Raw genomic sequence first — 144179 nt, forward strand, 5'->3', positions numbered from 1 at the left:
CTTGAGACAAAGGACCCACTCCCAGATCCAAAGAGCTATCTCTTATAAGAAAGAATAAAAAAGAAAAACTACAGTCCAGCAAAACTAACCAACATATCAAAAGTCTGACACTATGTGCACTGTTTCACATTCACAATCTTCTACCTCTTCAAAGAAGGTTGGAAGGTATCTTCTTATATTTCTTCTTTAAGCGCCAAGCTGGATCATTGTCATTTTGAAAGGTTTTGCAATTTGGTTTCAAAAAAGCATATGAGTTTTAATAAAAATCACAAGTGGATCATAGGTTGCCTATTAAATATATTTAGTGATCTATGCCTGAAATAGGTCCTACTATCTATCAGTTGAGTCTATGTTATGTTAAACGAGTACCACCTGGTGTAGCTAGAGTGCCTAGGGAGAGTCAATTCACCTCCACAGAGCTAGCCTTGCATGCCCTCATCCTAATTCACTAATGGAGATGTCATACATAGTTATGCATTTTTTTCCTGAGGAGTAATATATGAAATACACCTGAGACTTCACTACTTAATTGTACTTGACATTTCTGGGTCACTGGTGGGTGGTGGCAAGTATCTTATTGGAAAGTCCCATCACTTGTGACGGTGGCCAAGGAAAAAGCCCAGAATCAGACTGTGAACCAGCTTCTACCCTGTTGTCTTGCCATCCAACAAAGTACTGTCATGCTTAATAAGTACACATGCATATATAAAGTTGTTAACCCCAGAATTAAAATGGTATCAGAATGATAGAAATAGCTATGGAAAGGTCAGTTGTTGAGATTATCTGGTCATTATGATCTTCCTCAAGGGTCCAGCTATATCTAGGATCATAAAAATGTAGAATATAGAATTTATTTAAACCAGAATTCTTAAATCATGGTCAATATAACACTGGTAGTCCACAAGTCTCTTCCAGGTAGCCTTAGGTTTGGTCTTTCAAAATATTAATGTTTTCAATATGATGAAATCTATGGTTTTATTCCTGTCAGAGTCTAATCATTTATTTAAGATGCTGGAAAAATAGATATTATTTCATTAATGTCTCATCAAAAGAAACATCATTGCTTTCATTCTGGTAAAATACTTTCGCTGTGGAAAAGAATCAGGTCAAAGCCATAATTATCCTTGGTGTTTTGCTAATGGGCAACAACATAGAAGATGTGTTTGTTGCCTACTAGCCCATACTACCTGGTGCTTTTAGTTTTGTTTTTAGGAATCAATGTGCCTGTTTATTTGAAAAGAATTGAGAAAAAAAATTGGCCACGACTCTCTCCACTCCTCTCTAACCACAAAACGGAGTCCTCAAATTTTATACTTTTTCCATTCTGGCTAATTCTTTATTTCATCATCAGATCCTACTTCTGCAAAAACAGTTTTAGTCTGAGCCTTGGAAAATGCTGGGGCAACCCAATATGGGTTATCCTTGGCTTCCTTCACATGCCATAAAATGGTTTCCTAGGAGTTATCATCATCAGCCTTATCCAGAGAAATGCTTTTCACTATGTACAAAATTCCTCCATGGGTTCCAACTCAACCACCATGACCTGGGCCTGCCCTTAAGGATTCAGGTTTGTGAGACTTCAGAAGATCTTATCCATCCTTTTCCAACTGTTTCCTTGGACTTTGTTGGTATGGCTCATGAGCTAAAGTCTCAGCTTGTCTATCTCCCATTTGTTTTTAACTACACATAATTTTGCTCCCCTCTGACTCTTGTTGGGATCATAATACACTTTAACCAATTCATTTCCAGTTCCAACCATGATCTGGTTTAATTTGGGATGTCACAGGCAGCATACTACACTCATGTTGGTGACATTAATTTCATATACTTTATGGAAGTTCTGGAGCTCAAAGAAAACAAGATTGCCAATGCCCCACCTCCCTTAACAAATGTTTCAATGATCAAAAGCTTAATATCTTGACTGAAGCAGCACTCATGAAGAAAGTAGGAAGATCTGAAGCTGAAAAAAGTAGTTTCTTAAACTGTCAGATTCCCACAGTTTTAAAATATCATCCCCTTCCCAAAGGCAAGGACAGTGCCCTCTCAGGAAAATGCCACACAGGAGTATCTGTGCCAGGATCACGGGCCTGTCTGCAGTGGAATTTGGTATGAACACTCATTATTTCTGTCCCAGATCTGGATGCTTCCATCCTGGCAGTCAGCTGCAATGAGCTTGCCATCTCTATGGTATATGAAAGTGGTTAAAATTATTTTTTTCTGTTGAACTGTTCTTAGTTTAAATACACTTTTGTACTCCACTTCCCAGGTTCACACAGTCCCATCATCCAAACAACTCAAAATGTTTCCTTTATTTTGGGATGCAAGCAGTGACCTTGGTGTTGGCCATGTCCACAATATACTGGTCTCCTTTAACACATTCTATTACTCAGAAGCCATTTCTGTCAAGCATTTTGGCCTGAGAGTTTCTGGACATTACAAGAATAACGTCTCCTGTGCTGCTGTACTGTAGTGACTTAATTTGGTGACAATCACGGAGTTGAAGAAATCAGAAAGCTTGATGGTAAACATCCATCTCTGTAAAAATCTCAAAATTTAACATCATAATCAAATCCTCCTGTTACCAAATGGGTACCTGAAGGGTCTAGAAGACCCAAGGCAGAACTTACTGCCATGCTGCAGAGTAATCTCCTGGGCATCAGGAATTTTTTGACAGCGTTCATTTCATCATATTTCTTCATCATCACCATCATCATCATCATTAAGGCATTCAGGTAGGAGTAGGGGACCTATGAGTTCTTCTGTATTTGCAGATTGCCTTTAGGTGGTTGAGGTGACAGAGGAAGCCCAACTAATTCTTCACAAGAACTATCTTGACTTCCACTGCTCTCTGTGTCATGGAAAGCTGATGTAGAAGGATGTTTCATCCAGTTTGCGCCTAAAAGTATTGATTCATTATCTTCATGTGGCCTTCTTTATTCTCTCTCCTTCTACAGGTCTTCCTCTTTCTCTCTAGCTTCCAAAAGTTTTCCACTTCTTTCCACAGCTCTTGTTCAGGTTTGCTCAAACATGGTTTCCAAGTCAAATGCCCTGGCTTTCTTTCCAAAGCCAATGAAGCCCACAATGGCGGCCAGCTCCAGAGAGGCCACAGAGCATTGGCACCATCACCTCCTTCCAGGCCAGCTCCCACCACAGGAATATACTCAGATCCCAACACACCAGCCTAGCCGGGCAAGTGGAATCATCCTCGAAGCCGGGCGGAAGGATCCTAGCAAGCCCAATGGAAGTGCCTCGGGTGTCTTCACAGCCAGGTGGAAGTGTCACTATGGACCAGGAAATAGTACCTCTGACAACAAAGTGTGCCTGGCTAGACATGGAGACCCGTGGCTCAGGCCACCCTGTCCATTTTCAGGGGTACTCGCTGTGCCTACCATGGTGACCACGGATGAGCCTGAGAAAGGGCTACTACATCCAAGGAAGGCACCAGGCAAAGCATATTACCTATTCCAGACCCAGGGAGGTAGTGACAAAAAATAGCAATAACCCTAAAACTGGCACAAGTTTGTTTTAAATCCCTTAATGAGGATCCATTGGAGGACAAGTCTGGTGCTAGCAGCCATGGTCCTTCCAACTCCAATGTTGTTGTTCAGTCATGTCCAACTCTTCATGACCCCATTTGGGGTTCTCTTGTCAAAGATACTGGAGTGGTTTGCCATTTCCTTCTCTAAATAATTTTACAGAGGGAGAAAGTGAGGCAAAGTCACAGAGCTAGTTAAGTGTCCGAGGCTGAATTTGAACTCAGGAAGATGACTCTAGGCCCATTCTCTATCCACTGGGCCACCTAAGGCCAACAGCATATACTAAAGTTGCTGCAGTTAAAAAGCTCATAGTTGGATTTTAGGATTGAGCTGGAGGTCCCAGGTGAGCTTCCACCCTGTCCCAGCCCCTGCCTTTCTGTATCCCCTTGATGCTCCTAGCTGAGTGTACCAGGGCACTGAAAAATTTTTGAAAAAATCAGAGACATGCCTCACAGAGGATCCACCCCTTTCCTGAGATCTACCTTTCCATACTACACACCCCACTTGCCACCTCTGCAGTACCTTGTCATTTGGGGTTAGACTCTTGGGAAGGCAGGCCAACCCTTCTCCCAACATGACTTTACACCACTAGAGGAGAATTTCTTCTGCCATCTTCCTGTCCTTACTCAACTGAATTTGCACCAAGGCAATAGAATAACTGGTCAAGACTAGATTCTCACATTAGTTGGTCTACAGGTCTATGGTCCCACTAGAGAAAAGCACTGGCAATAACTGCATAGCAAAGTCCCTGAAAAAAAGAGGGAAAAAAGGCAGGACTGACTGATCCATAAAAGAGCTCATACTCGTAAGAGCAGTTGAAACCATCTATCTCAGTTGTAACCTGGAATTCTGTTCTGATCTGGGTCACAAAACCCAAACTTCTATGGTACCTACAATGTGCCAGGTACTTTACAAAGATTTTCTCATTTGATCCTCACAAAAAAAACCCTTTTAGGCAGGTGATATTATCCTCATTTTACAGTTTAGTAAACTGAGCCAGAGGGGAAGTGACTTGCCCAGGGTCACACAGGTAGTATCTGAGGTCAAATTTGAACTCAGGTCTTCCTGTCTCTAGACCCAGCTCTCTTATCTACTGTGCCACTGAGCTGCCTCTAAGCCACCTGATGGTATTTCACAGGGGAGCTACACAGCATATTGGTTCATCTAGCAACCCAAAAGACATATGGTGATAGAGAAAATTATTTTAGTGACCACTAGATACGTATTGTCTGTTTTACTGCCTGACGTAGTCAAATTTTATTTGCTGTAAGTTAATCTCCTGACTAGAAAAGGAAGAAAGACTTAAGGAATATTAGTAAACATGGAAGAAATGCTCTGGCAAGGAAGTCAGAATGATTTTTTAAAAATTCTAGAGGATGAAAGGGAAACAAGGTGGTGAGAAGAAAACAGTGGCACCGTGGAAAAAGATAAGAAAGCCTGTAACACTGGAACTACATCACAGATGGAAGCAACAGTGCCTAGCACAGTGCCTAGAACAAAGAAGGTGCTTAATAAATGTTGATTGACTGATGGAAATGGGAAATAAGCATTTAGCTATAGATGGTAACAAAAAGAATTTGGTTTTCCACAACACAAGATATGAAAACAGAAGTTTCCTGGCAAAGGTTGTGTGAACATGACATGTTAAAATACCATTAAAATAGACAAATGGTTTTTTTAAAAAACTTTTCTCCCTATCCTTAATGACTCAAGGTTATCTAGTCAGTCTCAAACCCAAAATAGGACTCTCTAGGCCTCTTGGTTTGTTAGAACAAGCCCAGGTCCTCTGGAGCTGATGGGTCTTCTTGCATCTACAGATGGAGTCATCAGCAACTAGAGGAATTGCATGACATTCTTTGGCAAGGGAAAAATCTATGTCTAATCAGGAGGAGAGAATGTTTGGAAAAGTATATGTCTATATATGTGTATGTATATATCTATAGCTATAGAGAAACATATCTAAACTTTATTGCAGCTTTCTGGGGTGGGGGGAAGGACAAAGTATTTCTAATCTGTATTTGTGTTCTGGCCCTTGAGTCTAAAATAAAATTTAAAAAAGAAGAAAAATCTGTGTCCCCCACGAACTTAGCTGGATAAGACCAAAGGGCTGGTAGTCAAGGAGAAAACTTAGACTCTTCTCAGTGTTAGAGACAATCTCTTTTGGTGTCACCTTCGAAGGCTAGAATCAAAGAGCTAGAATTATGACATCTTCCTGGTTATGAAATGCCCAAAGTGAAACAACAATAGAGAAAAGTTTAAATTCCAGATCTTTATAGAGAAAACCTTTCCATTTGTCTGTTTTTCAAATGCTTTTTCTATGTATGCTATATTTAAAAAGAAAGTTGTTTGGAAAAGTTCTTTCCAGCAGAAGTCAGTTTGTCTGACAAGTACCTAGCTGCTGATAGGGTCAAGGTAACGGTATCCCACTATGTGTTTTTGTAGGTATATAATGCCAATGCAGCTCCAAGAACTGCAGAAGGGACAGAGAACAGACAGGAGAAAAAACATAAGAAGGGCACCAATGAGCCATCCCCATATTTCTATCATATGTCCCCTTCTCCCTGATGGGGAATTAATACAAGTTATAGGACAAAGGGGATAGACACTTGTCATATTCTTCCCTTTCAAGCACACACCGAGAGTGAAGAACAAAAAGAAGCTTTCATTCTCCAGTGATGTATACTCAATACTGTACACATTAGCCCAATATGCTTAGCCTTAATGGTATAAACTACCATGAATTAGAGAAATAATGGATAAGTACCAGCAAAAAAGACATTCATTCCTGAAACACCTAAGACTCCAAGCTCAGAGACTCAAGAAAGTTAACAACCTTAAGTTTTAGTGCTGGTGATTGGGTAAGAGAAAATGGAACTGTTCACTTGGACACTAGGGCCAGCTCAAATGAGAAATGTAGTGTAACCTAGGGCTACATGGCAGAGATAGACCTAGTACTGAGTCATGCGCCAAACAATGTGTCTACCTGAGTGTCTTAGGTCAGATGTAGTTAGCTGCATAAACAGGCACCTTGGTGAGAACTTTGCCAACAGCTTTGATTCTCACATTGGACAAATTATTTAAATTCCATTTAATAAGATTTAGCTAATCACCTAGTGTGTGCATGACACCCTCACCCAACTACTGATTGATGATATTGATGATGATGATGATGGTGGTGATGGTGATGATGGTGATCATAATAAAAATAACTAGCATGTATAGTGCCTACTATGTGCCAGGCACCATGCTAAGTGCTTTTTACAAATACTGTCTCATTTGATGTTCACAAGAAATCTGGAAAGTAGGTAGTATTATTATTATTCCCATTTAAAAGTTGAGAAAAATGAAGCAAACAGAAGTTAAATGATTTGCCCAAGATCACATAGAAAGTAAGGGTCCAAGGGCAAATCTAAACTCAAGCGGTCCTAACTCCAGGCCCAATACTCTCCACTGCACCACCTAACTGCCTCCAGTTGATAGTGGTCCTCCTATTGAAGGAACCAGAGGTAGTTAGCTCGAAAAACAGAAGTCTTGAGGTGGAGGAGAATAAAATAAGCTTTAATAAGTCTTATTAAGTCTTTGAGATAAGCTGTCCCAAAACTCTTGGTGCAGTTTTAAATTATTAAAACCTTACTAGCTTAACTATTAGATGATATTTAATAGCTTGGAACTACACTAAGACTTTGGGGATAGCCTGTATTTGAAGGCTTTTCATGTGGAAGAGGGACTGTACTTGTCCTCTTTGGTCTAAGAGGGCAGAACTCAGATACAGGTAGAAGTCAGAATGAAGTAGATTTTGGTTTAACATAAGGAAAATCTTCCTCACAGCAAAAGTAACCAGAATGGGCTTTGTTGTTGAGACATTTCAGTCATGTCCAACTCTTTATGACCCCGGTTTGGGATTTTCTTGGCAAAACTATTTGAAGAGTTTGCCATTGCTTTCTCCAGCTCATTTCACAGATGAGAAACTGAGGCAAACAGGATTAAGTGACTTGTTCTGGGTCACACAGCTATTAAGTGTCTGAGGATGGATTTGAATTCAGGAAGATGAGTCTTCCTGATTCCAAGCCCAGAGACTGATCCTCTCAGCGTACCACCTAGCTGCCCCAGAATGAGCTACCTCAGGGAATAAACAATTTTCTATCACTAGAGGTTTTTTAAGTGGAAACTAGATGACCACCTTTTGAGGACACGATGGGTGAAATTCGTGTTTTGGATCAAATTTGGACACGAAGACATCTGAGGTCCCTTTTAACTCTGAGACTTTATGTAATTTATGTTTTCTAGTTTATTGAACACTAGGTTATTAAGTTCCACTATCTCTGATTCCTCCTAGTCTGTTCTATTGATCTGCATTTCTATTTTTTAATCAGTACCAGGTGTTTTTGATGCCTGGTTTTGATTGATTTCAAATAGACCTCAATAGACAATAAATTGAGGTCTAGAAATTACATTCCCCCTTCATCTCTACCTCTTCTTATCATTTCTCTTGCTATTCTAGATCTTTCTAGAACTTTTCAAGCAAATTGTTATGATTTTATCAAGCTCTATAAAGTATCCCTTTGATAATTTTATGGCACTAAAAATTCAAAGACGAAAACTAAAAAATCTTGCCCTCAAGGACCTTACATTCTACTATGATCCTATAATCATTCTCTCTTCCTATGGCACATGTTGTCAATAATATTCATTTAAAATTTAGCATATACCACTTTGTATTTTTTAATTTTTTCTTTCCAATTAACAAGCATTTATTTTCTCTCCCTCCCAACTCCCACAGTCCCCACCGGGGAGAAAAAGCCCTCTTAACAAATGTGTATAGTCAAGTAATTCTCACATAGGCTATATTCAAGAATGTATGTCTCATTTTACACTGAAATCATGTTTGGCCATTGCAGTGATCAGAATTCTTAAGTCGTTCAAAGTCTTTATAATGTCTTTGTTATTGTGTAGTTTGCCTCCTCCTGCTCACTTCCCACTCTATACCAGTTCATACAAATCTTCCTAAATTTCCCTGAAACTGTCCTTTTTATAATTTCTTACAGCACAATAGTATTCTATTACATCCAAACAGCATAATTTGTTCAGTCATCCTCAACTGACCTGTACCCTGCCTTATGTTGTTATCTTTTTACATAGATGTGTCTTATTCCCCCAGTTAGACTGTGTGGTCCTGTAGTCAGGGACCCTACAGCAGTTTTGCAGTAGTGGCTACTGAAACCCTCCAGGAAACTATGAGAAATTTCATAGTCAGCTCTTAGCCAAGACTTATAATGCTGTTTTCTAGCCATTTCTATTAAATTCCTGAGCTGCCAGTGTTAAAACATCATTCCAGCAAGCTGACCTCTCACACCAGGAGGTTGTCAAAAGCCATCTGTAATTAGAGCAGCAATTTTGTTTTTGGAGATCTTTCATACCTTCTGTGACACAGAACCACCTCATTCCTTCCCAGGGCTTAGGGAGCAGCAATTCCCAACCTTGTGTGAGTTGTGAGGAGCAGTCTAGTTCTTCATATTTGTCTTCATACAGCCTACCTTTCTATCTCTTTAAAATGCTGGGCGGTATATTTCTTTTCAACTAAATTGAACTAAAATTAATTTTGTTTTGAAAAAAAACAGTCGAGTTTTTTTAAGTCTAGACACCTCCTAAGATAATTGGAGATACCTGGGAGTGTCAAGTCTCAAAAACAAAATTTGAACAAAGCATCAATGCTGTCTTCTAAATCAAACTCAGAGTTCCTTTCAGGAGTTTTTTTGTAGAATTCTTTTGACAAGAAGCAAATCATTAGCATCCAGATAGGGGGCTTCTGAAATTTCTTTTCTCATGGTCACCCTACATCAAAACAAAGGAACATAAGAGGAGATTAAAATACAGGGTAGCTCAGACTAGTTCAAGGAGTTTTCTTCTCACATTCCCTCTTTCTGCATGCCATTGACAAGACAGCAGTTTTTGAAGCTTTGTGGGTTGGCATGAGGGGGAAGAGTTTCTTTACAGGCTTTCAACAAGATGCTCACTACTTGGTAGTCTTTCCCCAATAACGGAAGATTGAGCCCAAACATGAAAGGCAATGTGGTACAATGGAAAGAATTCTAGGTTTGGAGTCAGAGAACCTGGGTTCAAATCCTGCCTTTCCTATTTATTACCTGTGCCTCCTTAAAGTAATTTCCCTCTGGACTTCAGTTTTCTCATCTACAAAATGAGGGGATTGAACTAAATGGTCTCTAAAAGTCTTTTCCAATTCTAGTCCATGATCTAGGACATATCTTCACCACTCAGGTCTCCTGTCAGATGGACTCTGTGTCCTGGCTTCCAAGTGATACTAGGCCAAACTTTTGACCATGCACAAATGCAGGGAAAGACATATCTAGCATATGAGCTCCTGCCCAGAGGTACAACAGTCAAGGCTACACAAGGGAACACAGGAATCCATAGAGAGTAGTTGTGTCTACCACACAACTACTACAACCTTCTCAGAATACTATTTGCTGTCTGCCTCCTCATGTACCACATCAAAATTCACATAAGTATTTGGGTTGGCCTTACTGGATGGTCCCAGCACTGAAAACAGTACAAAACTGACTTAAATCCCTACTTCTGCTTTACTAGATTTGGTTAGAACCTCTAATGTTCATTTCCAAGTCACAACCCCATCTGAACTCCTCCACTTCCATGCTCGTGACTAACAATGAAAGATGGGACAACATAAGCAAACATTATTCATGTTCTTTCTTCTTAGAGAGAATTTCACTATTTCTTGTACATAAAACCTGCTCCAGAGGACTCTTTACTTTCTACCCCCGCTCCCCGCCCCCACCCCCCACCCCATTCAAGTAAGGGAAAGAGAGACATCCAAGGAATGTGTGTGCGATTCTGTTCCTTTTGAGTGCCACTCCAGGCCCTAAAACACAAGTCACCATAGATGAATTTCTCACTTGGACCTTCATAAAAAGAGGCAGTAGCATAACTCCCTCAGTGTTAGTCATGAGCAGGAGACAGCCTTGGAAACTTCCAAGTTACTCCGAAAATTCACCCCTAATCCTTTCTTTGCATACCTTCCTCTATCTTAAAGGTTTCTGCATGCCCCTCTTCCTCTAACAAACAAATGTAGTTGAGATACTATTTAAGACCCTCAACCAATTATAATTTAAGCTTAAACCCCAAATTAAGATTTTTTTTCTTTTCTGTATCCTGGATGTAGTGATAAAGGACAAAAAAAATATATGATGGACCATATGGGAGCATGATTTAATAATTTATGATTTGGGGCAGGGAGGGAATGTCTTTTGTAATAATACTACTATGTGAAAGATACTATTTTGGAAAGGAAGCAGAGTGAAGAAATAAGGATGAAAAAGAAAGCAGGGAGAAAGGAGAGAGGAAGGAAAGAGAAGGAAAAGAAGCAGCTACAACAGATTGGAGTAGCAAGGGCAGCTCATCACTGCCACTCCTCTCCCCAGGAGCTTACTATCTAGTATAATCAATGGGACAATAAAATAATCCAAAGAAAAGAGCCTAAAGCAGTGTTGAAATTTCGAAGTTAGATTGTGTAACTTGATGGCAATTTGAATAGAAGACTATCAGCTAATCTAAATATAAGAATATAGGATTTTAGAGCTGGAAGGGATCATAGCATCATAAGCTGAAAGGGATTGCAGAGACCATCTGGTACAAAGCCCTCATTTTACAAATCAGGAAATCTGTTCAGGGAGGAGGGGGGATTCAGTGACTTGCCCAAGGTCACATAGGTAGTAAATAAATATTCGAGTTGGGATTTGAATACAGGACCTATGGCCCCAGAGCTCTTTCTATTGTTCCATGATTTTCAAGCCCAACTGCTTAATTTTGAAGATAAAGACACTAAGATTCAGTTCAAGGTCACACAGTTAGTTTGGGGCAGAACAAGGACCAAAATCCAATTCTACTTACTCCTAATTCCATGCTACCTCTTAATCTGACATGCCTAAACCCAGAATTTTCATTTTCTTGATACCCTATCGCTCATTTATACGTAGGCAGACCAGTTTGCATTTGACCAAAAATTCATCACTAAGCCATAATACATAGGTCTGCATCTGTCTTCTACTCCGAGCTATTTAATTCTTAAGGGAAAAAAATGGTGATAAGGAGGAGAAGACAAATAAGGGGTAAAATGAAAGAGAAAAGGGCTATATCCATAATTCCTTGTCTCCTGCTATGATAAATGCTACATTTACATTCATGGAATCATTTTTAAACTTGAGTCTATGGAATCCATATAGCATTTCCTTGCATCACTGGACATCAGCATTTCATCTTAGACTCTGGTGGTGTTTCTGTGATAGAGATAAGGCACTTTTCCAATGACAGAAGGCAATTTATTTTGCATAATCAATGTTGTTTGTAACCCAACCTTGTGTTCCCAAGGCCCTCTGGGGCTGACAAGCATAAAATACATATGTCTAAAAGCATGTGAAAAAGATGGTGCTCTAATGGTGCATTGATAATGCCATTTTATCCATTTTCACCCATCTCTAACCAAAGGTGGTCAAGCAGCCTGCATTAGGAAGGACAAGCCTCAAGTTTAACTTTGTGTCCCTCCTGAAATGATCCACAAACATTTCCCATGGACACATTTTGTTCTCTCTCCTTCCTTTCTCTGCTTAGGAAGAATCCTATTCATTAAAGCACAAGCCTTGAATTTCTTATTCTACTTTCCAGACAATTTTGCAGCTGGTTTCACCATCTTTCAAGACATTCCCTTTTCTCTCTGTTCACAGCAATTTCTCCTACTCCAGCCACCTTTCCTAAGATTGAATTATTAATCCCTAGAGACACTGTCCTCTCCCAGTCCCTTCTCCAGGTACAAGAATTGTCAAGTTCTCCCCTGTATTTTGTATGTAAGAATCTGAAATCTGGTCATTTCATCCTAGCAATATAGAAAGTTATTTGCACAATAGAGGATGAATTAGCCTTTTAAAATTGATGATGATGGTGGTAATGATGTCATATACTATATCAGGAGGAAATGCACCAGATGGGACTAACTCTTCTTCTGAACACTTTGGTTCCTCCTTCCCTGTGCCTACATTCTTCCCAAATTTCAAGTTCTCCTCGAGAGCAAAGAAAAAAGACCACAATGCTTCTCCGAGTCCATGCATACCCTCTACATCTTACCATTCGCTTGATCCTGGTTGAATTTCTAGGGGCAACTAGTTGGTGCAGTGGATAAGAACGCTGAGCTTAGAATCAGGAAGACTGCTCTTCCTGAGTTCAAATCCCACCTCAGACACTTACTAGTTCTGTGACCCTGGGCAAGTCACTAACCCTGTTTGCCTCAGTTTCCTCATCTGTAAAATGAGCTGGAAATGGTAAACTACTCCAGTATCTCTGCCAAGAAAACCCCTCAAAAATGGAGTCATGAAGTGGAGTCATGAAGAGTCAGACACAGCTGAAAAATGACTGAACAACAAGTTGAGTTCCAAGGCATCATCCGTATTTCTTATACTCTCACACTCCTCTCTCAACTGCTGGGAAGTTATAAGAGCCCCTTGGGCATATTTAGCAAATGCTTTAAAAAAAAAGGTCATCAAAACAAGTGACTAAAAGTATTTGCTGAATATCCACATAGGCACAGAGACCATTACAGAGAACCAAATAGGGAAAGGGCTTTAAGTTGTACGTATGTGTGTCTCCCCCATCCCCCTAATAAACTGGAAGTTGTAAGAGGACATGGATCATGTGTTATTCAAAGTTTGCCTCTACCCCAAGCATGTAATAGAGTGAGAACCTGATCAACATTGAAGTTGAAAGTTAAGTTTGCTATGCCCAAAGGGCTAAGAAAATGTTCATACCCTTTGACCCAGCAATACCACTTCTAGGGTTGTATCCAAAAGAGATCACACAAGTAGGAAAAGGACCCATATGTACAAAAATATTTATAGAGGCTCTTTTTGTAGTAGCAAAGAATTGGAAATCAAGGGGACGCCCATCAATTGGTGAATGGCTGAACAAATTGTGGTATATGAAGGTAATGGAATACTATTGTGCTATAAGAAATGGGGAAGATACGGACTTCATAATAACCTGGAAAAACCTACACGATATAATGCTGAGTGAGCGGAGCAGAACCAGGAGAACATTATGCACAACCACAGATATATGGATTCTGTGATGACTAACCCTGATAGACTTTGCTCTTCTCAGCAATACAAGGTGCAAGGACAACTCCAAAGGACTCACGATGGAGAATGCTATCTACATCCAGAGAAAGAACTATGGAGTCTGAATGCAGATTGAGACACACTTTATGTTCGCCTTTTTTTCCCCTTTTTTTTCTCTTTTGTTTTTGTTTTTGTTTTGGGATTTTTTTTGGTTCTGTTTCCTCTTTCTCATGATTCATTCCATTGGTCATAATTCTTCACAACTTGGCTAGTGTGTTATATGTAGAAGATATATCGGATTCCATGCCATCCTGGGGTTGGGGGGAAGAAAACCTGGAACTCAAAATTATGTAGAACCAAGCGTTGTAAACTAAAAATAAAAAATCTCAAAAAAAGAAAGTTAAGTTTGCAATTTCAACTAGATAAAAGGAACATGAGTGCAATAAAAATCATAATAATTTGAAGGATAGAACACAAGCTTTAAAGCTAGATCTTGAAACAATATAGCGCAAGAAGAAAGCAGCTGTCTGTGAGGACCACTTTTTAACATCCAACCCCCCCATCTACTAGCAATTGTATCATTGGCATCCATTGGTTTAAAAAATATGTGTCTGCACGTGAACCCACTATTAATAATCCTGTGGTCCCACTGGTTGGGAAGCATTGATGTAATTCAACTTCTCCAATTTATTGATGAGAAAACGGAGGCTCAAAAAATTCAGGTGATTTGCTTGAGATAAGTAGTAGAAGAAGATTTGAACTGGTTCCTCTGAGTCCAAATCCAGTGTTTCTTCCATTACATACCATTGTAGTTGAGGAAAGATGCATCAGAATTAGCAAAAAAAATCTAAATGACAGAAGAGGAGTCCAGGTTTACTACTTTCAAGCATATACAGTACGGCAAACTTCTACATCTCATAATACCTTGTATGTCTCTGACATACTTATGTGTATTTTATACTGTAGTTATTTGTGTATATGTCTCCCATCTCCTTTTACTCCTAGAAGGTGATAATAATAGCTAAGATTTATAATGATTTAAAGTTTACAAAGGGATTTGTATATGTTATCTCATTTGATCTTCAAAACAACTCTGGGAAGTTGGTGCTTTTATTATGCCAGTTTTACAGATGAAGAAACTTGAGGCTGAAAGAGGTTAAACATCTCATCCTGGGTCACACAGAGAGTAAGTGTCTGAGGCAGGACCAGAATTCCAAGTACAACGCTCTATCTACTATGCCACATAACTGCCTTATAAGTATAATATGTGCCTTACTCAATGTCACATCCCAGTACCCATATCAGGGTGCCCTTGTAGAAAGGAAAAGTGATCACAGCCAGCAGATTTAAGTGTATAGTTCTTAGGCTGACTCTGAGAGACAAGTCTCCCAATTAGCATGACCTGTTGTTGTGCATGGAGCAGCATAATCATATAGACCTCTGGGGGAAGTATGCACAGCCCACATGTGCTTCCAATGTCCTTTTCCAGGGCATCAGTGACTCCTTCCCACAGAGACAAAGGACAAATACCAGGAGTCCCAAACTACTGCAACAGGACATTCAGCCACTCTAATGGGCTTTACCTGGTTTCTGCTCCTAAATGACATTCTCTTTTCTGCTCTCCCCACCTTCCCCCAATTCTGTTCCCTTCCTTTAAATTCCTTGGCTCTGAACAGGCCCAGAAGTGCCAATGCAGTCACTTGGCTCTCTCATCCTCATGGTCAGCTGCTTGCTATAACCCAGGGATGGGCAGAAGCATCCAGGGCCCTCTCCTCCTGGCCCCTGACCTTGCTGTACATCTTTCTCCCACTGTGCGTAGCATTTACTTTGTTCCTCCCTTTGTACATTTGACAGGAGCTTTTTATATGTAGGTACTTAATAAATGTTTGTCAAATTTGTTATGGCATTGAGAATAAAATGCTGCCAAGTAGGGGTCCTTGGAGCCCTACTCAAATGAGCAAATAAGAATAGTTTGTAATTAGCACATTCATGGTTCTATTCATATAGCTGCTATTAGAAAATCTTATTTTTTAAGAACTTTAACTATCCTATACTTTTTACCATACTCGCTATACTGTGTTGTATCCCCTCCTCTGCCCCACCCCTACTAGAAAGGGACTGAATATTTTGGACATTTTCCCCTAGAGCCGAGCATAGTGACTAGTACATAGTAGGGCCTTAATAAGTAGGTCCTTAATAAATGCTTGTTGATTAATACAGCTGGCCTGATGACCTTGCATAGTTGGCTCTGATTCTGAGTCAATTAGAACAAATTTGCCAAACGGGGCACAGTTCTCATTTGTACAGGTAAAGTTCCAAAATCTAAGCCCACAAAGTGAAAAATTGAAAACTCCCTTTAGAAATGAGGGTCTCAGAGGACTATAATCCTTGTAGCCTAGAAATGATTTGAGATAAAGGCAACTCAGATGGAAAAGAATTGGCCATGGAAAGCAATTTACTGGTACCAACAGACTTCTCTTGGATGAAGTTTGTAACGAGGCTCCCTTTAGTGAATCTTGTAATGGGGTATTTCCAAAACACTTTATACATAATAGATACTCTGGCACTGTGGTGAATTTGTGATTTCTTTAGGGTGCATATTCTCTCTCCATTGATGCAGATGGTAATCCCTGATGGTTTTTCCATTCTGTATGATTTTTGTCCATGTTTTCCTGTAGGCCCATAATAGAAAATGTATTCAATATGCTAGAAGTATTTCTTAGGTTCCTTTAGCACCTCAAAGCTTCCTGTACAATTCTGGCTTCCTATCAGTTATCTACATGAATGGTTCACTTCATTGTCCACTCATATATGTCCTAGATAAATGACCTCTAAAATCATATTTCATCAGAAGCAAACAATAGACCCAACTCCCATGATCAAATATCAATTTGACCCCTTTACAACAGTAAAATCAATATATCAATACCCATCTCAAATCATTAGTTTTCCAACAGGGTTCAAACTCATGTTTTACAGATAAAGAAGTTGAGTCACATGGAGAAATACTCAGTAACTCAGAGAACTACTATAAGATTCAGATCTCCTATGTCCCAACTTTGCCTTTGGTCTGCTACAATACCATTCACCACTTTTAAAAGTTAATTTGGGCATAAGATCAGCAAAATGTATAATACTGACTATAAATCAGACTGTCCTTTTTCTGTGTGTCGGTTTAGATTTAATTTCAGGAATTACTCAAACTAGCTTACTATATGTTAATGTTGTGACACTATGAAATGAGTAGTGACTAAGATTTGCTGAGCCTTTCACAAGAAGACAAGACCCTAACAGTTCTAGATATTGGACTCCTCCTGCTTGACGGGAAAGGATCCTGGGTTTCCTTCCAAAAGTATGTTATTTCATTAGGTTTGTGGAGAGAGATCATGAACTTGACTGTAAAGGATCAGATATTTGTCTTTGAGACTCGTAGGTCCAGGTCATCATCATTACTCAGATAGACTCCCCTCTTGGATGGATTCTGTCTTTGTCTGGGCTTCCAAATAGCATAGGACCCAATCATGGGCCATTCATAATTCCGAGGGATTATACCACCCAGGAGTACAGCAGCCAGAGTTACACATCTTACCAAGAAAAACAGGAGATCAAAACCCTAGTCCACTATGACAGATTTACTGTAAGCTTTGGGAAGCCCTACTTGCCATTCTGCCCTCCATATGCCATTCCTTGCCATGACACTACAAGATTTCTTAACCTGAGTTCCATGAACTTGATTATTAAATATATAATATGTATAATAACTATTTAAACAGTTTCCTCTATAATCTTGTCTATTTTATTTTACGCATTTAAAAATGTTATTCTAAAAAGTCTATAAGTTTTGCCAGCCTGCCAAAGGGACCAATGAGACAAAAAAATGTTTAAAATACTTTTGTGTGTTGAATAAGGAGAGATTAGACTTTGCTGGGCCTTTCCAATCAAAGTGAATCATTGGCAATGAATAAAGACATTTAACTAGCTTATTCAGCAGTTAATCACACACTGCTTTATGCTATCATTTATATCAGTATCCCTTATCTTTAAAAAAATCATCTTTGCTATTTAATTTTTAACTTTTATGTTTCACCTGGATTATGAGTCCAATTTTAAAGGTACTTAAGGAACTGTTGTTTTTGCCCACTAACTGAGAAGTTTAATTTCTGGTTATTTATCACAAGGGCCCTAGGCCAATGTGGGCTGAGAAACTCCAATTTCAAGAATCATGCATTGTGTGACTGTGGGCATGGAAAATACAAATATGGTTATGGGGAGAATTCTTAACAGAAGATAAAAAATAAAATGGACAGTTCTTAGATTACATTAATTTGCACATGCAACAGCAATAATATTATAATTAGAAGATAAATAGTTAACTGGGGAAAAATTTTTTTGCAAATCTCTCTGATTAAAGATACGATATCTAAGATATATAAGGATTCAATACAAATATCTAAGAATAAAAGCCATTCTCCAATATATAAACAAAGGATATGAATGAGCTGTTTTCAACTGAAGAAATGCAAGCTATTAATAATTATATGAAAAAATGTTCCAAATCAATAATAACAAAAATATAAGTGAAAGAACCCCGAGGTTCTGTCTCATAGCCATCAGACTAGAAAAGAAGTCGAGATGAAAATGGCAATTGTTGGAGAGACTGTGGAAGGAGAAGCACACTAATGAACACTGGAGCTATGAATTGATCCAACCATTCTGGAAAGCAATTTGGAACTATACTCTAAAAGTCACTAAACTGTAAATATCCCTTGACCCAATAATACCACTACAAGACACGTACTCCAAAGAGGCCAAAGACAGAAAGGAAAGAACTGAAATGTACAAAACTATTTATAGCAGCACTTTTGGGATAACAAAGAATTTGAAACAAAGCGGGTGTTCATCAATCTGAGAGTGGCTAAACAAATTTTGATCTATGAATGTAATGAGATATTGCTGCATTGTATGAAATAACAAATATGATAAATTCAGAGAAACCTGAGAAGACTTGTATGATGTCACAGAGAGTGAAATGAGCATACCAACAGGTCAATTTTGTTACTAACATGTCAATTTCTGTACACATTTTAAAACATATATGAGAGAAGTTGGTTTCATATTCAATCTATTTTTTTGCTTTTTGTATACTGAAATTTTCATGTTGGTTGATGATTAAGTTTAACATTAAAAAGGAATTTTTTTTCAAAAAACAAAGCAAACAGGTCAATAGTCTTGAACTTCTAAAGGTGCTTCTAAAGCACCTTTTTGTACTTAACTTTCTGTATTATTTAAAGTCCTCTTAACCAGGTCAGAAGTTACATAGATGAGTCAATTGTCCTGAAAACCTGATCAGCCAATGAGAGTTGTTTCTGAGGGTTCCATATAAATTCTCAAAGTTTCATTGGCCAACTTTCCATTGTACCATTAGGGGAGGCGAGGGTTAAATACTAAGGAATATCATTATGCACTGTTGGTCATGCTGTAAGATGAATTTCTTATCCATATCACTAGGATGCCTTGCTCTGCAAAAGAGATGTGTTCCTAAAAAGTTTTCTATAAAATTGGTTCTTTAAAAAAGAAAAAAAGAATTCTATTTGAAATGTATTAAGTTTGCTCACTATTTCAAAGAACTTTAATATGAATCCTTTTGTAAACCCAAGAATTCTCTCAACATATAAATAACAAACCCTATGTCACTGGAAATCTCCAAGCAGACATTGAAGAACCACTCAACAGAGTTGCTGTAAATGGGATCCCATGCATTAGGCAATTCAACTTGGAGATCCCTAGCATTATCTGGTTCATAATACAATGTTACCAACCATGATTATGGAGGACCAATCACAAAGTATGCTAATCATTTCCTGACAGAGAGATAATGGGCTCAAGGAATAGAATGAGACATGGGAGGCTTTTTTTGGACATGGCCAATGTGGGAAAAACAAATTTTTTACTTGATTATGTATATTTGTTACAAAGATTTTATTTTCTTCTTTTTTCCCAGCAGGAGGGGAGTAGTGAGTTCAAGAGAAAGAAAACAGATTTTTGTTCACTGAAAAAATGAAATTTTAAAAATTTTAATGGACTAATGAATTGTTTTAGAGCTCTTCACTAAAACAGGCAAGATATAGCTTCATAGAGCTTTTTTGTTTTCTGCCAAATTTTTCTTCAGCAGCTTTAACTTAGAGGAAGCCATTATAAATGAGGAAGAAAATTAACCAGATGCCTATTTTTAGAGCAAATTATATTACTGTGGTTTTCTATTTGTGAATCAAACAAGTAAAAGAAATTAGAAGTTCAATTTCTTAAATCCTAAAGAATTCACATTAAAATAGCTAAAGCTTAGACAGATGGAACCTACATCTGGAGGCAATGTGGTGTACGTTGTAAAAGGAATAAGGTTGATTTTGTTCCCAGGAGGGCCTAGGTTCAAATCCTAGGACTATTATGTGAGTGACTTTTGGCAATCTACTTGACCTTGTTGGAAATGAGGATGTTGTACTCAATGGATTCTGAAGTCCTTCCTAATTCTGGAACTATGATACTATGACCTTTCTTAGCCTTATTTTTCTACATTTGTAAAATGAGGTCAGACTAAATGACCTCTAAGGTCTCTTCCAGTTCTAAATTTATGCTCCATCCTCCCTATCACTCCTCTTCCCTCTTTTCTTCCCCACTAGCTGCTGACCTCAAGCATAGGATAAGAAGTCATGGCATGGTTGAGAGAAGGAAGTTCTGTAACAGTTGTTTCTCTTGCCTGAGAATGTCTTTGCTCTGGCAGGATTAAGACAGGCTCCTGACACTCTTTTCATGGGATTTTTCTTGAGACACACAAGTCCAAGGACCAACAAACAATTCTGAATTACCAGTCTATAAATACAACAGCCATTCAATAAGTACATAGGCTCAGGAGTAGAAGGATCAAGGTGTAGAAGTAACCGATTACAGTGGAAGAAGATGTGAAAGGGGTGGTGAGGTGAGGAAGGAGGAAGTGAGGGAAGCAGAAATACAGTTCAGAAAATCTGATTGCTTTTTGAGGCTTAGAAGAGGCTGGATAGGGGCAGCTAGGTGCCTCAGTGAGTAGAGCACAGGCCCTGCAGTCAGGAGGACCGGAGTTCAAATCTGGCCTCAGGCACTTGACACACTTACTAGCTGTGTGACCTCAGGCAAGTCACTTAACCCCAATTGCCCTGCCTTCCCCCCTGCAAAAAAAAAAAAAAACAGAAAAGGCTGGAAATTTTTTGTGCAATAGCTAGGATATTACTGTCTCCTTCCCCCCACCTCTAATTCCAATATCAGGAAGGAAAGTTGGCATCATTAATTTAGCAAAATAAAAGCCTTCCCTGGCAACAGCCATTCCCAATAGTGTGCATTAACTTTCCATAGATCAGGAGTGTCCAAGTTTTTCCCAATAGTGGACCACATGGTCAGAAATCCATATGTATGTGGATGGCATTAATTTCTAATGTAGCATTTCTATGAAATAAAATATATTTTCACAAAAATAAATAGAAGTATTTTCCAGAGTGACATGCAGTTCGCCAAACTAAACATTAGAACTGCAACCATTTTAAAGATAGAAGGGGGAGGGTGGAGTCAAGATGACAGATTAGAGGCAGCAACTAAGCAAAACTTTCCCAACATTCCCTTCCATACGACTTTAAAATAATGCCTCAAATCAAATTTTAGAGTGGCAGAGCCAACAAAAGGTCAGGGTGATATATTTTTCCAGCCTAAAACAACTTAGGAGATTGGCAGGAGAGATCTATGGCAATGTGGTGGGAGCCAGCCCAGAGGCACATGTGGTGGTGGCACCGCCAGCTGTTGTCCCTGGAAGCAGCCATGACAGCTGCAACAAGAGCTTTGGGAGTTCTCAACCCAAAGACAGTGGGGGGTTGGGGGGACTCAGACAACTGGTCAGAAAGAGATTATAGGGGACTCTTTAAAGCCCTTGGTGCAGCTGATGCTGATCAGCAACTCTCTTGTATGTAGGCGGCTTGGAGTTGTAGTTTCAGGGTAGACAGGAGTGCTTGCTGTCAATTACAAGTCAGTCACTGAACAGGGCTGGGTCAGTTTCAAGATAGAGAGGAGCACTAGCACTTATGGCTGCAGGAGAACAGGGGACCTGGTCACAGTTCCAGAGCCAGAAGTGCTAGCACTTGTGGCTGCAGCAGAGCAAGGACCCTTCTCTTTGGATCATTCCACCCTGGAAGCACTGAGAACTTGCAGACCTCCTGGAGCTAGTTGAAAACAACAGCACAAAAAGGCCTGAAACTTAGGACAGTGCCTCCCCTGCCCCAAGGAAGCAGAGCCCAACTTCAACATAAAGTTAAAAGTCAAGAAATAGGCTAGAAAAATGAGCAAACAATAGCAACAACAACAAAAAGAACTTAACCATAAAAAGCTACTATGGGGCAGGGAAAACTGAGACATAAACTCAGAAGACAACAATGTTTAAAAATAGCTACAACCAAAGACTCGAAGAAAAATGCTAATTTGAATCATGCCCAACAAGAATGCCTGGAAGACATAAGAGTGGTAGAGGGAAAAGTGGGAAAAGAAATGAGTGATGTGATAAAATTATGAAAAGAGAATTAACAACTTGGTAAAAGAGGCACAAAAAATACTCAAGAAAATAACACCTTAAAAAACAGAATTGGCCTAATTGGAAAAGAAAGTACAAATAATTATTGAAGAAAGAGAACTTCTTAAAAAGCAGAATTGGCCAAATGGGAAGAGTTACAAAATTTCACTGAAGAAAATAATTCCTTAAAAATTAGAATTGGGCAAGTAGAAATCAATGACTTCACAAGACATCAAGAAACAATAAAACAAAGTCGAACGCATGAAAAAATAGAGGAAAGTGTGAACTATCTCACCAAAAAAACACCTGACCTGGAAAATATTTCAAAATTAGCTAATTTAAGGATTATTAGATTACCTGAAAGCCATATGAATAGGCAGTTTTCAGAATACATCAAAGCTCTCTCTTGGTGGAGTTGTGAACTGGTTCAACCATTCAAATATCCCTAAAGGGCTATAAAATTGTGCATACCCTTTGATCCAGCAATAGCACTAAGTCTACATCCCAAAGAAATGAAAGAAAAAAGGAAAGATATTATATATACAAAAATCTTTATAGTAACTCTTTTTGTGGTGGCAAAGGTTTAGAAATTGAGAAGATATCCATCGGTTGTGGAATGGCTAAATAAGTTGCAGCATGTGATTGTGATTGAGTACTATTGTGCTATAAGAAATGACAATGGGGATGGTTTCAGAAAAAACATGGGAAGTCCCATATAAACTGGTGAAAAGTGAAGTGAGCAGGTGATCATTGTACACAGTGACAGTGGTTTTATAACAATGACCAACTATGAAAAACTTGCTACTCTGACCAATGCAGAGATCCAAGAAAATTCCAAAGGACTCATGATAAAAATCCTATCCACCTCCAAAGAAAGGATTGATGAAGTCTAAGTACAAATTAAACTATAATTTTCTCACCTTTATTTTTCTTGCTTTTTTGGTGCAATATGGCTTTGCATGATTTCACATGTATAACTGATGTATTGTTTGCTTTCTCAGTGGATGGGGGGATGGGCAAGAGGGAAGGAAAGAAATCAGAACTCAAAACCTTCTTTTAAATTTTAAAAATAAATAAATAATAAATATTTTAAAAGATATACAATAAATAAAAATGGAAGAGAATTTAGAGTCCAAGAATATTTACCCCTCCCCATTTTGCAGATACATAACCCTCTGAGACACAAAGCCGGCTCCTCCTAACTCTAAGTCCAAGATCCTCTCCACAATGCCATCTTGTCTTAAAAGTTATCTTATTTGTTAAATGACAAGGTTGGATGATATAATACGACACAACAGAAAAAGACACTAGATTCAGTGTTAGGAAACATGGGTTGGAGTGGAGCTGAAATTTCCTAACTATATGATGGCGGGGAAGTCCCTCAATACCTCCAAGCCTTCTCTCCTTCTCTGTTTGTTTTGTTTAAATGAAAAAACAAAAAGGAAATAATGATTCTACTACCTACCACAGAGGGTTTGTTCTAAGGAAAGCATCTTGAAAATATGTAAATGCTAAATAAATATTTTATATATATATATGTATGTACATACATATATATATATAATATATATATATTCTTATCCCCTTTTGATATATGCAATTTTAGCTAGTTAAGTAAAAATGTTTTGCTGCAAAAAAATTCTCAAGCAGGCCGCATCTTGGAGTGAGAAGGGTTGACTGTTGGTCACCCAGGCCACAGATTACTGTAAAGTAAAGGACCGAAATGTGCCTACCTTTGTCGGACTATGAAATCAGGACTAGCCTGTGATCTCTTTCAAGGTCTCCCAAGGGCAAAGATATGGGTTCCTACTGCCCAAGCAGCTATCACACATTGCAGGGGTGCCACAGAATAAAATAGTTCCTCTCCCCCTGTTTGTTCCACAGTAAACAATTTCTCTACCTTTATCACTGCCCCACCTTTTAGCTTCCTTTTTTGTGTTGTCTTCCCTGTTTTCTAACTCTCCTTGAAGACTCTAACACTCCTTGAGGACAAGGACTTATCTTTGTTTCCACATATATTTGTATTCTCAGCACTTGGCATAGTGCCTGGCACATAGTAGTGATTAATAAATGCTCGATGACTGACTAATAGAGGGTAAAGGAATTCTTTCTGGCATTACCTTGAGAAGAGGGAGAAAATTTCAAACTGACAACCTTGATAGGAAGATCTCTAAGGATATTTTTAGTTCTGTCTTATAGAACAAATACATTGAAATAGATTGTGTTCCACGGAGTGATTCCTGCCTCCACAAATACTGGTTTGACATTCTCTGCAGTGATTATGCAGGGGGAAGGTACATTGATCCCAGAAAACATCATGAACCAGATCATTGCTATTTTTTCTTGCCATGATAAGGTCTTGCTGAGAGAGTGACTATAACTCCAGTACTAACACAATTTTATGGAACTCTACCAGCAAATCTTCAAAGAGGAACTGTTCTTAATACTTTTATTAGACTAATGAAATGAAAACGCTCCATACAGTGGAATTTCATGCATCAAGATGAATCATACATAATCCAGAGCACTGGACTAGGAATCAGGATTCCTGGGTGCCAGTTTTGCAGCTCTGCCACTAACTAGTTAGGCAATCCTTGTCAATTCAATTCATTTCAATTTAACAAATATTTCTTAGGTCCGTATTGTGTGCCAAGCACTAGGTGAGGCACCCAGAGAGCTATAAAGTATGGATAATGTGAGATTTCCTGTCCTCATGAAAATGTCTCTAGGAAGGGAATATGACACAACATTGTAATACAGAACAATATATAATGGCTGCGATAAATTAGCGCAAACAAAGTGCTCTGCGAAGTTCAAAGGAAGGAAGATTATTAATGACTAAGGGAATCAGGAAATGCTTTATGGAAGAAGTGGCTTTTGAGCTGAGTCTTGAAGGTTAAGGAGGACTTCAAGAGACTGAGACTGGAGGAAGATTCCACAAATAGAGAAGACATGCATGAAAGCACAGAACACGTGCGCAGGTTGGTAAATAGTCCAGTCTGGCTGGAGCGTAGAGAATATTGAGGAGAATAGCATGAGATGTGACAATAATAACAATAATAGTAGTAATATTACCTATATAGCACGTTAAGGTTTACAAAACACTTGACATGTGGGATCTCATTTGGTCCTCACTTCAATCCTATGAGGTAGGCCCTATTACTATTCCCATTTTGCAAATGAGGAAATTGAGGGTCATGGTGGGTAAGTGACTTGCCCAAGGTCATAAAGCTAGTAAGTGTTTGAGGCAGGATTTGAACCCATGTCTTCCTGCCCCAACATTCGCCCTCTATCCACCATCTAGCTGCATTGTAAAGATTGTGGTTAAATTGTGGAGGGCCTTGAATGACAAGCTGAACTGTATTCAGCAGACCACAGAGAGCCGCTGCCAGGTATTGAGCACAAAAGTTACATAACCAGATCTGTTCATAAGGAAGTTTGATTGATTGAAGGGTAAAGGGAGTGGAGGCAAGAGGACTGGTCAGTATACTATTTTTTAAAAGCAAGCATAAAATAATAAAGGTCTATGCTAGCATACTGGTAGTAAGAGTAGAGAGCAAGGGCTAGATGAGAGAGATATTGTGTAGATAGAATCAATGTGCTTCGCAATTGATTATATCTGAGAGACAACAGAAAGGGAAGAATCAAGTCACCACCTCTTTGGGTCTCAGCTTCCTCATCTGTAAAGTAAGAGGGTTTAACTAGAATGCTGATTAGTCACTTCCAGTTCTAAAGTTCCATGAACATTTGATTCTTATTTATTATGCAACTTCATTTATACTATAAGTCAAATTACATACCCTAAAACTTACGAGAATAAAAAGGATTTTTTATCTTATGTTGGCATCAATGACCATCAGCGCTCAGGGTTGCTAGGATGATTCAAATTTACCAGAATAAGAGCCATCTCCCAAATGATAAATGGACTAAAGATATGAACTGGAAGTTTCCAAGAGAAAAAATCCAAGTTCTTCATAGTCATACGAAAAAATGTTCCGAATCACTAATAAATAGTGAAATACAAATTAAAGGAACTCTGATATTCCACCTCATAGTCATCATATTGGCAGAACTGATCAAAAAAAGAAAATGACAAACACTGAAGAAGATGTGGGAAAACAGGCATATTCGTGCATTGTTGATAGAGCTGAGAATTGGTCCAAGCATTCTGCAAAGCAATTTGGAATTATGCCCCAAAAGTTATTAAACACTGTATGTCCTTTGACCAATTGATATCACTCTTAGGACAATACCCCAAAGGAGATTTTTTTGAGTGGAGGAGGGAAGTCCTAAAGGTACAAAAAAACTTTTATAACAATTCTATTTGTGATGGCTAAGAACTAGAAACTAAGGGGTAGTCCATCAGTTGGGGATTAACAAATTGTGGCATATAAGCATGATGGAATACTATCATGTTATAAGGAGCAGTTAGGCAGAACAATGGATAGAGTACTGGGCTTGGAGTCAGGGAGACGTGGGTTCAAATGTCGCCTCAGACACTTACTAGCTGTGTAACCCTGGGTAAGTAAGTTAGCCCTGTTTGCCTCAGTTTCCTCATCTGTAAAATGAGGATAATAACATCCCAGGGTTGTTGTGAGGGTCAAATGAGCTAATAATTATAAAGCACTTGACACAGTCCCTGGCACATAGTAAGGGCTATATAAGTATTAGCTATTGGTGTTGTTGTTATCATTCCTATCATCATCATCATCATCATTATTATTATTCAGGGTTTTTTAGAGGATCAAGGAGGTATAGGGGGGAAATAAATGCTTGATAATTGAAAAAATTTAAGAAAAAAATGGTTTGTGAGCATATAGATAAAAACAGTGATCGACTGACTTCATTAAGGATGGGTCATGCCACCTTATCCTCATTTCTTTTCTTGACAGGCTAGTGACTTGGGAAAATACTATTAATATAATCCTTAAATTTCAGCCAAACATTTAACAAAGTCCCTCATATTATATTTGTGATTAAAATGGGGAGATTAAATAAAGATAAAAATATTAGATCTAGATAAGATAAAATACAGGCAAGATAAGATAAAAATGTATTTCTCATTTTGCATCTTAATTCACCGTCTTTCTGTTATAAGATTGGCAGCAATCTTCTCCAACAATCCTCTGGAATTATGGTTGAGTGTTTTATCGATCAGAGTTCGTCAGTCTTTTGGAATTATTAGATGGACTTAGAATCAGTTGAATGACCAGACCTAAGGAAAAATCATTAATAAATTGATATCATCTTGGAGGCAAGTCTCTATCTGAACAGTGTAGGAATCTACCCCTGGCCCTATACTGCTCAACACATTTCATCAATGACTTGGATGGAAATACGGAGGGCAGGCTTGTCAGATTTGCAGATAATGTGAAGTTTGAAGAGAAAGCCAACAATAGATAACAGAGTCTGTTTTCAAAAAGATCTTGACAGACTAGGATGATGTATTACATAAAACTGGAGGATCTTTAATAGGTTTAAATGTAAAGTTTTGCACTTGAGTTCTAACAATCAATTTCAGAAATACAGAATTAGGAATATGAGGCTAGACAAAAACTCCTGCTATTTCCCTGGCTGGAATGTTCTCCTTTGATGTTCAAACTGTCCTTGAAGAATGAGTTTCAAATTCTCTTTTCTCCAGTAAACATACTTCTCACCTTACTCCTCACTTAATTCTGTCCTCCACATTTTGGTATTTGTGTGTATTGTCTCGGTTTCCTCATATGTAAGATGAGAGGGTTAAAATTCCACTTTTACATTGTGAACCTGGATGTTGGTTAAAGGAAACAACAGACTAGATAATAAAAAGATTGTATTATTTATATATGTTAATTCCCATAAGCATAGCCAACAGACATACATGTATGAGATTGAGCCAGAGAATGCCTGACTGACTTGTACAGAAACATGAACAGGTTTTATATTCTTTAGAACAATCACAATTCAGCATGTTACTTAAATTTATGATTCTCAGGTGTGTTTGACCATAAAGACAAGGATTTCCCTTAATTGAATGGAGTTGTAAATGATGTTGACAAAAGTCAGTTAAAACTACAACCTGTGTCTCTGTGTCTCATTACATTCCATAACATAGTATATACCTGTAGAATATTAAGCAAGGTGATCTCTCTTGGGATTAGGGTCTCATCCTTAATGACTAACAAGGGTCAGCCTAGTCTGGCTTTGTTGACAGAGGTAAGGGTATTCCCTGAGCAAACTTTTAGAGAGAACAAAGAAGCCCAGGTCCTGGATCTTCATCCAGTTACTCATTAACTCAGGCTCTGGGTCTACTTGAAATTAAAAATGATATAAAATAGTATAATATTTTCCACAACATTAATCGAACAAAACCTGAGATGTGCCCAGAATTTCACCAGGTATCATGGGGAACACAAAAACACTAGAAGACACTTCTTGTCCCCAGGGAACCACAGTTAGTTGTAACAGTCTGATCATTTGGGAAATAAGATGGCCATGTAAGAGTAAAGATCTTCCATTCCAGTTATTTTCATGTAGACATAAAAGCTAGTTTTCTATAGGACAAAGATCTGAGTTCAAATTCCAGCTCTGCTGATTAGTTGCTGTGTAATCTTGGGCAAGTCTGTTTACCTCACTGGCCCACAGTTGCTTCAGCTATAAAATGTTTTCTAAGGTCCCTTCCAGCTTTAAGACCTGTGATCCTATGAACAGATAATTTGTAAGGTGGTATCCAACCCCAGCAGTCTAAAGCTAGAGGAACAAAGAACAAAGTTACTTCTTTTTTTAACAATCTTCTTAATTTTATTCCCTCCTTGGATATTCTACAATCTTCTTTTATTATTAAATTTTACTTTTAATTATGGAATAAAACAAGCATTTCCATAACATAGCACAATAAAAAAGATGATTGCATATGAAAATGCAAATCTGCCATGCACAACTTTTCCTTTCAATATACAACAAAATTATCATATAAATTTTTTTCCTTCTTTCCCCCTCCCCATCTCCTAGATATGGCTACCATTAGATACAATTAGGTGTGTGCATGCGTGTGTGTGTGTGTGTGTGTGTATACATATACATATGTATACATATATACACATATGTATAAAATTATTCTATACATCTATTTATCAGTTCTTTCTCTGAATGCAGATAGCATCTTTCTTCGTATGTCCTTTATAGTTAATTTGGGCATTAATAATAGTCAAAATAACCTATTCATTCAAAGTCCTTCTTAAAACAATATTGCTGTCATTATATATAATGTTCTCTTTTTTCTTCCTTACCCTCCAAAGTGCTTGATGCAATAGGCACTTAGTGCTAGATCTAGATGGATAAATGAACAAATACATAATATCTCTTCTCAAGGCTAAGCCTCATCTTTGTAACATTAGATATTTGGGGTCTAATCAGAGACAGCTTTGAACTTTGTGGGGCTCAAGGTAAGGGCAGGTCAGAAGCATCTAGACCCAGGGGAGAGGTGTTGATGGTAGGAGAATAGCATGCTATTAGCGTTTGAGGGATAAGGAAAGATCAGATCACAAAGGTCAATTAGCAGCTGTCCTTTTTGTCTGAGCCATAAGGCCTGCATTGGTTTCTGTCTGCATGACTCCTCTGAAGGCAAAGTTGGCTCAAGGATCTCCCTGGATTTAAATCAGCATAAGAAAAATCTTACCCCTCCTCCATTGAAAAACTTCTCTCAGGGGGGTTCACCTTCCCAAGTCTAAATGCAAACCTTTAGGGTCTCTCATGAGACCCTTAAGGGTACCATCTAAGAGGGTACAAACCAGGCTCCCTCAAAAATTCATTCATAATTTAATAAACTCTGCTTTAAATTCACTGTCCATACACAAGGGGACGCCCCACAAATCTGGCAACTAGGTAGAGGCACATGGGAGAAGGGGCAGGGATGACTACCCCGGCCAGGGCCCCAGGAGGACCTGGGGCACAGGAAGAAGATAACAAAATGGGCAGATGGCTTCATCTCTCTGGGTATCATCTTTCTCCACTATAAAATGAGGAAGTTGAATTCGATCTCAAAGGTTCTGTGATCACATTTGTGCTTCTTGGAAGAAAGCTCCAGGGGTGGCAGACATTCTTGAAGCATTTAGTGGTGGGCAGAGGGGCAGGCATCACCTTAGTAGTAACTGATTCTTCCTCCACTTTGGAAAGTCAGACAAGAGAATTGGAAATATAAAAAGCCTTGTGTGACTCGAACTTGCTTCTGCTTCTGAATCCCACCACTAATTGGCATATCATCCCGGGGTGAAGGCAGGGGTACACTGTGGCCCAATAAACCTTTTTGTTGCCTGACCTGCAGCTTGAACCTATCCACAAAGCCATTTTCTTAGGCCCATGGAAATACACTGTGCCACTCTAGATCAACAAAGTGTGACATGTGTTTGAAAAATAGGGACAGCCACTCCTAAACAGAGACAGTTGGCGTGTGGGCAAATCCCCTATAAGCATTTTCCATGCCAGGAAACCTGCATATGCTGGGAAGCTGACACGTTGGTGCTGGCCTTATAGCAGTATTGTAGGAAAGCAGCTCAGCTAAATCTGTCCTGAGCTTCCCTCCCCACTGCCGAATGGGACTTGTCCGGACACTCAAGAGACTTGTTGAAGCCACTCTGGACAAAGGAACGAGGCGTGCGCTGTACGCTTCTGGCAAATCAGAAAAATAAAATGAGTACCTTTTCCCCATGTCTTTATTGGAATGATGAATTCACTTCAAGTCATACAATGAGAACAGGGGAAGTCTGAAATCTGACCTACATTAAAAACAATGAGGCATTAAAACCCCTTTGTAAAGGAAGAGTTTTCTATAGTGAAGCTATTTCTGTGTTCTGCCAGATGGTCCACAAAAATGGCTCTTTGCTGATCTGATTACAGCAAATTTTCCCATACAACAAATGCTTTCTCAGCTCCTTCTCCACTGCCGCTCTCTGTATTAAAGTTCCTGCTTATGTGCCGTTTGCTCGTTTGGCACAGAGGAGAGGTGATTTTTTTTCCTTTCTTAGTTCTTCAGCTCTATCGACAAAGTACAATTTCCCTTTAACTCTTTGCACCTTTTCTGGCCTTCAATACCCCAACTAAGCCTGCTAGGAAAATCCCCACCACACATGCAAAAAGACTCAAGAAGATTCAAGGCTTCATGTACAATGCTCTTTTTTGTATTCTGCTGTGGATAACAGCGATAACAATACCAATAATAGCTAGTTAATAATAGTTAAGACTTGTAAAATACTTTATAAAAATCATTTCATCCTCGAAACAACCCTGGGAAGAAAGTGCTATTATTATCCCCATTTACAGATAAGGAAACTGAGGCAGACAGAGGTAAAAGGGCTTGCCCAGGATCACACAGCTAATATGTGTCTGAAGCTGGATTTTAACTCAGGTTTTCCTAATTCCAGTGCTCTACCCACTGTGCCAACTAGATGCCTCTGTATATGGAAATGCTCTTTGTGTATATACACACACAAATATGCATGTAAGTTCAAAACTTTAATTGTCTTTAAAAGACCCAAGGGTTTGAAGGAAGAATATAATAAGCTCCTTGACGACAGGGACAGTTTCGATTTTTGTCTCTGTACATCCCTTACCATGCCTTATATGTGGTATATAACTGACAAATATCTCTTGATTTGAATTATTCGATAAAAATGAAAGAAGAAATCTGTCTTTGTGGTAGGAGGAGGAGGTCTGTGGAGTTTTCCCATAGATCATAAAATATTAGAGCTAGAAGAGACTAGATACACTCTAATCCTAGGGTTCTTAAGCTCTTTTCTGTTGGACCCCTCTAGCAGTCTGGTAAAGCCGCTGGACAGCCTTCTCAGAATGTTTTTTAACAACTGAAAAAAATGCTAAATTTCAGCTGGAGTTTAGAGAAGTTAGAGACTAATTTTTTCCCCCATTTAAAGCCCATCTTTTTTCCTGCTAAGAGAAACAGAACTGGAAAATAATTATTTTAGCACTGTACTTACTTGACAAGCCAATGTGGATGGTAGATATAGAGACTCAATGGCAAGCAGACCCATGTCCTAGTCTCACTTCTCACATATATTGGCTATGTGACCCTGGAAAGGAACTTAACCTCTTAGTGCCCCAGACAAGTCTTCAAGGCTTTTAAGTTGTCAGGAAGATGAGGATCTACATTGATAGAGGAAATTTCTGATTAAGAGCTCCCTATTCTTAGGAAATCACAGGTCCAGTGCAAAAAAAAAAAAGGAAATTCATATACCTTATAGCACTACGTTCTCTTACCTAATTCTATTTTTATAGCTGTTTGTGTGCTTGTTTTCTTCCTCCTACACTGGAAATTCCTTGAGGGCAAAGACTATTTCTTCTCTTTCACCTAATATGTAGTAGGTATTCAATAAATGTTTTCTGGATGAAGGAATAAATGTTTACATCCCTAGATAAGTCAATAAGCATTTCTTGAACTTCAGATATTTGCCAGACACTATGCTAATGAAAGGTAAAAATAGACCTTAGGGGTCTAATGGTAGAGACAAAATGCAAACAACTATGCATAACAGTATAACTATGTATAACAAGATAACTTGGGGGGGATCTTAGAGGGAAGTCACGAGTATGAAAGGGTGCCTGGGAAAGGCTTCTTGTGGAAAGTAGGATTTTACCTGAAACTTGAATGAATCCAGGGAGGCCAAGAGGCAGAGACAAGGAGGGAAAGTATTCTGGGCATGGTAGTAAGCAAGGAAAAGGGCTGAAGTCAGATGGAGTCTCTCATGTAAAAACAGCAGGAGGCCAGCAATGTTGAATTGTAGAGTACACAGAGGTGATAACTACTTCTTCTATCCATCTACTACACAATCACTAGCTAAAATGCCAAGAACCACTAAAGCATCACCTTGAAATATTTATTTCATTATTTCATTTATTGCAAAACAGGCAGATTCTTGGCTATCAGACCATCTCAAATTAACTAGGAAATTGTATTCCCCAAATGGCAAAGGCATCATCACCTATGCTTAGGAAAAGAGGAAATAACCACTTCAATGCCATGTTGATGTAAAACCTCAAAGCCCCAAAGGGGAGGATGAGGAGGGAGAAATAGACAGGTGAGAAGGATGAGAAATCAGTGTTTCCCAAATGAGCATGAACAGAAAGAGAGAAGTCAACATGGTAACTTTCCATCTTTTCAAGGGCTTAAGAGAGCTACAAGAAAGATGAATAAATAATTTTATCTCATTAATTAATTGCAGAGACAAACATACATGCATACTACTCTGGAGAACTCTTCGAAAGTCTTTAATTATCTGGATTATCATGTTTTCATAGAATCTTAGCACTGGAAGGGACCTCAGAAGCCACCCCACACCCAAAAGGAATCCCCAGTATAAAAATAAGCTCTCAGACTGGGACCTTCTAGTACAACTCCTTCATTTCACAGATAAGGAAACTGAGGATCATGGAGGTTGAATAAACAAGTAGTAAAGGTCAGGAAGGATATTTAAGCCCAGGCCACCTGACTCTGGAGCCAGTTGGTTTTTCCCCCACTATGTAATACCATCTCTCTATTCATCAAGTGGTCATCAAGTCCCTGCCTGAAGACCTTCTTTGACAGGGAAACTGATCACCTCCTAAGGCAGGTGGTTCCACTTCTGGTCAATTCTAATTGTTAAGAATTTTTCTCTAACATTAAAACTAAATTTTGTTTCTTTGTAGCCTCCATCTGTTGTTCCTTGTCTTACCCTCAAATAAAGCATCTCAACCCTCTTCCATGTGCCAGTCCTTCATATGCTTAAAGACAAAAATGGTCTCCCCTCTTGAGTCTTCTCTATGCCAGAAATTCCCATTTCCTTCCACCTACCTTTATATGATATGGACTTAAGGCCCTTCGCCTTGCTAGTCACCTTCCTCTGAATGCTCTCCACCTCATTGATTTCCTTCATGAACTGAACTGAGCATAATGTTATAGATCTCCTCTAACCAAAGCAGAATGCAGGCACTATCACTTCCTTATTCCCAGAAGCTATACCTCCCTTGATGCAAAAGCCCAAAATCTCATTAGTTCTTTTAGCTTCTATATCACTCTGCTAAGTCATATCGACCTTTCGACCCACTGAGACTTCCATATTTTTGTCAGACAAATAACTGCCCAAGCATGCCTCCCCCATCCTGTACCTGTGACGGTGTACCTGTTCCTACATGGCTTATCTTATTCCTGTTTTGTTATCTCAGGCAAGTAAAAAAAGTACATGATTTAGATTCAGAAAACCATATTAATAAATATAGAGAATTTACACATCAAAGGCGTGCTGTAGCACCCTAAAAGGCTCCATGGGAGCCTACATCCTTATTCCAACAACAATGCCAGTGCCCAAAACATTTCAGAGTCAGCCTATGAACCAAACAGCAAAGTCTCTCTCATCACTTTTTAGCCATGGCTCATACATAGATACGTGAATACATACATACATATATTTAGTCAGGTACATATTTATACTTACTATATAACAAGCACCATGCTAAGCACTGGGAACACAGAGAGAGCTATAAGACAGTCCCTACCCTTAAGGAGCCTACAATTTAATGGGGGAAGACAACACACAAAAACAAGCTGAAAAGTGGGAGCTGTTACTGAGGGGAAGGAAGGTATGCTGCTAGAGTGGGAAATTATATCTGAGGAGCTATGAATTCCAGAGTTAATTTTGTCCTGCAGGATGTTCTGGATTTAATAAAGTCCAGGAGGGCAGTCAGATGAGAAATGATAAGATGTATGTATGCCCTGGGTGCTCTCCTTAAATGGTGGATGATCTGGGAGGAGCTCTCCAATGACCAACCTCTACCCTCTCCAATCAGAGGGAGGGAGGAGTTCCAGGGGTAGTGAGTATTAATGGAGTATAATTTCAGAATTGATATCATCTTGCAGTATGATGAGTTTCGGAAATCATGAAGTCCAGGAGAGCAGCCAGGTGGAAAATGATGGGAGTGTCTAGACATACACAAACACCTACTTAATTTCAGTCTCAGATAATTCATTCTCAATTATGGGCAAGTTAGGTATTACAATAATTAGCACTGGACTTGATATTAAAAAGACTTGAGTTTGAATCATGCCTCAACCACTTATTAACCATGTGACCCTGGGCAAGTCACTTAACTGCTTTCAGCCTCAGTTTCCTCATCTGTAAAACTGGGATAATAATGCACCTACCTCACAAGGTTCTAGTAAGAATCAAATGAGATAAAATATGTAAAATGCCTCACAAACCTTAAAGTACTATATAAGTAGTAGTAGTAGTAGTAGTAGTAGTAGTAGTAGTAGTAGTAGTAATTATCTAGATTTATGAAGGAAACATTCCACTAAAGCTCTCCTCTGATATCTCATTGTGACAAGCAACTGTCCCCAAGTTTCTTGAAAGCTGTAGCAGGAAAGCAGGAGCTCTGGCAGGTTCTAGTAAGCTGGATAGACTTCAAGGATGAACCCAGAAACAGACTTTATGTCAGTTGTCCAAGGACCATCCCAGTTCGGGGGGGAGGGGGGTTATCAGCAGAAGGCTGGCCATCTGGTGACAAAGCTTTCCAGGTTAAAACAATTCATGAAACAGTCAAGTAAGGTATTGAAGGGAGAGGCTTTGCATAGGTGGAAGGAGCAGATACATAAATGAGATCATGGATTCCATTCAACAAGCATTTATTACGCCGCTACTTTTCGTGAGACACTGTGGTGGGGAGGGGTACAAAAACAAGAACGAAACAATCCATGACCTCAAAGAGCTTATGTTCTACTTGTAATTCAACATACTTCTACTGAAGTAAAATATAATCTGGGAAGTTAAAAAGGTCAAAACGACAATTACAGAGCACTTTAAGGTTTGCATGCTTTATTTTATCTTCACAATGACCCTGGGAGTTGGATGCTATTATTATCCCCATTTTACAGATAAGGAAACTGAGGAAGCAAAGACTAAATGACTTGCCCAGGGTCACACAGGTAGTGTCTGAAGTCAGATGTGAACTCTAGTTTTCCTGACTCCTAGTCCTACACACTATTTACTGTGCCACCTAGCTGCACCTAAAAAGAAAAGGCAATTAAAGTATAATGGTAATATTTGAGGAGGGAGGGGGAAAGATGTGGGGAGAGAAAGAGGGAGAGAAAAAGAGGGAGGGAGAGAGGGAAAGAAAAAGAGAGAGAGAAGGAAAGAGGGAGAGGGGGAAGGGGAAAGAAGAGAAAATGAATACATATTAATAGCTGGGATGATCAGGGGAATGATCAGGACAACTGAAGAAAGATAAAGAATTCATCAGGGAGTGGTAAGGAAGAAGCGAATTCTAGGCATAGGAAATGGATTGCGTGCATTCATGTAGGTGGAAAACACCATGTCAAATTCAGGGAACAACTAGTCATCCAGTTTGGCTGAAATAACAATAATTCACATCTATGTGAATTTCAATGTTTGCAAAGTAGTTTTCTCACAACAAACCTATGAGGAATATAGTACATGGATTATTAGCCCCATCACACAGATGAAAAAACTGACTTTCTGAGAGCAACTTTCCTATGATGACACAGACATTAAGTGTCTGAGATGAGAGTCAAATCCAGGTTTCCTTATTTTAAATCCAGCACTTCATCCATTCACCATGATCACCCCACCTAGAGTACGTGAAGAGGAATCATGTGAAAGAAGTCTAGAAAAGCAGGTTGGGGGCAGATTGTAGAGAGCCTTAAATGCCAGGCTGTGAAGTTTTAATTTTTAGAAGAAATGGGGAGCCACTTAAGATTTTTGAGCAGAGGAGAGATACACCATCATAACTGAAGCATTGGATAAGTTTAAGTACAGGGAGATTGCAGGAACACGTAATCAAAAAATCATTTTGATTTGGCTTTGGGATATGTTGTTACATTTACATTAAAATATGGCTGTTTGGGATGTTTGGGGAATTCACTTCATATAAAATGATGAAATTACATTGTAAAGACTCATCCTGGAGAAACTGGAAAGCTGTTCACAATTGCCCCATCTTTCCCTTGCTGCTTAGCTCTTCCTCCCTGCTATTCTTTTCATGCTGAGAACAGATCGAGCTTCCTTCTCTCAAACCTTGGAACAAGGAAGGTGGCTAAGTGTCTCTCAAAGAGCCTTCTTGCTCATCTACAGCTGCGTGCGCTGCCTATGAAACACGAAATTAAGCAGAATGCTCTAAGAGTTGTCAGTCAACTCGAAAATAAGATGTGCCACAGATAATACACCCAGTCATCATTGAGAGTTGAGGGCATCACTTAATATGTGGGCTGTTTTTTTCAAATGCATTGTTTTTGCCAGCTGCCCACAAACTAAATTTCTTTACAGGTTATTTGCAATGTTCTTTGCATTTAATCTAGTAGTTTGTATTCTAACAGACAAGTAAGTCCTACATAATGGAGATTTATTATTTCAGGCCCAATTCTCTTTTTCTATTCTACAATGTTTATAATACAGACCAAATCTAGTCAACTTACCAGGATGATATCTTGTCCAATTAGCTTGTAGCGAATGCATACATACATATGTGTGTATGTACTAGACCAAATCTAGTCAGATTTTCTCAGCAGCAAAGCATACATATAGCAACTAAACCTCATACATATATACAACTAAATCTGATACATATATGCAACTAAATCTCAACAAAGCATACATACATATGCAACTAAATCGCAGCATCGCCAAAGTATACAGATTTAAGTTTTATATGTACATACATGTATATGTATAAACATACATATAGATACACACATAAACATACACATATGTGCATATTGTATGTCTTTGTCTATAAATGAGCATATATATGTATATATGTGTTTGCTCCAAGCTGACTGGACAAAACAACATCCCAGCAAATTGAAAATCAGCATCAACAAAAAAGCAAAATCTTTCCCCATTCTGCTTTTCCATCTCAAACCAGAGGCAGGGGGAAGAAAAAAAGAAACATTAATTTCTAAGATGCTTCAGGTTTCTCTTAAACTTGAGGGGGTACTGAAGGCCGATTGATATGAAATTGACACGTTCCTCAGATGATATTGAGCCTCTCGCCAACCAATCAGGAATCACATACCTGAAATGACTGCTTCTGCTTCTGGTTTCTTCAAAAAGCTTTCACAGAGCTGCTTTTGACTCCGCCCAATTTTTCCCCCAATTTTTCCCCCAATCTTCATGACTCAGGCTTTTAAACTTCAGCCTCCTATCCTTTATACTTTTCAATGGCCTAAAACATAATGTGATGGCATTCAGTGACTCACCATTCACTTAAAAGGGAGACTCAAACCATTTCTAATCATCCCTCAGTCCTTAAATAGTTATATGATTTCTTTTTGTTTATTTGTTTTACCTTTTTAAGTCTTAAAATAGCTTTGTGCAAATGTCCCTTAAGGAACCATAATGCCCTGCTGCTCTAAGTTCTCAATATGATCTACCATTTCATATTTCGTCCTTGAAACTGAGTTTCTTTGTATCCATATTTTCCCAAGTTTTATATAATTGTTTTGTGCCCTTTAAATCATCAACCTATTTATATACAAATAAAGTATCATCTTATATCTTTTGCAAGGTGATACATGTCTTTATATTTGTGTCACAGTTCATTTTCTCCAAAACTACTCAAATCTCATCTGAAAACTATTTATATAATACATATATCTCAACAGTTTTTATTAAACCAAAGTTATTTTCCTACTCCTTTCAGGCAGCAAAACATTTATCTATGACAGAGGTGATATAATTCCTTTCCTTTACCCACTCTGCCCCTTTTACTATTAAACTTCTCCTTATGAAAAGGGCAGTATCCTAAAGAGATAGTACCTTATAAACATACATTATCTTTTCACAACATTCTTGGAAAGTCAGTGTTACAGATAATATCTCTATTTTAAGCTGAAGCTTAGAAAACTTAAGCAATTTGCCCATGACCACATAGCTTGTACCAGAGGCACAATTCAAATTCAGGGGTCCCCACCTCCAAACCAGTGCTCTCTCCACTATACCAGACTGTTTCTTATGGCTCTGGTCTCCACTAGATTGTACTCAGAGCCTCTTTAGCATTTAGCTTTTGTATCCATAACCACAGCATCTGGCACAGGGCTTTTTTCATTCATTCTCTAGCAAACCTTCCTTTAATAGGTCCTTCCTCTCTGTCAATACAAACTCCCTTCAGCTAGTACTCCATATTGTATAGTCCTTTTTAACTGATCTGCCTCTAGTCAACCAATGTTCTTTTAATCTGCCCACCTGGATCAAATGATCATTCTCTCAACTCAACATCTCTCAATAGCTTCCTTTTCACTACTTATTCTTGCCCCACTCATGTCCATCCACATCTGATCAACTACCCATAAATCATGACCTTTTCGTTTCCAAAAGCCATTCATCTCTTGTCTACAAGAGGAAAATAGTAGTTAGAATCCGATATGTCAAGGACTTGTGATCAATTTCATGTAGGAACTTCCTCTTACTAGTGCTTACTTAGTTTTTTTTAAAAGCTTTTACTTTTTCTTAGTTTTAAAAAGTTGTCTGAGGCTCAGAGAGGTTAAGCAAATTGCTCATAGTCATATAGTTAGTAAATATCAGAGTAGAAATTTGAACTGAGATTTTTCTGACTCCAAGTTGAGTACTTTATCCAATGTGCCAGGTTGCCATTCTATAATAGAATAAACAACATACATTGGAAAATGGGATATTTCTACTCACAAAGATAAATGTAACCTCCCTGGACCTATTTCCTCATCAGTAAAATAAGGATACTATACTAGATGTCTTCTGAGCTCCCTTCCTCATCAAGATCTGTGATCCTATGATCCCAGGAGCTCAAAGGGTACATAATTTAGTGGATGGGAAAGAGAACAGTTGAGGAAATAAATTGTTTTTTTTAATGAAGACTAAGTAAGTAGAGTGACTGGAGATGTGGGGTTGCCAGAAGAGCCATAAGGAGAGAAAAACAAACTGGAAACATTTCAGGAGTTTGAAAATATGATATGGTTCTAGCCTATCATCAATGAGATTCTGGGATAGTTTGGATGCCACTAGCTTACAGATTCTGGCACCCTTAGCCAGAATTTAGAATAATGCTACCCTCAAAAGAGGTTGGGGCAACTCTAGTTGCTGTTGAAAGGCATTCCTTATATAATCTCAGAATAATAGACATCACACAAGACTAGCTCCCAGGACCCAAATGGACTAATCTTCTCCCCACAGAGTTTGCTCTGGGCAGGGATACCAGGCCTCTATATCCCCCAAAGGGAGAAGGGTAAGAATATTCAGCCTTGGAGATCTGTGCAACAGTGAAAAGAAGACAGACCAATGAGTGTAGAGAGAGGTAACCTTTGAATTTCTATAAAGGAAGTCTAAGGTCAAATTACCAACATCTGCTCCATTAACTTGCACCTGTTGCTTGTTACTTGTCCAAAAAAAAATAAAGAACGTATAATTTCCCCTAGGAATCTGACAATCCTTACTATCCTCCAGTAGAATTGTAGCTATCATAGGACAAATGGAGCTTTAGCTGAAGGTATCAACATCCAAAGACACGTGCTTCCTACCCAAGAAGATGTACTTCCTCCCCATAGCATACATTATCATACCTCACCTTGTGGTCTTCAGTCAGTTCTTTTGCTACCCACTCCCCACCAGACTGCCATACATGCTACAACAACCTAATTTTTTGCCCCAAATGAAAGAATTCCTAATTGGGGTTCTTCTCCCCAAGAGGCAGTGACAGAGACAAGTCTTATCCACACCTATTCAAGTAGGGCTGGCCACGTATTCGGATTCAAAAAGAACTGACAAATTCAGCACAAGAGCTAGATTCTTTCTTTGTGTTTCCAAGAGAAGGAATTTAATTCTTAAGTCAACGGAGGCAAATATCCATTGCTAATGGGTTAATGGAAATTCTTAAGTTTGAGATTTTCAATGGACAATGGCAGGAGCTATGTGATAACTAGGAAAGGCATTGATTCGGGAGCATCTTTGTATTTTGGTCACTTTACTAAGGACCTTGAAATGCAAGCATAATGCAGAACTGCTGGGATGACAAGGCAAGAATGTAACTGTTCATCCTTGTTGGGAGGACAGGGGAAAAGAGGGGAAGGGAAACAAATTTGTCTCCAAAAATGACCTAAATGCCAACAGAGCCAAAATATCCTCCAATCCCAATTAAGGGATGCTTTTAAATGCAAAAAATCTTGGTAAGAGGATCACTTACGTGAGACAGAAGTAATTAAGAGAGGCTTGGGAGAGGATCGTCTTTTCTTAAAAATTAGACCTTTCAAGTTTTCCAGCCTTAACATTTCAAGACATAGCACATCATATACCACCCAAGAATAAAGTTTCTAATCTAGTCCCAGACACCTAGTCCTTAAAATCTAGACTCCTGGCATGCTAAAACTGGTGGGGGGCAGTGCTTAGAAATCATCCAATGCCTTCCAAATAGAGATGAGAGAACTGAGGTCCAGATAAGTAACGTAATTTTGGCCACAAAGTCAGGAATGGAGCCCAGCTCATCTGACTCCAGACCCAGTGGTCTTGCCATTAGACTCCATGTCTATATTATTTTGACATTTTATTATCATTGTATGTATCTAAAGGGCAGTTTTCTATCAGAGGAATTATGAGTTGACTTGAAGAGTGAGCCTGGCTGTTTTCTTAGCACACACATGAAAATATGCTTTCCCTTTCTTAAAAAGGCTCACAAATGAGCCATGGCATTATTGAACGAGCACTAGACATGAAGTCAAGACACCCTGCGCATAGTAACCTTGATCTCTAAGGTCCCTTTCCACGCTACAGCTGTTTTGCAAGAAGCATATGTCTTTATACATAAATTTTGCCATATCTGTTCTCATCCAAAATGGACTCAGATGGGAACATTAGGGAAAACAATCTGAATTGTTACTTTCTATCACCTCTTACTCGGGGCAATTAGGTGGTGCAGTAGACAGAGTATTAGGCTTGGAATCGGTAAGATTCATCTTCCCGAGTTCAAATCCAGTCTCAGACACTTAGCTGTGTGACCTTGGGCAAGTCACTTAACCCTGTTTGCCTCAGTTTTTTTCATCTGTAAAATAAGCTAGAGAAGGAAATGGCAAACCACTCCAGTATCTTTGCCAAGAAAACCCCAAAAGATGTCAGGAGGAGTTGGACAGGACTGAAATAACTGAACAATAACAGTCACTCCTTACACTATATTCTCCCCAAGTGTTCCACAATGATATATGGTGTTTCTCACTTGTACCATGCTCCCATCCCTCTTCAAGGCCACATATAGTGGGAAAAGCACCATATGTAATGTCAGAAGAACTATCTTTGTGTCCTGGTTCTGTCACTTACTGCTAGTTGTATAGCTTTGGGTAAATCACTTATATATAATTTATATATTTTTTATATTTATAAATCATGTATACATCAACCTCTGTACATCAGTTTCTTCACCTGTACAAGGCGAATAATAACCCTTGTACCACCTCCTTTCAGTGTTGCAGGAAATATCGAAAGAGATAATCTATAAAGTGTTTTGTAAACTATGTTAGCTATAATCATTATTCTTAGAAAGATCAAATACTAAGATGCAAAGGCACCTTGCAACAGTAATGCAAACAATAACATATTTACATAGCACTTTAAGGCTTACAGAGCACTTTTCTCACAAGAACTCAATGAGACAGCCATAAAACCTTATGTCACTGTTAGCTTATTACTCTCTCCTTACTCCTCTCTCTCTATGCCTCCTTTCCCCTTTTCTTTGCTCAGCAAAAACAATATTTACTTGGTAAATTATCGCCCTTATATTTCTGCTTTCTAGGGAAATTTTGTGGCCGGTCCAACTTGTCTTTCTTGATTGGTTTTCTCTGTTATGGCCACAGCAACCTCTTCTCTGACTCTCCCAACCTTCCTTCCAGCTCTCTTCCCTTCCTCACAACCCAAGTAGTTCTTCTGACCCCTTTATTCCTCACCAGGTTCACTCCCTTGTGCCCTACAAAGACAAGACTGGAACCCAGATGCTTTACTCACACACTATTTTTGTGAAAAGAAGCAAAGGGTAAAAATTGTTGGACATCTTGCCAAAGGCCATACAGCTCATCTCTCGACAAGCTGGAAATGTAATATATGTCCCCAGACTTCTAGTGCAGTGTTTAACACTGACTGGACTCCATGATGGAAAAGCATTCCTTCCTTATTTCTACCTCTTAGGTTCTCTGATTCCCTTCAAGCTCAGCTCAAACACCATGAAGCTTTTTCTGAGCCCCTTGTGCCAGGCCTGAGTGCCTGACTCTTCTATTTTATATATACCTATATGTCAGAAGTTATTAACCTGGGGTCCAGGGACTCCCAAAAGGTCTGTGGATAGATTTCAGGGAGTCTGTCAACTTGTAAGGGGGAAAAAATTACATCTATTTTTAATTAACCTCTAACTAAAATTTAGTATTTCCTTCAACTGTGAATTTTTTAGAAAAAACATTCTGAGAAATGGTGAGTAGATTTCACTAGACTGCCAAAAGTGTCCATGACACATGTAAAATGGTTAACAACTCCCATTGTATATGGGCATATTGTCTCCCTCAGGTAGATAGTAAGCTTCCTGATGGCGGTAACTGTTTTGCTTTTATGTGGGTATCCCCAAGGCCTTTTATAGTCCCTCCCATATAGGAAGTCTTTATGATATGTTTGTTGATTTCTCACAGAATATTCTGCTCTAGAATATAAAGCAAAAATAGAGAAGCTCAAGTAATTTCTTACCTTAAAGGCTCTATGATTTCGTCAGTGTGAGCACATAGATCACAGTCCTTCAGTCAACCAATCCCTCAGTAATTCTGTGGATGGTTCATGAGTTATCACCCATGGAAAAATGCACCACCTAATGAGTGACCTTCTGGGGAGGTGTTTCTCCAGACTCAGAAAAGTCAGTCTTCAAATGAAAGACATCACATCCACTGCCAGACCCATACTAAAAACCTTCCCAGACTCTCCAGAGGCTGAATGCTGCTGACATAAGTTTTGAAAAGCCAGGGCCACCTCTATACCATAGTAATACCACAATGACTGACCTCAATGTGAAGGTTCAGATAGCGGGGACAATGAGGAAAACCAACATCATGAATCAGCCTCTTGACCAGAGAGAATGATCTTACTGTCCTCCCAAATGACAATGCCCACAGTAAAATCGAAGCAGTTTTCCTTGAATTAAGCACTGGGTCCAGCATCTCAGGCCAAGGGCTCCTTGCTTTTTTGTAACATGGATGCCTTTGACAATCCTGCAAAGCCTATGGACTACTATCAGAATAATATTTTTAAATACATAAAATAAAATGTTTAGAATTGTAAAAGAAGCCATTATATTGAAACACAGGTATCAAAAACATCAGTTTAAGTTCAGGGACCTGACAACAAGAACCACTATCCCACAATAAGTTGGTCAATAACTAAGGTGAATTCAAAAGAGATCATCAAAATATTCTACTTCAAAAATGAGAACAAAAATGTGGCCAGTTTTACATTGTAAAAAATGTGGCTACAGCTTATTCACAGGATCACAGCATTCAGGACTAGGAGGGATGTTAGAGAACAGCTAGTCTAACCACCTCATTTTACAGATAAAGATACTGAGTCCAGGGAGGCTAAGTAATTTGCCCTATGTCACATGGGTGGTAGTTATTAGACCTGGGTTCCCAGGTCCTCTGATTGCAAATCCAGTGCTTACCCCACTATACCACACTGCCTTCTCAGAGACAGTAATAAGGTAGCTAAGTATTTATGGGAGGGAAAAAACAAAAGAATACCTATGAAAAATGAAAATTCACCTGACTTACCAACCCCCCCTCATATGTGTTCCATTTTAAAACCCTTGTGACTGGATCTACAACCTTGGAAAAGACTGGGAGACTCCTTTCTACCTAATAATAACAGCCTTAATATGGGATTATTGTCATTCCCAAAAGGACCCTGCTTCCTGCAGACAATCTATCTTCTTGAAGCAGCCATAATGGCCTCTGATGCAGATCCCTTTTTAGCATCCTATTGATTTGCAAGCACCCAGCCAGTCACCACACAACTAGGGATATGTGTAATAAAAGCTGAAACAGACATGCTGCTGGCCACCCATCACAAGTACCATTTTTGGAAATGTTAACAACTCTGCTGACCCACAGGAATTAAAGGCCATCTTCCACATCTCACAGTTCTTCTTGGGATCATGGACTTCATGATGAAAGTCTTTAAAAGGAGACTTTTTCCAGTTGGAGAGCACACCATTTTAGGAGAAACCCACTGTAACATATATTGCATATCAGCAAAATTTTTTAGACAACAGACAGATGGGATTTCAGAAGGGAGGTGGTGAGGAAGGGTGAAAACGTTGCAGGGTGAATTTGGCAACAGTGGTTAATCCACTTAGTACAGATTGTACTGTAGATATATGGGAACAAAATCTGAGATCCAGAGCTAGACAGCACCCTTTTAAATTGTCTAGCCCAGCCTCATTTTACAAATGAGGAAATGGAGGCTCAGAGAATAACAGTGATTTGCCCAAGGCCTTACAACGAGTTAGTGACAGAAATGGGATTTTAACTTGGGAACATGAATCATAACCCAGTGAGATAGAGCTAGAAAGATAGTTTGGTGACATATTTTAGAGGACTTTAAATTCTAGACTATAGGGTTGGGACTTAATCTAGAAGGTAAGCCAATAAATGAAAACTATGCAAAGTAGGTGAATTACAGAGTGATCAATTCCTTTTGATGATAATTCCGTATCACCTGAACCATACTCAAAAATTTTTCCAACAGAGCCAATCAGAGCTTGTGTTCTACTAGGATAGCCTTTGAGAAGCCAGGGTCAACAAGGCATTGGAGAAGGATGTTAGTAGAGGAAAATGAAATTTCATATGATAAAATATAAAGTCCCACTTAAGATCCAAAAGAAATCAATTTCACAAATGTAAGATGGAGGATGCATAGCTAGGTAGCAACTCATCTAAAAGCTTTAGAGGATACAAGCTGAATATGAATCAGCAACGTGACCCAGAAGCCAAAAAAACTATAGCTACTCAAGGCTGTATTTAGAGTGCATGTTGTCTCTGAGGTACCACCTCACACCTATCAGATTGGCTAATATGACAAAAATGAAAATGACAAATGTAGGAGGGGATGTGGAAAGATTGGGACATTAAAGCACTGTTGCTAGAGTTGTTAACTGAACCCATCATTCTGTGCAGTTCTTCATGAACTGTGGGCCCCATGTGGGGTTTAAGAAGCACTCAAACAGTCGTGAGTGGAAAAAGTTTAAGAAGCCCTGCGGTGTAGAGCAATTTGGAATTATGACCAAAAGGCTAGAAAAACATGCATGCCCTATGACCCAACAACACCACTACTAGGTCTGTATCATAAAAAAAGATTTTTTCAAAAAGAAAAAGGATCTATACGTACAAAAATATTTATAGCAGCTCTTTTTGTGGTGGCAAAGAATTGGAAATTGAGTGGATGCCCATCAATTGGGGAAAGGTGGAACAAGTTGTGGCATATGATTTTGATGGAATAGTATTGTGATATAAGAAATGACAAGCAGGAGGCTTTCAGAAAAACCAGAAATGACTGACATGAACTGATGCAAAGTGAAGTGAGCAGAAACAGAACATTACTTGCTACTGCTTACTTGCTATTCTTTCCACACATTCCCCTTCCCTTCCCTGGTTGTCCCTCACACCTGAAATGTATTACCCTCTTAACTCTGCTTCTTAGTTTCCTTCAAAGCTCAACACCAAGGCTATCTCTTGCATGAGTCCTTAGCTGAAACCCCATCCTCATCTGTTGGTCGTTTACTCTAAAACTATCAGTATTTGCTTTTAACCTATTTTATATTGTGTATGTGTTGGTTTTCCCCCAATAGAATCCAAGCTCCTTGAGACCAGGAATGTTTCATGTTTATCTATGTATTCTCAGTGCTAAACACAGTGTCTGCACATAGTAGGTATTTAATAAATGCTTAATTGATTCAATTATGATTCTATTTCTAATTTCTGATTTTAAAATAATTTTAAGACCATACCTATAATAAAGAATGAAGTAGATTTATACATACAAAACATAAAGTCAACCTTCATTATTTGTGGACTCCATATCTGTGAATTCTCCTATTCATTAAAATATATTTGTAACCCTAAAATCAAATACAATGAATATCATATTTTTGAGGTCATTCGTGAACATGCACAGAGAGGCTAAAAATCTGAGTCATCCAATACAACACTTTCCCAGCTGAAGTTCAACAAGGCAATGATCTGCCTTCTTGTTCCAGCTCTCCTACTGTAAACAAGTGTTCTTTTTGTGGTCTATTTAGTGTCATGTTTTTCTTATTTTCGTGCTTTTTGTAGGTGATTTTGCTGTTTAAAATGGCCCCTAAGCATAGTACTGAAGTGCTGTCTAGTGGTCCTAAACACACAAAGGCTATGATGGGCCTTAAAGAAAAAATACATGTGTTGGATAAGCTTCATTCAGGCATGAATTATAGTGTTGTTGGCCATAATATCAATGTTAATGAATCAACAATATGGTACATCCAGGAAAAGGAAAAGGAAATTTGCCGATCTATAGGTAAAGATGCTCAAGAAAGTGCTAAAGTAAATGTTGTGACTAGCGGCTCACAGGAACCCAATCCTGTCGTTCCCCTAGGAGCAATGGTTCAGTATGTGCTAATTCAGTGTTTGCAGCAACTTTATAGAACATAACTACTGTGAATCAACTATAAATTTGATTGCTTTCTGCCATTGAAGGAACTACTCCTATCAACAGTACCAGAATTCCATTCAGGTACTGAAGCACATAATAAAATGTGTTGCTTTAGTGATTTTCTGAACAAGAAAAGAGGAGAAAGTAGGGAGAAAGAGAAAAGAAAAGGGGGAAGTAAAGAGAGGCAACAAAGGAAAGAGGGAGAAATGAATACAAGAGATTGAATAAATACTTGCTGAAAGAATGAGAGCTGGGAGAGAAAAAAAGAAAAAAGGAGGAAGGAAGGCCCACTGAGACTCAAAATATCTCAAATAGGGAACACAACAAGAAAGGCACAAAGTTATCATTCAAATTTTCTCTTCTCATGTAAAATATTTGTTCAAATTAGGAACATCTTTCTTTTGACATCATTAAGAACAAATCAGCATCTGAGTGAAGTGAGCAGAAGCAGGAGAACCTTGTACACAGTAACAGCAATACTGCACAATGATGAACTATGATAGGCTTAGCTCTTCTCAGCAATACAATGATCCAAGATAATTCCAAAAGATTCATGATGGAAAATGCCATCCACATCCAGAGAAAAAAACTATGGAGTCTGAATGTAGATTGAAGCATACTGTTTTCACTTTTTTTTGTTTTTTTGTTTCATGGTTTTTCCCTTCTGTTCCATTACTTCTTTCACAACATGACTAATGTGGAAATATGTCTAACATGATCTTGTATAACCTATATCAGATTGCTTGCCACCTTGGGGAGGGGGAAAGGGGAGGAGGGAGAAAAATTAAGAACTCAAAATTTTATAAAAAATGAATTTTGAAAACAAAAAAATAAAGATGAGATTGTCAGTCAAAAAAAAGAATAAATGAGCATCAACTATTCTGAAGTTTATATTTCCTTTTAATAGCCTCAATTTGCATAATGTTTTAAAATTTATAGAACACTTTATATGCATTATCTCATTTGATCCTTATAACATCCCCATGAGGTAGATGACACAGGTATTATTATCCTGATTCTACAGATGAGGAACCAGAGAGTCAGAGAGATTAAGAAACTTATTTATAGTCACATAGCTAGTAAAAACCAGCATTTAGGTCCAAACCCAAGTCTCTTGAGTCTCTATTCTTGCCACCATGTTGCTTAAGGACAAGATATACTTATTACTACTCAATCCTCCATAACACCTTTATGAATTTGATGGTACTCCATAATTTTACTTTTAATTTCTGACTTTTAACAGAGGCATATTAAAAACAACCTATGTGTATATGTGGGAGGGACTTGGGTACAACAGGTGGCACGAGTCTTGATATTAACCTATAAGATCAGCACCTTTTCTGTAACTTAGGGATTTGCCTATTGCACTAAGTCAAATGACTTGCCCAAGACTATGCCACCCATATGCATCAGAAGCAGGATTTAAGTCTTCCTGGCTTCAAGCCCAGCTCACTGTCTGCTGTGCAATATTAGCTCTCTCAGGAAGATCTAAAATCTGATGTGGGCTGAAGCCACAACTCCAACCAACTCTCCCATTTTTAAATTTTCAACGTGTGTATTTACAACCTCCCTCCCTTTCCCCCTCCTCAAGATGGCAAGCAATCTACACTCTACAGATTAGGATTGATCTATCATTGTATTGATTACCTGGACTTAAGAAAGTGATAAAGAAGATGCTAATAATACAGATCAAATTTAAAAGTATAGGGGAAGAGCAGTTGTTAAATACAAGATAATTAAGAATACAGTCTATTATTTCAATCAATTTGTATGTTGGTTTATTTTTCATAGCCATGGTATTTCACCAATATAAGATCTGCTTTAAAGAAGAAACAATCTTACATCCAAGCATGGGGAGGATGGAGAAGAGGAGGAGAGGCATTAATAGCTGGGGAGGATCAGAAAAGGCCTCTTGTAGTAGGTGACCTTTCAGATTAGCTTGAAGAGGAACCAGGGATTCTAAGAGGTTGAGGTGAGTTGGGAATACATTCCAGGCATGCAAAATAGCAAAGGAATGGAGATGGGAGATGTAATGTTATATATGAGGAACAACAAAAATGCCAGTTTAGCTGGAATACTCATTGCATGAGAGGGAGAAAATATACAATAAGCCTGGAAATGTAGGTTAGAGTCAGATTATAATGGGCTTTAAATGCCAAATAAAAGAGTTTCTATTTGATGCTAGAGGTAATAAGGAAACAGCTTTCCATTTTACTTTTTTTAGATTCTTCTCTATCTCAATGCCAATTTTTCAGCAAAAGCTATGGTTTAGGTGTGACTTGCTCTCCATACATATATAATGCTTAGAAACTTCTTTTAAACCCTTACTGATGTTAGCAACAGCTTCAGTTCACAAATGTCCCAGGCCCAGAGTTTCCAGAGTCGTTTGCTTAAAAAGCTGGTGTCCCTTACAAAGAAGAGAATTAAAATCAGTTCTACAAACATTTTTAAATGCTCACTATATGGAAGCACTTCTGGATCAAAAGGTCTAGTTAAGGTAGTTCTTGCCTTCAGAAAACTTACAGTCTAGTAGGGGGATGTAGGGCATACATAAATAATCCTATTATTAAAATGATGTTTATCACAGCTTTTTTATAGTGGCAAAGAACTGGAAATAAGGAATTACCTGTCAATTGGGGGAATAGCTAAACAATTTATGGTATATGAATGTGATAGAATAACACTGTGCTATAAGAAATGATAAAGGGAATAGTTTTCAGAGAAACCTGGGAAGACTTGTATGAACTGATGCAGAATTAAGTGAGTAGAACCAGGAGAACAATTTATACAGTAATAACAACATTGTAAAAACAAATAACTTTGAAAGACTTTAGCAGTCTGATCAATGTAATGAACAATCCTAATTCCAGAGGATTCATGATGAAACATGCAACCCACCTCCCGAAAGAGAGATGACTGACTCAGAGCACAGATTGAAACATATTTTTTTACATGTCCAGTGCAGGAGTTTGTTTTGCTTAACTATACATGTTTGTAACAATGATTTTATTTTCACTTTTTCTCAATGCAGGGAGAGCAGGGGAAAAGGTAAGAGGAAGGAAAGGCAGATATCTGTTGATGGGAAACAGTAAAATTTAAACAATAAAAAATTAAAATAATATATAAACATTGTATAAAAGAGTTGCCAGAAAAAATGTTAGGTATGAGATGAGAAGGAAAGTGTTATGAGTAATTGGGCACATTCTGGGGGGCTTCATTGTGAATAAAATTTGAATAAGATTTTTAAATAGAGATTTAAACTGGTCTCATTACATCCTTGCTATCTGCTGTGGCTAGTGGTCTATTGCCCCTTCAGAGAAGAAACAATCTTCTCACCTCTAGGTCTGCGAAACATTCTAGGTTCTTCGTGGCAGTGAGAGGCATTGCTGCCTAAATGGAAGGAGTCATTATAATGATGAAGAAGAATGCAGTTTAAACCAAATAAGAACAGCTCTGTAACAAATAAAGTCTATTAAAGAGTCAGGTTCAGAGTATGGAATAATAAGACCTTAAAAAGCAGGAAACAATATAAATTTATGAAGATGACCTAACATGATTTTTTTATTGGCAAAATACCGTGACACTGAGAAAGAAAAAAAAACCAAACACACACAAAAATCAATAGAAATAATTAAGAGACCACATTCTTCCAAAACAGCAGCAAATTTCTCAGCTCCCTCTGAATGCCAACAGCAGCATCTCCTCAAACCCAAACAATTGCCTGTAAATAATCCCAAGTGACTTTTGGACCGGTCTTGGTCTATGTCACTGACAAATTGAAACATATTGTTTCTCATTCTTAAAGCCTCTGTACATTATCTTGCTTATATTTAGACTACCTAAATGTATGTATGTATGTATGTATGTATGTATGTATGTATGTGTATTTACACATACAAAGAGAGAGACTATCTAAATGTATATAAATGAGATATATATGTATGTGTGTGTATAAATGAAATATATATTTATGTGTATATATGTACGTATAAATGAAATATATATGTATAAAACTTGATATCAGTGTGGCTTTAATTCCCACAATAAAGAGAGCCATTTTTCTCTATTATAACTTTCTTAATCGTTCATTTATTAACATTATCACCATTCTTGTTCCAATGTAGTCATTCACGATGAAACCATTACCACTAAGTACTAAAAGCTTATAATAAAAGAAAAGTTGACTGCTGATAGGTACAGACAATAAGACAATTGTAAATTTCAAACAATGAATGAGAATTTATTCAGTATCTATTATGTAACCAAAACTTAAGATATGGCCCCTGCTCCCAAAGAGCTTGCATTCCAGCTGGGTAATAGAATTATCATACATAAAACCATTGGAGAATTAAATGTTAACCTGCATGTGGTGCTAACAAGTACATTGGGAGTTAAGGAAAGGGAAAGATCATTGAGGGGTAGAAAAGCTCACAAAGGTTTAATGGAAGTGGGTAGGTCTTAAGCTGGGCCTTGAAAAATGAGTAGAACTTGGAGAAGTGGAGAGTAAGTAGGAGGCATTCTAGATAAAAGAGAAACATCAAGAACATTTAAGGCAGAGAGGCAGAAACAACCATGGTGTATGCTGGGGAAAGAAAATAGACCTGTCCCATCTGGCTGGGACACAAGTGGGTATAAAGAAACAAGACTGGGTAGATACAGTGAGGAGAGAGAAAGGAAGACCTCAGATGTCAAACAAAGTCTGGACATACATCAGCCAAGCAGGAACCACTTTAAATGACCTGATAAAAACTGTGTTTTAGAAAGATTGGTCTATCACTGACAGGCAGAATGTAGGTAAGGCAAGAGAGTCTGGAAGTGCGGGAAACTACAAGAAGGCTATTGCAGCAATCCAGGTATGAAATAGCAAGGGTGCTGTCTAGAAGCATCTAGAAGAAGAAATAGAAAGTAAAAGAGTAAATCTGAGACTCATTTTGAAGGAAAAAAGGGGTCTTAATGATGAATGACATAGAATCAAAGAGTGGGAAGACAGAGCCCAAAAGCCAAAGGTAGCTTCAAGGTTTCTATTTCAATTCAACCTGATTCACAAAATATTTAAGTGTCTACTGTGCGTAAAGCATTGTGCTGAATATTGGAGGAGGGACAAAATTTACAGAAAATTGGACCCTGCACTAATGAAGGCTACAGTGTAGTAGGGGGAGGGACATATATAGATTACAACACAAAATAATACATAAATACATTATTGTTGTTGTTCAGTTGTTCTAGTCATGTTCAACTCTCTGTGATCCCATTTGGAATTTTCTTGGCAAGGATAACTGGAGTGGTTTGACATTTCTTTTCCAGATCATTTTACAGATGAGGAAACTGAGGGAGACAGGGTTAAGTGACTTGCCCATAGTTTGCACAGCTATTAAGTGTCTGAGGTCAGATTTGAACTGAGGTCCTCCTGACTCCTGCGCCAGTGCTCTGTCCACTGAGCAAAACAAAGTGTTATATGAAAGCCAGGGAAAGAGACACTCATTGACCAAAGGTGATAAATAATATTTAAGTAGTGCTTTAAAAGGTTGGGGAGAAATTGAACAGTCTAACAGGGGAAAAAAAGGACATTTGAAGTATTATAAAAGGAACAGTGTGAACAAAGGCACCAAGGTAGGAAATCATGGGATTTATTTGGGAGACAGAGAGTAGTATACTATTGTTGTTCATCCTTCATTCTCAAAGAGAACCAATGACATTAGGAGGGTGATGTCTTGACTCACAAGTGAATTAGATTTGAGGCAGAACCATGCAGCGTTATCAGCCTCATGCAGAGAGTACACTAGATTAACTAAAATAGAACATATATGGTAGAGAGTTATATGAGATAAAACTAGAAATGGCGATACCAAATTACAGGAGCCTTAAATGCCAGGCAAAGGCATTTGAACTTTACTTAGTAGGTACTGTGGAGTCACTGAAATTTTTGAGCAGAAAAGTAGTGTAACCATATCTACACATAAAGAAAATCTGTCCAGCAGTGGTAGGAAAGATGAATTTGGAGGTGGGGGAGAGAAGCGAATGGAAGTAGGAAGAACTATTAGGAGGTTATCATAATAGTTCAGGTAGGGAGTAATAGTAGTCCAAGGTACAGCACTGAAGTAATGTAAGTGGAAGATTTGCCATTTGTGACTTCAGCGTTGCTAAGGTTACATACTAGCAATCAGTGCTTAAATGTCAGAGAATTCAAATTCTCCTCCTCAGAAAAGCCTAAGGTTGTTTTAGAATATGATATGGATACATTGTGGTTGGGCTACAATAACAGATGCACAAACCTTGGCTAAATGATCAGAAACTCTGCTATTCAATAAAACATAATTCAGATGAATTTGCTCCTATGTGTTACTGTGCCTGTGCTGTGAAGAGTCAATCATTTACTGTAAGCTTTTCTTCCTCTCATCTAAGAGTAAAGAAAATTAGCTCAGTAGAGCAGTTTTAGTTTACCTCTTACTGAATTAACTTTTGAAATCTAAATTATTTGAATAATCTAATTATTTGAATCTAAATTTGAAATTTAAATTATTTGAAATCTAAATTAATTTGAAATCTAAATTAATCCATATCAAGGAGAGGAATTCCATAACTAAGGTAAAGAAAACAGAAACTACCTTCTAAGCTTAAGGAAGTAAGAATTACACCCCTGCCTCTGCTGTTTGTCCTTCCCTTATGGGAAGGGCCAATGACATCATGGAGTTTTGTCTTGACTTGCTATGAAATGGATTTAAGTGAGGTAGAGTTGCATAAAGTCCTCAGCCTCACTCTCTCTTCCAGAGTCACTTAAGTCCAATGACAAGACAAAAGTCTGGACAACTGACAATGGTCTAGATGCAGGGGATGGCCTTGGTGTCTTCAATGTCTGATCAAGCGCTAAGCACTCCACAGTGCCTGCTTCAGTCTCCTTCATTGGAATGAATTGTTCTCATCCACCCACTACACCAGGAGAAGTCTTCACATGCTTAGGGTAAACATCCCCCTAACTCACCAATGGGTTTGAGGCCTGTTGGTTATCCTCCACCTGGTTTAGCCCATTTGCCTAGAGTTTTAACAGGGTATGGCCTCTGCACATGCTACAGTTTCTTAGAGTCACAGGTGAAAGTTGGGTGGCAGGTGAACACCAAAGGTGGAGGAGCAGCCCTGGAAAGGGCTTGGCAAGCCCTCACACCAGAGGTGCTAGTTCTCCCTGAACACCCCATACACCCTTAACCATTTTGGTTAAGGGGCATAGATTTATCTAGTTAGGGCAAAATTTATCATAACAGTAAAATATTCTCTATTTGGAGGTTCCATCATTAGTTTGAGCCAGTAAATACAGATGATATTTGCAACTCTGGTCTCTTATCTTTGCTTCCTTTCCTTTTCCCTTAGTAACCTCAGGTGTGAAAATACACTGACCATTGATCCAGAATCCAATTTCTTTATCTTTATTTTGTTTAAATCTTCTAGCCGCAATCTACAGATTAAGGTTTCAAATTGGTAGGATAGGTACACAGGAAAGAAGATATTTAAGTGAATTATTACAACATTGATGTGCATTGATGAGAAATTAGCTGCCATGTTTTCTACTTTGTTTTGTTATAAGCTAGCATCCTGTGGTCACATTAGAGACTATTAATCTTTCTGTTATCCATACTCTTTGTCACCCATAATCTCTTTTTATCAACTACTTACCTACATACCTATTCCCTCCCACCCAACTCCAAAGGAGGCAGTATAGTAAAGTGGAAAGCATGCTGACTGTGGCATTGCTGTACCTTAGTTTAAATTTTGGCTATATTTAATATCTAGGTCAGAGGTGGGGAACCTGCAGCCTCAAGGCTACATGCAGCCCTCTAGGTCCTCAAGTGCAGCCCCTTGACTGAATCCAAACTTCAGAGAACAGATCCCTTTAATAAAAGGATTTGTTCTGTAAAACTTGGACTCAGTCAAAAGGCCGCACCCAAGGACCTAAAGGCCACATGTGGCCTCAAGGCCACAGGTACCTCATCCCTGATCTAGGTGACTTTGCTTAACCTCTCTGCCCCTCACTTACCGCAGATGTAATAATAATGACCACTGACATTTGTGTAATGCCCTAAAGTACATTTTCTCATTTGAGCTCCATTATCATCATTTCATAGATGAGGATAATGAGACTCAGGAAACCTAAGTGATTTGACCATCATTACACAGTAAATATCAAAAGAGAGATTTGAACTCAAGTTTTCTGTCTCCAAATCCTACATTCTAAACACTGCACTATGCAGCCACTGCACCATACCATCATTCATCAGCCCAGTGAAGGGACTTTATATCAATTTTTAAAGTTCTTTCTACTTATTCTTCTTCCACTGCTACACTCACCTATCAAGCGACATGCCTTCTCACTTCTCAATTAGCCTGTGCAGTATGCCCATATAAGTTCATGCACATGGATTTGTAAATCTAGATATACATATCAAAGTTTGTCTATGTGTATACAGGATTAGACCAAGCCAGAAGACAATTAGGATTATACTTTTTGTCCTTTAGCATAACCTAAAATTTTGTAGGTCTCAGAGAAGGAGAGCACTGATTGTTTCTCACTGTCAGGTGTATAACACCTGAAGGAACTCCTAAATTTCTATTCTGAAACAGTATTTAGGTTACCCTGGGTTTGTTGATCTAACAAGGTTGTCGCCCCTAGGGTGACTAACAATTAAATGTCCATACTAGTTGAACTGAAGGATCAGTCTCTGATTCACTGTACCATACTAAAGAAGAGACAGAGACAGACAGAGACAGAGACAGAGAGACAGGAAATGGAAAGAAAGAGGAGAGAAAATCAGGAAAGACTAATTTAAAATCAACCTATTAATGGAAAACTAGCATGATACTGATTATATTTAAATAAATACCTACAGACTATTTCATTTGAGACATCTCAAATTGTCAGGAATTTCTTCCTTAAAATGAGCTAAAATGTGCTTCCTTGTGACTTTTTTCCATTTACCCTAGTTCCATCCTCTATACTGCTAAGTCCAAGTAACCATGTCAATTTATGCTATCCTTTGGGTTCTAATGTAATCACTTAGAGCAAAACATATAAACATATGTAGGAAGGAAAAATATTTCTATTTAATTAAACATCATAAAGAATATAATTTATCTTTAATAATTATTAAACAATTTTACATGAAGGACCAGAGGGTGCAAACCTCAGAACCTCAGTTCTAAGAGAGTCAGAGGTGAAGTTTCTGCCAATTTGAGGCTGTCATTACCCTCGCTAAAAAAAAGAAAAGCACTGAAATCTTCTAACTGAAAAAAAAGAGTTATAATACTCCATTGAGCCAGAGGATGAAGGTGAAGACTACAGTGCAAACCCAAGGAATCCAAGAGTTCAATGCATCCTGCAGAGACACCACATCCTAAGAAGACTGCAGCAGCTGAGTGATCTGTTTGACCTAGCCTGGGCAATCACAGCCTAGCAGCCCTTTACCCTTCTTAGCACATTCTAGCAGCTACCCACAGGAGAGTAACCTGGCCAGCCCAGTCTGGTAGCAACCTAGCTGCTGAGTTAAGACTGCAGATGACCAACAGCAACCAAGCCCAAGTAAGCAAGGAGCTAGCTCTATAGACAAGTGGCCTGTTTGACTCAGCCTGATATAAGATTGACTCAGAGAGCTCAGATGCTGTGCCTTTCAATGAGACAACCCAGCTACATAAGTTTCATAAAGGCCTCAAAGTAAAAGAAAGAAAATTGAGACTCTGTAGTTCCAGAGTTTTCTGTGTTCTTGGCCGTGTCTATTACCTACATTTGTGCCTCACTGTCACTGTATTTTAAGATCATGTCCAGTCTTCTTCTCCCTAAGTATTCTACGGGGATTCAAGGGGTAGTACACCCCAGATTCTACTGGAAATATTTTATAATTATTGTTCTTACTACACCATATGAGTAAATGCCTTTGTTAAAGAAAAAAGTGACATAGGCTAAGTCCCATTTTAAGGAAATTTCCATATAATGAAAACTCTTTCAAAACCCCAACCAATGACCCACTTATTTCAAAGAACAGGCAATACAACATTGGAGAAGAAACAAACAATTAGAAATAGTCTCATTATAACAATTCGACGTGTAGCTACTTTCTCTGGTTACTCAAGAAGTCTCTTTTTATTTCTGAATCTGATTCCACAGATTATCTGTACTCAGAGTTTACGCTGACTTATCAGGGTGTCTCCTTTGATATATGAAAGCAGAAGGCTTCATATAATACCCTTCATAGAAGCATGCTAACAGGAATTAAATCATAATTATATTTGCACCTCTACGCAGTGTCATTGACCAGAGATCCCAGATTCTCACCCTCACTAAGAACCTTCTCATCTAACTTGGGAAAGAATTCTTATGGTGATATTTCGATTCAATAACATATATTATTACAGTATTTAACTTACACTATCCTATTCAGGTAAGACTTTACCCAAGAAATATTTCTTTGGCATACTTTCATACATTTCAATATTGACCTACCTAGTTCCCATATTGGGGAAGCTAGGTGGCATAGGGTGTAGAGTGCTGGGCCTGGAGTCAGGAAGACCTGAGTCCAAATCTGATCTCTGACACTTGCTAGCTATGTGACCTTGGGCAAGTCACTTAACCCTATTTGCCTCAGTTTCCTCATCTGTAAAATGAGATGGAGAAGGAAATGGCAAATCACTCCAGTATCTTTGCCAAGAAAACCACAAAAGGGATCACAAGGTGTCAGACAACTGAAAAACAATGAAACCACAATTCCCACGTTGGGTAAACTTTAGAAATCAGATTTTCTTAGAGTATCATTTAAAATGTTTTCCCATAGAATGATCCCCATTGGAATTAGGATGAGTCCTTGGTAGTTTTATTCCTATGAATTTAATTAAGATGAAGTTTAATATTCTAGTAACTATTATCCCAGCCTCTAGTCTCTCACCTCTTCAGTCCATCTTTCACATAGCTGCCAAAATAATCTTCTTCATGCACAAACCTGACTATATCACTCTTCTGCTCAAAAAGGCAAATTCCTTGGTTTGGCATTTAAGGCTTTCCACAATCTGGCTTAATCTACCTTTCCAGCCTTATTTCACATCACTTCCCTTCAAGAACTCTATAGACTGCTACAGATTTCCTTAAATTCAATATTCTGATGTTTAACATAATCCCAATCACATAGTGAGTATTCAGTAAATGCTTGTTGATTGCTTGATCTTCCATTTCTGTTTATCCATATACATAGGCTTCCCCCATCCATGAACTGCATTCCCTCATCTGTGCCTGTTGAAATCCTAGTCTTTCTTTCAAAGGCTTACTTCAGGTTCTGTTTTCTCAGTAATGCTTTCTCTGATTCTCTCAGGTGAAATTTTTTCTTCAAATTATCCTTGAACATTTTGTTCTGAATATCTACTTTATCTTTGTCATATCCTACTTTGCATAATAATCCTCTGTGTGCATGACATTTCCCTTTTAGTAGAAGAAAAGTTCTCTGAGGGCAGGGTCTATGACATTTTTCATTTTGGTAATCCTAGCATTCAGTGAAGTAGCTGGCACTTAATAAATGTTTATTGAACTAAATTGAATGAGAATCTAAATAGTAATTACTCAACAATGATTTACTGAGAAGTCAGAGTACAGCAGTGTACTGTATCCTTGGCATACATCTTTAGTAGAAAAATAGATACTGTCCCTTCTTTCAAGGACCTTATACTCTAATAGGAAGGCAAGACAGTCAACCAAATAGGCAACAGAAATATGTACATAGGAATTACATCATTATAATGTGCATCGAGAGGCAGGATTACTGAATGAATTCAGAGGGGTTTTTTTTAACTATCTACAGCTTTGACATTTAGAGTTTTATTAATTGTGTTTTTAAATGTTATTTTTAAAATGTATATGCAGCATTTTCAAAGGTAATGAGTATTGATTTCCCAAATGACTAAGTTCTTTAGGGCTGTATCATCACTCAAATAAATCTCTAATTTCTCTGTGATATTGACACTGTATTTAAACAGCCTGCTCTTTTTTTTTTTACTTTTCCTCTCTTTCTTTAATATACACTCATAAATAGTGAATACTAAACTAGGAAGTTTGTTTAAAAGGTCTAAGACATTGTTTTTGGAGATTGATGAGTAATGAAAGATATTTTCTCAAACAATGCAACAAAATGAAATAACATGCATAGTAGCTCCTTTTCTATCTTGCTACCACTGAGGAAACAGGTGACAGCTACAGATTACATTAGTATAATTTCTACTAGCAAGGAATACACACACTTCCAGAATCTTTCTTTGACTAGCTAGAAAAAGAAAAATTGATCTTTAAAGATCATGGTGTTAGGTTAAATGGATCTTTCTTTAACCTTAAAATGAAGACAGTGACCATAAATCTCTCTAGATTTGTAGCCTTGACACGATCCTCAAAACAATGAACCAAAGAAAAACAACACCCAACAGGCAGAAGGAACCATAGCAATTACATATAGTAGAAGGCTGACAGTGATGGCTGTATTTTTGGTGATGATGAACATTTTCATTAGTTCAAGTGAAACACAATATCCAAACAACTTTAGGTATTAAATCCTCCCTGCCATTCAGTATTCATTTTCTGTCATTACAATTAAAATGCAGTATATAAGGAGGTAAAAGATAACACTTTTATCCATTCCATTCCCTGCCAGCATACCTCTATCTTCACCGGAGGAAAGTGTCACTATAGTAACAAAATAGCCAGATCCACAAGCCAAATCAACCTTTACTCTCATGTTGCCAAGCACAGAAACACAGAATCAGGGAACTGCAGGAGGCCTAAAGAGGTCATAAATTCCATCCCCTGCCTCTGATCAGGCTTGATCTAAACCCATGAGAAGGAAGAATATTGTGTTCTTAGAGATTACTGAAGAAAGGTATTCAACAGCCTCATTCAGTAAACGCTTCTAGCATTTGCCAACCTTTCCTACCTTGATTTCTTTATATTTCACGTAATTCCCTGCAGCAGCAGTTTTTGTAAAGTAGAAGGCTGACAAAATAATACTATTAATCTTAAACCCATTATTAAATTCCCTACTAGTCTTCTTTAAATAATCCTAATCCCCCCAGTTTTATAATTCTTTATTCCAACCCTACGTTGCCCTCCTCTGGATTCTTCTAAAGCAGAGGTTCCTAACTTTTGCAGGGAACCTAGCCCCTTTGACAGTCTTATGAAATTTAGGGACACCTTCTCCGAATAATGTTTTAAATGCATAAAATATACAGGATTACAAGGGAAACCAACTATACTAAAATAGTTATCAAAATATTGTTTAAGACACATTCAAAGACCCAGGTTAAGACCCCATATTAAAGTTATCTAAATCATTATTCATGTTCCAAATCTTCAAATTGGACACCATACTCTAAAAAGATCCTAACCAGTGCAACTGGCTTGATTTTCATAATCCTGAACACAGTCCACAATTTAATTGAATTAGGATCACCAGATTCACTTGACATAAACTTCAAAGTAGACATAAAAAGGAAATGCCTCTCAGATACATTGGACCTAGAGTATACCTAAATTCAACCACCTACAAGCTATGCATTGCTTCATTAACTATTTTACAATTTTTTTCTGATTGATTAGGTTTTTTTAAACCTTTCCCAACTTTGAGAGTTGTTTTCTTCAGGGGAATTGGGGGGTGGAGGGTAGAAGTGTGGTGGGGAACAAGAATAGCATCACCTGACACAAGTCTAATCAATAAAAGTATTACAGCAGCATAGCCACTATATTTTAAAATTCTAAACTTCAATTATTTTATTTCTTCCAAAGGAAAGTTGCAAAGTATTTTGAAGAACACTGTTTTCACCCTGAGCACTGTTTAATAGATTATAAAAGTGAAATGCCCCCCAAAACAGAGAGATACCCAAGATACACAAAATCTGTGTTCCATTCTCATAGGATTAACTCTCCTGGCAGAGATTAGTCTTCTTCTTCAGTGATGGTCCCATAAGATCTCCAAATAATATTTTTGTAGGTTTAGGATGGTAGCGCCCATAATGCTTGTTTGTCATAAATTATAAATATATTTACAAATATTATTGAATGGGGGAAAGGAATTTCTTTTAAATTGTCTATGTGATAATCTATAACAATTATAACACATTTATGGGGGGCTTTTAAAGATTGTGGTGTGTTTTCTTCATAATAACCCTATGAAGTAGGTAAATATTATTAACACCATTTTCAGATGAGGAAACTAATAGGTTAATTGACTTGCAGATGGTCACCCAGCAAGTGTGAGTCAGGATTCAAATACAAGTCTCAGCTCCAAGTCCAGTGAGTGCTCCTTCTACTCTATTATTTATTTTTTAAAAATGAATCATCATTAGGAAGTACTGTTTACCCTTCAATTTTGTTTCATTTGCTTATTAGAGATACAAGTGTTTTTAATATTAGCATTTTTCTAATGTGAAAATGGAGAGCTTTTTGTTCAAATATCTTCTTACACCTCCCCCCCCATTCAGTGCTAATAATCACTTTTATTTACCACTTGTCAAGAGGAGAGGAAAAAATCATTTTGGGGCCAACAGATACCTTTCCTGAAGCAAAATTGGTCTCCATTGTCTATATCTTGATGTCACTTTAACATTTAGCAACCCTCTAAAGCTGAGATTGGTATTAAGAGTAGTCTGCCTTCTCCCTGACGTTCCTCTGTAAGAGTTTTTTGTTTGTTTGGGGGGGGTTATTTTGGGGGGGTTTTTGCTTATGGTACATACAACTTTACAACAATCTCTTGTTTCTTAGAAGCAAAACAATACAGTATAAAGCTAATAATGCATTTTCCTGAGAATTATCCTGGAAAATGAGAATTCGAAGGGACCAGATAAACAAAAACAACCTAAAATTGTCAAGGCAAAGATAAGCAAAACCCTAAACCAGCCTTTATCATAAATAGCTGAGGAATCAAAGCACTGATTACCTACAAAGTCGACTGAATATTCGAGAGTTGGGTAAGTGAAGGCCAAGAATTATGAGCTCGGAAAAAGCAACTAAGTTAGCCTGGGGTAGGAAAGAAGTTAAAGGTTGTGCGGCCCAAATCCAGGTATTGGGTTCTCATTGTGTGTTCTGGATGAGACACTTACCTTTTTGAATGAGGTCTTCCAGGTCTTGGTCAAATCCCTTCCTGTGGCATTTCCTCCAGAGCCCCATGTTGGTGGAGTTGTACTGACGGTTGCACTCGTCCATAGCGCTCAAGGCAAACAGCTGCCTCCGGTTCCTGGCACGGAGGAGTTTCCCTTCCCAGCGGTCCAATCTAGACCTACTGGCCCTGAGCGGCAAGTTATTGTTGTTGTTATAAATGAAGCCTGGATCGACCCGACGAGTAGTAAAGGCTTTGCACCTGTCCCGATGCTTCCTGGCGTCTGTCTCGTACCAATGGTCTGAGCAGATCGCCACGGCCAGCATGCCGAGGGCACAGAGAGCTAAGGAGAGGCCAGTGTAGAGCAGTAACCTTCCAGCAGCCATACCTCAGCTTCACAACAACACCATGGGCATGTTTCACAACAACCTAATTCTTCAGCCCCAGAACAAAGCAGCCAGCTGAGCCTGAGAGATTGCAGCTGAGTGCCCTGCTCAACCGAGTCTCCCCACCTAGACGTCCACGGTTTGAAGCAACATACAAAGCACCAAGGCTTCTGGGAGGATCTAAAAAGTTCTAACCCCAAGAAAATCTAGTGGGTTAATTGGCATCTCCTGCAGCTTAAAGCAACTAAGGGTGTCAGAAGCGCCCTCCACGTCTCTCAGAAAAGGATTCCCCACTTAAAACAGCGGGGTTGCTCAGCTCAAGACCACCTTTGCGCAGAGTCGACCTTCTTCCGTTTCTCCTTCTTTTCTTCCCAGAAGGAAAATAATAAAAGTTCTTACTGATTAAACTGGAGCTCCTTGACTTTCTTTGTGCAGTGTACCAATGGAATCGATCCACCTCTCAAGTGTGATTTAAATAGATAGGGGAAAGGGGTTGTTAAACTGGGCCACTTTACGATAATCAGGTGAACTGTAGCATCACCGGTCAGCGCTTAGAAATCTCCCGATTCCAACCGACCAATTGTCCTAGGTTTACAAGCCCGCTCTGATCTGTTTTTCCTTTTAAGTGGATCACCTTTCCCTTTTGCAACCAGTGCTTGTGGTCGGGCAATGCAGCGCAGGAAAAGGTTTCTCGCTTCAGCCTTCGGCTAAAAAAAATCTGTCTCCTTCAGCAAGAAAGGGACTTCACCTTCCCTCCTATAGGCTTTGCTCAGAAGCAGGCTTCATGTAGGTTTTCAGCCCCTGACAACCTTTGTTTCCTAGCTCCTCTGCTTTCTTTCTCTTGCCTTGCCATTCAGGCGACTCGTTTTGTTGTCGGCGCTGTCAACCAGGCAACCTAATTGGACGATTCCTTTCCCTGGATTAGATGAAACTCCGTAGCTGCAGGAGAACGAGGAGAGATCGGCTCTGACTGAGGTTGGAGTCCAACCAGAGGGAGGCTGCAAAGAACTAAGAAGCTGCTTCAGCACCATGGACAGAACGCTCTGCCCAGAGGCACCCAGAGCCCTAGGGAGAAAACCCCTGGCTTCATACCGCTGACATCCTCGCCCTGCTTTGCTTCCCGGATGTAAATCGGTCAGTCGCCTCCCAATCTGATTTTTCAACAGTGCTTTACTTCATCTGGCAACCAAATAGCCTCAGAAACGTGCTTCCCATATGCAAGGAAAATGCAGGTACAAAGGCTGAGGGGGGAAAAAACCTTCGGCCCCCAACACGCACACATACACACATGCACACACCCTGACACCTCAAAATAAATAAGCCCCTCAAAAAACCAATGCCTGGAGCACTATAGAGGAGGGGAAAGACACGCAGTCTGCCTAACAGTTGTCAATGGCTCTCATATTGCACCATTTCCCTTACATGCACAACCAGCGCTCCCACAAAGGAGCCGAGATGCCAAGATCTCTGCCTCAGCAGCTCCACGCGAGTAATATCCCAGCATCAGCAGTTATTATATTCAGGGTGTTTTTTTTTCCCTTTGGTGGTCGTGGTGGTGAGGGGGTGGGGGGCAGGGAAGGGAGGACTGTTGGTTATTCAATTTCCCCTCCCTTCTTTCAGTAGCGATAGCCTCACTACCTCGCGAGCACCATCAGAGACCTGGAGAAACCGAAGAGAAGCCGACGTCCAGGAGTCTCTGGAAATCTCATCTCCCCGTTCTGAACCTTGAAATAAAGGAACGTTTTCTAAGCTCCCGGATACCTGAGGATGTTTCCTTGTTCAAACGCTGAGAGCTGCAGCCTTGGCTAAAGCCCACAGACGGAGAATACAGAGCACTGAGCCAAAAGCTAGTGATGTCATCCGTGCAACGTGAGACTCATTTCTTATTTTTCTAGCCTCCTTAAAGATAAACTGCACCATTTTACCGGCAGGCGATGTCTAAGACTTACTCTTTGAACAGGCAAGTCAATGGTGTATATGTATGTATATGCTTAACCATATACATATTTATGCACAGATACATATGTGTCCTTTGTAATGTGTTTACTGCACATACTGTTACAAATTTAGGAATAGTCCCTGAGTTTCATATTCCTATGCTTACAGAAATGGCAAAAACCCTCAGATCGTGCACACAGTTCTTTAAATATATGTATGTGTTTATATGTATTTATACCTATATATGTGCTTAATGAGAAGCTGATATTCAAAGGGACTTTCAGCTCATATGCAAAACTGGATTTTTTTTTTCTTCTCACCACAGTTCTCCATCGATGGTGTCTCAGTTTGTAGGGGGCTTTTTGTTTTCACAAGAAAAGCCACATACTCTGCCTTCCTGGTTGCAGGCATTTCCATCATTGAGCTGTATGGCTTTCTGGGGGCTTATTAACATTTAGTCCCATTACAGCACAAACAGATCATCAGAAATTCCCTACCACCCAACCCACCTCAACTCCTCTGAATGTGTGTGAGAGAGACAGAGACAGAGACAGAGACAGACAGACAGATAAACAGAAAGAGACAAAGTGAGTTCTGATGTATATAGGATGAGGGATGAAGAATCTAATGGGTATGCTTTTTGTTACTCTGAAAATATTTGGAGAAAAAATTGGAAGGAAAAAGGGTTAATAAGATATTTGGAGGTGATTTTTCTTTTTATATAGGGAGTCAGCTGGATTTAAGATGTGTAGTTATCTATAGAGACCTGTAGAAAAATGATGCATGACTAATAGGTGGCCAGCAAAGCCTGACATGAAGGGCGCCCAGGAGGATGGGCTCCCATCCTGAACAAATTCATTAAGACAAGCTGCTTGCATTGTCTGCTCTGAGACCTCACCACAGATGTTGTCAACATCACCTCTGTGTCTTATAGGTTTGGATTTGTTTTGTTTTATTTTTACTCAAAAGCCTTATTTGTTATTTTCATCCCCCACCCATTAGGGCCAATTCGATGAACATTTCAAGAAAGTGTCAGATTAATAGGCTGTGGCAAGACCAGGGCTGCAGAATAAGAAAGGAGCCTTCTGGAGGATAAGAAGGTTCACAGTGTTTTGCTTTGCCCTCCAGGGTTTTTGAACCAAAATGAGCGCCTCTCCACCATGTTCTTTTTGTCCTTCCTCTCCCTTCCTCCTCCTTGCATTTTAAAAATAAATGAAATAGGGGTTTCAGTGCCATCTAGTGGGGGAGGGGAGTTTTTCACTCCCCTTCTCAGGATTCTGAGATAATATGATTTGCAGAGGGGTGGTCAGTGGCCTGAATTTGCCCCTGCTATCCTTACGCTATTTGGCTAGTAAAGTAGGTGGGCAGCCTGGTGCCATCTTCCAGCTTCAGACCACAAGATCCAGGGGCATAGTGAAGTGGTAACATGGGTTACCAGTGCCCAGCCTGTTCCCTTCCTCCTAGTCCCCAAGCCCTAGGCTTCTAAGGAAAAATTAATAAATAAGTAAATAATAACAATGTAAATTTCTGAACCAATTTTCTCCCAAGTATGTCAGAACATTTTCCCATGTGTAATCTCACTTATCTCCTTAGAATTCTTTCATTTGATAGGGAAAAGGAGACACTGAGAGATGACATACACAAGGTCACATAGTAAACTAAATACAAGGACTAGAACCCTAGTCTCTTAGCTCCCAAGTCATATTATTCCCTCTAGACCAGATAGCACATGGCACTAATGGCACCCAAGAAAGTCCTTGCTGGTAATTTACCAATACCCACTTTTCCCTTTTAACTCCAACTTTCCTTCCTCCATTTATTCACTCCATACTTTTTTTCTTTTTTTTTTTTACCTTCTCTTCCTGCCTTGAGCCTCAACCTATTAGCTGTATAACTTCAAATGACAGAGATGACCCTTCTCAAAGCCATAAGTAGTAATTTTTTCCCATAGAGCAATTTGGGAAAGGAGGGCTCACTTTGGAATTCCTAAGACAATAAGAAGTTTCTTTACTGATACATAAAATCACTGCTTATAAAGAGAGGAATTTAGTGAGAGTGAGGATCTGAGATAAATCTGTCAGAGAGAGGAAGCCCGTCTTTGGATAGTGCTACTGTCACCCTCTAATAAATTTCTTAATCGGGGGCAAAATCCCACTGGTCCTTCCCTAGTTACAGATATGCTTCTGCTGTCAGGATGACTACATTACTTTCATTAGGTGAGTTACTATTCTCTCCCTCCTTATATGAATGAGTCTCCCTGATCTCAATAAGCTCCCTTCTCTCAATAATATATGCCACAACTCTGCCCACTCACCTCCATTTCATTTTTCCATCCTTTCCATTTCCATTAATACTGTCCAATTTCTGATTTCTAATACTTACTACCTCACCACTGGACAAGACATTCCTAACTGGTCTCCATGTCTCTAGGACCTCCCCCATCTAATTACCAGGTTAATTTTTCTGAAAACACTGATTTTAGCATGGCTTTTCCCTGCTCAAAATCCTTAAATTAGTCTACATTGCTCACTGAATAGAAGCCCAAACTCCTTAGTCTGACATTCAAGTCCAAAAATCTGGTCCCAACCAATTTTTCCATCTCATTATATGACTTCAGATTTAGAGCTAGAAGGAGCCTTAGAAATCATCTTGTCCAACCTTTCCTTTTACAAGCAACCTTCAATGGAGAGAAGGTAAAGAGCAAATCTGCTATAGCCAGGCTGGTCTACTAGCTATGCTTTAACATATATCATTCACTGTCCCATCTTTTCACCTCTCCTTATATACATTAAAACATGTCACAATGATCATTTCACTCCTTGACTCAAAAAATTTAGCAGTTTTGTCTACTGAATAAAATTTAAACTATTGATCCTGGCATTCAAGGCCTCCCACAATATGACTCCAACCTATGTGTCCAATTTTATCTCATAAAATTCATTTTCATATGTCCTATATTCTACCAGTTACCTCCTATTTTATGCTTTTGCTCATATCATTCCCTATAATAATGTAAATATATTGTATATTTATGTATTATGTATACATGATAAAGTAAAATGGCATGCTCTGTTTGTTGAAGTCTCTCAACTTTCCCTGGCCCCTTTTCCCCCTTTACTCTTGCTCCTAATCTAGGTAAAAGTGAATTCTCCCTACTCCAATATTTCCTAGCACTTTGCCTAAACCTTTCTTATGTATTTATCTTGCTTTCCCTCATGCCTTAGGTATTTTTGCATGTGTCCTCTACTCATTGGATTGTGGACTCCATCAGACCAGGGTGTGTGTCATGTGTATCCTTATATCACCAGGGTCTTGCACAGTACCTTGTATATAGTAAGGGCTTAATCAATATTTGTGGAATTGACAATCTTTATTACAGCATTGACAGAAAAGCCACAAAACTATTAAGAACTATATAAGTTTATTCTGATACTTCCTTTTCCATGTTTCTCAAATTGAAGGAGAGTCCCAACTGAAAATATTCACTCAAAAATAAATAACCTCTTCTTTAAAAGCAGCTGACACACAAAATGAAAAATTATCTTCCTTAGAAAGAATTCTGCTTCTCAGTGCTTTGGTCTGTATTTTTCGCCTCATCCTTTCTGACAGTTAAGCTTCTTTTCAAAGGAAAAAAAATGGCCATGATTTCTCCAGTGTCCTTCTATTTCCACTCAATATTTTATTCACCTGAAATTCTCAAGCCCTATGTGTCATTTGTGAGGAAATCTTACCCTCCCTCAATTGGAATTGTCTGTGTTTCCATGTAAGTATCACTGACTATGGCTGTGTGACCTTGGGCAAGTCAAGCACTATTAAGCTCCTACTGTGTGCCAGGTATTTTGATAGTTCTGGGGATACAAAGAAAGACAAAAAACAGTCCCTGCCCTCAAGGAGCTCACAATCTAATTGGGGAGAGAACACACAAACAACTTTGAACAAAAAAAGACATATACAGAATAAGTTGTTGTTGTTTATCCTTCATTCTTGAAGAAGACCATGACATCAGGAAGGTGATGCCATGACTTTCAAATGAATTGGATTTAAGTGAGAGAGGACTGTGCAAAGTCACTAGCCTCACTGTATCCTCTGGAGCCGTTTGGGTCCAGTAACCAGATATGGATCAGGATGAGTGGAGATGGCCCTGGATGCAGTGGGAAACCTTCATCTTTTTAAGCTAAGGCCTTTTCCAGGTCTCAGTTTGACTGAAGCAATGCCCATTCAGAATAAGTAATACAGAGTTGAAGGGAAGTAGGGAAGCCTGGAAACAGAAATGAGAGAGAGCATGCTAGGCATGGGACATACAGGAAAGAGAATGGGGAGAAGAGAATAAGCATATACATAACACCTGCTGTCTGTCAGGCACCATGCTAAGCATTTTACAAACATTATCTCATTGATTCTCACACCAACCCCCATTTTACAGGTGCACAAACTAAAGCAAACAGAGGTCACACTGCGCTCATGCGTGTGTGTGTGTGTGTGTGTGTGTGTGTGGTTGAATTTGAATTCAGGACTTCCTGGTTCCAGGCCCTGTGTTCTGCCCACTGTGGTACCTACCCGCCTCAGGCCACTGAGACAAACAATGAAAGGTGTAGTCGGGAAATGCAGTATCATATCTAAAGAATATCAAGAAACCCAGTATCAAGTAAATGGAGGGGAGAAAAGTGAAAGAAGCCTGAAAAGTAGGTTATAAAAGGCTTTACAATCCAAATCAACATTTTACATTTGATTCCTGGAAGTAATAGGGAGCCAGTGGAGTTTCTAAATGAGGATAAGGAAGGAGGAGTTCCATAGTTAGACCTGTGTTTTAGGAAGATCACTGTGATAGCTGAATGGAAAATGGACTAGAGTGGTGACAGACTTGAAGCAGGGAGACCAAGCAGCAGAAACTGCAATAGCCCAGGTATGAGGTGATAAGGGCCTGTACCAGGGTGATGGTTATTTTTGCCTCTTACTCTCATTTTCCTCACCTGTAAGAGGAAGAGGTTGCACTAAATTACCTCTAAGGTCTCCTTAAGTTCTAAATTTCTATGAATTACTCTATAAAGGTAACAGTAACTTGTAAAGAAGCAAAGATACTGTGCAACAAATGCTCTAGGTAAAAAAAAAAAAAAATTTTAAGTACAACGCCCTGAATGATAACTAGGTAATGGTTAGGCAGAGCTATAAACCCAAGTCAAGTTGGTGGAAACATGGAAAGGATGGATTTCCTCTCTAGATCAAGAGGAGGACATAATAACAGGAACAAGGAGGAGGAGGGCACGAGCAAATGGGGGAAACTATCAATGAAATGGGGAAGAGAAAGAGTGTAGGCTGTGAGATCATTGGTTCAGAGAACAAAGTAACTAGACAGAATCCATTAGACTAGTTCAGATGAAAGCGGAGAAAAGGGAATATCCAAATAGAATATCCAAAGACGATATCCAAAATACATTTAAGAGAGTGTACAGAACATTTAGGAGAATAGGATTTCCTAGAGTATTTACATCTAAGTTAGTTTATAGGCTAGGACCTGGACCTGTAATTTCAGTGATATAGGAGAATTCCCATGTGTAGAAACACCTTCTACCAGTACATGTGACCATTTTATCTGCAACTTAGTCTTAGAAAGCTACCAAAGAGGGGCAACTAAGTGGTACAGTGGATAGAGCATTGGCCCTGAAGTCAGGAGGACCTGAGTTCAAATATGACCTCCAATACTTACTAGTTGTGTTGTGTGACTCTGGACAAGTTACTTAATCTCTATTGTCTCAAGAAAAAAAAAGCTTCCTAAGGTATGAAGATATTAAGAGACTTGGAAAGGGACATATATACAGTATGCGTCAAAGGTGAGACCTGAAGCCAAATCTCTCTGGCTTTGAGGTCAGATCTGTTCTCAATCCATGCTACCTCTGAATTTATATATGATCTAAAAATTGTAATTCATGATATCCTCTGTCCTTTTGCCTCTCTGCCACCTCACTGAAAAGTAGAAGCGGATGGCAAAGGATTAAGGAGCATTTCAAATTTTTGTTTTTTGAGTTGTCATGGCCAAAGGATTAATCACTAAGTGTCCAGCCTACCCGTGGTAGTAAGTCTTTCCACCCTTAGCTAGCCTGGTCCTAGGAAAGCAGAACCATACTCAAAGCATCCTAACATGGAATAATTTGTCAAAGTTTATGTTCCCCTAACATAGACTCCTAAAACTCAGGTTCCACTCAGTGCTATGATGAGGCACTGGAGTAAGTTACTTGACTTTGGGGTGGGGAAGGCGTCATGGAGAGATAGAAAGAGCACTGTGTTTGTGTGTCATTTCTACCACCAGTGTGGTCTTAGGCAAGTCATTTAAACTTCTCTAGGCCTCAGTCTCAGAATCACAGGATTTTACAGTTGCAAGATAGCAAAAGAGCCAAGAAAGTGCTTCAACCAGCAAACACTTGATCTCCTTACAAAGCAGAGATATGTCAGCCTAAGTCAATTCCAGTTTAGAATATAAACCTATTTTATAAAGCTTTACATGGAAGGATGGTTAAAGATTATGAGCAGTGTCACCTCATAAAACAGCAAAAAGCAGTGGAAGGAAAAACAAATTTAAAAAAAAAAAGCTCAGAGATAACAAACTAAGCCAAATGATCCCGAGGGCATCTAAGGATGAAAGTGGAATGAAGACAACAAACAAGCAAAAATTTGAAAAGATTTTACAAAAACTGTAAGGATTTTTATGACAAACTCATCTCCATCATTGACTGAAGAAATATCACATTTAAACCCTAACATACTAGTCCCAAATGTGTTGTCTGAGGAAACAGAAATGCCATGAAAGAAAATAAAGATGGAAAGAAGAGCTGGAGAAGATGGAACCTACAAAGAGGAGGTTGATGCTAGGTGTAATATGGTTTTGAGGTTATTGAGGGATTGATTCATTCTTAAGATTTCTCAGAGGGAGATGCTGAATGCTTTGCAGGGGGGGAAGGGGAGGAACATAGACCTAATTACTCCAATATTCCATTGGATCTATGATCTCATGCATGTAAATGCTCCCTCTAGGGATACAGATCACATCCTGTCTCTGCTCATCTACCTTACATGACTCTTGCCCATGTACTCCTGTGTGATGGCCAAAGGGCCACCCAATGTTCTTAGGACACCTTTTCCTATTCTCTTGTTCTCTTTAACACTGTTTGGATATTTATGAAGAATATGGGCCAACTGTAGGTAATCCATAATAGGTTATCCATTCTTTTCTGAAGATACATTTCTAGGATGGCATCTTTTATACTGCTTCTCCTATATAATTATTCATTTATAATATATTACAGTCTGATCACCCCTACCATACACTTCTCTGTTGTACTTTAGATGATTTTCAGAGATTATAATAACCCATGACCCACAGCCATACAATATCATTAGAAAAATATTAGTGTTTTTAAAAACGGACCTTTGTTTCAGAGAAAAACTTGAAGTCACTATAAGAACTTTACAATTTCACAAAGGCAATCCAGCCCACTCTCCTCCTCTTCGAATCTGGGCCCAGCTTACTGTCCATTCACAATGTCTGTACAAGATGTATGTACTCATGTTTCAGCTCTATGTATTATCCGCAGTCTGACTTTATATCATAGTCTGAACAATAGGCAGTCATCAACTTGGCTTTTCCTGTGAAGATAGTTATGCCAAACTCTTTTGAGTTTATCATTTAGGAGGCTCTTTGATGTTGTGTGGCTATATGCAATTAACACAGTATCATTCAAAAACACGAGGATCTTGAGAACCTCAATAGAGAGGTCTTTCTGTTCAGACATTCTCAATGATGATGATAAATCCATCAAGAAATATTATTTCCATTGTTTCCTTTTTTAAGGAATCTTTTTAAATTTTGATAGATGCTCAGAAGACATCTTGTTAGAGGAGAGCCTTTAAGGTTGTATTTTCTCTAACAGACCAATATTATGGATGTGTGTGTATAGTCGATAAACAAACACAATGAGATCTTGTATTCTCTAGACTTTTCTGCAGTTCTATGACTGTAAATATTATAGTCTGGTACAGAATACCTTTTGCAAATATCTGTCTGTTCCCATTTCATATCTTCATCAAAAATACCCTTGATACATGTTTAGACTCCTCTCATAAAAAATTTATAGGGATAGGAAAGTAGGCATATGGGTTGTTAGTTATTAATATTCACTCAGTCACCTTTTTAAAAAATAATAAGATCCCAGATATCTCTCCTTTCGCATACCTTAAGAATAATTATCTTAACATACTCAAAATTTTGTTGGTTCCAGCCTCCTCCATATATGTTAGTCTAGTCCAGCAGCTTTTCCCGTATTTGTTTTATTTATGTCATTTCCACTTTCTCTAATGCAATACATCAAAAGCTGTGATTTTAGAGTGTAAATGTGATGATTTCACTTTCTTTGGTGGAGAAAAAGTTTGTTATAAAAAGTGTTCATAGAGAAAAAGTTTGTTGTAAAAAGTGTTCGTAGATCTCCCTTCCTTCCATTTTCATCCTTAAATGCCCTTGAGACTATGGGGTTTAGATAGGTATGTCTCTAAGATTTCTTCAGACTTGTTTTTCCACTGATTCTTCCTCTTTGCTCATGCTCTTCCACCATCTTTTTTTCTGTAAAACTTTGCAAACAAGTTTACATCCAAAACCGGTGTTGCCCTTGGCTGCTAAGCTTCTCTGCTTGGTAAGGAACTCACTGAGTACTAATTGAGGTACTTTTAGCATACTTTCAGTCTCATTGTTGGTAGTCTTGTTTGTTTATTTGTCATTTTGGCTTGCATCTGTGATTTCATTGGTGCCTTCCACAGATAAAGACCTAAAACTTAGAGAGCTGCCTAGCACTATGCATCTTACTATCCATTAGCAATGTCTATCCAAGATATATATACATGTTTGTCATATCAATTAAGTTGGGACTTTCTTATTGTTTTAAAATGATTAATTAATTGTCTTTGATTGAGTCTTACTAGGTGCTAAGCCCCAGGCCCAAACCCCTATTAGGTGCTATGTGGGTATGAATTAGTAACTAAGGTGGGGCCCCAGGTGGGGCTAACTAAGGGAGGACTGATTAGATCTTTGCTCCTAAGTTTGCCACAAACCCCTAATTACTAGGTGCTAAGCCTATGTAGGCGTGAAGCTCCGAGGGTCCTAAGGGGAGGTGCTAACTCCAGAGGAGCCTAAGTTCTGGTCGCTCAGATGACGTTTGATGACATCTGAAACTGTATAAAAAGAGAAGACAGAGCTATTTGCTTAGGGCTCTCACTCTTGGCAGCGCGCTGATGCAGAGACTCTGGGCAGCTGTAGCTAACAGCCCTCCAGCTGGTAACCCGGATGTTGGGACTTTGTTAAACTCTGGTAACTATGTATTGGGATTTGAATCAGACGAGGTCTGTCTGTTGATATTTGTAATTTGTTTGTATTTGCTCTGAAGTTCAGGGTGCTGGATTTTTCCCCGAACTAAGTGAATGATATTTGTATACTGAATTAAAGTAAGCCTGTTAACCCCCTAATGTTGCTTTCCTTAGTACAGCAGATCAAAAGAACCTGGGCTTTTGCAGCATTCTGTGAGCTAGCTGTTGTTGACAGTAGCTGCTAGCCAGATTGCTGAAACAATGTTTGATCTCTATGTATCATCCATAATCTGACTCAAAAAGCTAGTGTCAGGAAAAGGACTTGCACCCAGGTTTTTCTTACTCCAACACTCACCCTCTATTTACTATGCCTTGCTGCTTCTTCTCCTTCTTATGAAAAATCATTTACATAAGTTAAAGTCCCTTATAATCTGATTCAATGTCCATTCCTTCATTTCCTATTTTTTGGTGTCAGTAGCCATTGTAGATAGGTCAAGTTAGAGTTGTTTTAATTTCATGTAATGTCATTTTTTTCACTTTTATTCTTTTTCTTGGTTTTGTATTAATGCTGATCTTTTCTCTAACAAGTAAGTGGTTATTATAATTCAAAAATGTGACCAAGACTATCAAAGGCTACTGACCCATATACTTATTCCCCCAACTGTATAAAATCCTTATGAATATAATCTGCTTACATGCTAAGGACATCCCTGACTCAAGTGTGAGAAGGAAGCCAGCAGAATTTTGCAAACAGTATTCCAGACTGAACCACATCTTTGGAGTCACAAAACCGACAGAAATGTATAAATAATACAATATCCCACTGTGCATATTGTCTGATGATTATAAAAAGTACTTGATTTGGGAGAGAAATAGACCTCCATAAAAACTCTCCTCCAACAATGTTTTTCCTATGCACATGTAAAAATCCTAAAAGATTCAAAAGATGTAAAAATAGAAATAACTTTTACAGTGAGCCTCTTATTGTAAACATCATGTCAGGAGTAAGATCGGAAGATCCATGCTTGCCAAAGATGTTTGTCATCATCATGGAGTTGTCCAGAACAGAGTCCAAATGGAAGAGTATTTTGTGGTGTGACACACTCATCCTCACACCTGGGGCTTCAGAAAAGCTCCTCTAGCTTCAAGGCATTCTGCAAGTCTATATCTACTTAAAACCACAGGTCACAAGCTTCTATCCATAGGTTTACTTCTACAAGTTTGTTAGTCAGAGAAAACAATTACTTCAAAGCAAGGTTATTTAATGAAATAGAGCAATAAAAAAGTTACAATAGAATATTTCCCCCATAACTGGGAGCACGCTTTCTTACAAATATCTATATGCCACCAGTGGAAAGAGTGGACATATCTAGAGAACATGTTTGGAGGGGCACACATGGAAGGAATATGTCTGACAAGACTACATGCATGGAAAATGTACAAATAAGAAACACATGACTAGAGAACAAGTACCAAGAGGAACTCAACAGGATCTGATGTGGCAATGGCACACATGGAGAGAGCAAATACATCAGGAACACATGTCAGTGTCAGCAAACTGCAGGCTGAACTACCTTTGGGAAATTGCCCACTAACCTGAAGAATGTTTTTATTTTGGTTTTTTCCTCAATTATATGTAAAAACAATTTTTAACATTCATTTTTTATAATATTTTAGTTCCAAATTCCCTCTCTCCTTCCCCTCTGACCTCCTCGAAAAAGCAAGCACTTTGATATAGATTAAACACTTGCAGTCACACAAAACATATTTCCATAGCTGCCTTGTTCCAAAAGAGAACACAGATGAGAGAGAGAAAGAAAGGTTTTCTTAAAAGTATGTATTGATCTACATTCTTTTTCTGGAGGTGGATAGCATTTTTTGTCATGTCCTTCTGCCCATTGACTTGAATCCTAGTTCTGCTGCTTAAAAGCTGTGTGACCTTGGACATTTGAATTTTCTGGACCTCAATTTCCTTATCTCTAAAAAAAAAGTGATTTTAGATAGCCTCTAAGGTCTTTTCTAAGATTAAGCCCATGATCCTATGACCCCACGCTTCTCCTTGAAATGAAAGCTCATTTTTAAGCATAAAATAATCAATCAAAAGTGGTAAAGAATGTGTGAAGGCAGGCAAAATAAGCTAAAAATAGAGGAAAAATAGACAGTGCAGTGAATTATCACAATGGAGTAAAGAGAAGAAACTTGAAAATCCTATTCTTGACAAAAAAAATTTTTAAAGGTCAAAAAATAAAGTTAAAAGGAAAAGATTGATGAGACAAACAAGAGTAGCAAATTTAGAACAATGAAGAAACTCATCCAAACAGCATATTCTCTGAAAAAAGAGAATGGTAGATTTGCACGCAAAAAAAAATAGAAGCAGAAGAAAAATTAATTGAACAAAATCAAAAGACAGTAAATTAGAAATACATATGAGACCTCAATAAGCCAGTGGAACCAAGCTTGAAAATAAGATGCAAAAAGATACTCAAAGAATTAGTGGTCCTAGTCTTTTGTCTCAGTCTCTACTAGCAAAGGGCTGTTCTTGAACAGACTTCTCCCTACATTCTCTGCCACCAGCAACATTGCCTCTTCTAAAAGATCTACACCGGGGTGAGGAATCTGTGACCTCATGGCCACATGTGGCCCTCTAGGTCCTCAAGTGTGGCCCTTTGGCTGAATCCAAACTTCACAGAACAAAACCCCTTAATAAAAGGATTTGTTCTGCAAAACTTGGACTCAGTCAAAAGGCTTCACCCAAGGCCCTAGAAGGCTACATGTGGCCTCAAGGCCGCAGGTTCCCCATCCCTGATCTATACCCTTTAACCCCTACTCAAGTACCCCCACTATGGTGAAACTCAGGAAAGCTGCTAAAAATCGATGTCAGACAAAGAAAATGACTCCTTCCCTCAAGAAGAGAGAAGACAGTGAAGATGAGGACATGTCAGAAGATGAAAAGCAAAGCAGTAGAGAAAAGGTTGTGGTATCTCAGAAGAAGGACAAGAAGGTTGTGGCTATATCAGCAACGAAGGTATCACCAGTCAAAAAAGTCATTGTTGCCACTACACCTGCCAAGAAAGCAGTCATGACTCCTGGTAAGAAGGCAGCTGTGGCCCCTGCCAAGAAAGTGGCTACCCCAATCAAAGCTGCCATCGCACCAGGCAAGAAGGGAGCCACTCCAGCTAAAGTAGCAGTCCCCACACCCCTCAGCCAAAGGGACAAAACAATGGAAGAATGCCAAGAAAAAGGACAGTGAATCTGATGAGAAAGACATTGAAGATGAAGAGGATGAAGATTTGAGCCACCCATAGCCACAAAAAACAGGAGCTGCTCCAGCCAAACAAGATTCTGAAGATGAGGAAGAAGATGATAGTGACAAGGATAAAGAAGATGAGGATGACTCTGAAGAGGCTAAGGATACCACACCTTCCAAAAGGAAGGCTGCTTCTGTGAAAGCTGCCCCTGAGAAAGCTGGGAAAGCCAAGGAATCAGAGGAGGATGGAAGGAGGAAGGTGAAGATGAGGAGGAAAATGAGGAGGAGGAAGAAGAAGTGCCCACCAAAGAAGCACCAGGGAAGAGGAAAAGGGAAGTGGGCAAACAGAAAACCTCCAAAGCCAAGAAACAGAAATTGGAAACTGAAGCATCTACAAATTTCAGTATCTTTGTTGGTAGCCTGAACTTTAACAAAATCACTTCTGAGACAAAAAAATTAGCATCACAGACTTCTTGGGGGAAAAAAGACCTTGCAGTTGTGGATGTCCACAATGGCACCACCAGGAAGTTTGGCTATGTGGAATCTGAATGAGCTGAAGACATGGAAAAGGCTCTGGAACTCAATGGCTCCAAAGTCATTGGCTGTGAAATGGAACTGGAAGAGGCAAAAGTAACAAAAAAGATTGAGCTACAAGGACGATCTTCATCAAGAATCTGCTTTATAAAGTAAGTCAGGAGGAGCTCAAGGAAGTGTTTGAAGATGCTATTGAGGTTAGACTGATCTGCACCAAGGATGGGTCACCCAAATAAATTGTCTGCATTGAATGTAAGACAGAAGCAGATGTGAACAAGGCCTTGGAAGAGAAACAGGGAGCCAAGGTTGATGGTTGGCTGCTCATTCTGGACTACACAGGGGAAAAAGTCAAGGAGAAGAGAATTCAAGAAGTAGGAAGAGTAATTTGTGGGATAGGAATAATAGCAAGTCTCAGATTCAATGACACTGGCGCTGAATAAGCTCACCTACAGCACCACCGAAGAAAGTCCCCAGGAAGTCTTTAAGAAGGCAACATTGATCAGCTTGACCCAAAACAGCCAAGGCCAACCTAAAAGATTGTGCATTCATTGAATTCACTTCTGCATAAGATGCAAAAGAAACTTTGAATTCTTACAATGTAGAAATTGAAGGCAGAGCGATTAGGTTGGAGTTAAAGGGACAGAAGACAACTAATGTAGCACCAAGGACTGAATCCACTTTGTCAAAGGTCTATCAGAAGACATGACGGAAGAAACACTGGAAGATTCATTTCATGGCTCTTGGTGTCAGGATAGTTAGTCAGGGAGACAGGGCCATCTAAAGTTTTTGGTTTTGTGGTCTTCAACCCAGAAGAAGATACTAAAGCTATGAAAGAGACTATGAAAGATGAAGAGATCAGTGGAAACAAATTAACTCTGGACTAGAACAAACTCAGTGGCTCTGGAGGGCAGCTAGGGGATATAGTGGACAGAGAGCTAGGCCTGAAATCAGTCATCTTTCTGAGTTCAAATGTGGCCTCAAACACTTACTAGTGGTATGACCTTGGGCAAGTCATTTAACAATATTTACCTCAGTTCCTCATCTATAAAATGAGCTGAGAAGTAAATGACAAACCACTCCATTATCTTTGCCAAGAAAATCCCAAACAAGGTCATGAAGAGAGTCAGACATGACTGAAACGACTAAACAACAACTATTGCGCTGTAAAAAATGAGGAAATAGATGAGTTGGGTTTTTCTTAAGCCATGGAAAGACTTATACGAAATAATATAGAGTGAAGTAAGCAGAATCAGAAGAATAATTTATAGGATAACATAAATATTATAAAAATGAACAATTTTTAGGACTCTTATAAGCTGATGAAAAATGAAATGAGTATAACTAAAAGAACCATTTACACAATAACAACATCGTAATAAACAACTTTGAAAGCTGTAAGAACTATGATTAATACAGTGAACACTGATTCTAGGAAATTGAATATGAAACAAAGATATGACAGATTTTTAGAGTAGAATGAATCATATATATGTATACGTGTGTATGTGCATGTATACACACACAAACATATCCATTGAAAGAATTTGTTTTGCTTCACTGTATTTGTTAAAAGAAATTTGGTTTTCTTCCCCTTCCCCCAGGGGGGAGGGAGAGAAAATAGAGCTCTGTTAATAAAAAAAATAGAGGGCTTGGCAGGGTGTGGATCTATATGGTGAAATGTTTGTTGTTATATACTTTCAGATGAAGTCACTGTCTTACTAGTTTTACTTAACTGTTTTAATTTGTTATTTTAATTTGTTACTAGAGACCTATCACAAAGTAGAAGCAGTCAATAAATGTTTGTGATGTAAAAACAAAAATACATTAACAGAAAAACTTAAAAGAAAAACTAGAGTACTAATCCTCAATTCTTTGGGTGGTTTCCCTGTTGAGGACTTTTAGGAGGACATAGACAAAAGTCACATAGGATGCAAAAGCATGGTTGGATTAGCAAAGGCACTGCTGGAGGGAGAAGCCATATCAACAAGTTCACAAATTCATATGTGTATGTGTGTATAAATATTCATTTATACATATATACAGAGATATAGATATACACATAGCTATAGGTATATAAATACATATAAAATATATGTGTTTACATATAAGCAAGAGATTTTGCTCAAATCACAATGGCTCCCAGGGTAGATAATTCAGTAGGTTGGGAAGCTGGGTGGCAATACGGCAGAAGATTGTTAAGGTGGTTGTGGTCTCTGTTGGAGTAGGGAGCTTCAACCAGGGTCAGGGCAAGGACAGATATGAAGCCTTGAGTGGCAACAGGTCAAGCTGCCCAGGAGTCCCTATTCTTCCTGGACTATTCTCTAACGTTTGCCATTAAGTATTGCTGTTTCCTTGTGTTTACTGGAAGACATAGGAAAGTCAACAGTCGGATATAAATAGTATAAAAAGGCAATTAGGGGGTGGAGGCAAGATGGCGGCTGGAAAGCAGGGACTTGCTTAAGCTCCCCCCCAAATCCCTCCAAACACCTGTAAAAAATGGTTCTGAACAAATTCTAGTGCTGCAGAACCCACAAAATAGGAGAGGGAAACAGGTCTCCACCCCAGGAAAGCCTAGATGGTCGCTAGGAAGAGTCTATTGCATGCTGCTGAGAGCGGAGGGCCACCCAGCATGGGCCATGCTGGGACAGACCAGACCTTGAGTCAGCTAGCCAGAACAGGCCTTGGGGCCATGACACAGTGAGCTGTGGCAGTTACCAGACTTCCTAACCCACAAACACCAAAGAGCAGGTTAGGGGGAAACTGTGGGATGGAGTTCAGAGCGGTCCAGCCATCAATTCTGGGGGTGGAGGAAGTGGTGCAGCAGTGGCCATAACAGCAGCAGGAAGCTCCCCAGGCTGCTTCCAGAGCGTCAGCTGCTTCCAGAGTCCCTTGCTCACACATTGGAAGGAATCTAGCAGCGGATCAGAGTGGGAGTACAAGGAGAGCTTGGTGGGCACAAAGGCAGATTCTCTTGCTGTGCTCTGCTCAGATCTGTACTGCGGTCCTGGATGGTGGTTCTTGGGGGAGGAGGAGCACTACTGTAACAGAGCTTGGGGTGATGGTGGAGTAGAAATAGCTCTGAAAACAGCAGAGCTTGGACCCTAAAGCCTGGGACAAAGTACTCTCTACTCTACAAGCAGTCATACCCTGGCAGAAAGCTCAAGGGTCAAGTAGTTGGCTGGAAACATGAACAGGCAGTGAAAACAAACTCAGACTCAAACTCAAACTCTAGATTCCTTTTTTGGTGACAAAGAAGACCAAAACATACAACCAGAAGAAGTCAACAAAGTCCAAAAGCCTACATCAAAAGCTTCCAAGAAAAATATGAATTGGGCTCAGGCCATGGAAGAGCTCGAAAAGGATTTGGAAAAGCAAGTAAGAGAAGTAGAGGAAAAACTGGGACAAGAAATGAGGGCAATGCAAGAAAACCATGAAAAACAAGTCAAGGACTTGTTAAAGGAGACCCCACACAATACTGAAGAAAATAACACATTAAAGAATAGACTAACTCAAATGGCAAAAGAGCTCCAAAGAGCCAATGAGGAGAAGAATGCCTTGAAAGGCAGGATTAGCCAAATGGAAAAGGAGGTCCAAAAGACCACTGAAGAAAATACCACCTTAAAAATTAGATTGGAGCAAGGAGAAGTTAGTGACTTTATGAGAAACCAAGATATTATAAAACAGAACCAAAAGGAATGAAAAAATGGAAGACAATACGAAATATCTCACTGGAAAAACCACTGACCTGGAAAATAGATCCAGGAGAGATAATTTAAAAATTATTGGACTACCTGAAAGCCATGATCAAAGAGCCTAGATATCATCTTTCAAGGAATTATCAAGGAGAACTGCCCTGATATTCTAGAGCCAGAGGGTAAAACAGAAATTGAAAGAATCCACCGATCACCTCCTCAAAAAGATCCCAAAAAGAAAACTCCTAGGAATGTTGTTGCCAAATTCCAGAGCTCCACGATCAAGGAGAAAATACTTCAAGCAGGCAGAAAGAAACAATTTGAGTATTGTGGAAACACAATCAGGAGAACATAAGATCTAGCAGCTTCTACATTAAGGGATCAAAGGGCTTGGAATATGATATTCCAGAGGTCAATGGAGCTAGAATTAAAACCAAGAATCACCTACCCAGCAAAACTGAGTGTCATGCTCCAAGGCAAAATATGGATTTTCAATAAAATAGAGGACTTTCAAGCTTTCTCAATGAAAAGACCAGAGCTGAATAGAAAATTTGACTTTCAAATACAAGAATCAAGAGAAGCATGAAAAGGTAAACAACAAAGAGAATTCATAAGGGATTTACTAAAGTTGAACTGTTATGTTTACATTCCTACATAGAAAGATGATGTGTATAATTCATGAGACCTTTCTCACTATTAGGGGAGTTGAAGGGAATATAGACAGAGGGCAGTGAATTAGTTGAATATGAAGGGATAATATCTAACAAATTAAATAAATTTAAAGGGTGAGAGAGGAATATGTTGAGAGAGAGAGAAAGGGAGAGATAGAATGGGGCAAATAAAAGTGGCAAGAAAAAGCAGTTCTGTTGGAAGGGAAGAGGGGGCAGGTGAGGGAGAATGAGTGAATCTTACTTTCATGGGATTCAACTTGAGGAGGGAATAACATACACACTCAATTGGGTATCTTACTCCACAGGAAAGTAAGGGGAAGGGGATAAAAAGGGGGGGATGATAGAAGGGAGGTCAGATGGGGGAGGAGGTAAGAAAAAGCAAACACCTTTGAAAAGGGACAGGGTCAAGGGAGAAAATTGAATAAAGGGGGACAGGATAGGATAGAAGGAAATGTAGTTAGCCTTTCACAACATGAGCATTGTGGAAGTGTTTTACATAATGACACATGTGTGATCTATGTTGAATTGCTTGCCTTCCTAGGGAGGGAGGGTGGGTGGGAAGCAAAGAGGGGAGAGAATTTGTAACTCAAAGTTTTAAAAACAGATGCTTAAAAAAAAAGTTGGGGTTTTTTTGCATGCAGCTGGGAAACAAGATATATAGGGAATGGGGCATAGAAATCTATCCTGCCCTACAAGAAAGTAAGGGGGAAGAGGATGGAGGCGGGGGGAGTGGGGTGAAAGAGGGGAGGGCTGACTGGAGAACAAGGCAATCAGTATATATGCCATCTTGGAATGGGGGAGAGGGTAGAAATGGGGAGAAAATTTGTAACTCAAAATCTTGTGGAAATCAATGTTGAAAACTAAAATATTAAAAAAAAAAAGTAAAAATAAATAAAAATAAATTTTAAAAAAATATTCTAGAAGGTATTTCAACAAGGCCTGGTGACTTGAACAGCAATCAGGTGGCCTGCCTACCATCTCATCCATTTAGAGGCAGCTAAGTTTTGTGATGGATAGAGTGCTAAGGCTGAAGTCAGGAAGACCCAAGTTCAAATCTGGTCTCAGATACATAACTAGCTGTGTGAACCTGTAACCTCTGCCTGCCTCGGTTTCCTTGACTGTAAAATGGAAATAATAATAGCACCTACTTCCAAAGGCTGTTGTGAGGGTCAAATCAGCTAATCTTTGTAAAGAGCCCAGTATATAGCAGGTACTTAATAAATCCTTGTTTTTCTTCCTTCAGAAAAAAAGAGGCAATTAGGTGTTGCAGTAGATAGACAGCTGGACCTTGAGTCAGGAAGGCCCGAGTTCAAATCTGGACACAGACACTTACAAGCTGTGTCACCTTGGGCAAGTCATTTAACCCTGTTTGACTCAGTTTCCTCACCTAAAAAAAATGGAGATACTAATAGTACCTGTCTCCTAGGGTTGTTCTGAGGATGAAATGAAATGATATTTGTAAAACACTCTGCAAATGTTAATGTGCTATATAAATGCTAGCTCACAATTCAGGTTCTTGATTCATAAATCTAGAACATCTGTAGCATATACTTAAACTCAGATACATATACTTTTACACCCACAGATATCATCCCCTTATAAATAATAATATTTACAAATACAATTCAGGCTCTGTATTCATAAATCCAGAACATCTATAATATTGTACTTAAACTCAGATATTCTTTGGAACAGCAACCCTGAGGGTCTTCCCCTCCCAGCTTGACTTTTTTCTTTTTTTCTAATTAAAGGGGCCATCCCTTGACTCACTTCTTAGAGAGGCCTATTCACTGAATGGGCATTACCTCACTCTAAGTGAGTACATGAAAAGGCCTTAGCCTAAAAGGGCCAGGGTTTCCCATTGCATCCTGGGTCAAATCCAGTCGTCCTGGTCAATATTATGCCACTGGACCCAGATGGCTCTGGAGGAGAAAGTGAGACTGGTGACCTCGCACAGCCCTCCCTCACTCAAATCAAAGTCAACTGCAAGTCATGTCATCATTTCCCTGATTCCATGGTCCTCTTTAAAAATGAATGATAAACAGAACAACAAACTCAGATACATACAGTTTAACACTCACAGACATCATCCCCCTGTATATAATAACATCTACACATACAATTCAGGTTCTGTATTCATAAATCTAGAACATCTATAATGTAGTACTTGAACTCAGATACTCTAACACCCACAGATATTATACACCTACAAATACTAACATATACCCATAATAAACTGCACCCATGGTACAGAAGACATACAATTAAATTCTACAAATATTTATTAAGTGTCTAATTTCACAAAGCACTGTGTTAAGTGACAAGGATGCCAAAGACAAACACTAAACAGGCCCTGCCCTCAGCAGTCTATATTCTACCGGGTATATACAACATGCACACAGAGAAGAAAATACAAGAGCATTAGCCACTGGGCAATCAAGCTGGAATTCATGCAGGGTGGCACAAATGAATACACATTTAAATATAAACACACAAAAGAGTAGAATAGATTGATAGATGACATTAGATCATCTTACTCAAGTACTCAGCCTCTCTGGGCTTAGTTTCCTCACTCATAAAAGGAAAATTGAGAATAGGTAGTCTCTAAGGTCTCTTTTATTGCTAAAGTTCTCTGCTTTTGTGATTTTAAAAAGTATGTGGTTTGTAACTAGAAAAGATAATGAGCGAATAGAGAAGTGGAAGAAGGTAAAGCCTAAGTGAGAGAGGACGATGGGATGAATAAGAGAGTGTGAGTGGGCAAGAGAGAGCAGTCAGTGATGTAACCACCAGATTCTGTTACAATATTTAATATTGGACATAGCATTACAGTTTGGTGAAAGTATAGATTATGGAACAAATGTCCATCATTCCCCTTGTGCCCTACTTGGCTGGAATGCACAGATGAATATCAAGACAGCCTGAACGTGTTGGCAAAGAACTTTTATTGATTTGGAGAATTTGCTTTTCCCTCTGCTCCTGTTCCTCGGAAGGGATATGACCTTCTCTCCCTTAGCTTTATTGGTGGTAACCCTTTCATTCCAGACAGGATTCCTCAGACCCATAGCCAGAGTCCCTAGAATTCCTGTATCAGTTATTCAATCTCCCCATTCCCACGCCATTCCCTTCTGACTACAGGAAATCTGATGATCTGTCCTTTACATATTTTCCCACCTACTTTTACTGCGCACGCGAGCATGCATGTACACACACACACACACACACACCCCTCTAGATATAAAAACTCTATCATTTGAGAGGAGCTTAAGGTTTCTATCTGTTACATAAAGCCAGTTCAAACCAGTAAGATTGCACAGACCAGAGATATGGAACAATTTTATAATGCAGAATTCTTGCTTTTCCTTTTCTATAGACTTATATGGTGTTACTGATATCTTTATCATTTTCAGGAATCAGAACCTTGATTCCCAGGAGGTCTCTATCTTCTCTCCCTTGCTTCTAACCTAGATTTAGGGTTCCCATAGTTAGAAGTCAAAGACTTAGAGACAAGAAGGAACCTTAAAGGTCATCTAGTCCAACATCTTCATTTTATACTGTCCATGAGAAAAGTGACATCCAGAGAGGCCATATGAGTTATCCAAGACCAAGTAGGTAGTAAGTCCACTGTTGTATATTTCAACGGAATCTCTCTTACACTGAATGTTTTGCAGTTTTCCCTGAATTGTTAGGGGCCTATAATAATTTTTCTTCCTTAGCAGCAATTGAACTTAGCTCACCAAAGTAGTGATTTTGTCTTCCACCCCAGTGATTTTTCATTAAAAACTAACAACTGTTATGTTAGAGAAGACATGGAGGAAATCAGAAAGGTTTCAAAACCATTCTATTCTTTTTAAAAGCAAATTAATTTTCCATAATACTTTTCAAACACCAGAATCACTTGGGGGCTTGTGTCTCTCATCTCTGAACCTTTGCTCAGGCTATCATTCATGCCCAGAGTGGCTTCTCTACTCTCCTCCACTAAATTAGAGGCAGGTAGGGCATAAAGTGCTGTACCTGAAGTCAGGTGGATCTGCATTCAAATCTTACCACAGACATTCACTAGCCATGGGACCTTGGGCAAGTTACTTAGCTTCTCTCAGCCTCAATTTTCTTATCTGTACAATGGATAATAATAGCATCTGCCTCCCAGGGTGGTTGTGAGGATCAAATGGTATGTATATGGCACTTTGCAAAGTGTTACATAAATGCTACTTTTTATTATTATCATCATTATCATCATTATAGTTAGACCGAATTGCTTCCATCCATGAAAGCATTACTGTAACTTCAGTCTCTGTATGAAGTCTTCCCTAAAGAGACATCACAACCAGGTCTAGATGTGGAGTCAAAAGATGAGTTTAAGTCTTTGCTTCATCACTTATTTGTTCTGTGAACACAAGCAAGCGTTTCCCCCCTCCTTGTTCATCTATAGCACAATACAAAATGGACATAACACTGCTTTCACTATTTCCTTCATGGGGTCATTGTTAATAACATGCTTTATAAACTTTAAGCTGCTAAATAAATCTGAACGCTTGTTATTAGACTTAACAGCAACTAATTCAGTTATCCTCACTCACCTCTTTATACAACTACTAAATCAAAAACCAAGTGTGCCCCCTTAATTTTTGCATACAGATGTAGCCCATGGCCCAGAGCCCCACTCTAGGTTTACATAGAAGAACTTTAGGCTTGTGAGGGGAAGCAGGCTTCTTCCCAATCAGCTCTCTTTGGAGCATACTTCCTAACACAAGGTCTCCCTTGGGAGCAGCAGAATGTAGCTCTATTGCAGGTCTTTGCAGAAACGGCGAAGAAGCCCTCAACTCCCATGCAAGCACATGTGATAACAATACAATGAATACAAGGAAAGGCTTTATTTCACCCCAAAAGAAATGTAAAACACAAGGGACTTGTGTGGAGCCCCATAAACAGTCAAGACTACCCTTCTTCCTCTCCAGCCTCTAAAAGGAGAAATGTGTGTGGAGAATAGATCCCTTTTCCCACCTGTGAATCCCTCCAGGCTTTGAGTACTACCAAGTGGTTGAAGCCCCCTCCCTAAATGGGGAAAGCACTTAGGATCACTAAAGAATCAATCTCTTTTCCACACATAATTCAAGCACCAGTCTTGGCTGTGTCCCTTGTTTTTTCTTGGCTCCATATCTTGCTTGTCCTAGAATTCTTTTCCTTATTCCCAGATCTCAGCATTTATGCTGAACTCCTCCACAGAAGGGTTGGTCCAGGAATTCCTTTGCTTGTCCAGAAGAAGTGAGTCAAGGGATGGCCCCTTTAATTAGAAAGGGAACCCAGCTAGTTGGGTAACTCAGCTCCTCCTCTCCTTCTCCTCTCTCTCCCTCTCTCCCTCTCTCTCTCTCTTTCTCTCTCTCTCTTTCTCCCTCTCTCTCTTTCCCTTCCTTCCTTCTTTTCTCTCTCTCTTTCTTTCTTTCTTTCTTCCTTTCTTTCTTTCACAAAACCTTAAACCCAGTTCACTCTGAAGCTCATAGATTGGACCACAATAGGTCCCTTCCCAAGCTCCACTTAATGCCTGTATTTTTGGTCCCCCTGGCTTAGAATGAATGTCTATGGTAGGGAACAGCAACCCTCAGGGTCTTCCCCTCCCAGATTGGTTTTTTTTTCTAATTAAAGAGGCCATCCCTTGACTCACTTCTTAAAGAGGCCTATTCACTGAATGGGCATTACCTCACTCTAAGTGAGTACATGAAAAGGCCTTAGCCTAAAAGGGCCAGGGTTTCCCACAGCATCCTGGGTTAAATCCAGTCATCCTGATGAATATCTGGTCACTGGATCCAGATGGCTCTGGAGGAAAAAGTGAGGCTGGTGACTTTGCACAGCCCTCGCTCACTCAAATCAAAGTCAACTGCAAGTCATGTCACCATTTCCCTGATGTCATGGTCCTCTTCGAAAACAAAGGACAAACACAACAACCTGCTTGTCCAGGAATTCTTCTGTTGCTTCACCATTGCTATTTCTGTAGCCAAACGATTCCCTGGAGAGATCTTACAGATGTATAGATTTCCATCCATAAAAATGCATCTGAGTGCCTGTAGTCCTTCTCCTATATAAATCTCTCAGCCCTGAGTCTCTCCATTCTTCCTACCTGTGTATTTGCTCTTTAAAGGCCACATCCAAGGGTACAACTCAAATCAACATCAGTCATGGCTCAATCAATCATCCTCAATGTAGTGTCAGTGGGACAGTAAGTACTCAGGATAAGGGTACTCTTCATACACTGTCAGTATATAAAATCAAAGTCCCAAATATGGCATAAATGAGGGAGACACCTTCAAAAAAAGGTACCCACCCTGCCAACCTTGATTGGGTAAGTCATAATCAGACCTTCCATATATATGTAATGCAGCTATAGAAGGGTGTCTCAATGGATGCTGCCTGCTTCCCCAATGACTGATATGACTGGGATATTTCAGACATAGCTTCAATACCACCACACATTTACATTGGCACTACAACCAACTACAACTCCTCTTATTTTTGCTGGAGCAGTGGAGGACGAGGAAGCAGTGGGAAAATTAATATCTACATTCAATTAGAATGGGGCAGCTAGGTGGCACAGTGGATAGAGTGCTGAGCCTGAAATCAAGAAGACTCCTTTTCCTGAGTTCAAATCTGGCCTTAGAAACTTACTAGCTGTGTGACCCTGGGCAAGTCACTTACCCCCTGCTTGCCTCGGTTTCCTCATCTGTAAAATGGACTGGAGAAGGACATGGCAAACCACTCCAGAACCTTTGCCAAGAAAACCTCAAATGGGATCATGAGTCAAACATGACTGAATAAACCAAACCAACCAATTAGAACACTTTGGTCTTGTTTTGTGAACATTAAAGATGCTATTCTCCTTCTCTCAGACTCTGACAACTCTCAAAGATACTCTCTATGTTAGAAGGCTTTGTCCTTTGGTGGAAAGCTCAAATTAGGGCCAGTCCAGTAAAAGCTGTAATTTCCAGAACCAAGGAAGAAGAACCAGAAAGGACAGACTGAGGTTTCGTTCATCCAGTAGTTACGACACCACAAAAGCCCTGGGATGCCACCCATCCATGAGTGACTGGGTCATCTTCCCTCTCCTGCTGTAATGGAAAACAAGTCTAATGAAGGCAATAAACCTTTCGATTTCCTCTCTATCAGCTCAGGATTGGAAGTCCAATGATCAAAGAGACTGGACCCTACCCTAAGTGGAAAGAAAAGAACTTTGACCCGGTGAGGTGATGGTACGTGATGCAATTTTTAATGATCTGTGCAATGTGTTTTTTGCTACTTATGTCTGATGTTTGAAATTATCATGTTTTCATAAACAAATTAAGCAATTTTGTTTGTATTATAATATAAGATTAAATGATTTATTAAAGCTGGAACTAAAAGGGAAAAGTTTACAAGTCACTGGAAACAAAGGAGAATATCTTGAATCTGGGCTCAGAGCAGTCAGAATCACGACCCTGATCCATATCCTGTTACACGGAAGCATAGATCTAGAGCTGAAAGAGACCTCAAGTGCTACTAGTCCAACACCCTCACCTTACAGATAAGACCCACAAAATGTTAAATGATTTACATAAGGTCCCACAAGTAGTGAGCAAAGTCAAGTCAATAAGCATTTATTAAGCAGCTACTATGTGCTAGGCACTAAGATAAGCAATGGAGCCACAAAATAAGACAAGACGGTCCCTGCCCTCAACAAGCTCATTAGTGGTAGAGAAAACATGCAAGCAGCTATGTACAAACTATATATATATATATATATATATATATATATATATATATATATATATATAAGCAGCTATGTACAAACTATATATATATATATATATATATATATATATATATACATATATATATATACATATATATATGCACAGGATAAAATGGAGATAATCTCAAAGGGAAGGCACTAAAATTAAGGAGGACTGGGAAATGCTTCCTGCAAAAAGTGAGATTTCAGCTGAGACTTGGAGGAAGCCAGGAAAGCCAGGAAGTGGACATTCAATTCCATTCAATAAACATTTATTAAGTGCCTACTATGTGCCAGGCAGCTAGTGTCATAGTGGATAGAGTACCAGGCCTGGAGTCATGAAAACTCATCTTCTTGAGTTCAGATCTGGCTTCAGACATTTACTAGCTGTGTGACCCTGGGCAAGTCATTTAACCCTGTTTGCCTCATTCCATTATCTCTGCCAAGAAAATCCCAATAGGGGTCACAAAAAGTCTGATGCATTAAAAGTTATTTAAAAACAAATACGCCAGGCACCAAGTTAAGTACTGGGAATACAAAAACAAAAACAGTCCCTGTCCTCAAGGAGTTTACAGTCTAAAGAGGGAAGGAGGGAGAGCATTGCTGATATGGGAGACAACCAGTGAAAATTCCCAGAGTCAAGAAAGAGAGTATCTTGTTCAAGAAACAGCAAACAAGACAGTGTAGATCACTAGATGGTAGAGTACAGGTGACAAAGTACAAGGAGGCTGGAAAGATGAGGGCTAGGTCATGAAAGTTTTAAAAAGCCTAACAGAGGATTTTATATTTGATCGTGGAAGTCATAGGGAAGTGACACGGTCAGATGTGCTTTAGGAAGATCAATTTGACAGCTGAGTGGAGTGAGGAGAGACCTGAGGCAAGGAGACCAACCAGAGAGATGTTTTGATGATCCAGGAATGAAGTAATGAAGGCCTACACCAGGGTGGTGGCAACGTTAAAAGGATAGTCATTTGGTGTCTCTCCTAAACCAAAGAGGGATAGTGGCAGCCTATTGATGCTTGTATGCCTTTGGAAGACTAAGTATTCTTGAGAGATAGCAATCAACTCTAATTGGTTAACAATTAATGAGAAGAACGAATATTATAATAAGAGGTGGACTTGTTCTAATAAGGGGCTGGGGGACATGACTTTGATTGTGTCACTCTTACTCCCAGACCACCCCCAGCCCCAGGCAATCTAGACAAAGGATCTATTCCCCCACTCACCGCTGTACTGTGGGCTCCTCCCGTTAGGTGGTGTCTGAACAAGATTGAAGAGAATGTTAAATCCAATCTCATTATCAGCCCTATTCTTCAGGGGTTGATTTGACCTAGAAAAGAATGAGGAAATAGGAAGGAAAAAAATCCTGGATCTCTCCAATAGTAATTGGTTACCAATATAAGAGAAATAATCATTTCTCTCAATCAACTGAAAAAAATCTGATGTTATATGCAATGTTCCAAACTTGTGGACCCTTCCCAAACCCATCCCACACTGATCTCTATAATGTCTTCTCAAGTATCTCTTCTTTGGAGCCAGATTTGTTTTCTATAATGTTGTAACATTCATTTTCTATTAGTTATCCTTTAAAATCTGTAAAATTCAGAAAATCATAAAGCACTATATACTTTGACTAATACTTCCCTTATTTCTAGTCTAGGAAATATGCTTAAACCTTGCTCACTTGTTAACCATGCTTTTGAAGTAAAAGGCTGACAAAAGATTGGTATGTATTCAAATTTGTATAGTACTGGCAGTGTCAGAATTTCGAAGGTATTCATTGGTATGATCCTATGACCTAAAATTCTAAAGGAAAAGTTCATGAAATTGTGAAGACATAAAAAGGAGCCCTTTCAATAAAGAAGAAAATGGGAGCCACTAAAGATAAATGTGATTTATCATTTTAGGCATAGCTATCATTAGCATTTCAAAAAAACTATCCCAGTAGCCATAAAGGTATTATAAACTGTCAGAGCAGAGACCAGGGCAAACTTCTCTAAAACTTTGAGGAAGAAGTTAACATTTTCAGTCCCATTTTCAGTGTGGTTCAAGGACTAAACAAGAAATGATCATGGCAATCCTATTACAAGGCAGCCTAGGTGATAGAGTGGTGGACCTCAAGTCAGGATAGAACTGAGCTGAAATCTGGCCTTAGGCAGATCATAGTTGTGTCCCCCTGGACAAGTTACTTAAAACTCTGCAGGTCTCAGTTTTCTTAGGTTAAGTATTATATACAAGCTAGTCTAAGGCTAATCAGTAAGTGAAAGATCTTTCCCGCCCATAGAATAGGCCTCAGGTGGGGTCAACAAAGGGAGACCTGATTAGAGGCAGGCCCACACCCTTTCACTAACTAGATGGTAGGCTCCAGGCCTACACCCTTTTGCTAGTTCAGCCAGTGAAGCCCTCAGGGCCCTAAGGGGAGTTGCTAAAACCAGAGCCAATGGTATGTGCACTGAGTTCTAATCAATCAGATGCCAGCTGGGACTGTATAAAAAGAGAGCCCAGAACTGAAAGCAGCAGAACTGGGAGCAGCGGAACTGAGAGCAACAGGATTCAGAAGCAGACATCAAGCGAATATTGAGGCAACAGACATTGAGAGAGACTACAGAGCAGAGAGAACTGTGGAGATCCAAAGAACTTGGAGTCAAGAAACCAGGAGTCAGCAGAGCTTTGGGAGAGAGTGCTGAGCTGAGATAGGAGAGTTAGGATTTGTGAGTGCCTGTTTACAGGAAGGCCCTAGCAGGGGGTTGGGGGTTTCAGGATGGCTTGGGCCCTTGCTATAATACTTTGTTATAATTTCCTTGTTGCTGCATTGCAGTGGGCTTACTGGTTTTGGAATATAATTGCTACAGTATGGGACTGGAATTACTGGTCCTAGGATTGGATTCTCTTGTGTCTAAATAAATGTTATACTTCCTCTGCCTCCTACTTAGAGAATTTCTCATACTTTGCGATTCTGAACCATAGAGGCATGTTCATGGTCATCCTCGAGGTCATGAATCTTGCCTTACTGCTACAGCTAGCTATTATTACCATCTTCATCTGAATGACATCATGCCTATCAGGTTCTCTGAATATTAAGGCAATTTATAGAAAGTAGTATACATACAGAAAAATGTATATAGATAATATTGATGCCAGGTCATGATCACCAGACACCAAACAAAAAAACCACAAAATAGGAAAGAGAATGAACAGATGGAAGAAGACTCTGGTTGAGGAAAAAAAAATAGGTAAAGAAAAGTAGGATAGGATTTAGAGCTGAAAAAAACCTTGGAGATTATCTACCAGGGGTGGAGAACCTGGGGCCTTGAGGCCACCTGTGGCCCTCTCGGTCCTTAAGTGCAGCCCTTCAACTGAATCCAAACTTCACAGAACAAATCCCCTTAATAAAAGGATTATTTTGCGTGAATTTGTGAAGTTTGGATTCAAAGGGCCGCACTTGAGGACCAAGAGGGCCACACATGGCCTCCAGGCCACAGGTTCCCCGTCCCTGATTCTAGCCCTAACCCTTAACTTAATTTTTTCATTAACAAAAATCTATTTTCTCTCCTCCCCATTTAACAAACAAAACCCTTGTAAAAAATAAGTATAGTCAAGCTGAAAAACTTTTTCTATCAGCCACTTCAAAAGGGGCTAACCTCTTTATTTTTGAGAAAAGTGAGGCCCAGAGAGGTTGGGACTTTCCCAAGCTCACCCCAATAGTCATTAGGAAAGCTCAGAGCCCAAGCCCTCGGGTTCCAAATCCACTCCCCTTTCCAGTCTTCCCGATGGAGGAGGGAAAGCCGGGGACCACAAGCTGTTCATCAGCAGCACGCTTCTCTCGGGGCTAATTCGTCCCTCTCTAACATCCACCTTTCCCGTGGGTGCTGGGACCGTCAAGGCGCCGATTTCATTGGCTCCCACGCTGTTCCCAGGCCACTGACTGGTGATGGATGTTGCTGGGGCCAGAAAGGCGGGGAGGGGGGGGGGGGAGGAACCCAAACGCGCTGCAGGAAGCCTTTAATAAGCATTTTTGATGGCGGTGATGACGAGAGTGATGATGATGATGCTGAAGAGTGCCCGAGGGAGCTTGGCTGGGTGAGGGGATTGAGAAAGGGTAGGCATAGGAAGAAGCTGAATCAACAACTGGGGGGAGGGGGGCAGGGGGCGGAGCAAAGATCGGGGAACCCTGAGGAGACTTTAGGAGCTAGTCACTTGACCTCTCCATGCCTCAGTTTCCGAAGTTGTCAAAGGAGATTAATAACCTCAGAATGTGAGATCGACCAACGCTGCCTGCCTCGCAGGGCTGTTGTGAGGGTCAAATGAGCGCAAAGCGCTTTGCTAATATTAAAGCGCTACGTTTGCAATGCTCGTTGATGGTGCTGATGGAGAAGATGCTGCTGCTGCTGCTGAATACAGAAATAAGGAAGGGGGCTGGAGAAGGGAGAGGCAGAGTGCTACTGAGGTCCAGAAAGGGCCACTACTTCGATTCACAAAGGGCCATGGAAACCGCCCCCCACCCCCGGCGTAAACCCACCCCAGGCTGTCCAACTTGAGCTTTGGTAATAGGGGAGCTCAGGCTGCGGTCGCGCAAGGGCCGAGTCCAGCCCTCCGAAACCTCCAGGCGTCGCAGGACGCCCATCCGGGCTTTTTGCCGCGTCCCTTCTAGCTCGCCGGCTTAGGTCTTCCGCTTTTCCACTCCTCTCTTCTCGTGCGCACGCGCAAACGAAGCCTGAGGCGCTCCCGCCCGAGGAGCCGGAGGCGTCGCCCTAGACACTGGCCGGTGCAGGGGGGAGATGAGGGAACCTGATTTCCGGAGGACGTGACGTATAGGAGAGGAAGGCCCGGACCTGTTAAATTGGTTAGTGGTTTCTTCCAGCGTGTCGGGGTTACTGGGGTGCGGCTGAAATCGGGGGTTTCTTGGGGTCGGGGACGATTATAAACTGAGGCCCGGCTTGGAGCTCAGGTGTAGAGTCAGGAAGAGAAGGTCCTTTATCTCACACGCCAGAGGGACGCCCAGCTTAAAATAAGAAGCGGCTGCCATAACCCCCTCCCCCCTAGTCTGAGCAGGGCCCACGGAGAGCTCTCCGCGTCCGTGGGGGGCAGCGTGGCCTAGTGAAAAGAGAGCTGGGCTCGAGTCCCGGGGCAGCGAGCTTGGGCGAGAAGCGTTTTTTGCCTCTGAATCTGTTTCCTTGGGTGTGAAATGGGAATGATTGACTCCCACCCTTTCAGGGTTAATACCCGGCAGTAGGACCGCAGTCTGACACTTAGGAAACGCGAAAGCCACGCAGTAAAAACAAATGCCCGTATTGCGGACTATCGATTTAATTCATTTAGCGTGTACTGAGCGCCTGCCACGTGCCGGTTTCGTTGCTGGAGCCCTAGAGATTAAAGGCAAAAACCAAACAGTCCAGGGGGTAAACACAGCAATTGGATATTCCAGGCAACCTGTTGCTGCTTGCTACCCAGCCAGTTTGCTTGTTGGCCCGGAGTCTGGAAGACCCGCAGTTCAAATCCGATGCATGACCCTGGGCAAGTCGCTTAACTTCTGTCTGCCTCAGTTTCCTCATCTGTAAAATGGAGATGATAATAACACCCACTTCCTAGGGTTGTAGAGCTCAAATGGGAGTGCAGGGCACATAGTAAACACTATATAAAAGTTAGATGCGATTTTTGTTGTTAGCAGTCTATAAATGTTAGCTATTATTGTTGTCATTCCCAGCATTAATCCGTTGCATGATGGAAGAGAAACATAATTAGGAAATTAAATCTTAAGAAAACATCCATAAAGGCATAAGAACTAGCTGTGTCTGTGTGTGTGTGTGTGTGTGTGTGTGTGTGGCTCCCATCGAGGAACTTCTGTGAAGCAGGTGGGCATCTTTTCTCCAAACTAAGTCTTAGAAGGTTGCTTGGACCACTTGCTCAGAGCCACACAACCAGAAGGTGTCAGAGGCCAGAACTGACTCTCTGTCCACCATACTAAGCTGTCATATAAAGCAATACAAAATAAAATAGAATTCACCCCCACAGCTATTGTTGAGCACCAGCTATGTACAAGGCACTGTGTTAGGCTTTGGGAATACAAAGGCAAAAAAAAATACACCAGCCCCAGCCATCAAATAATTTATATTCTACTGGTGGGGAGCGATATGTACGCAATTGGTACAATTACAAGTATGTAATACAAAGTGAATTTAGGAAGAAGAGCATTAATAACGGGAAAGAGGGAGGAGGAGAAGGAGATGAGGAAAGGCCTTGGGTAGGAGGTGATAACTAAATTGTGCTTTGGAAAAAAGGGATTCTACCAGGTAGAGGGGAGAAGGGACCGCATTACAGACACGGGGGCACCTTAGGCAAAGTCAGGGCAAGGTGGAGATGGGGAACAGCTAACAGGCCAATTGGACTGAGACAGAGTAATATGAAATGAGACTAGAAAGGTAGGTGAGAGTCACATTACGGAGAGATTTAAATACCAAGCTAAGGATTTTGTGTTTTAGCTAAGAAGTAATGCGGAGCTCTTGAAGATTTCTGATGAAGGACATGCTCAGATCTGTTTTACTGACACTCAATGTGGCAGTCATGTGGAGGAGGGAAGAAAATGGAGGCAGGAAGAACAAATTGGGCTATGATTGGGGGGGTTTTCTGTACTGCTGCTCCCCAAAAGGAATAATTTGAGAGCAAATATTTTTGGGGTTGTCCCTGTTTAAAAATAAGGAAACAAAGCATGAAGTTGGAATAATATATATTCACTGTCTTTAGCTTTTCTGTTACTCAGTAAAATTGATTAATCATTATCAATGACAAAAGAAGGAATTCTCTTCAGATTATTTTTCTGTGCCAGCATATACTTTTTTTTTCTGTCACTTGGAGCATAGTTTATAATTTATGTTAATTGCCTCAGCACAATAGATCGAAGATGAAGTGAAGTGAAAAATACTGGACTTTCCTAAGCTTAACAAAAAATAACTTTGTTTTCTTTAGGGAGTATCATCTTCAAATAAGTGTTTGTCTTGCTTGATACAGAGACCTAGCACCATGTATTTTTGAATACTTTAAAAATATTTTCTTAGGATTTTCCAAAATCCACTTTTTTGTTCTGTAGTATAAAATAATAATCTCTTTAGGCTCTGTGATCATCATATAGTAGATGCAAAGATTAAACAAAGACAACTGTATACTTTTGCCACTGAGCCACACTCCCTTGACTCTGCTCCTTTCTCCTCCTCCCTCTTATCTTTAATTCCCTTTTCACTGAATCAGTCCATCAGTGCTAGGTTCTGGAGATGTAGAGACAAAAATGGAATAGCCCTTGCCCTCAAGGAACTTACCTACATTTGATGGAAGAAACAACATATATACATGTAAGTAGATATAAAACATATGTCTTGTAAATACAAGGTACTTTGTAGGGATGAGGATGGAGGGAGAGTCTCTAGTAGCTGAGGGAAATCAAGAAAGGCCTCACCAAGAGGAAACTAGGGATTCTAAGAGTTGGAGGTGGCAGGCAAGTACATCCCAAGCATGGTGGCATCTATGCAACTGCATAGAGATGAGTGGTGTACTCATATGAGAAACAAGGCTGGTCCCTAGAGGGCAGAAAGAAAAGTAATGGATAATAAGTCTGGAAAGGTGTACTGGAGCCAGATTGTGATGAATTTTAAACACCAAACAGGAGTTTACATTTGATATTAGAAGCAGTAGTGAGCTACTGGAGGTTCTTGGGGACAGAGGTGATATTGTCAGACCTGTACCTTTTCCTTGGACCATGTTCTGCTCCTAGGAATGATTCTCCTTTTTTTTTTTTTTTTAAAGAGAGAGAAGAAATTTAAACGACTTTTGTCAGATCTTTACTGTTTTCTTTCTACATTTCTCTCCAAAGTACCATTCGCTTTTCATATTGATAAAATTATGCAATGGAAAACAGCTTTTCCATGCCCTTAAAAAGGCCTAAGAGAGATTATGAAAGCTATTGAAAGGTGACAGATTGATGGCCTAAAGGACTAATATTCATGCAGGGCATAAGTTTTTAAACTCAGCATTGGAGAAAAGGTATTCTGTGTTCTTGGGTGAGTCTCCAGTGGAGAAATTTCTGGCAGCCCTTTAATGAAAAACTGTCTCTTGTCAGGTCACTGACAGGACCGCCTTTCATTTCTTTCTGTCTTATAAGTAATTCTTTTTTTACTCTTGAGGGACTTGGGCTTGAAAGAGACCTATCATTTTTCACTGTCTCTCTTGTTAACCTTTATTTCTGATTTTAACTTTTGTAATACAAATACATCCTTTGGGGGAAAAAACTTACAGTTTCATCATAGTGAGTTGTCACAGATATTTACTGTGTTCCTAAGGTAGCATGCAAATAACTTTGTCCTTTTGGCCTAGAATCAGTGGGTCCCTTTCCCATCAAATTCCTACTTTATTACAGCTGCCTTGTCTCTCGCTAGGCCTCCAACTCTGTCATTTTAACTCTACTTTATACATCTCTCCTGTCCATCATCGCTTTCTCTCCATGCACAGACATCACTCTGTTTCAGGCTCACATCTTTTCTTACCTGGACTGTAGTGATAGCCTCCTAACCTTCTCTCTCCCCTTTGATCTGTTCTCTACCCAGCCAAAATATTCACAGTCCAGCTCTAACCATGTTACCTCCCTACTCAAGCCTGTTGTGGATCCTTCTCTCCTGTAGGACAAAACACAAATTCTTTAGCCTAAGGCTTTCCACAGACTGGCTGGCGCTTCTGTTTCCAGCCTTATTTCACATTACTCCTTAAGGACACTCTATGTTCCAACCAAATGAGACCATTAGTGCTCCTTGACAACAAATTCCATCTCTTACCTTCTGCCCCATGTGCAAGGCATGTACTCTGTTGTAGACAAGAATATTGTAGAACTCAGAGTTAACCCCTCCCATACACACACACACACCCACATAGTCCCACAACACCAATTAGAACTTTAGAACTATTGGGAGCACTACTCCCAACTATTGGAAGTGCCCCTCACCTAGGGCAGTTTGGGTTAACCTTGCTTTCAGGTAGATTTGACTTAGAACACAGGCTGTTTGGGCAAGACTATAAAAGTGATTATTAGGACTTTAGTGGGGAGCTTTTGAGAACCCAGGGATCCTGCTTGCCCTGTTATCTTCCTGGACTGCTTTTACCTGAAGGTATGTGAAGATACTTTTATTAAATAGCTTGTCTGAACACGGGACTCTGAGTGATCCCTTGCAGGAGGCCCAACCCTCTCCTCTACTTTAAGAATCCTTATCTTCCTTTAGGGTTTAGTTCACCTGTCACCTCCACCTTAGCTCTCTATATAGTACTCTTCCCCTTCCTCTTCAGATTACCTTTATAAGGTATAACATACCCATCCTGTATTTATGAGGTTACAGATTTAGGGCTAAAAGGTACGTCAGAAGTCATTCAGTCTAACCCCCCCTCATTTTATGGATATGGAAACTTAAGGCCTGTATTATACTTCCCCAATATCACATAAGCACCTTATAGGTATAGAATTTGCTCTTTGCACCTAGTAACCACTGAATATTTGTGGAATTAAACCCTCTCCCTCAAATACTTTTTTATTCTTCTCTGGGTACATAATGTTAATATCTGTGTGCTTATTTTGGTCATGAGGAGTAGTATTTTGGGGAGGAGGACAGTGACTTACAGGTATGTTAAAAAAGGAAGAAGAAAAGAAAGAAAAATTGATTTACAAGGTTCTTATTATGTTCCAGGCACTGTACCTGGTAGGGAAGAAGGTATATATCTTTGGGACATAGGTACCTGTGCGAATAGATGACTGGATATCTGCTGCAACAGAGGAAAGAGAACAGAAATGTCTGTGTAGTACAGAAACATTCTCCTAGCTTGTGATGGAGTCTTAAATTTTGTTCAGGTCAGTAGTTTCTAACTCAAATGCATTTTTTTCATGGAAGGTTTGTTAGAAACATTGACTAGCCCATTTAAACACATAATAGACCAAAATACTGCACATTCGCAGTGAAAAAATTAGAAAACAATATTGCATTATTAGGCATTACACAAAACTAACAATAAATTGAAGAACATATCGGATTCTGGGGGAATGTAATTTACCTTTAATGCTACTGCTTGCAGAAAAACAGTTTTAATTGGTACAATGGAAATAATGCTGGATTTGGAGGCAGATAACTTGCTCTTGAATTCTGACTGCCATCTAATAATATCTGTGTGTCCTTGGACACCTCACTTAGGCGACCCTGAGTCGCAGCTTCGTTGTCCATATAGAATGAAAGGATTGGACCGCGTGGCTTCTGTTGTCCTTTCTGCCCCTAAATCTGTGTGTCAGAGGAGACTTGCAAAGAAAGAAGAAAATAGGGGGAGACTCTGTAGGAAATTTCTAGGTACTTTCAAGAGCTTTAAAGGTTGGTGACACACTGGTTCCTCATGGTCAATAAAGTTACAACATTTCTTTGCTAAAGGTAATCACTAGCATTACTTTTATACTTAATTGGTTGCTTTTTTGGCTCATAAATGGAACAGATAAGTAGAAAGATTTCCCTTAGGAGGGATCAGAGTTGTAAGCAGAGAATGGAAAAAATGGAGTAAGTTGTGTGTACATATAAAAAAGATTGTATAAGATACAATTAAATTAGCTGTGAGTGGTGAAAAAGTAAAATAGAGAAATAGCTATGTATGATCCCTCTGAACTAGGGTGAAAAGAGATAATAAGATATTATGGGAGACAGTTTTCCCATGCTGACCATGAGATGGCTCTGTTAAATCAGGATAGTTTCAGAGAAGCCTGAAATCTGAGGTGTAGGGAATAAGGAAGAATCAGAGGCAGTGAGTTTAATCAGCTTTGAGATATATACAGAACTTTCTGAAGTCTGTTGGCCTCTGATGGGTTTGTAAAAGGTGCCCCTAGTTTAAATCCTGCTTTCTATCATTCTGAAGTGATTCTGAAGTTTTCTGGCACTATAATGTAACAGCCTGGGGAGAGTTTTTTTTTAATAGTAGCTTTTTTTCTGCCTTTGGTTTTCAGAGGTGGAGTTGTTTTTCTTTTGGTTTTGGGTTGGATTTTGTTGTTCTTTTTTTCCTGTTTCGAGGACAACCCATCCGTGCTTAGGCAGAGGACCATCTCCAAGCTAGTTACTGAAACACTGGCTTAAAGTATTCCAGGTGATTAACACTGGCAGGCGAATTAACATATTGCAGATATTTCTCAATTTCCTACTAAAATTTCACGTCATATAACTATACTTAAGCCAAGAATATCTGACTCCTTTTTGATCTGGTATGCAATGTTACTTCTAGTGGCAGATAACTTAGATCTGATGTCTACTCTGCTATATGCCTTTATGTAAACATGTACTTTAGTATTTGTTTTTTTTATCTACTTCATCAAAATGTTATGAGAATTGTTTTCTTTCTGAAAGACAGAGGTCTTTGGAAACATGAGATGTAAAGTGTTAGTGTTTTAGGATTGTGGTTGTCCAGTCTTTTGCAGCTTTTCATGACCCCATTTGGGGTTTTCTTGAACAAGATACTGGAATGGTTTGCCATTTCCTTCTCCAGCTCATTTTACAGATGAGGAACTGAGGCAAACAGGGTTAAGTGACTTGCTCAGGGTCACACAGCTGTTGAGTGTCTGAGGACAGATTTGAATTCAGTTCTTCCTGACTCCAGGCTCAGCACTCTATCTACCATACCACCTAGCTGCCTTATTTTAGAATAGTGAAGGTTATTACAGGACAAAAGCAAAATATGCAGACTGAAAATGAATCACATCAAAATTCAGAAAATGAATAGTCACCATTTAGGAAATTAAAATCTTGTATTTGAGGACTTGGGTTTTTTTTAATGGTTCTTTTGGAGCGAGTTCACTAAAAAATATAGAACCACTAACAGCCTAACCCATCCACCAACCCCTTCCTCAAATTAATTTCAACCCTAAATGACTCAGGCCAGACTCAGTCTTGTAACCTAGAGGCTAAATGACCTCATAATTCATTAGCACTTTTCAGAGCCTTTTGTAATCCTCTGGGAAGAACAGTGTTCAAAGGACTGATAATAAAGACAGCAGTATAATTATTTTTCTGTAAAGATTGAACCTTGAGATGTCAGTCAGCATATTTATTTTGTAGATTGCTTACGTTGGTGTTTTCTGAAGATACGTTAGTGTTAATTGTGACCCTGGTAATCTGTTTCCCCATTCTCCTTACCAAGCAAGCTTACTTTAAAAAAAAAAAAAGGTAATTTGAATGCACTAAATGCTTATTTAAGCACAACCTAGTTAATTACCAAAAAAAAAAGTATAGCAAGGCAGTAACAGATAACATTTTAATTATATCAGCCCCATACACAGAAAACATAAACCATAAATACAAAGTATCGTGCAAAGGAATCAGTTATATTGGATCACAAATGTTTCTCAATTCCTAGCACAATAAAATCTGCCAATTTGCATGATTCATCATGACTCATCCTTCTTTTCCTAAATGTTTATTGGGCAGTCCTAGAATATTTCAAACTAACATGTTTATCATTCTTTTCCATTTGTGTAGGAATTGTCTACTGGCTCTTTCTTGAGATGTCATCCCTTTCAGAATATGCCGTGCGAATGGCTCGCCTGAGTGCTCGAATATTTGGAGAAGTTGCCAGCCCCACTGATTCCAAGTCCATGAAAGTAGTAAAGTTATTTAGTGAACAGCCTTTGGCCAAAAGGAAGGAAACTTACGATTGGTATCCCCCTCACAACACCTATTTTGCTCTCATGAGGAAACTCCGTTTCTTTGGTCTTTACAGGTAATGAAGAAACAGAAACTGGGGATGGTGAGAGAATTCCTGATAGATGAGAGTACAGACAAGATGCCTAAAAATCTTTCTGTCCTTTAGGATGCCTATCTTTATGTTTATATGCTTTTAAAGATAAAATTGAAAGAAAGTGAAAGACTTCTTCAAAATATATATAGCTTGCAAACTTTCAACAATCAAACCAATTTTGTGTATGTGTGCTTATTGGAAGACATTTGAATTTTCAGGTACCTGAAAACTGGCTAAAATTGTGCAGTCGCTACTTAGAGTTAGACATCCACACTGTTAATGAGTGCTGAATGGTGCTGGGAAAAGCAGGTACAAATACCATGCCAAGAAATAGCAGAAATGTTAATGTGTTCAGTGATACTGACAGCAGGACAGCAGCTTCAGCTCAGTAACCTCTGATCTGCCTGTTAGGTGTGGGAACCTCTGTCATTCTTACAGTAGTGCTTTCCCTGGAACTATTATTTCTGCCCACCCTGTTGAGGCAGTTTAATTTGTACCATTTTTGATGTCCTATTTTGTTCTAATTAAGCTGCAGACTGCCATTAAGGGTTATGTTTACATTTCAATTAAACGGAATCTTATACCTGTTAGTTCACTGGGGAGAGAACCTATAGGAAAAGGAAAATGGGACTCGGGCAAGAGGAAAAGTAGGATCCAATATTTTTAATTTCAGAACTCTTATGTTAGCATTTTTTAATTTGGCAAGTCATTGAGATACAAAAACATAAGAGAATATATTTGCCACTCAGGATAGCTAGACACTAACATATTAGTAAGAAATTACTTTGTTTCCCTCATACATTATTATACGTTGTGGCTATGTCTATCATTTTCATATTGCTTTTCCACAGACTATTTTTAACCTGAGGCAAACCACCCATTATACTCTGGGTATGTCTCTCTGCTGACAGTTGATTTTTGCCCAGTGACTACAAAGTTAGTTTTAACAAAATAAAAAGGCAAATCTGCTGAAAAAACAATCATAATATGTATGAAAAATCATATACATTTTTTTAATATGTGTGCCACTATGTCCCAGCATTACCTTGGATAACTTGCATTTTTTTATATCTAGTCCGCCGGGACAAGAGAAATAAGTGTTTAGAATCTAGCAACTATACAGACAAGCTAAATCATACCCTTATAATTAATTTTAAATTATGGTATAATCTCATTCAAGTTGTAAAAAATAAGTGAACACAGCTGTTTAGGATATTGACAAACGAAAGGCAATGAGATTTAAGGAAGAAACTGTAAGGTTTCTTTTATATATTGTCTGTCAGTAGGTAAACCTGATTTTAAAATATACAGAGCCAATACGTTTGAACCCATATGGATGCTAGAGGGAGTTTTGTTATGGTCTTCAGAGTAAAAATTAAAATGAGTACCTTTAGAAAAAGATTGGAGGTGGAGACCTATACTATAAGGAAGTAGATGAGGTAGAGAGAAACAACAGTATTCAGTTATTCCGCCTCAGCAGGCAGCTTGTTCTGAGAGCTGCTGCCTAGGAAACGGGAAAGGAAGTAACCTCCTCTCTAGAGTGCCCGAAGGGGACTGCAGAAAAGCCACCTTGTCTGAGTAACTCTGGATGTCGGGCAGCACATTTTTTTCAGGTCTACAATAGGATGAAATACTGAAGGTTTTTGCAACTTAACTTTCTTAGAGAATAAATTTCATCATGATAGCCTAACATAGCACTCTTCTAGACAGAAGGATTCTAATTCATATTTTATAGTCTTAGTACGTGCCTTTGCCTTCCTATTGTGTTGGCACTAAAATATTAGTTACTAATAATATTTTAATTTTAAAATTTTCAATGAAGTTCGATGTCAGAAAGTCTTAGAAAGTATAAATCGAATGACATAATACTTTACCTATCCAGAATACAGCAGAAAAGGAGGAAGTGAGGGGGGAAAGAAGGCCTCAGAGTGGTCAAGATAGATGAATGTATCATAAAGTCCATATATTATAATGCATATACTTCACCCACGGGAGAACCCCTTAGACCCTCATCTACATCTGTGGACTCTTATTTTACATACAGTTCTTAAAAATGTGGTTATCTTATTTCTAAGCTCACAACAGATTAGAATCAGCAAATTAGAAGGGAGGAGAAGAGTTGCTATAGTTAAACACATTAACAAGAGTGAGATCTAACTGCTAGGAGCCTGATAGCAAGAAAAGAAACAAAAACTATAAAAAATACATGATTCTAAAAATATGGTCTGGGACCTTTTAGTTGGGGAAATTGGGCCTTATTCACAGCATCACTGTATAATAGTACATTATAATAATTACTGTTGTCTGTCATCAAGAAAGGATTAAATTTTATTTGTTATCCTCTGCTTTATAAGTTAGGAAAGCATTTAAGTTAAAAAATGGGTTAAAGTAAACAAATTTTGTTCCTTAAAGGTGTAAATTCTCAGCTGTCTAAGCCAAGGGTTCCCACTGGCTGAGGTTTTTTTGTATGTTAGGATCAAATATGAATCCTATTCCTAGGAAGTACAATAAATATAGATTGGTATCATTTGCAAAAGAATTTTAGTTTCGCTCTAATACATATCCTAACAACTAGCAAACATTTCTTGGAGGCTTGTTTTTTTGTTGTTAAAATACAGGCAGCCCTCCATCTTACACACACTCAATTTACAAGTGATCTACACTGACGAACAACCCTTGGAATCTGATATCCATGGCACCGGAGCTCCCTCCCACCATCGATACCCTTTCCTGCCCATGTCCTCCTTTCTGACCTAGAACTCTTAACGTTAGCATTTTTTTTAATTTGACATGTCATTAAGATACAAAAACAATACGCTCTTTCACCTGAGCCATTTCCCAATGATTCCCTCCACCACAATTGCTGTGGTAGCTACGGGAGCCCCTATACATTTTCTTCCCTGTTTTCTTGTTTAATCTTCCTTTCTGTGCTGCTACAGAAACTTTCCAGCTTCTAGTAGGGAGCCTCTAGATTCTGCCTTCATTTCCTTAGTTGACTTCTGGCCTCCCACAGGATTTCAGGGGTCATGGGGGATTTGCTATCCAGAGCTACTATTATGGACCTGAGGTATATCATTAGTGAAATAGACTCATAATCCAGCCTAGAAGCTTAGCCACAGTCTCCATCATTGTTTCTATGGGAACAGGCATTCTGAATTTCAAACAACTCACTTACCAATGAACTTTTGAAATGTAACCTATTCATAAGTTGGGGACTGCTTTGTGTTCTCCATAAACCTAGTCGGGCATGTTCTCTTGAAAAAGTCGAATATTGATAACCATTATCATCACGATCATCATCATTATCAGAGCTAGCATTTAGGTATCACTTTAAGGTTTGCACATCATATTACATGTGTTCATTTATTTGAACTCTACAGGAACCACCAAAGGGAATGTTGCTATTTGAATGTGCTTAACCATTTTTAGTTAGAGTTAACTGATTAGTCATTCTCTTTTTCTCTACTCAGAGATGAACATCAAGATTTTAAGGAAGAGCAAATGCGACTAAAGAAGCTTCGTGGAAAAGGCACACCAAAGAAAGGAGAAGGAAAACGATCAGCTGCAAAGAAATAGTTTGGGACCAATCTTTGGACCAATCAGTGACTGAGATCAGAAAGAAGTACATATGCTGGATATTTTCCCACTCTCTGCAGTAACACAGCTTTCCTAAATTGATGGTTATTAGTCCAAGAATCATCCCTCTCACCTCATCACTCGTCATACTGGATTAGGATTGGATTCTTGAACATGTTTTGGCCTTGATGGTTGTGTGCATATGTCATCTATTATATTCTCAAAGGAATTAGTAACATGTAAATGTTTGCTAATTTTCTAGCAAAAAAAAAATCCTCACTAAATGAGCATCCTGTGGTTGCTTCTTTCTACCCAACTAGCCACTAATTCTATGCATCCATATTTATTCCCTTCCCTCTTTTTACTCAGCCAGACTCACTCCACCTAACCTCCCATTCATTCACCCATTTTCTTCACTCTCCTTTGAACCATACTCCCTTTAATCTGTCTGTCTACAAGCTTTTTTGAGTTACCTGGCAAGAAGGAAGGAAAGAGGGATTTATTAAGTATCTACTGGGAGATAGGGGCTACTATTATCCTCATTTTAAAGTGGAGAAAACTGAAGCAGTTTGAATGATTTTTCCAAAGTCAAATAGCAAGGAAGTATCTATGGCTGAATTTGAATCCAGGTCTTCCTGACTCCAGGTCCACAATTTTATCTACTTCACCACCTACTGCCCTAAAAGACATAACTGGGGAGATAAATGAGCATGCATGGTGAGAATTATATTTATTGAAGTGGTGGTATATACCTGCCTATCTAAAATAATATGTATGTATGTATATACACATAAAAAGAGAGAGGGTTGGATGACTATTAAGGGTATAATATTTTGGCAGTGGGTCTTAAATTGTACAAGCCACTAACCTTACTTCTATCTCTCCTAGAACCACTGAAATACTGTGATACAGTTTTCATATAACATTGGTCCTGGGATGTTTCTGGTTTTTTCCAATACACCTGTATCTTTACTTTTGATGGGGAGAGTGAAGAAGAAAATGAATTTGTACACAGTTGCTACAACTCCCCAAGCCAGCATTGATTTAAAGCAACATTATATAAAGTAGCAATAGAATTTATGAGGCAGAGGAACCCTTAAAAAAATCACCTAGTCCAGTTCATTCCTTTTACGTTTGAGGAAACTGTGGCCCTGATTGTCCAGTGTCACTCAGCTATTTAGTAACAGAATAAGAACTTGAATCCATGTTTCTTGACTCCCAGTCCTATGTACTATCCTCTGTAGTGTGCTGGTAGTAATTAGGAATAATTCTAAATCCACTATTGATTTGAAGCTGATTCCTGATCCGATGGGAATCCTTTTTGTCACATTAGAACAAACAAACCTTTTAGAGAAACATTATATAGATGTTATCACCAAGATCCAAATTGTAGACCATATGAAGAAAGCTTCCTTAAAGGGGTGGTTGTTTATTTTGGGAGTATCCTTTCCCAGTAGCACAAGGCTTTATATCGTAATGTAATTTTGAGTCAAATATCTTTTTTTAAATGTGGCAGAAGACACAGGGATATAATTTGAACATATAAAAGTCCTAGGCAGTAAGAAGGTATAATCTAATTAACTTAGGGTTGTGTCTAAAAGGTCCAAATGATTTAAAGGTGACAAGAAGATTTAACTGGGAGATAGGCCTTCAGCCTGGACCAAGTTGAGGTAAAAATATTGAATATTGTGTTCTCTGGTAAGAAAGAAGTGAACAGCACGAAGAAAGCACCAAATTAGGAAGGGAAGAGAAAAAAAGTAGACAATTTCAAAACAGCATTTTGAAAAGGACAAGCTACAAAGATTCAAAGTTAGAAAATATTGGCTTGCTCAGACGAGAGGCCAAAAAGGGAATCGTGTAGAGCAGCTGATAGCAAGCCCTAGAAGGCACTGAATTTTCTTTTAAACCCTAAGTGGCCAACAAGCAGTCATGGCAGTAAGTAGCAGGTTTGGTTTGAAGGGGAAGCAGTAGCTTCAGCAATGGAGGCTTGTGCCGTAGAAGGATTCATTTAGTACTTAAAACTGATATTTGCTGAGCATCTGAACATAAAAGATTGATAGTAAATGTTTCCTTAACAGAAGAACTATGCCCTAAGGGCATAGTTTTTAAGAAGAAAATCCACGGTAGTCACAAGACAATTTAGAAATAAAGAGTTACTAAGGGAGGAGATACAAGAGAGTAAATACTGGATCCCCACTTTGTCTTGCAGTTCGAACTGTAGACATCAGTTGTTAAAAGGACCTTACTCATCTAATCCGATTCTTGGCACATCCCATGTAGGAAACATAGACTATACTGTTGACAACCCAGGGCCATAACTACGTTGGGGAATTTGAAGATACTGTTCCGTTTTCCAATTTCTGGTTCCCAGCTGGAAAACACCTATGCTGCTTGCTTGTTTTTAGGTCTCCCTTAGTACAAAATTCCTGGTGCACCACTCCAGTAATTCAACTCAGCAAGCCTTCCCCTGCTTTGTACCAGGTGGTAAAATACAAAATGAAAAAACAGCCCCTGCTCTCAAGGAAACTACATTCTCCTGGGGGATACAACATTAAACAGGTAAATGTAAGATACTTTGAGGAAGGAGAGTGCACTAACTAGAGAGCCCTGGAAGGACATCCCTAGGAAGTAGCCCCAGTGGTGAACCTTAATCCAAGAAAGAGAAATGTCTCAGGGGATAGTTGAGTTTTAAGTCCACAAGCATTTATTAAGCACTCAATATGTGTCAGGTACTGGAATAAGCACAGTTTGAGATACCAGTGAGACATCCATGAGAACAATAGTTAAGCATATAGATCTAAAGCTCAGGAGAGAGGTCAGAGGAAGGGTTATAAATTTGGGAACCATACACATAAGTAATCATTGAAGTTGTGGAAGTAGATGAAATCACCAAGGAACACAATAAAAAAGAAAAAGCTTATCACAGCATAGCTTTCCAACACTTAGCACAGTGCCTGGCACATAGCAGGGACTTAATGTTTAATGACTGACAAAAGGCCAAGAATAGATCTGTAGTTAATGTTCACATTAAGGAATTGTTCTCTGAAAGTTCTTAAGAATGAACATTATGCATTAGCACTTTGTATACTTCCATGAAACATCTGAACATACAAGTTTTTGTAATTGTATAGTTTAAAAATAGATTCATATCTAATGATGCCAGATCATATTAGTTTCACCAAAAAAAAAGCCCCATGCTTTTATCCTAGTCACTGAATGGGTACCTCTGAAAACTTAATTTGAATTTTTTCGTCTATGCTTTCTCTTAATCACTATTACCTTTTGTTGTCCTTTAGCTATTGGCTTTCAGCTAAATTTAGGTAAATATTGATTTTTATTTTTTACATATTCAAGGGGGAACAGCCAAAATAACACAATTAGCTACCCTGTCTTCATATGAAATTCATTTTCCTTTTGAAAAAACCTAAATCACATCTCAACATCTACTGGCGTACACTTTGAAAAAAAATAGAGATTATTTCTTGACTTGCTTTAATGATAATTTTATTTTTTTAAAAGTGGAAGAAGCAACAAGGTTAATTCTTAGATCCTCGCTGTTATTCTCACCAATGGGTGAGAATTGGTCTGTTGGGAGTAGAAATGATAGTTTGTTGGGGTGGAAAACCCCTTTGGTAGAAAATTACACTCTTTAGGATTTGTGATAGAGAAGAAGATAGTCCAGTCTAAACTATAGATTTTGGAAGGATAGATTTCAAAGGGTTCAGAGGAAAGCAACGTAGGAATCCATTGATAGAAATTCTATAGGAAGTAAGTCTGGAGGAATGATCGGGACACTCAAGAACGAGGTTCTGAAGATACAAGAAAAAAGTTCTAATGAAGAGGAAGAAGGGGAGCTGCTAGAAATGAGAGGGGACACACAGGAAACTCACCAACTAGCTTGAATTTTCAAAAAAGGTGCAGATGATGGAAGCAAGGAAAACACAGAATTTCAGAGTTAAGAGGAACCCCACTGGCTTATTACAACCCTCACTTTAAAAATCCCCTGAACAAATGATAATTGTTGGTACCCCTATCCTGCTTTCATCTGTTTTGGGGAATCTGGCCAATAATTCTTACTAGAGCTGGGAGAAAAATCTAAGTTCTAGCTTTAGGCCAACTAAATTATCCTTCTAGACTACTCTGGTGAAAGCTGAAGATACTTGGGCTTTCTACCAGTGTTTCAACATGTTCCCTCTATCTGGTTTGGTTGGTTTGTTAGAGGGAGAGAAATCCCACTAACCTCAGTGCATTCTGATGTTAGGCTTTTTAACTTCCCTGGATTTACTGGAATCTTAAAGCAAATAGACTACCAATGTCTCTAATTCTCTTCAGTTTATTCCTACCTAATCATTACACATCTTCATGATAGCAGGAAGATTAATCAGCCTTCTACTTAGCCCACATCGGCTAGCCTCTCCTACTTGGATGGAAGTATTCATATAGCTTCTAGCGGTCCAAAGAGGAAGTAAACTTTTTTAAAAAGGTTACCTCCACCTCCCTTTCACCCAAAGATTCTGGAATAACTACTTGGAGAATATTATTTGACTTTGTAACACAGGAGGGCTGCAAAGGAAGGAAAGAAAAGTTCTGGATAATCTTCAAGTCTACCTTTTATTGCCCTTTTTGAATGAAGTACATTTACCTTTTTTAAGGATTAAAAACCAACTAAACAACAGTAATACATTCTAGAAGGCTGAGATAACAAGGAAACAGAAGAGTAAAGCTTTCAGTAGTGAAATAAATGGAAAAACAATGGAACATTTAAGAACTCCAGAATTAGAACACGCATTCAAGAATGACTCAAAAAAGGGCCTCATGAAACACAAGAGTGGAAAACAGTAAAATGGCCTAGCTAGGGGAAAATCAAAGAACTTAGAAACAGAAAGGAATCTAGAGATTGTCTAATTTGACTTCCTTATTTCACCTATGAGAGTACTGAGGCCTAAACTCAAAAGGCAGAACTATGACCAGAACCCAGGTCTCTGGTATGTTCTTTCCATGACCACATACTGCCTCAACTGGTTTGAACTCTGAGGAAAAGATCCTAGCCACAATTTAGCCATTTCTAAGCCCTAACTTCTGACCTTTCTGATAAGATCGAATAGATCATGGTTGGGTAGCATTCAGAACCTGTCCTGAAAAGTAAAAGCTGAAGGTAAAAACTACACAGATTTTTTAGCCTTTCAAAATCAGCATTTGTTGTTCCTGCTGCTTCCAAATTTTAAGGACTGATCTGATATCAGAAACCCGGAAAGAAAGGTCTTGCAATGGCACTGGAATTAAGGAAAGTATAAATTTATTCCCAATTCTTGCCATTGCACCCCTTGATAATTGAGGCAAAGCATGTCTGTTCTATATTTAGGATGGGTTACAACCCCAATGTCCAGGACTATCATCAACTTTAAGCACACCCCCCAGCTACTCTTAGCCCCTCGGTCTTACCTTCTAGTGCCCAAATGAACAACCCTTTTGTTCCAATTTTACAAAGCCCAATAGGCTGCTGAGCCATTTGCTATGGCAAGGAAGTGAAGAGATGGAGGTGTTGGTTTGTGACAGGATATTAAGAAACATTGCCAGTTTCATGTATTTTGCTTCTTGAAGGAACCATTGGCTGAGCAGGGGCCACCATCTGGATTAGGCAAGGAGCACAGAAGGCTACTTGTTCAACAATACGTCCCACACATATTCTACCAATTGAAGATTTATTTGGGTTAAAATCCTCTTTTTTTTTAAATGAAAATAACCCCAGAGAAGGATAAGCCAGTCATTCACACTAAGGTGTACATTACTTTGATCAGATTAACCCTTAGCAGACACAGCTCCAATGAATGAATAACCTGTAGCTTCATCAGGATCATGGTTGGGTTAAGCAGCAGTGCCCAGAAGAGTTCAAAATCAATGATGTTTGTTGATATGCTGGACATGGCATTCATGATAGCTCCCAATTAGGGCCTGATGGATGACCTTAGTATGCTATGAGTACTGAGAATGTTACCAGTGTGATAACAAAGACACTGTGAAATGATGGATCCATAAAAGCTATGGCTAGACAAGGAGTATAATATAAAGGCCAGTCCTCAAAACATACCAGGAATCTGGAGGACAAGACTGAGCCAGGGATTATGTATGCCAAACTGCAGTTCCAGGAAAGGTACTTCAGCAACCAGCACAATACCAGTTCTAGATGTCAAAGGCACAAATGTCCATAAAGGCCTGACAATGTCAGAAACCAGGAAGTCTACAGGAACTAAAAAGTGGTGTGGTTAGAACAGGCAGAAGGTACCAGTAACAAGAAGACCAGTATTCAGATAAATATTTTCCAAGCCAGAAGGTTTTTTATATAGTTTCTAACAGGGCAGAAACCAATCCTGGGAAGTATCCTTCACTGCAGCTATATATTATACAAAACTGGCAGATCCTCACACAACTACTATGATATTTCAACTCACTGTGCCCAGAAGATGTTGAAACAACTATAAGTTCTGCCTTAACACAGGTCCCAGAGTTCAGAGAGGATAAATGCCTTACCCATTATAACACAGCTGACTTAAAGAGATGTGAACTAAGTTGTTGGGGTTTTTTTCCCCAACAATATCATGCTGTCTTTAATAGGGAAGATTGCATAAGTCAGTAGAGAAAATAATTTCTCTGAGGGAGTGACTGTACAGAAGGAAAAGCAGAAGGCCAGAGACTGAGCCTTGGGAGACATCTGGGGGATGAGGGTGGGAGTTAGGAAGAGGAGGATGCCCAGTTACAAGCAGTCTAATGGAGATATAGGAAGGGAACCAAAATAATGTCACAAAAGCCAAGCAAGAAGGGACTTTTTGAGAAAGATAGGCTCAGTTGTTAAATGTTGTCGAGAGGCCAAGGGGAAAGAGATTAGGTCTTTGGATTTTGCCAGAAAGAGGTCACTGATAAACTTGGCAGTAGAGAGGTAGAGGAAAAAGCCAAAATGCTGGAACTAGAAGTATTTTTTATGATTAAGTACAAGAAATAATACCTGCAAGGATGTCATCACAAATTCTTTTTTTTACATTCTTTTTTTTATTTTTTTCATATTTATTTATTTAATGTTTTTAGTTTTCAGCATTAATTTTCACAGAGTTTGAATTACAAATTTTCTCCTCATTTCTACCCTCCCCCCTGCTCCAAGATGTTATATATTCTGATTACCCCGTTCCCCAGTCAATCCTCCCTTCTGTCACCCCACTCCCCCCCATTCCCCTTTCCCTTACATTCTTGTAGGGCAAGATAGATTTTTATGCCCCATTGCCTGTATATCTTATTTCCTAGTTGCATGCAAAAACTTTTTTTTTGAACATCTTCTTTTAAAACTTTGAGTTCCAAATTCTGTCCCCTTTTCCCTCCCCACCCACCCTCCCTAAGAAGGCAAGCAACTCAACATAGGCCACATGTGTATCATTATGCAAACCTCTTCCACAATACTCATGTTGTGAAAGACTAACTATATTTTGCTCCTTCCTATCCTATCCCCCTTTATCCAATTTTCTCCCTTGACTCTGTCTCTTTTCAAAAGTGTTTGCTTTTGATTACCTCCTCCCTCTATCTGCCCTCCCTTCTATCGTCCCCCCTTTTTTATCTCCTTCCTCCTTCTTTCCTGTGGGGTAAGATACCCAATTGAGTGTGTACATTATTCCCTCCTCAGGTCAATTCTGATTAGAGCAAGATTCACTCATTCCCCCTTACCTGCCCCCTCTTCCCTCCCAACAGAACTGCTTTTTCTTGCCTCTTTTATGTGAGATAATTTACGCCATTCTATCTCTCCCTTTCTCCCTCTCTCAATATATTCCTCTCTCATCCCTTAATTTGATTTTTTCAGATATGATCCCTTCATATTTAACTCACCCTGTGCCCTCTGTCCATATATGTGTATATATGTATATATATATATATATACATATATATATATATATATGTATGTATGTATGTATGCATGTATATTCCCTTCAGCTAATACTGAGGTCTCATGAATTATACACATCATCTTTCCATGTAGGAATGTGAACAAAACAGTTCAACTTTAGTAAGTCCCTTGCGATTTCTCTGTCTTGATTACCTTTCATGTTTCTCTTGATTCTTGTGTTTGAAAGTCAGATTTTTCTATTCAGCTCTGGTCTTTTCACTGAGAAAGCTTGAAAGTCCTCTATTTTATTGAAAATCCATATTTTGCCTTGGAGCATGATACTCAGCTTTGCTGGGTAGGTGATTCTTGGTTTTAATCCTAGCTCCATTGACCTTCAGAATATCATATTCCAAGCCCTTTGATCCCTTAATGTAGAAACTGCTAGATCTTGTGTTATTCTGATTGTGTTTCCATAATACTCAAATTGTTTCTTTCTGGCTGCTTGCAATATTTTCTCCTTGATCTGGGAGCTCTGGAATTTGGCAACAATGTTCCTCAGAGTTTTCTTTTGGGGATCTTTTTCAAGAGGTGATCTATGGATTCTTTCAATTTCTCTTTTACCCTCTGGTTCTAGAATATTAGGACAATTTTCCTTGATAATTTCTTGAAAGATGATATCTAGGCTCTTTTTTTGGTCATGGCTTTCAGGTAGTCCAATAATTTTTAAATTCTCTCTCCTGGATCTATTTTCCAGGTCAGTAGTTTTTCCAATGAGGTATTTCACATTGTCTTCCATTTTTTCATTCCTTTGGTTCTGTTTTATAATTTCTTGATTTCTCATAAAGTCACTAGCTTCCACTTGCTCCAGTCTAATTTTTAAGGTAGTATTTCCTTCGGTGGTCTTTTGGACCTCCTTTTCCATTTGGCTAATTCTGCCTTTCAAGGCATTCTTCTTCTCATTGGCTTTTTTGGAGCTCTTTTGCCATTTGAGTTAATCTTTTTTTTAAGGTGTTATTTTCTTCAGTATTTTTTGAGTCTCCTTTAGCAAGTCATTGACTTCTTTTTCATTATTTTCTCACATCACTCTCATTTCTCTTCCCAGTTTTTCCTCTACTTCTCTTACTTGCTTTTCCAAATCCTTTTTGAGCTCTTTGAGCTCTTCCATGGCCTGAGACCAGTTCATGTTTTTCTTGGAGGCTTTTGATGTAGGCTCTTTGATTTCGTTGACTTCTTCTGGCTGTATGTTTTGGTCTTCTTTATCACCAAAGAAAGATTCCAAAGTCTGAGTCTGAATCTCAGTGCATTTTTGCTGCCTGGCCATGTTCCCAGCCAACTACTTGACCCTTGAGTTTTTTGTCAGGGTATGACTGCTTGTAGAGTATAGAGTACTTTGTCCCAAGCTTGAAGGGTTGTGCTGTTGTTTTCAGAGCTATTTCCACACAGCAAGCACTGCCACACCAGCACTCTTCCTCCTCCAAGAACTGCCAACCCAGGCTGCGACTCAGATCTTAAGCAGGCTCTGCACTCCTGCTCTGATCTGCCACTTAATTCCTCCCACCAGGTGGGCCTGGGGCCAGAAGCAACTGCTGCTGTAGTTCTGTCCTCAGAGCTGCACCACCTCTGCTGCCCCCCTGGGCAGTGGCTGAACTGCAAACTCCTTTCACTCTGTCCCCACAGCTTTTCCCACTAACCTTCTCTGTTGTCTTTGGTGTTTGTGGGTTGAGAAGTCTGGTAACTGCCACAGCTCACTGATTCAGGGTGCTAGGGCTTGTTCTGCCCAGTTCCCAGTCTGGTTGGTCCGGGCTCTGCAACACTCCACTCCCAGCTCCATGCAATAGACTTTACCCAGCGACCATCCAGGCTGTCCTGGGCTGGAGCCCTGCTTCCCTCTGCTATTCTGTGGGTTCTGCAGCTCTAGAATTTGTTCAGAGCCATTTTTGTAGGTTTTTGGAGGGACCTAGGGGGGAGCTCATGCAAGTCCCTGCTTTTCAGCTGCCATCTTGGCTCTGCCCCCCTGTCATCACAAATTCTTGCAGGTTCAAGGGCACATAGGGCTTTTTCGTTTTTCAAAACTACTTAACCATTTCTGATCTGATTTTTCTAACATAGCCAAGAAGAAAAATTCTATAAGTTAGTGCTAGGTAGTTTAATAACTTAGGAAATTGGTTTTTATGTTTCTCCTTCATGATTGCTATGCATTTTATAACTTCTAATTATTTAATTACCTTAAATTTTTTTAATTCATTTAAAATATTTATTAATTGCTGGGGGAATTAAAAGAAATAAATAAGATATACTATGTGGTCTTTACCCCTAACTCCTACCTAAGTTAGCCCTGTGGTTTTTTCTTACTTCCTTGTAGACTGAAGGGGCAGGAAGCACCCCTCTGAGCTTCCTGCTGTGTTTGAGGCTGAGGATGAACACATGCAATCTTCTTGGTGGCTCTTTCAACTCTTTATTCTTGAAGCTTTGATAAGCCTTGGAAGATATTAAAATCCCGGGAGGGGCTGGGACAGGAGATAAGCTTTGGGTTCACTGCTGCTGCCATCAGAGCAACAACACCTTATAAAGAACGTGCTAAAGAAAAATAGCTAAGGAAGAAAATTAAAACCAACCAAAATAGAAAATTAACAAAATAGGGGAAAGGAAAGTATTAATGCCTACAAAATAACTAAAGAAGGAATACAGATGGAAAAAGAAATGACAAGGCATTCTGAGAAACCCCCCTCAAAAGGTTAAACCACACATTTAGAAGAATTTAACTGGGAAGGAAGTCACAAGGCTAAATAAAAGAAAGCCAAAAACTAACACTAAATATTTTTTTTAAAAAAAAGCAAGGATGTGAAGGAAATGATGAAGCAAATGACCAATATAGAGTATATAATAGAAATCCTGAAAGAATCAATAAAAATGACCAACACCAGATTTACTGTAGTGGGAAAAACAAAATTTGACAATATGAAGTCAAGACGCCACAACTTCAGCATTACTGCTATCCCAAACAATTAGAAAAACAAAAAATTCTGAACATTCTGTCTCAGGAAATTATTTTTTACAACTTTGTAAAATTAATAAAAGCAAAGAGTAGTATCTGAATAGAAAGAATTTATGGGACTGATAATAACCCAAGATTCAATACTATAATAAGAAAAAAAATCCCATAAGCTTTAAGATGACAGAAATAACATACTAAGGCACAATAATTCAAGATCCCAAGACTTCTCAAGGAAACTAAGTGACAACCAGAGAAACTGAAATACAATTTGTGTAAAACTAATGAACATGAACTCACTCCAGAATTTTCTGCCCAGCAAAATGACAAGAGGCAGCTATTGAAAAAGTATCTACACTTTTGAAAGTTTTCAGAGAAATGCACGTACTTCAAGAAATCTTTGATCAGTTAGACAAAAAAAAAAGTGACATAAATCAAAATAAACCAATTCCTCACAAAATGTGAAAACCCACAAATTCAGCCAACCTTTATCACTGAATGTTGTATAAGGATGTTTCAGATAAACAAGGAGAAATTTAACAGAGGGAAGGGAGGGAAAGCAGGATAATCCCAAGACAAAGATTCTTACTTTGACGAAGGGGAAATCCAAGCTAAGGAAATCTTCTAGTATAAGACAGGAATTTTGTTTAGAATGGTTTTGTTACATTTGGCTTATTTAATTGTAGTAAGAATTTTAAAAGTCTGTATTCTCTTCTGATAAATTTAGTGACAATCACCCAAAATAACAAAAGACAAATTTTAACTATCATAACATTAATTGTAAATAGACTGAATTCTTTAAGAGAATAGAAAAATCAATAGAACGATGGAAGGGGGAAGAAAAAATCAGATTAAATAACAGACCCCAACAAATATTCTATTTAGAGGAGACCCCTTAATCTAGAAAGATGCAAATTGATTCAAACTGAAAAGGTGATCTCAAACTAAACACTGTATGGCCAAATCACCAAAAGTGGGAGTGGAATTGATGATTTGCAGAAAGTTAACTACAAACCAACAAATGTTTTTAAAAAGAGATAATAAACATATTATGTTAAATTAAGAGAAGATATTTACAATAAGTATATACTTAAACTTGAAAGATCTGTGATTTCTTCAGAGTGGGTAGCCCTCTACCAATGCAGATTGAAACCCTTCTTTGATATAGTACATGGTCTTCAAGAGTTGCTGTGGCCTGAAATTTCATCACCCTTCTGGCAACCTAGTGATAAGCCTCTCCAATTTAGCTAGGCTGATCCTCAGACAAAAGACATTCAGGACATTACCTAGTCCATTCAAAATGAGAGTACATCAATTTTAAATGTATATGTGCCTAATAATTCATTAAACTGAGAGGGAAAACTCGCACACTTGAAAGGTGAAACATCTCAAAAATCAATAACAATGGAAATTCATTGCCTTCTTTTCGAATATTCTGAGGGTGAGGAATTACTTAACCCTCAGAATATGAGAAATCTAAAGGAAAAATAAAAAAGGTGAATAAAGTATTAAGCAAAGTAGATCTAATAGACATACGGGGTGAACTCGATGGAGAAAGGAAAAATATACATTCTTTTTGAGCACATATGCAATATACATAAAAGTTGACCATGTATGCTATATAAAAAATGAAATACAAGTAAACAGAAAAGCAAAGGTATCATATGCCATATTTATGCAATAAAGTTAGTAAGTAATTGAATGAATAAAAGGTATAAGGCCATATGGCAACTTTTAAAGTTATTTCTTAAACTGCTTACTAAGTGAAAGGGGAAATTAGAAAAACAGATGATTTGCATCAAAGATCATGATAATACATTATTATATATCAAGAATCCATGTGATTCAGTGAAAGCAAGATTTAGCAGCAAATTGATAGCATGCAATTTTTGGATCAATAAGAAGAAAAGAGAAAAAACTAATGGGATGAGTCTCTAAGTATATAGGCTAGAAAAAGGACAAAACTGTATGCCAACAGAAAAAAGTAAAAAGAGAAACAGCTAACACCAGAGCAAAAATTAACATCATTAAAGAAAAAAAAATTTAAAAGATAAACAAATCTAAGAGTTGAGAATTTAAATATAAAAATATTGATAAAAATTAGGAAATTAAGAAGAGTAAACCCAAATCACAAAAATGAAAAAGACCATGAGGACAAAAGAAATCAAGAAAATTATAGGATCATAGATTTGGGATTGGGAGGGACTTTAATGATCATCTAACCTAACACGATCATTTTATTAAATTAGGAAACCAAGATTTATAGAGGTTAAGTAACTCACCCAATGTCACATAGATAATAACAATAAACAATCTATAACCTGCTGGTGGGACTATCTACCTCAGGTCTCTCCCCACTTCAATCCATCCTCTATTCAACCACTAACATGATTTTCCCAAAACACAGGTCTGATCGTGTCACTAGCCTACTCAATAAATTTCAGGGACTTCCTATTGCCTCCAAGAAACAAATAAAAAATTCTCTGTTAGGCATTCAAAGCCCTTCACCTCACTCCTATCTTTCCAGTCTTATTACACCTTGCTCCCTGCCAGTAGTCTTTGATCTAGTGACACTGGCCTTCTGGCTATACCATCTTTCAGCTTTGGGTATTTTCTCTGGCTGTCCCCCAGGCCTGAATGTTCTCCTTCTCTGCTCAGACTACTGACCTCCCTGGCTTCCTTTAAGTCCCAACTAAAATCCCACATTCTATAGGAAGCATATAATTCCAGTGCTTTCCCTCTTTTAATTATTTGCTATTTATCCTGTATATAGCTTGCTTTGGGTATATTTGCATGCTTCCCCCCCTCCCATTAGATTGTGAGCTCCCTGAAGACAGGGACTGTCTTTTGCCTCTTTTTGTATCTCCAGCACTTAGCACAGTGCCTGGAACATAATAGGAGCTTAATAAATGTTTATTGCTCGACTGGTTGATTGAACGTATGCAATATTAACAAATCACAGGGCTCATCACCCTAATATAGCTATAAGATTAGCATTTCCTCACCTCAAAATAAGACAATTCACACATTTTTAGAGCATATGATCAAAAATCTATAAACATACTTTTGCAATGATAGACATTTTTGAAAGAACAATAATAAGGTCAGTTATAGGCAGATGTCATTGAATTTGTTGAATTTAACTAAAAGTGATGTTTACTTCTGGATAGAGCCTATGAAATAACTAAGATCTATGGGGGAAAAAGACCTTCTATAGGTGACAGCTTCATGAACTCGACCAATGGTATGTTGACAAAGAAACATCAAACAAATGACTGTTATGTGGGTTTGTTTGGGGGAAAAGAGGGTTTATGATGATAGTTCAGCATGCAGTCGTTGCCACCAGAAGTTACAAGAGGATTATCTTTAAGAAGCAGGGACTTAGTGATCAATGTAAGACTATAGAAGGAAATGGTAGAAACGGTAGCTATCGTCACAGGCTATAAAAATTTAGCACCTACCAAATACCTAGCAAAACATTCCAAAGTGGCTGGAATTGTACAGCAGAAGCACGATAACTTTTATGAACTGACAGATAATGCTGCCAGCGGCTGTGGTGCCAAAATGGCTGGAGATGGCCGGATGGTACAGAGAGTGAAAAGAAAACATGAGCCAGGCGAGAAAGTAAAGAACAGCTCCATTTATTATGCAGAGGGACAGGGCTCATATACCCTTTTAGGTAAGCAGAATAGACAAATCCACGTGCGAGGCATTTGTATGATGCATGACTTCCTAGTGCTTAGTTCCCCTTTGCATGACTTCCTTGTGCCTTTGTTCCCTCTTTTGCCATAAAAAATATTGTGTTAATAGCCCACAGGTGGTGTTTAGCACATGTGTGCCATGGGGGTATCGGAGAGAGCACGAGGCTTGGAGAGCCTTCAACCTAAACAGCATGTGTATGCCGAGGGTGGGTATGGAGAGCCCATGTAACGAGTTATCAGCCCAAGGGTAAGAACAGGCCTTTGGCCTGTATCTTATCCCAGAATGGACTTTCTCAGAGCTGGCTCTCTACAAGATAACAATCTTTCATCCTTCAAACATGGATCTCAAAATATCCTAGGTAATATAAAGAATAAACTATACTTGAACCAGATTATTCACCCTATCACTGGACTAGTATTTGCCTACAATCTCCCAGATATGTCATTCTTCAGTTTTCCATGGAACTTCTCCCAGGACCTTCTTTATAAACCTCATTGAAAAGGATGAGAACATGATGATGATGATGATGATGACGATGACTATAGCCCAAACCATTCTTAAGAATCAAGGAACTACTGGAACCAGAATATTATCACAGATTAAAACTGTTGCCCATAATTGTCCAGTCATAACATCGATCAATAATAATTTTAGCACAAAATTTTAAAAAGTATTACAGAGCCATCAGTGTCCTTTTATTGTTCTTTTAATTTATACCATTTAGTTGATGTATAACTTATTCTCCTTGCTATGCTTACTTCGCTCTTTTTTAAAAACTGCAGTTTTATTTTATTTTCAGGTCCACATGCCTCCCACCTCCATTCCCCTAATGGAGAAAGCAAAAGAAAAAATAAAAAATAAAAACCCATTACAAACATGTACAGTCAGGCAAAATAAATTCCTGCATTGGATATATGTGTGTGTATGTATTTGTATATGTATGCATGTGGATATGTATGTATGTATATGCCTCAGTCTGTGCTTGGAATCCATCGCCTACTTCTTCCTAGAGGTGGGTAACATGTTTCATCACATGTGTGTATATATGTCCATATAGAAGATATAGGGATGTGTGTTTATATATACATACATATACAAATACATACACATACACATATACATATATAGATGCAGCTAGTTGGTTCAGTGGATAGAACACTAGGCCTGGAGTCAGGAAGATCTGAGTTCAAATCTAGCCTCAGACACTTAATAGGTGTGTGACCCTGGCAAATCACTTAACCTCTGTTTGTCTCAATCTACTTTAGAAGGAAATAGCAAGCCATTTCTGTATCTTTGCCAAGAAAACCCCATGGACAGTATGGTTCATGGGGTAATGAAGAGTCAGAAATGACTGAACACCAACAACACATATATGTGTCTCAATCCACTAGGAGTCTATCACTTAACTCTGGAGGTGGGGAGCATGTTTCATCATAAATCCTCTGTAATTGTGGTTGGCTATTGTTTTTTGATCATTGTGGTTTCTCTTTACAATATTGTTGTTAATATATAAATTGTTCTTCTGGTTTGGCTCACTTCACTTTGCCTTGGTTCGTAGAAGTCTTCCTAGGTTTCTTTAAAACCATCCTCTTTGTTTCTTACAGCACAATAGTACTCCATTACATTTATATACCATAAGTTGCTCATACATCTCCCAGGCAATGGGCACCCTCTCAGTTTCCAATTCTTTGACAGAAAAGATCTAGAAATATTTTTGTACATAAGAAAAATATCTTAATAGCTGTCAACATACTCATAATCTCTAAACTACATGGAGTGAAAAACATTCGAAATACAGAGAACTAGCAAAAGAAACCAAAACCATGTGAGAACAGGTTAACATGCACATTATCCCCATCATCCTGTCCTCCTCTGGAGTTCTCTCAATGATATTTCAGTGAGGCTTACATTCTAGTACTTCTTTTCATTTATAAAAAGCAATCATTTCATTCACTTGTTCAGTATCGACTTCAGTGAGAAGGATGAAAAACAGAAGGAGGAGGAGGAAGAGGAGAATGAGAAAAAGGAGGAGGAGGAGAAGAAAGGAGGAAGGGAGGAAGGAAGGAGGGGAGAGAAAGGAGGGAGGAAGGAAGAGAGGGAGGGAGGAAGGGAGGGAGGGAGGAAGGAAGGGAGGGAGGGAAGAAGGAAGGAAGGAAGAGAATGACAATTATAGGATTTGTAGTGCTTTTTCCTCACTTAAATCTGGTCCCTGTGGTGGGTCTCTTCCACCACGATGGTGATACCTACGATGAGTATACAGCTATTTCTTTTATACCTCGCCTGATTTTTATTATCAAAGGATCATTGAACAGGGTTTCTGTTGTTATGTCTTCCAAAGAATTGTAAATAGTTTTGATATGGGGATGGAAGACTCATATTTGTAAAAGAGCCTAAAAGAAGGCATTTTGTTCTACTGAATCAAAAGGTTTTTCATAGTCAATGAACCAGGGGTAGGAAACCTGCAGCCTCGAGGCCATATGTGGCCTTCTAGGTCCTCAAGTGCAGCCCTTTGACTGAATCCAAACTTCACAGAACAAATCCCCTTAATAAAAGGCTCAGTCAAAAGGCCACACCCAAAGACCTAGAAGGCCACATATGGCCTCAAGGCCTCAGGTTCCCCACCCCTGCAATAAACAATAAGTCCAATGAGAGCTTACATTCTCCACATCTTTCACATATTTGTGATATGATCCATTGTTAAATATTATTTGCAAAACTCTGCTTGTTCCCTACTAAAACCTAATTGAGGGGTAATTCTTCAATTCGCTTACAGAAAAATTACTCATAACAATTTTGTATAGATAGGAGAATAGGCAAACAGTAATTATTAATTTTCTCTCTTTTATGTATTAATAAGATCTGAGATGTTGAAGGTGAGGATAATGAAATCCTCTAGATGATCTTCTTTGTTTGACATTGTGCCAATTGCATCAAATCCTAGAATATGGCAAAATATCCTGGAAAGAAGTTTGGTTCATACAAGAAAGAACAAGTGAATGAAGAATGGCTATTGCCCAGATTTCAATATGCATTTGGTTGGACACGCTTTAGAATTTGTCTATAAATATGTACATTTATCACAGACAGTACAGATGTATAATGAGTTGTGCTCACAGTTGAAGAGAAGGAGGAGAATGTGTTGAATTGCCTTCAGGAAATTGGAAAACTCTTTTACTAAACTCAAGCTTTCCCACAAAAGCCAAAGTCCACATTTTTGATACTCATATTCTACTAGTATTGCTATATGGCAAAAAGACATGGGATCCAATTGCCTGTGAAGAATTGAAACCAAGAATCACAGAAGGCAAAGAAGAGGCATGTGGTGGGTGTAAGCAGACTGCAACATATAACCAATGAAGAAGTCCAAAAAATAGAAATAAAAGGCATCATCAAAGAAGTGTACAATAGGAAGAGGAGATAGGCTGGTCATGTGGCAAGAATGAGGACTGACAGTCAGATACACAGAATAGTCTACTAATATCCCAACAATGTCAGCACATTCGGTAGAGTTCCTGTGACAAATTTAGGTGAAGCCATATCCCAGATCCATTTTATCAAGTGCTTTTCAATAAATCTACAGAAGTTGAGCTTATATCCCAAAACTATTATTCGATTACAAAAGGCAGATGTTTTATCTACTTGTGCAATAGTCAGAAGAACATAAAACATAGAACAATAGTAGAATAGAAGCTTGTCCTAGGGCACTTTCTCTATGAATTCCATCAAAAGATGAGAATGAGATAACAGACAATTTGATTTAGTATATGTTTTTATCAGAAATTATTATAGACAGCTCTATCCTTATAAATTTAAACATCTAAAAGAAATGAGATATTACTTCAGAAAAATATGGGATTCCAAAGTCAACAAAACAAAATACTGATAACCTATGTAGACTAATCATAGAAGTAAGACATGTCATTAAAGAGCTGTCTTGCAAAAGACACTATGCATAGATTCGAAAGTGAATTCTATTAAAGAACAAATAATGCTGATATCATATACAGTTATCCCTTTCATATCACAGCGGGTAAGGGCACAGTACCACTGCAATCTGGAAGATTCAACTAAAATTTTTGACCCTATGGTAAAGTGCCAGAGAAGAAGTCTGGATTTTTTCTTTTTCTTTTATGGGGTGTTTTACAGTACCTTATTGTAAAAATTGGGTTTAGTATTTGGTTATAGACTCTGTTTTGTCTTCTGGCCTTTGTATGCAAAACTCCCAAAAAATTCCCATTTAATTGCTTATGTCAACACACGATATATCAAAACTATGATGGGGAAAGTCGCAATGTGGAAGGGATAACTTGTGGACTGTTTAGAAGATAAAGCTGCCCAGTTCCAATTATGAAACAAATATAATATTGATCCCTAAACTTGACAAAGGTAAAATTGAAAGAAAATTATAGAGTAGTTATCATTAGTGAGCATCTATGCAAATATATTTAATAAAATACTTGCCAATAAGATAGAGCAAAAAATAGATGCAAAAAACTCTCTGTAATGTCTAAGTAGGACAGTTAATATAACGAGGAATATAATCAATACAATAAATCATACCAATAAGAGAAAAAATAAAGACCTTATATCAGCTAAGGTGGGAAAGTTTTTGACAAAATATAGTATTCCTTTATATGTAGAAACATTTTATCATGCAGGAATAGATTAGTTTTTCCTAAATATTATTTTTAAAGTATATAGCCAAAATAGTGACCAAATATCATATACTAGGGAGAAAACATTGCCATGTATCTGACAGGGTTATTTTGAGGCTCAAGTTAGATCATGTATATAAACTGCTTTGCACACTTTCAAGCACTGTGTACTTGTAGGTTGTTATTGCCCAAAATAGATGTAAAATAGGATTGTCTGTTTTTGCCCCTCCCGTTTGAAATAGCCTTAGACACTCTAGCAAGAATAATAAGATGGGCATGAAAAAGCAATAAAAGTTAGGAACACTGGCAAAGCAGTCAAAATATCTATATGAATAAATGGCTCAACTGCAAATCTAGAAAATCCAACTCAAGTCAATAACAACAAAAATATATTGAGGTAATAAATGACTGATAAAGTAGCAGGATGTAAAATAAACTCATTAAAATAAGGCATTTCTGCGTAGCAAGAAGAATCAAGGGAAATATATAGAAAAATGCCCTTTAACATAATGGCAAAATGTATCAAATATCTGAGTGTTGAATTATCAAGAAACATATAAAAAGACAATTTCAAAATGATAATAACAAAAATCAAACAAGAACCAAACAAACAGATAATCACCCGCTCATAGTTGGGCTGAAGAAATATAATAAAAATACATTTCCCAAACTTATTTATATATTTAATGCATACCAGTCAAGATACCAATAGGCTAATTCATAGAATTGGATATAACAAAATTTATAAAGAAAATTTGATTGACAAGAATATAAAGAAAAGTAATTTTTATAAAAGGAACTGATAAAGGGATAGTTGCCTTACCATAAAGCAATAAAAATTATTACCAGAGGGATGGGGAATAGAAAATTAGATCAGTGGTACTGAGTAGAGAAGCCAGAAGTTAAACTATATCTATTACACACACACACACACAAGGTTAATGTCTGGCAAACCTAGGTCTAAAAAACACTAGAGATTAGAATTATTTAATAAAAATGTTAAGGAAATTGGATAAATTAGTTTGGATTCATTCTTTACAATATGCATTATAATAAATGCTATATGAATGATGTAATTTTTTAATAATTTAAAATGGAAAAAATAAGGATAGCATATTTTTCTCACCTCTAGACAAAACATTTTATCAATCAAACAAATGAAAAAAATTATTAGAACAGAAACCCAATGGAATCTATAGGGGGGAAAGCAGTATTTTTTTTTTAATTCTGAACTTTAAAAGCATTACGTAAAACAAGCATTTCCATGTAAATTGTAGAACAGGAGAGAATTATACATGAAACAGCAAGTTTCTATTATGTAGACAAAAGTACTTGTAAAATAAAATAAGGTGAATATATGAAGGAATTTCATCAGTGAGAGAACACTAAGTGTGAGAACACTTTCCACCAATGCAGATCTCAACTTGTCTCTAATTATCCACTAGGTATATCTTAAGGAGTTGCTTGGAGCACAAAGGGTTTAATTGATTTGCCTGGAGTAACACAGCAAATTTCAAAAGTAGGATTCAGGTATCCCTCACTCCAGACTCAGGACCTCACTCTGCTACAGGCCTCTTTGCAATGAATGTTTACAGAAAATAAATGAGAAAAAAAGTCTGAAATCTGGCATAGATTTATAAAACTAATAAATATTTCCCAATGGAGAAATAGTCAAAGGACATATAAATAGACAATTGTTGAAGGAGAAAAAAAATTGATATTTAACAACCACATAAAAAGATTATTTTTGTTAAACATCAGATATGACTTTTTAAAATAATATATTAGAGATAGAATAAGAGATAAAGTGTTATATAATTTAGGGACAAATTTCTAGCACTGGCTATCTATCCACAATATTGAAAAGGAAGGAGGGAGGAAAGGAGGAAGGTAATAAAGAAGGGAGGGAGGCAGGAAGAGAGAGAAAAGGGAGTTCTCCTTCACTGGAGCTCTTCAAACATATGCTTGATGACCATTTGTTGTACCAGGGCAGAGGTGGGAAACCTGTGGCCACATGTGGTCTTCTAGGTCCTTGGGTGTAACCTTACCATTGTTCCATAAGAAATGGTGATCAAGTTGTGTGGAACAGCAACTTCACCCAAAATTAAACTCAGAGGCTTCTCAAGTAGAAAGTAGAAATGAATTTTATTACGATCCCGCGGGAAAGGAGAGTCTCCGAACCAATAGACAATCGGTAGGGAGAGGTAGTGCCCAGAGGGCAGAACCCAGCTATATACCCTAACACAAACATGAGTCCAAGTTTTACAGAACAAATCCTTTTATTAAGGGGATTTATTCTGTGAAGTTTGGATTCAGTCAAAGGGCCACACTTGAGGACCTAGAGGGCCACAGGTTCCCTACTCCTGCACTAGAGGTTCTTTTTTTCAGGTATGTAAAATGAAGGGGTAGAGGGCAGAATTTCAACCACATGACCTCTGAATTTCCATCTAGCTCTGTGGTACTTTGTTAAATGTTATGAGATTATTATTAATTAAGATTATTATTATAAGATTTTATTGCTTATTTTATATGTTTATTTGATTATTTTGGTAGACATTATGAGATATAATAATTTTTTAAAATAACATATTAGAGATAGGATAGTAGCTCATAAGAGATAAAGCATTATATTATTTATGGACAAATTTCTAGCACTGTCTATCCACAATACTGAAAGTTTTCAAGGCACCAGAAGCACTTAATGTTGTACAACTCTTTTTGTGAACTCTGTTTCCAAATTTAAAGACAAGGAAATCCGCTAATGATCCTTTATAGTTTATACAACAAAGGAAATCATTTGCAAAGAAGCACAATATCGATTCCTATTCCAGCATACAATTGGCCGGTATAACTCCAGGTTTCTGAGAAACTCTTTCAGCTCAACAGTCTAAGATCACTGGGCAAAAGTCCTTGAGAAAATAACCCAATCAGTGGAATAGTTTACGTACACAATATAGGGTAGTAAATGACCATAGCAATCTAGTGTTTGATAAATCCAAATATCCAAGCTTTTGGGACAAGAACTCACTATTCAGCAAAAACTGCTGAATAAACTGTAAAACAGTTTAGCAGAAACTAGATACAGACCAACATCTCACACCATAAACCAAGGTAAAATCAAAATGGGTTTGTAATTTAGTCAAAAAGGGTGATACCGTAAGCAGATTAGGGCAGCATGGAATAGTTTACCTGTCAGATTTATGGATAAGGGAAGAATTTATGACCAAACAAGAAAAAGAGAGCATTACAAGATGTAAAATGGATGATTTTGATTATATTAAATTTGAAAGTATTTACACAAACAAAACCAATGCAGCCAAGATTATAAGGAAAGCAGAAAGCTGGGGGGAGGAGGAATTTATAGTAAATGTCTCTGATAAATACCTCATTTCTCAAATATGGAGAGAATTTAGTCAAGAATACCAGTCATTCCCCCAATTGATGAAGGATAGCAGAGGAATTTTGAATTGATACCAAAGAATATGAACAGGTAGTTTTCAGACAAAGTCAAAGCTATCTAGAGTCATATAAAAATGCTCTAAGTCACTGTTGTTGTTTGTCTTTTGTTTTTAAAGAGGACCAATGATATTATGTGGTGATGTTGTGACTTGTGGGAGAATTAAATTTAAGTGAGGCAGAGTTGCACAAAGTTGTTAGCCTCGTCTCTCTTCCAGAGTCACTGAAGTCCAGTGGCAAGAAAAAATTAAGATGACTGGCAATAGCCTGGGATGCAATGGATGACCTTGGTGACAGCACCTGCTTTAGCCACCTTCATGGCCACTGAAACAAATTGTTCTCATCTGTCCGATCTACTGAGGAAAGTCTTCACATGCTTGGGGTAGATATTCCCCTAACTCACTGATGGTTTTGTGGCTAGTTGGTTATCCTCAACCTGGTTTAGCTCCTCAGCTGAGATGGTTTACTGGGATATAGCAGCTTCTTAAAGCCACAGGTGAGAGCTGACAACAAAGGTGAATGAACAGCCCTGAAAAGCGTTCAGCAAGCCCTCAGACCAGAGGTGCTAGTCCTCCTTGAACACCCCATAAGCCCCTCTAAATCACTACTGATTAGAGAAATACAAAATAAAAACAACTCTGAGGTACCACCTCACACCTATCAGATTGGCTAATATGACAGAAAAGGAAAATGATAAATGTTGGAGAGGATGTGGCAAAATTGGGACACTAATACACTATTGGTGGAGTTGTGAACTGATCCAACCATTCTGGAGATCAATTTGGAACTATACACAAAGGGCTATAAATATGTGCAATTTTTTTTTTTGCAATTTGACCAAGCAATACCAATACTAAGTCTGTATCTCAAAGAAATAAAAAAAAAAGAAAAGGAAGCTCTTTTAAGTGGCAAAGAATTGGAAATTGCAGGGATGTCCATCAATTAAGGAATGGCTGAACAAGTCGAGGTATATGATTGTAATGGGACATTATTGTGTTATGAGAAATGATGAATAGGATGATTTCAGAAAGACCTAGAAAGACTTACATGAACTGATGCAAAGTGAAGTGAGCAGAACTAGAAAACATACAACATAGCAAACCACTACAGTATCTATGGTATACAGAAACAGTAATATTGTACAATGATCAGCTGTGAATGATTTAGCTATTCTCAGCAATACAATGATCTAAAATAATTCTGAAGGACTTATGATGAAAAATGCTATCCTCTCCCAGAGAAAGAACTGATGGAGTTTGAATGCAAATTGAAGTATACTATATTTCACTTTATTTTTTTGAGGGTTTTTTTTGGTCTGTGTTTTTTTTTTTCTCACAACATGACTAATAGGGAAATGTGTTTTGCATGATTGCACATGTATAATCTATATCAATTGTTTGCCATCTCAGGAAGGGAATTAGAGAGGTTGGAAGAGAGGGAAGGAGGGAGAGAATTCGGAACTCCAATTTTTTAAAAATGAATGTTAAAATGTTATTAAGCTACCTATACCCTGTGACCCAGCAATACCACTACTAGGTCTATTTCCAAAGATGATCAGGGAAACAGCAAAAGAACCTAAATGTTCTAAAATGTTCATAGCTGTTCTTTTTGTGGTGGCAAAGAACCAGAAATTTCAAGGATGCCCATCAACTAGGGAATGGCTGAACAAGTTGTTTGTATGACCGTGATGGAATACTACTGTGCTATAAGAAATGATGAATTCAATGATCTTAGAAAAACATGGAAAGACTTACACAAAATAAAGAAGAGGAAAATGAGCAAAGCCAGAAGAACATTGTATACAGTAACAGCAATATTGTTTTAAGAACAACTTTAAGTGATTAAGTTATTTTGACTGTTATAAATACCTAAATTAGGTACAAAGGACAAATGAAGACATTATCTGCATCCAGAGAAAGAACTGATAAATAGAAGTCTGTATAGAATAATTTTACATATGTATATATGCCTATTTGTATCTAATGGTGGCCATCTCTAGGATGGGGAATGGGAGAGGGAAGAAAAAAAGGGAAAAAATTTACACAATAACTTTGTCATGTATTTAAAAGGAATAGCAAGTTGTACATGGTAGATTTGCAGTTTCATATGCAATCACCTTCTTTTAGTTATACTATGCTATGGAAATGCTTGTTTTATTCCATAAATTAAAAATAAAATAAAATTTTTAAAAATGAATGTTAAAATTGTTTTTACATGTAAATGGGGAAAAATAAATATTATTTTTTAAAAGTAATCCAAAATACCCTTCAAGTTAATGGCTACATACATAAAACATATACACCTAAAAACTTGCAAATGATTATGGGAAGCTTTGCAAAGTCAGTGAAGTACTCCAGACTAAGAACAAACATTGAGATGATATACCAATCTTGATTGGTAAAGCACATGTTGTTATTTGCTGAGTCATTTTTCAGTCATATATGACTCTTTGTGACCCTATTTGGTGTTTTCTTAGCAAAGATACTGGAGTGGTTTGCCATTTCTTTCTCCAGCTCATTTTACAGATGAGGAAACTGAGGCAAACAGGGTGAAATGATTTGCTCAGGGTCACATAGCTTGTAAGCGTCTGAGGCTTGATTTGAACTCAGAGAGATGAGTCTTCCTGACTCCAGGCCTGGCACTCTATCCAATGCACCACCTAGCTGCCTTTATGTAGGCCAGTTTAAAAAAAAAAAACCAACTCTTTCCTTTCCTTTTCAAATGTATAACTTTGTGGGGCTTTTTACATGAGTAAATTTTGAATATACTCCCACACACCAATCAAAACCTTCCTTGTAATGAAACAAAACCAAAAAAAAAAATAAATTATCAAAGCCAATTGAAAAAAGCATCCTATGTATATGTAACCAGTAGGTGGTGGTGTTGGGCAAGGTGGGCTACACAGGTAAAGAACTATTCCCTCTCTGTTATGGCCCAGACCTTTATGGCCCAGGTTCTCCCTTAACTAGCCGCAAGGGCATGATTTTATCTTAAAAGCTACCTCCACTCTGCCCCTCACCAATGATAGATCAATTCAAAAGAAAAGGGTCAATGAGGAAAAGTGAAGTTGCCTGGGACTACTTCTCTCTGGGAAAAAATATTTGACTGCCTGTGACACCTGAGTCTGTTTACTCATGGCCCAAGTCTGTTATAATCTATTCAACCATTAATGAGCTTATAAGTTATTCATAAACAATCAAGACCCATGACAAGGTCATTCATATGGCTCAAGTGTCCACTAGGTTGTGGGAAGAATCCTTTCCCTATCATCCCAGCCAATCCAAACAAAGCATCTGTTCTTTGCACCTATCCCTTATCAATACCATAAGTCATACCATAAGTTCTCTTCATTGTAGCCTCTCTGTTTACATTTAAGAACAGATACAAATCATATAGGAGTTATGACTATTCATAATATTATATCAATAGTAGTACAGATTTTAAGTGTTATGAAAATGAGAAATTATGAACAACTTTAAAATCATAAAAATCATAAAACTCAAGGTAGAGGAGGGAAGCAGGACAAGAGTTAAAGCACTTCACTAGCTTTCCTCGTATCTCCATTTCAGTCCTTTTCCAGCCACATCCCTTCTTATCTTCTTATGGTGTTTGAATAGATAGAGGTGACAAACTGGGAGAAAGTTCAGTTTGCCTCAACAGTTTCATTCTCACATCACCAAACTCCTGCTGGACCTTCTGGATCATCTCTTCCCTCTTCCCTTCCCCCTTTCTCCACTAATCTACCACTGTGCCACTGCTGCCGTATTTTCTCTCTTTCTGGCATTAAAAAAATTATTTCTACCCAAACTTTCCCACATTTAGACTCTACTTCCCAAGCATTCACAATCCATCCCCTCCAGGTGAGAGGAACTTAGATTATCTATTGGAAATATAATTTCCAGAAGTCACACAACCTGATCTCATCTCCTTTCCCTGCCAACAAGGAAATTGGTCTGAATACCTAGTTACATAGGACAACACATACAACATTCTGTAACCGTGGTCCTCTACTCATCTACCAAGAGGAAAGATGTTTATTTGTTTCATTCTCTGTTCTCTGAAACCAAGACTCTTCATTACAATTAATCTGAGTTCAACTGGCTTTTACTGTTGTTTTTATTTTTTATATTACTATAATAACTGTGCATACTGTTTTCTTGGCTCTGCTTCCTTTACAGGCATTAGTTCATACTAGTCTTCATATCTTTCACTGAGTTCTTCAGGTTTGCTGTTTCTGTGGTACAATAATATTCCATTACAATCATCTACCATAATTTCTTTAGCCTTTCTCCAGTTGACGAGCATCTACCTGATGTCTAGTTTTTTGCTTCCATGGATTCTAGTCCAATATTTTCCTTGGCAACAGAATGATGTAAGCTGTCACTAGACTCTGCTACCTGGGTACTACATTATCTAGTGATGCACAGAGAAAAAGAAAACTAAATTAAAAAGGTCATCATGTTCTTTGGAAGACAGGCAAAATTTCATGCCAATGTGGTATCAAGTTGCAAGATAAATTGATTCTACAGAGCACTAGTCACCTGGAGCAAGGAAAGGAGGAGTATATATTATAAACTAATATTTGTTTACTTGTGATATTGGCTTGTAAAGAGCAGAGACCTTGTTTTCTTTATGTTCTATAATCTATACCATACCTGGAGCCCATATAGGCAGCTTTATGGCTCTCTAAGTTTCCCTACCATATATACCTCTTTCTCCCCTTATGCTTCCTTATTTCTCTCACCTCCTTTCTTCTTCATTTGTTTTCCTTGGTTTTTTTCCTTCCTTCTTCCTCTTTCTCTGCTTTTGCCTTTATAAGCAGCTACTCACCTATCCTGGGCAGCTGGGTAGTGCAATGGATAGAATGCAGTGTCTACAGCCAAGAAGACCCAATCTTCCTGAGTTCAAATTTAGCCTCAAACACTAGCTGTGTGACCCTGGGCAAGTCACTTAACCCTGTTTGCCTCAGTTTCCCCATCTGTAAAATGAGCTGGAAAAGGAAATAGCAAACCATTCCAGTATCTTTCCCAAGAAAACCCTAAATGGGGTCATGAAGAGTCAGAGAAAAAAACAACTGAATAACAACTCACCTAGCCTACAGCCTAACACTGCTGTTGTTGGTATTAGACGAGATGGGCTCAGATCCTGTCCAGCTCTAGTTCTATGATCTTGTTAGGGAATTAACTGAAGCAGTAGAAAATAAGAATGAAGGGATAAAGCAATGGGGCGCAAGCAAAGGCAGCAGCAAGCAACCAAAAAAATACATAGAAGGGCTTCCCTGATGGAAGCTGGAAGGCACTTCAAAAGTCCAGCCTAGACCCTTTCCAAAGTCTGAATACTTTCTATAACATCCCCAAGAAGTGATCATCCAGCCTCCATCCAAAGACTTTCAGTGACTGAGAATTCACTTCTGCTAAAAAGCAGGCCATTCTGTTTTTGAACAGTTCTAATGATTCAGGAAGTTTTGCCTTATGTGAAACTTAAGTCTTCCTCCCTAAAGCTTTCATCTAGTGGTCTTAGTTCTAGCACCTGGGGCCAAGCACCAAAAAATCTTACCCCTCCCCAACATAACAACCCTTCAAAAATATGAAGACAGATACGTGTCTTCTCCCTTTCCCTCTCTCTCTTACACACACACACACACACACACACACACACACTCACACTCACACTCACACACACACAAATGCACAAGCATGCTGAATGTACACAATTTTTTCAAACAACCTTTATAAGATAGGAATACAGTCAAGTTTGTCAATTTCTCCTTCAAAAATGTAAACTGGATTGAATAGTCCAGATATGAATTGGCCCACAGAACAGGAATATCACTTCCCTCAATATAGACATTATGCCACAAATCTTTAAATTGCATTCCTCCACTGAAGTTCTATTCCAATGACTTGGCATAAAGGTGATATTGGACTTTCAAAGTCTATATTAACTGAGTGTAGACTCCAGCAGTTCTTATCAAGTTGGAGAGGTTTTGAGTCTAAGAATAGGCTTAGCTAATGAGGCTCATAGATTTAAAAATAGAGAAGATCTTTCAGGTCATTTAGCCTAGCCCCATCATTTTACAGTTGAGGAAATTGAGGTGCACAGAAGTGAAGTGATTTGTCCTAAGTTACACAGGAATTAGGTGGCAGTGAACTCAGGCCCTCTGGCTCCAAATACAGCATTCTTTCTGTTGCATGACACTACATCTGGTCAGGCACTGGGCTGTGTTTTTTGGCAGGGAGGGCATAACTAATGAAATTGTCTATTGGGGGTTATGATCTGCACTAGCCAAAGGAGTATTCACAGTGATGAAATCACAGATATTTTGAGGTTTTGAAGTAAAATCGCATTAGTTTTCTCGATTAACACAACATTGCAAACTCATATTGAATTTGTGGTCCACTAGCACCCCTAGATAGTTTTCACATGACTGCTTTCTAGCTGTGTCTCCCTCTAAGCTATATTTGTAAAGCAACTTGTTTTTAACCCAAGTGAAGGACTTTACTTTGATTCATATTCATCTTTTGAAAGTTATAAAATTTCATCTTGTTCCATACAAGTATTACTCTGATGCATCATAGTATCATGCAGGTGACCCTGGGCTCCCAAGGACTAATGCCACTGGAGTAAAAGCTCTGTCAGGTTCCATTAAAAAGCTTCAACTACAGTTCTGAGAACAGACTGTTTTTTGTCCAAGGAACAGCCTAGCTAAATACAGACAGGCTTGTCACCAAGAGATTAGCCGTTAGGTGATGAATTCTTTGGCCATAATGACCCATGAAACAGATAAAGACATAAAATGTCCCTCAGTGCTGTGCAGACCCCTTCCACTTTTGTGGTGGCAGTGACAGAGTGGCAGGAAAGGGTGTAGAGAGTACTGAGGATTACACAGGTTTTAAACTATCTACAAACATTAATTTGTTGACCCTGAATTTGAAATCGTTGTCCAGTGAACAAGCTGATACGTTACTAAAGAAAATGAACTATATTTATATTGACATTCTAGGTATACAGAAGACATAAAGATGGAGGAGTGGCTCACAGGATCTCCTCAGAGAAGCAAATAAGAGAGTTAGTTTTATTATGTGCTCCAAGGTCACAAGAAGCATATCCTGATGGGCTTTTTGGTCATCCCATATTATATTGCTTAAGCAAACAGACAATCATGAGGATAGCTGCAACTTATATGCCAATATTTGCTGTAAACAATGAAAAAGTGCTGAAAATATATGAAGAATTTGACAAAATCCTGCAATCCATCATATACTTCTAAATTCAGAGACTTTGGTACAAAGGTAGGCAAAGGTGATGATGGAAAAATGTTGAAAATTATGTTTTGGAGGCAGCAAGGTGGTGCAGTGAGTAGAGCACTGGTCCTGGAGTCAGGAGGACCTGAGTTCAAATGTGGCCTCAGACACTTGACACACTTACTAGCTATGTGACTTTGGGCAAGTCACTTAACCTCAATTGCTTTCCCTTCTCCCCTCCAAGAAAACAAAAGAAAATTATGTTTCGGATTAAGAAATGAAAGAGACTAAAGATTTATAAAAGCCTTTTGTCAGTATGTAATGAATGAACTTTCTCCAAAAAGAGGATAAGAAGGGAACTGGACATGGTAAGAATCAAACAACATTAACAAATGAAATTTAATATATCTTAAGAACCAACTGGTAACCATTATGGAAGTTATTTCTGTGTCTATATATAGTCAAGTCATCTACTATTGAGAGCAAAGGTCAAAATCCATCCCAAATTAGAAGGATAAACACAGAAGTCACTATACACAATCACAAAAGGTCCATATCTATTCAGACAAGCTATTGAAAAGTGAAATGTAAATAAAAGTAATGACCTTAATGATTACCATTTCTTAAAGAAATTTAAACATCATAAAACAGTTACTATAACTAGGAGGCCAAAAGAACCCAGAAACCACCTCAACTAGTAAAGACTTGATCTCCTTGACAAGTAGAGAGAGGTAACTACCAAAGGCAGCAAAGATATAGAATTCAGGTTCATTTTATTATGGAAGAGAATGACAGAGAATTAGAAACACAACCATCTCACAAAACAGTAATAACCTTGTCTAATTATCAACATTAATGAGGCATAGAGTAGGAGGACATGCTCCCCAAAAGTTTCCCCTGTAGTCATAGTGAATGTCCTGCACAAAGTCCAAATAGAAGGGGAATTTTGTATAAACGGTTGCTTTCTCCAGACGTGGCTTTTACAGATAGCATTGTGCTAAAGGACAATGTCAAACCCTGGAACTCAAAAGATTCCAGGGCCCAGTGAGACCCAGACATTTATAATTTATGTGACCTTGAGTAAAGTTGCTTAACCTCCTGGTGCCTCAGTTTCTTCATCTGTAAAATAAGGGGGCTGGATTAGATGGTCTCTAAGGTCCCTTACAGCCCTAGATATATGATCTAATGATCATCACTTAATCTAATCCAGAAGAGATCCATGATCCCTTCAAAAGAGATGTCAATCCACATAGGAAAAACCTAATGGATGAAGAATGAAAATTCCCCAGATGATGACATGGAGTATATGGGAAAACCATTGAATTAATTGTCCATCGAGAGAGAGAGAGAGAGAGAGAGAGAGAGAGAGAGAGAGAAAGAATATCCCAAAACTCCTAGCGTAGTTTTAAGCTATTAAAGCTTAAAGATATCTGGTGGCTCAGTGGATCGAGTAGAGCTGGGCTGAAAGTTAGGAAGACCTGAACTCAGATATGGCTTCAAATACTTGTTAGCTGTGTGACCCTCGGCAAGTCACTTAACTTGTCTGCCTCGGCTTCCTAAATTGTAAAATGGGTATCATAATAACACCTACCTCCTAGGATTATTATGAGGATAAAATAAGATATTTTTAGAGCACTTAGCACAGTGCCTGAAACAAAGTAGGCACTTAATAAATAGTTGTTTCCTTCTTTCCTTCCTTTCTTCCTTCCTGCAAGGATGATGTTTCCCTTAACAATGATAGGGAAGTTTGAGAGTATTGGGTTTTGGGGAAGAGAGTATGAGTTCTGTTTCAGATATATCAAGTTTGAGATGTCTACAGAACATTCAGTTTGAAGTGTCTAATAGGCAGTGTTAGACAAATAATACACAGGAGGCACTGGAGGTTTGGACTCCAGCCTCTAACAGGTTCACTCTTGATCTGGTCAGACAGGAAAGAGAGCTTCAAAGGGATTAACAATAAGATTTATTCTAGTCTTGTCTTCTCTAACACAGTATTGCTGATAATGGAAGCACTACAAATTCCTACAGCACTCCCTAATCATCCTTCTCACAGGGGCCTGCAAGAAGTGGGAGCAACTAGCCCTACATCTCAATGGGGCCAATCGAGACAGGCACAATTTGTGCGTTCAGTCCTAGAAGGTTCCCCTAAATCCCCTTAAGCCTCAATGGGGGCCGGTTGAGGCAAACACAGATTCCCCCCTCCCAAGCCTTGATGGGGACCAGTCAAGGCACCCAGCATTCTGGCTTGTGCATTCAACCATAAAGGTTCCCCAATTCACTGACCGCTGACCACCTGTTTTGTAGGGTATCAGACAAAGAAGGCATATTGCCAGCAATAGCCTCACAAGTTTACATCACCTCATCCCTGTATCTCACTGCACAGTCGCAGTGGATGTTTATAGTTTCAGCACACGTTTATATTATTTATCCTTATATAATGCTGTGCAAGTATGGTGGAGATGTTTTGAAACATAAGCCTGGGAACTGATATCTAATACCTGGGAAACAAAGATTGTTATGGCCGCAGAACCCGGGAAACTGAGGTTGTTATGGCCATAGATCCCGGGAAACTGAACTCTAAGAAATAATAACAAAAATCCACTTTACACACACTAAAATCCACCTTACTTACACTAAAATTCACCTTACTAATAGGCAGTTAGTGATTGAGATTGGAACTCAGAAGATAAACTAGGGAGATAGACAGACAGACAGACAGACAGACAGATGGATAGATGGATGGATAGATGAATATAGATCTAGGAATCCCATGCGTGGAAAGGATACTTCAATATGTTGAGGTTTAGGGGTATTGGGACCTCAAAATAGCGACACATGGATCCTACCCAAATGAATTCTACCCAAACCCTCTTTCAGCCAAGAAAAACAGGGTTTATTAAAAATCTGCCATATTGGCCAGACTCTTAAGGAATCTCAGCATTGGCTAGACTCTTAAGGAATCTGAGCTTTTGTATCATTAATGCATGAGAGCCAGATTGAATCTGAACACCTTCATGGAATCCTAGATGGATCTTATGTACAGAAAGACTGTGGGAGGGATCTAGGGTTGGCCTAGTAGTCTGGGGTGACTGGAGGAGGGATCTAGGGAGATCTTGATGGGAGTGGCCAGTAGTCTGGGGTGACTGGAGGAGGAGTCTAGGGAGGATCTTGATGGGAGTGGCCAGTAGGTTAGGGTGACGAGAGGTCAGAGACCAGGAACGAAGAGAATGGGGTTTGATAGGATTAAGGGTGGGAAGTAGCTAGAGGCAATCTGGAGGTAACAGACAATGAAGGCTTGGGCTAGGTTAAGGGTAACAGAGAATTACACATAGCCATAATGGAAGGCCAGCTGAAGGGATTGTAGCCTCAGGTGAACCCAGATCAAGTGGGAAGATTCAAGGAGAGAGTTCCAGGGGGTTTCCAGAGCCTGTATCCCCCCAAACCCATAGGGGTTGATGAGATCACTGGGTAAGAGAATATGGACAGAAAAGAGAAAAGGATCCAAGACAGAGCCTTGAATACAGACTTGGATGAAGATACCACAGAGGACATCATTGATATGAAGAGATTATATGTGTTGGAGGAGAACCAGAAGAGAGCAATGTCATAAGAAGCCATTGAAAAGAAAGGGTCCAAAATAAGAATTTGGTCAACATTTCAATTACTTTAAAGAGATCAGAAAGGATGAGGACTAAGAAAAGGCTATTGGCCTTGGCAATTAAGAGATGTTTGGTAACTTTGGAGAGGACAGTTTCAGTTGAATGATAATGTCAGAAACCAGACTGCGGAGGGTTTAGGAGAGAATGAGTAGAGAAGAAATGGAAGTACCACCTTTTGCAGAGAATTTAGCTAAGGGACAGTAGAGTTTAGTGAGGATTTTTTAAGGATAAGGGAAACTTAGGCAAGTTTGTGAGAAGCAGGAAAGAAACCAGTAAAGAGGGAAAGAATCCAGATTAGAGAAAGAGTAGGGATGATGGTGGAAGCAATCTGGTAGAGAAAAAAAAAAAGGAGGGAATAGAACCAAGGATCTATATAAAAGAGTTGGCTTTGACAAAGAGAAGGGACCACCCCATCAGAAACCATAATGTGAGGAGGGAGACCACCCACCAGCAATTAATTAAAAGAGTCAGAGGTCTCTCAAGGTAGAAACAGAAAATTTCTTTATCATGATCTCACGAGAAAGGGCGTCATCACCACCAGCAGCGAGCTAGTAGGAGAGGTGCAGTACCAGAAGTAAAGCATGATTATATACCCTAGCGTTTTCCATTCCCCTCCCAACACTGACCTTCACTCTCATTGGTAGAGTTCAGGCTCACAATCTCAAGAGAAATCTAACCTGGGTACAAGAAACAAGGAAACGCTAATTGAGCCAATAGCAATTCTTAAGAACACTTTTATCCTTATTTGGCAAGGCCACAGTTCAGGTGATTCTTAGTAACTCGAAACTTAGGCCTAGCTGTCAATCAGAAGCCCTGAGCTATGCCAAAAAGTACCCCCCCACCCCCACACCCATTTATCTCACTCAATTCGAAGAAAGGCTGAGGCCAGATCCAGATTCCATGAGAGGTCCTCACTATCCCACTCAATAATAAAGGAGGAGATAATAGGGCATAATCTCAGGGGGATGTGAGGGGAAGACTCAGGGAGAAGGAACTCAGAGTGATTTTTTGCAATGATCAGTAGAGGTAAGATCCTCGGCTGAGGGGATTGGGTGTGGGATGCTTGAGAAGAGAAGAAAAGATTGGGAACAGCCAGGGTGGTGAGTAGGATAGAAAATCAATTAGGAAGGAGCAGAAGGACTGTCATGCTATAGTGAGGGCCTAGTTTAAGACTAGATAACATAAATTTGTAGTAGACCCAGTCAGCACACTTCTGTGACTTCCTCTAATTCCATTAGCAGCACAAGAGTAGGAACAAAGGAGGTGGATAGTAGGGGTGATCCAGGGTTGGAATTTGGAAAAGCATGAGAGGACAAGGGAATGAGGGATTGCATAAAGTTCATCTGGTTTACAAAGAGGCTGAGATTAAGAAAGGAAGAAAGTGTAGCCAGGGCAGAGATGATTGCTTGGGAAAATGGTGAAGGTTTAAGAGACTGGAGGTCATAGTGACAATGAAGAATGGGTTTTAAAAGATTGTAATTAGATTAGGTATTTGGGAGTTCTTGAATGTAAGAAATGGGGGGAGCAGTTTTGTTTCCATGGAGTTGAAAGTATCCCTCTCCCTCCGCTCCCCCCAGCTTTAGCAGAATGTAAGTCAGGCGACTGATTAGAACTAGTTCTAATCAGAGCTGTGATCTAGCAGAGACCAGGCTTCTGGTCAGGTGAAAGGTTAGAGGCTTGTACACATGCTTAAACAAGCCATTTGAGGAGGGCAGTCAGGGAGTTGCATCTGGACCATGAAGAGCCTGGTGGGAGATTCAAAGTGGGAGTCAATAAAAGGACCAGCATCCATCTGAGACCCTGTACTCTCCTGTACTCTGTTCAGGGGACATACCCATTTATTCACACCAAATAAATGTAAAATATGATTAAAATGTTCCTGGCTTCCCAACAAGTATTGTTTATTCCTAGACAACATGAGTATTTTTATAACATTGAACATGGGAGAAGAATATCTATAGGTGATGGCAAAATCAAATAGAAGACTCACTGTGTGGAGATGACATAAAGTAGAAGAATAGTTAATGGTATTGAGGCACTAGAAAGTTAGAGTCGAACCATCAACACAGGAGCATGGGAGATGGAGTGGAGAGGAACATGGAGAGTCTGGCACTGAACTCATTGGGAATGAGGGGAAAATATCTTGGAAGTAGGTAGATAATAGCCACCAGGATCCAGATTGGATGATAAATTTGGATAGACTAAAACTCAAATGAGGAGAAGTTGATAATTAATGGTGGTAGAAAAGGAATGTGGAAGTGATAATAAGAAACAAGTATTCCCGCTCCACTGGGAATAGTGAGAAAGCGGCAGGTTTTGAGAGAAAGTACAAGCAGTACTGGAACGGCAGTGAGATACAGTGTCTTCCAGGGAGGACTATGTCTTAATGAATTTCAAAAGATGTAAAGACTGAGAGGAAAGGTCTAAAGTGAAAGTAAGTTTCTTAATTAATGTGTAGGAGTTCCAAAGAACACAGTAGAACAGGAGGGCAGATTTGTTGCAGTACATCAGTGACATAGGGTTAATGTGGATAGGAAAGAGGAGCAGATAAGGAAGGGTTGGGAAAGGGATCTTGTTCTTTGGCAGTCAGAGTTTCAGTATCATGTGGATGGGGAGAGTAAGGAGGGTGGGAATAGGCCAACCACTGGGGAATGAGTCCAGGTTTAGTATCGGAGGATGGAAGGAGCTTTGCTGATGAAGGCAGATGATTTGAAAATCCAAGGTCTCTTTATGGCCCTAGGCCTCAATATTTCATCAAAGACCTCAGCTTCCCTGGGGCAGAAGTCTGAAGGTTTCTGTTCCAAGCATCTGGGAACCTTGCCCCTCCAGTTTAATCAGACCCTGAAAGTGTGTCCCAGAGGCATCTGAAAGCTCAGGTTCCTTGAAGGTGGTCTTTCTATGTACCAGGATCATTTAGAAGCCCAATCTCACCACCAGGTCTTATGTCCAGGAGCCAGCGGTAGTACTTTACCTTGATCAGATCATATCTAGAACATTGGATTGTTATGGATGCCACATTTTTAAAAAGAAAATAACAAGCTAATAGCTTTTAATTTTAATGAATTCTTGCTAACTGGACACCCAGTTTAGTTGCTGTCCTATGGTGCTAAAAGAGTTTAAGTCCTATTAGAACCTCTACATTTCAGTGCCTGGAGACAAAATTCTGTTTGCCCTAGTCTGGCCTCTGCTTTGAGAGATTTTGCTCCATACAACCCAACTACAAGTGGAATTACAACATTTTTGGAACCTAGCCTGATTAATTGAGCATAACCTCAATTGCCCCTTGCTCAATATTACTTCAAAATTTGTCTGTTTCTCTGCATTGTCACAATGAACCTCCTGTAGGTAACCCCTTGTTTGGACATGGTAAACACTTCTGATCTGCTTGTCCCTTGAGTTCCCTTTGCCATCAGACACTTTTGGGACCTATTTTGTGTAGGCTTAAAGTTCAAGGAGCCTTGAGTTTACTGAAGGTAGCTAAATGCTCCATTACCATCTCTTGGATTATCTTGGATTTCAATTCTCTTATTAACCATTTTTGCTCCTACTTCCTAACCTGAACATCACAGGAGATTGCCTTGTCTCTCTGGAAAAAAAAAAAATCTAGAGAGTATTA

The 144179-nt window shown here is 38.9% G+C and overlaps 1 protein-coding gene and 2 pseudogenes across 2 annotated transcripts; 2 read left to right on the top strand and 1 right to left on the bottom strand.

The window, feature by feature from the left end:
- Positions 1-1301: 1301 nt before the first annotated feature.
- Positions 1302-63446, bottom strand: LOC118851029 (annotated as a pseudogene).
- Positions 63447-77571: 14125 nt separating this feature from the next.
- LOC118849542 lies at positions 77572-79394 on the top strand (annotated as a pseudogene).
- A 15932-nt stretch (positions 79395-95326) lies between these two features.
- On the top strand, positions 95327-107307 carry MRPS33 (mitochondrial ribosomal protein S33). 2 transcript variants are annotated; one of them, XM_036760427.1, is made up of 4 exons: positions 95439-95472; positions 100346-100506; positions 103157-103397; positions 106886-107307. In XM_036760427.1, the coding sequence occupies exons 3-4, from the start codon at positions 103183-103185 to the stop codon at positions 106989-106991; spliced, it is 321 nt and encodes a 106-aa protein (XP_036616322.1). In that variant the 5' UTR covers positions 95439-95472; positions 100346-100506; positions 103157-103182; the 3' UTR covers positions 106992-107307. The 2 variants fall into 2 exon arrangements, with proteins under 2 accessions (XP_036616323.1, XP_036616322.1); XM_036760428.1 differs by lacking the exon at positions 100346-100506 and having other exon boundaries at positions 95327-95472.
- Positions 107308-144179: the final 36872 nt, after the last annotated feature.

This window comes from Trichosurus vulpecula, chromosome 5, assembly GCF_011100635.1.
Source record: "Trichosurus vulpecula isolate mTriVul1 chromosome 5, mTriVul1.pri, whole genome shotgun sequence".
In the NCBI taxonomy this organism is placed as follows: Eukaryota; Metazoa; Chordata; class Mammalia; order Diprotodontia; family Phalangeridae; genus Trichosurus; species Trichosurus vulpecula.

Bases quoted from the DNA above. Each gene is read 5' to 3' on its own strand.
- MRPS33 (XM_036760428.1), top strand. From the start codon at position 103,183: ATGTCATCCCTTTCAGAATATGCCGTGCGAATGGCTCGCCTGAGTGCT. The intron at 103,398-106,885 runs GTAATGAAGAAA...TTCTCTACTCAG, and splicing joins CGTTTCTTTGGTCTTTACAG to AGATGAACATCAAGATTTTA.